At 39.5% G+C, this 144,179-nt stretch overlaps 2 protein-coding genes across 4 annotated transcripts; both read left to right on the top strand.

Annotated features, from left to right (window-relative positions):
* The first annotated feature begins 51,213 nt into the window (after nucleotides 1-51,213).
* Med14 (mediator complex subunit 14) lies at nucleotides 51,214-122,286 on the top strand. 2 transcript variants are annotated; one of them, XM_077106932.1, is made up of 31 exons: nucleotides 51,214-51,735; nucleotides 56,264-56,290; nucleotides 58,698-58,803; nucleotides 66,719-66,892; nucleotides 67,659-67,788; nucleotides 68,358-68,486; nucleotides 68,803-68,910; nucleotides 69,452-69,584; nucleotides 70,358-70,508; nucleotides 71,182-71,293; nucleotides 77,538-77,663; nucleotides 79,104-79,182; nucleotides 83,295-83,454; nucleotides 86,052-86,246; nucleotides 86,618-86,752; nucleotides 89,618-89,694; nucleotides 94,071-94,231; nucleotides 94,337-94,483; nucleotides 95,312-95,403; nucleotides 96,563-96,715; nucleotides 97,031-97,300; nucleotides 100,995-101,135; nucleotides 104,875-104,986; nucleotides 108,765-108,896; nucleotides 110,766-110,948; nucleotides 111,842-112,077; nucleotides 113,273-113,452; nucleotides 113,542-113,649; nucleotides 116,824-116,949; nucleotides 117,321-117,513; nucleotides 120,094-122,286. In XM_077106932.1, the coding sequence occupies exons 1-31, from the start codon at nucleotides 51,521-51,523 to the stop codon at nucleotides 120,165-120,167; spliced, it is 4,365 nt and encodes a 1,454-aa protein (XP_076963047.1). In that variant the 5' UTR covers nucleotides 51,214-51,520; the 3' UTR covers nucleotides 120,168-122,286. The 2 variants fall into 2 exon arrangements, with proteins under 2 accessions (XP_076963047.1, XP_076963048.1); XM_077106933.1 differs by lacking the exon at nucleotides 108,765-108,896.
* Nucleotides 122,287-124,636: 2,350 nt separating this feature from the next.
* CXHXorf38 (chromosome X CXorf38 homolog) lies at nucleotides 124,637-143,301 on the top strand. 2 transcript variants are annotated; one of them, XM_077106624.1, is made up of 7 exons: nucleotides 124,637-124,891; nucleotides 125,052-125,186; nucleotides 130,190-130,309; nucleotides 132,279-132,428; nucleotides 133,064-133,243; nucleotides 140,291-140,453; nucleotides 140,908-143,301. In XM_077106624.1, the coding sequence occupies exons 1-6, from the start codon at nucleotides 124,676-124,678 to the stop codon at nucleotides 140,450-140,452; spliced, it is 963 nt and encodes a 320-aa protein (XP_076962739.1). In that variant the 5' UTR covers nucleotides 124,637-124,675; the 3' UTR covers nucleotide 140,453; nucleotides 140,908-143,301. The 2 variants fall into 2 exon arrangements, with proteins under 2 accessions (XP_076962739.1, XP_076962740.1); XM_077106625.1 differs by lacking the exon at nucleotides 130,190-130,309.
* The last annotated feature ends 878 nt before the right edge of the window (nucleotides 143,302-144,179 follow it).

The raw sequence follows: 144,179 nt of genomic DNA, 5'->3' as shown, positions 1-144,179 counted from the left end.
CACAATTATGTATTACACAGTAAATACATACAGTTTTGCCAGTCAAAAACAAATAAAAATACATATTTTAAAAAGACTTTAGCCAGGTGTGTGCATGCCTGTAATCCCAATGGCTTGGGAAGCTAAGGCAGGAGGATGGCAAGTTCAAAGCCAGTCTCAGCAATTTAGCGAGGCCCTAAGCAATTTAGGGAAACTGTGTCTCAAGATTTAAAAAGTAAATAAAAAGGACTGGGGTGTGGCTCAGTGGTTAAGTGCTCCGGGGTTCAATCCCTGCTAGCAAATAAACAAATAAATAAAAGTACTTTAAATATATAATCAATAACTAGTTAGGAGAAATAATAGAAGTGAAAACACCATTTACAACAGCAAAATAAGATAGAGTATAAACATAAGAAATGTGAAAAATTTTTGTGAAGAAACTATAAAATACTCCTAAAGGATTTGAATAAGTAGATAAGCACATTTTTTTTGTGTGTGTGTGTGTGTGTATGGTGCTGGGGATTGAACCCAGGGCCTTGTGCATGTGAGGCAAGCACTCTACCAACTGAGCTGCATCCCAGTCCCTTAGCAAATTCTTTGATAGGAAAGGGTAACAACATAAACATGTCAATTCTTTGTAAGCTGATCTATAAGCTTAACGCAAACAGAATCTTAATCGAACTTCATCAGTCTATTTTCCTGGAGCCAGAAATGTAGATTATAAAGTTCATTTGGAGAATAAACAAGCAGGAATAGATATTTGTAAATAAATAAATAAATAAATAAATAAATAAAAGCAGTGAGGAGAGTTAGTTTAACAGATAATGAAAACATATTATAAAGCTTTTATAACTAAATCAGTATGATATCGGCACATGAATTGACTAACGAAACAGGATGCAAAAACCAGAAATAGACCCACATGCACATGGAAATATAATATATGATAAAGGCTTATCTTGACTGTGAAAAAAAGAAGCAATTTTAAATAAGTGGCCATGAAACAACTGAATAGCAATATGGGAAAAGATAAAATCTGATTTATTCCTTACGCTAGGATGAATTCCAGATAAATCAAAATCCTTAATATGAAAAATGAAAGTACATAAGTAATGAGAGAAATAACAGGTGAAAAGCCTGGGTGTGGGAAGACATTTCTAACTATGACTCAAACTCCAGAAGCAATAAAGAAAAAAGGTAGATAAGTTTGATCACCTGAAAATGAAAAAGTTTTGCACAGCAGGAGACATAAGTGAAGATAAATGACAGACTGGGAAAAAGATCTGCAAAACATAATCAAGTAGTAAAGACAAGAAAATATTCAACTTCACTTCTAGTTAGAGAAATGTAAACTAATACTGTATAAAAAGCCAGATGCGGTGTTGCAAGCCTGTAATCCCAGCTACTCAGGAAGGGGAAGTGAAGGATCACAAGTTCAAGGCTAGTCTGGGCAACTTGGAAAAACAAAAAACTGTATAGAGATAGCATTTCTCACTTATAAGATAAGCAAAAACTGAAAAGTTTGGCAAGATGCATTGTTGATATATTGTTGGCTGGCTGATATCCCAGCATAAGGGGCCCTTTACTCTGGGCCTAGTGCTGGTCTCTACTGATGGAAAGTTGGGCATTAGCAGGAGCAGCATTTAGATCAACCATGGTGAAAAGGAGTCCATGTTGTTGGGCCCATATAGAGTCTCCATCACTGCCACCATAACCACTCTTCACAGGCACTAGGGTGGCCGAGGAAAGGGGCTGATTGACATCATCACTTGTACCCATGTGGATACTCGCTGGTGGGTTTGTCCATGCACCTCTTCCCCAGGGTATCTTTGACAGCCTTTTCCTAACCTTTATTTACAATTTTCTTACTTGGGGTTCTAAGTTATGAACATCAGGTTCACTGTAGATAGTTTAAGCAGAAAGGGGCTGGATATAACTCAGCCAGAAATAAAGCAGCCCAGAAAACGATGTAGCCAGCAAAAATATACCACCACTCTGGGAAGGTTCCACTTGAAACACCATCAATATAGCCAAGCATGGTGGCACACATCTGTAATCCCAGTGACTCAGGAGGCTGAGGCAGGAGGATTGCAAGTTCTAGACTAGCCTGGGCAGGTCAGCCAGACCCTGTATAAAAATTTTTTAAATAAATTAATAAATTAAAATGGCAGAGGTTGTAGCTCAGTGGTAGAGCACCTGCCTTGCATGCCCAAGGCCTTGGGTTCCCTGCCCAGTGCCACAAAAAACAGAAATTAAAACAAAAAAAACCCTGCCAATATCGGCATTGGAATTCAGTGGGAAAACTTATAATATCTATCTGATCAACAGTCTCCATTTCTTTTTCAGTACATGTAAAGAACATAAGTATATGAATTCCTCCAAAAATTTTAAGTTCAAGTATCACAGTTATCAACTACTCACATAAATAATTTAAATACTTTTTTTTTCTTGGTACCGGGGATTGAACCCAGGGTTGCTTAACCATTGAGCCACATCCCCAGCCCTTTTTGTATTTTATTTAGAGACAGGGTCTCACTGAGTTGCTTAGGGCCTCACTAAGTTTCTGAGGCTGGCTTTGAACTCGCGATCTTCCTGCCTCCCAAGCCCCTGAGATCACAGGTAGGTGCACTGTGTCCAGCTTAAATACTCTTAACATGACATCCAGTGCCTAGCATTGTACCTTGCAATAAGCACTTAATGAATGCTTGTTGAATAACTGAATAAAGACCTTTTAATGAAAAAAAGAAAAGAGCTTTTGGAAAAACCTACCTAGGACTCTCACCACTGAAATGCAGAGGATGGAACACAAATGGGAATAATTCCTAGTGAGCTGTTAAGTTCACATCTAGTATCAGTGGGAGAATGGCAGTGTTTGCAGGGTAACTGTAAATTTATTCTGCCTTGTTCTTTCAAAGGAAATCCTTCACAACTATCAGTATTTTTGACATATTTCCTGACTTATCTTGACATCTCAGGTGAGGGAGAAATCCTGGCCTAAATAGAAATGGTAAGTTCTGGTCTTTAGAAATATAAGATAGTACTTCAGATAGAAATCAAATTTCCTTATGATGGTCTTTTCTTTTTCTTTCTTTTTTTTTTTTTTTTGTAAAAAGATTTAACCCAGGGGTTAAACTACTGAGCCCCATTCCCAGCCCTTTTTTAAATATTTTATTTAGAAACAGGGTCTCACTGAGCTGGTTAGGGACTCTCTAAGTTGCTGAGGCTGGCTTTGATCTTCCCGCCTTGAGATCTTCCTGCCTCAGCCTCCAGAGCTGCTGCGATATGATTGTCTTTATTTGGCTGACCTCTCCCCACCCCAGAAAACAGACCTTTAGACAAAGATTTAGAGACAAATAGTTTATTTGGGAGCTGATCCCAGGGAGCAAAGTGAGAGAGTGAGGAAGTGAGACAGGAAAGGAGGGAAGACAATGAAGGGTGTTGGAAGCGTGTGTGAACCATGGATTTGGTAGAGCCATTATAAGGCAGGGAAGGCTGCTTTTCTGGGAACACCTGGGTGAGATTTCCAGGTTTGAGAAAGCCCAGATCATGCTGGTGCCCTGCTGTGGCTCAAGTCCTATGTTCAAACACAGCTGCTCCGAGATGAGCATAATCTGCCAAGCCCCAAACAATTTTTTTTCCCCATTGTTATCCTATTTTCCTCAAGAAGGCTTCCATACTGAAACCTTTTGATGTATTTACCCTTAAATATATGCCTGTAATCCCAGCGTCTCGGGAGGCTGAGACAGGAGGATCTCGAGTTCAAAGGCAGCCTCAACAAAAGCAAGGTGCTAAGCCACTCAGTGAGACCCCGTCTCTAAATAAAATACAAAATAGGGCTGGGAATGTGGCTCAGTGGTTGAGTGCCCCTGAGTTCAATCCCTGGTATTCTTCCCCCAAAATAAAATAAAATAAAGGATTTGGGCCCTTTTTCCTTGTTTAGTTCTAGTTTCTGCTGGGGGTTGGGATTGACCCCTTTGGTTGGATCTTTAGTTGTTTGAACTTTGGCTCCAGGTCCTCCATACCTCCTTTGATGGTCTGTTAAGGTACCCAGATAGGAAAAAATGCACCCTCTGGGAAAACACAGGCATGACTTCTACCCCGCATTATCACTAGATCTGGGCCTTTGCACTGTCCTGTTTGTAAATCTTTCCACCAAACTGGGCCCCAGGGGCCTGTTACAGCGGAAGACATGTGTCTTCAGCAGCAGTGTGACCTTCAGAATCACAATTTTAAAAATTTAAAATAAACAAAGCATGGTGAAGGTTATTTTGTGGGGTCTGAGAGGGCATATCAATCAGCAAATCCTTACTTTAGACAACTATGTTAGTCAATTTTTCATGGCTGTGACCAAAAATAACTGACAAGAACAATTTAGAGGAGGAAAAGTTCACGCATAGCTCATGGCTTCAGAGGTCTCAATCCACAGATGGCTAATTCCATGGCTCTGGGCCCAAGAAGAGGCAAAACATCATGGTGGAAGGGTGTGGAGGAGGAAAGCTGCTCAGTTCGTGGTAGTCAGGAGGCAGTGAGGGGCCAGGGACAGATAAGAGTCTCCAAGACCATGCCCCACCTGCCTACAGTCACCTCTCAGTCTGCTCAAATTATTAATACATCAAATGGATTCATCCACTGGTGAAGCCAGAGTCCTTATAATCCAATCTTTTCACTTTGAACATTGCTGCATTGCCTAACACATTAACATCTGGTGGAAGAGGCATTCCTAGATCCAAACCATAATAGCATCTGGGGCTCAATTCAGCAGAAGCCCCTCTGGAACATGGAGTATAACATATTTCAGAACTGCCTGCTGAGGGACGAGGGGGCTGGAGTATTTATCTACTCTTATTCCCTATTGAGGCCCTGAGAATTACCCCTGAGGTTGTTAATCTTCAGATATTTCCAGCAGGATTCCTCATCCAGAACAGAGAGAGTTCACAGCCATGAGTGATACACTCCAGAGATACCAAGGAGAGTAAGTGGAAGGCCCTGAGAGCACCCACTCTAGCAATCTAGCTGTGGTGTGTGGGGGGGAAACCAAGAAGAGGACATTGGAAAATACCTCTTCCTGCTTGAATGACATCTGGGGACATGTGTCTTGGAATTTCTTTTCTTTTCTGGCTTCAGCTTTTGTGGCAAAGGGAAGCAACTGTCAAGAGGCAGGAGATGGAAGGCTCCTGGCCTCCCAGTGATTCACTCTTAACTATTCAGCCAAGACCAACGACCACGTGATGCAGAGGAAGGTGAGGCCAGCAGCCAAGGCGACTTTTACTCTGAGCAAAATACTGAGGACAAACTTCCAAAAAGAGTTTTTAACTCCACTTTGGGGATTTGGAATCGCTTTATGAAGGTAAAGCTTGATGTTGGCCACACAGTTGCTATACGATATGTTCCATGTTTTCACATCTTCAGACAGAAACAGTGTGGAAGCACGTGAGCCAAATTGAAAACAGCTGTCATAGCTAAGGCACGAGATGTATATTATATGTGTTTAATGTATTTAGTAAATGTATCTCAAATATACTTATTTAATATATTACTTGTATAACATATACTATGCCTTTATATAATTTATACATGATATATTTAATTTTTAGCAGGAACATATGCATATGTATGTACTTAATATACATCTACTTAAATAGCTTAACTTAAAATGTTATTTATAGTGACTACATGTTATAGTATATTAGTCAGGATAGGCTGGTTATAAGGAGTGAGGTAACAACCTCAAATCTCTGTGGCCTGATACAACAAAAATCTGTTTCTCACAGTCACCAGAAGCTAGGCTGTCCCAGGCTTCGGCATCTTATATCACTGCTGCCTGATCCACATGGCTTCCTCAGTCCCCCAGCAAAGGAATAGGAACAGGAGAGTCACATCCGGGCTTTCCTGGCCAGAGACCAGGAAGGGCTCCTCCCCTCGATAACCGCTGGCCAGAACTAACCACACGGCTCTGCCTAGCTGCAAAGGGGTTGGCTATTGGGAAGAAGGAAATGGAATATTTGGCAAACACTATGGGCCTTTTAAATTAATTAGATGTCAACAGATTGATAGGTAGACTCACTGTGGCATTTGGTGGCATTATATCTAATCTATCAAATTGGTTTTCTCACAGGTGATATTTGAGAGTGGAATCCACAATATGAGAGAAGTGACAGTAATATCACTCATAGCAAAGTTCCCTCCCTCTCTCCCTTCCTCCTTCTCTCTCTCTCCCTTCCTGCCTCCCTCCCTCCCATCTCCTTTCCTCCCTCCCTCCCTCCCTCCCTCCCTTCCTTGGATTGAACTCAGGGCACTGACCACTGAGCCACATCCCCAGCCCTATTTTGTATTTTATTTAGAGACAGGGTCTCACTGAGTTGCTTAGTGTCTCGCTTTTGCTGAGGCTGGCTTTGAGCCCATGAACCTCCTTCATAGCAGGATTTCATGCAAAGTAAGCACACAGTTACCACATATCTGGAATCTTATCCAAGCAGGCAAAGCATTGCATTGCTGTTTGGATGCTTTAGGAAGTAAACTCTGCAATGGAATTTATTATGTAGGCTGCTTGTTAAGTGTCCTTGGGACTAAACCCTATTGAAGCCTTCTTGCTTCACAGGGGTGCAGAGAGAAGCTGAGAAACAACTCAAGCATGACAAGAGTCTTGGCCACCTCAAAGGGAGCTTCAGAGCTAAATCGTCTCCTTGTGCATTGAGATGGCTGGGATTTCACACCTGTGCATGTCCGGCTCATTGGATATGGGCTGCTCTGGGAAGAGTGTGACCTCAGTACCTATATATGAAATATATGTATCTGCTCCTGCAAGATGGGACACTAGGTCCTTCACCAAAGAGAGCTATAGACAGCACATCATACATTGAAAAAAAAAATCCATCTTGTAACTTTAGACTAGACATTTTCTGCAAATGGAACTATGGTTACTGTTGCTCTCTCAATAGGTATAAGCACTATAAGCATTTACTATTACTTGTTTTTTTGCTGTTTCTTAAGCTGAAATTAAGTTTCCCACAATCCAATGGTGGCTCATTGTCTCAATTTTTAATATGCTAAAAAGATGAAGTTTAAAACACTTATTTTGGCCAATGAAATTATGTATACAATAACTCATGCAGTTGCATATCCTAACTTACTCAGAGACTGTTAAGTGGGTGTTCGGAAGCTTCCACCTCTGGGCTACTTCTGTCAGCTGGTTTATTTAAAGCCAGAACAGAGCCACAGGAAGAGACTCTGAGCAATGTCAGCAATTGATGGGGTTCAGACAGAGGCCGAGATATCGGAAGGGGAAGTACTAGGAACAAATGTTAAGAGGTGACCGTGAGTCCCCTTTGAAGGTAACAACTTGAAAGGAAGTAACGATTTAGTATATATAAAGTGTACAGTGTGGTGGCTGTCACTCAGAGTCCTCCATGATCAAGTACACTAATGTTCTACTATGTGGAGACAGGCTGTTCATCTATAAAGCCAAAAGGGCTGACCATCATGGAACTTGAGGGATCTCTGGTATGGCTCTTTTCTAGAATCTTCTCTAATAAACGGATCATACTACATTCCTTCCATCAATGCCATATCTTCACAAAGCTGAGGTTTTGACAGTTGCTGTGAGAAAACAGGTGCCACATGAAAATCAGTGTGGAACAGGAAATGAGTATGGTGCTATCCAATCAGGTTCCAGCATTTGACAGACTCTACTGCCCAGCAGGCACACACATCCCATTAGTAGGTAAGGGTAGTTTTTTGTTTTGTTTTGTTTTTGGTAGTGGGAATTGAACCCAGGGGTGCTTAACCACTGAGCTACATCCCCACCCCCTTTTAAGGTTATTTATTAAGAGGCAGGGCCTCGCTGATGGCTTAGGGCCTTGCTAAGTTGCAGAGGCTGACTTTGAACTTTCGAGCCTCCTACCTCAGCCTCCCAAGTTGCTGGGATTACAGGTGTGCGCCGCCACACCCGGTAGTAACTGTAGTTTTATAAGAACAAAATTAAATAGTTTTTTTCTTTCAACTTACATGTGTTATTTTTTCAAGTGGCTAGTGAGCTGTTATATATAAATACCTATTATTATATATAAATACCTATTAAGTTGTTTGGATTCAATTTCTTAATAAATGGAACTATTAGGTTCCATTTTGACCTTGGAGCATCATGGAAAAGGTACACAGAGAAACGAAGGGTTCTGTGAATTCTGTCAACCAAGGAAATTTGGAAAATCTAAGCAGTCTTGATACCAGGCTGGTATTGCTAACTCATGGAAGGAGGTGAACTAAAGAGGAAGAGGAGGTTGATGAGAGTGTGTGGTCTACCATTTACTTTCTTCAGGGATCCAGTGAGGTAGACGGTATGCTTTGATCTTTTGTTGTTTTCCATGAGACAAATGCAAGAGGGAAAGACCAAAAAAGAAGCCTTAAACGATCAAGCTCCCTATATAGATTAGGATGAGCTGGGGGTTGCCATTGGGATAGTTGGATATAAAGACAGGATTCATAGTTGTCACTTATTCTCCCTGACTAAAAACATGTGGCTACTACTATAAAAAGACAGCATTAAGTCCAGGTGTGGTGACGCACACCTGTAATCCCAGCAGCTCAGGAGGCTGAGGCGGGAGGATCACAAGTTTGAGGCCAGCCTTGGCAATTTAGTGAGACCCCTGTGTCAGAATAAAAAATACAAAAGGGCCGAGGCTGTGACTCAGTGGTAGAGTGCCACTGGGTTCAGTCCCCAGTACTGGAAAAAAGAAGAAGAAGGAGGAGGAGGAGGAGGAGGAGGAGGAGGAGGAGGAGGAGGAGGAGGAGGAAGAGGAGAAGGAGAAGAAGAAGAGCACTTAGCAACTCAGTGAGACTCTGTCTCTAAATAAAATACAAAATAGGGCTAGGGATGTGGCTCAGTGGTTGAGTGCCCCTGAGTTCAATCCCGGGTACCCCTTCCCCCCAAAAAAGAAAAAAAATACATATTTGTTGAAATTCTGACTAAAGAAGACTACTCCATAGTCCAGAAGAGTTATGGAGTAGGAGGTATGAATTAATGCTAGAGATTGTAGAAGGACATCTCACTTAACAACAGGCCCTAATTTTGTGATTGGTGATTTCTGTTGGATGGGAATAGGAAGGACAGTGGAATGAACTGGACAGAACTTTCCTATGTTCATACATGAATACACGACCAGTGATACTCCATATCATGCACAACCACAAGAAGGGGATCCTACTTAAAATAAGTGATACTCCATGTATGTTTAATATGTCAAAGCACACTCTACTGTCATGTATATCTAAAAAGAACAACAACAATGAAAAAGGTACAAAACCCCCAAGAAAATACATGAAATGGCCTTTAAGACACTGGGTATGTGGCAATGAAGGAGAGGGATCTCAGAGAAACAAGAAAGAAATGAGGTGAACCCCGCAATTGCTGAAAGAGTCTGCACCTTGCAGTGCAAGGAGGAGGAGCCAGGTGGAGTCCTGCAGATAGAAGTGGGGAGGAGGATGACAGTTTAGGGAGATGGATGCAGCTAGTGCTCCCCAGGTGGGCACTCTAGAGATCTGTAGAGGGTTCCCTGTAGTATTCAGCAGTTCAATCAGCACAAGCAAGTGAGAAAAGTACGCATGAGGGGAAAATAAGCATTTCAAAAGGGTAGAGGAAATAGTATCCAGTATTCACACAAAACTAACAGTGCCTACTTCCTTTGGCCCAACTGAAAAAACTCATAATTCAAAAGCACCTTAGAGCTGAGTGTGGTGGTGTACACCTGTAATTCCAGTGGCTTGGGAGGCTGAGAAAGGAGGATTGCAAGTTCAAAGCCAGCCTCAGCAATTTAGCGAGGTCTTAAGTGACTTAGCTAGACCTTGTCTCTAAATAAAATATGAAAAAGAGCCGGGGATGAGGCTCAGTGGTTAAGCACCCCTGGGTTCAATCCCTGGCACCAAAAAAAAAAAAAAAAAAAAGGACATTAGAAGAATATATGCAGGAGAGTCTTGCTTCTTAATGGAAATGCTCTGGTTTTGCCTAATAATTTTTTTTTTTTAAAGAGAGAGTGTGTGAGAGAGAGAGAGAGAGAGAGAAGTTTTTAATATTTATTTTTTAGTTATTGGCAGACACAACATCTTTGTTTGTATGTGGTGCTGAGGATCGAACCTGGGCCGCACGCATGCCAGGCGAGCGCGCTACCGCTTGAGCCACATCCCCAGCCCTTGCCTAATAGTTTGTGATGGCTTTTTAAAATTTTTTTCCAGTCCTGGGGATTAAACCTAGAGGCCCTTTACCACTGAGCCACACTCCCAACCCTTCTTATTTTATTGTGAGACGGGGTCTTGCTAAGATACCCAAGCTGGTCTTGAACTTATTATCCTCCTTCCTCCGCCTCTGGAGTCACTGGGATCACAGGTGTGCGCCATTGCACCCGGCCCTGTGATGGCTTTTTGATAAGTCACACTGCCTAGAGTATGACCTTTGGTTATTCAATCAAATACAAACCTACATGTTGGTGTGAGGGGATGTTGCAATTATAAAATCCCTAATCAGTGAATTTTAAGCAAGAGACATTACCCTGAATAATCTGGATGGATTTAATTAATCAGTTGGAAAATATTAAGAGAAAGGTTGAGGCTTCCCTGAGACAGAGAAGAAACTCCACCTATGGATTACATTGTGTCCCTGAGTTCCACTCTGCTTGTGATCTTCCTAACTGATTGCCCTAGGGAACAAAGATAAGGATGAAAGCATATTTCTCATCAGAAACAATGTATGCAAGTCAATAGCATGACAGTATCTTTAAAGTACTAAAAAAAAAAAAAAGATCAAACTAAAATTCCATAACCAGCAAAAGCATTCCAAAATAACACAAAGCAATTTTCTTTTCTCTTTCTTTCTTTCTTTCTTTTATTTTATTTTATTTCTGGCACCAGGGATTGAACTCAGGGCCCCTTAACCACTGAGCCATATCCCTAGCCCTTTTTATCTTTTATTTTGAGAAAGGGTCTCGCTAAGTTGCTTAGGGACTTGCTACGTTGCTGAGGCTGTTTTTGAGATCATGATCCTCCTGCCTCAGCCTCTCAAGCTGCTGGGATTACAGGCACTCACCACTACTAAGGTCAGAATAATTTTGAGACATACAAAAAGTAAAAGAATTCATCACCAGTAGATCATCACCATGAGAAATGTTAAAGGAAATTTTGGGGGAAGAAGTAAAAAGGTACGAGAAGGAAATATGGATGTATACAAAGGAAGAGCACTGGAAATAGTATGTATTTGGATTAATGTTTTAAATACTAAAACAAAATACTATGAACTGAGTAGTTTATAAATAGCAAGCATTTATTTCCTATGGTTCTGGAGGCTGAGCAATCCAAGATCAAGGCTCCAGCAGATTTGGTATCTAGTGAGGTACTGCTTTAATTAAACTTACCATGCTGAAAAACAGGAACCCTCGAGACACACACACACACACACACACACACAAATATCAATATCAGAAATGACCAAATATCAATATCAGAATGTCCCAGGAATGAAAGTTTGAATCAATATGTAAAAATCACTGGTACTGCTGGGAGCGGTGACGCACGCCTGTAATCCCAGAGGCTCAGGAGGCTGAGACAGGAGGATCTCAAGTTCAAAGCCACCCTCAGCAACTATGAGGCCCTAAGCCTGACCCTCAGTGAGACCCTGTCTCTAAATAAAATACAAAATAGGGCTGGGGATGGGGCTCAGTGGTCGAGTGCCCCCTGAGTTCAATCCCTTGTACCAAAAAGGAAAAAAAAATCACTTGTGTTTTTACATACTAGCAATAATCAGGAATTAAAATTTAAAATGTCATTTAGAGTGGCATCAAGAATATGAAAAGCTTAACAATAAATGACAGAAGATTTGAAATGTATGCATACTAAAAACTATAAAACAAGGCTGGGGAGGTAGCTCAGTGGGAGATCACTTACTTAGCATGTGTGAGACCCTGGGTTTGTCCCCTAGTACTGCAAAAAAAAAAAAAAAAAACCAAAAAACTATGACACATTATTGATGTAAATTAAACAAGACTTAAAAGTGGAAAGATAGGGGCTGGGGTTGTGGCTCAGTGGTAGAGCACTTGCCTAGCATGTGTGAGGCCCTGGGTTGAATCCTCAACACTGCATATAAATAAATGAATAAAATAAAAGTCCATCAACATCTAAAAAAATATTTTTAAAAAATGGAAAGATACAATATACTCATGGAACATAAGACCTGATATTATTGATATATCAATTTTTAAACTCTAGATATACATTAATAAAATGCTCCTTTTCAAAAAGATTATGTCATTTACACTCCTAGTGCACTTATGTGAATGATAGGCTTGGGTTATTTTAAGGAACTTTATGTTTAAGACTCACTAAACATTTTATAAACTCTCTCCTTTGCTTTCTGAATAACTCTTGCTTGTATCATTGCTCAGATATAAAATTGCCCAAAACTGCTAACCTCTTGTTCAACTATCCTTAGTTTTTGTTGTTGCTATGTTGTCACTGCTAACATTTTTCTTTAAAATTTTTTTAAATCAGATTTATTGAAATATAATTCACATATTACACAATTCACCCTTTTCAAGTATACAATTTGTGTTTTATGTATCTTGGTGGCGCATGCCTGTAATCCCAGCAACTTGGGAGGCTGAGGTAGGACAATCGCAAATTCAAGGGCAGCCTCAGCAACTTAGAGAGTCCCTAAGCAACTTAGTGAGACCCTGTCTCTAAATAAAATATAAAAAAGAGCTGGAGATGTGGCTCAATGGTTGCCTGCCCCTGAGTTCAATCCCCGGTACCTCCCCAACCCCCCAAAAAGAACAAAAAATTCTGCAACCCTTACCACAGTCTATTTTAGAATAGTTTTATCCCAACAAAAATAAACTTTGTACTAACTAATTAGTAGCCACTCTTGATTTTCTCCCCAAACCCACAGCTGTAGATGACATGACCACTAACCTGCTTCCTGTCTCTATGGGCTTGCCTACTCTGGACATTTCATATAAATGGAGTCAATGCAGAATGCGATCTTCTGAGACTGGTTTCTTTCACTTAGTATAATATTTTCAAGTTCCACCCACGTTGCAGTATGTTTTAGTACCTCATTCCTTGTTTTAATGCCAAACATCATTTTGTTGTATTATATGCCACATTTCACAATTCAATGGAGGAAGACTAGTTTATTCAATAAATGACATTAAAACAATTGGGGATCATCCATATACAAAAGAGACAGTCTGGATCTAAAACTCATAACTTATCCAAAAATTAACTCAAAATGGAGTCCATATCTAAATGTAAAACAAAACTATAAATCTTTCAGGAAGAAACAGGAGAAAATCACCATCATTAATAATTAGGCAAAGATTTCTTAGTCATGACACCAAAACTAAGACTCATTAAATCATAAAGGCCATGTATCCATATATATAAGAACCCTCAAAACTAAACAGTAAGAAAACAGTCCAAATTTTAAAACTGACAAAAACTTAAAATACAACCCAGCAATCACACTACTGGGTGGTTAGTCCAGAGAAATGAAAATTTATGTCCAAACAGACTGGCACACAAATGATCCCCGCAACCTTATTTGCAACATCCTAAAACCTGAAACAATCAAAATTCTCCTCAGTAGTTGTTTGGTTAAGGCCAGGTGTGGTGGCACATGCCTGTAATCCCAGCGGCTCGGGAGGCTGAGGCTGGAGGATTTTGAGTTCAAAGCCAGCCTCAGCAACTTAGCGAGGCCTTAAGTAACTCAGTGAGACCCTGTCTCTAAATAAAATACACACACACACACACACAAAAAGTGCCTGGGGATATGGCTCAGTGGTTGAGTGACCCTGTGTTCATTCGTGGTACCAAAAAAAAAGGTTGGTTAAAAATGCTATAATGTATCCATACCATGGGTTACACAAATCTGTACAAGTGACAATATGCTATAGAACTATACACATATATCATACTAACATCAACTTCTGGTTTTGATATTGTACTATAGTTATATAAGATGTGACCATGGAGGAAACTGGGTAGAAGGTACATGAGGCCTGTCTTTGTAACTTCCTGTGACTTTGTCATTATTTCTTTTTTCTTTTTGTACCAGGGATTGAACCTAGGGGTGGGTGCTTAAGCACTGAGCCACATCCCCAGCCCTTGTTATTTTTTATTTTGAGATGGGTCTCACTGAGTTGCTTAGGGCCATGCTAAATTGCTCAGGCTGGCTTTGAACTTGAGATCCTCCTGCCTCAGCCTCCTGAACCTCTGGGATCACGCATGTGATACTGCACCCAGCATAATTATTTTTTTAACAAAAAGTTTTTTTTAAATGGCAAAAGACTTGAACAGACATTTCACCAAAGAGGATATACAGATGACAAATAAGTACGTGAAAAAATGTTTAACATTAGCTATTAAGGACATGCAAATTAAATGAGATAGTATTATACACCTAGAATGGCTAAAATACAAATTTACATTACCAACAACAAGTTCATTTTTTATTGGAATACCACTCCAATAAATAGTTTGATGGTTTTTTTAAAGTTAATGTTAAATATAAACATATCATACAACCCAGTAATCCCAGTCCTAGGTATCTACCCTAAAGAAATAAACTTATAGTCATCAAAAAAAATCTGTACCTGCATGTTCATAGCAGTTCTATCCATAATTGACAAACGAAACAACCCAAATATCCCTGAGCTGGGTGTGGTGGTGCACACATGTGATCCCAGCACCTTGGGAGGCTGAGGCAGGAAGATCTTGAGTTCAAAGTCAGCCTCAGCAATTTAGTGAGATGCCAAGCAACTCAATGAGACCCTGTCTCTAAATAAAATATAAAAAAGGGCTGGGGATGTGGCTCAGTGGTTGAGCACCCTGGGTTCAATCCCTGGTACCAAAAAAACAACAAAACAAAACAACAACAATAAAAAAGTATCTATCTATCTATCTCCCTAAATTGGTGAATGTATTACCAAATGGTAAGACATCCATACAATGAAATTCTATTTGGACAATCAAAACAAAAGACTATTGATACATGCAACAATATGGATGGACTTCAAAGGCATATTGCTCAAAAGTTTCCAAAAGCTATATCCTGTATGATTCCATTTATATGAAATTTTCTAAAAGACAAAACTATTGTGAGAGAACAGATTGGTGGTTTCTAGGAGTTAGAGGTCGGGGAGAAGATGAGATTCTAAAGCAAGTATCAGCAAACTTTTTCTATAGAGGGCCAGATAGTAAATATTTTAGGCTCTGTGGGCCACATACGGTTTTTATCCCATATTTTTGTTTCTTTTGTTCTTTTCAAAATTCTTTTAAAATGTAAAAGCTAGCTTCTGGGCCCTACAAAAACAGGCCACACACCAGATTTGACTCAGAAGTGGTTTGCCGACCCCTGCTACAAGGACAGAGGTGTATAGGGGGGGCTGGTGTGTGTGGGGGATGGTGTGGGGGGGGGATGGTGTGTGTGGGGGATGGTGTGGGGGGGGATGGTGTGGGGGGGTGTTGTCACTGTCCTGTGTGCTACAGTGTGGCTACAGGCATTTAAGAATGTGGTAAAATTCACAGAAGTGTATGCACACAAAAGTGTCCATAATATTGTATGTGAGGGCTGGGGTTGTGGCTCAGAGGTAGAGCACTCGCCTAGCATGCGTGGGACACTGGGTTCGATCCTCAGCACCACATAAATATAAAATTTATTGTGTCACCTATAACTGAAAAAATCAATATTTAAAAAAAAAAGGTCCATCAACAACTAAAAGATTTAAAAATATATATATATATATATATATATATTGTATGTGAATTAGAAGGGAAAAAATGATAACCTATTGGATCAGTTCATCTATCATAAGCAAGATCAATGATTGCTTTTCCCCTAAGATACAAAAGTCAAGAAATCTTTTAAAATATGCAGCTTCTAGGCTAGGCCTGTAGCTTAGTGGTAGAGCGCTTGCCTAGCAAGCTATGAGGAACTGGGTTCAATCCTCAGCATCACATAAAAATTAAAAAATTAAAAAACAAATAAAATAAAGGCATTCTGTCCATCTACAACTACAAAAAAAAAAAAAAAAAAAAAAAAAGATACAGCTTCTGTCTACTCTAAGTTGTTTCCTGCAGTCGATCCCTTGCCTTATGTGACTGAGATAATGAATTCAGTTGTAACTTATCAGGTTAGGATGGTAACAATTGTGTCTTTGAGGACAGGAAAGGCACGTGTTCATTGTTCTCTGTTACAAAGAGAAAAATGTATTTATTCATCATGAGAATGTCCAGCTTATTAGCAGAGCAGTGCACATTTAAGCACAAAGCACTATGAGTTCCAGACTTTAAATAGCAATTCAATCTGTATTGTTTTTGAATAAATCACCCTTGTAAGCATTGGGAATTTGAACTCGTGTTTGTAGAGAATATGCCCTTTCTCAAGTTTTCCAATCTGGAGAAGAGAATGTGATGGTTAGTTGAATGTCCTGGATAAGAGGGTCACTGTGTCACAATGGCTTCACTTTTCCCCAGGACTTAAGGACTTGTCAGAGAATACTCAACATGTTGCATAAAAAATATTGAGAAAACTGATTTCTCTGGTCTGGCCAAATGAATACAATTTTAATGCTTCCTTAAAACTGTCTTTAATAAATTAAAAACATATAATCTTTAGTAGTGATTCTCACAGTGGTGGGCATGTGAACCTCGGTGCTGATGATGCTTTAAAAATCACATGGCCTAATACCAGAATCCCTGCTCTGGTGAGCCCTGTAAAAAATCTAGGTAGTTCTGCAGACTCTATCACATACATGCTTCAGGTAAGCACATGTAACAGAAATCTTTCTCTATATTATACTCTGGGTACAAAGGCACTTCAATAACCACATAAAACATGAAGCAAACAAGGACAATTTGCTTCTGTGTTCCCACAGGGTGGTGTTATGCCAATGGTTAGTTGGCATCTCTCTCCACATTTCTTTACACACTATATCTTGTCATTGTCCCCAATGCTGGCACACACTGCAAACTAAGTGCTTGTACTTACACAACAGACAGTTTTGTTCTTTATGCCATAAAAATATGTTCATGCAGCAAACATTTATTGAGCATTTACTATATGCCAGGTAACAGTATGTGATGCATAAGCAAATGAAAAATAAAGCCCATGCCCACACAGAACTTGCATTCTAGTGGGATGAGATAGACAACAATCAATCAACAAACCGGATAAATAAGTAAATTATATAAGGTAACAGCTGCAGGTAGGAATTTTTACCTGTTTTGTTTCCTGTTTTGTCTCGGTGTTTAGATCCATCCTTGGCTTACAGCAGGTACTCAGTAAGTATTTTCAATGAATCATGTGGCTTACTTTAATTGCACTTCAATAGGGAACTGTTGGCTGAATATTATGCTGTAAGGATTATAATGGAACTTACTGGGCAAATATTTTCAACAAGCTATTTCTTCCACATTCTTCAATCACGGACTTTTAATACTATCGGTAAGTATAATTCTAAATAATGAAAGATAATATTGTCCATCAGATCCCCATTCCATGTGTTGATAGGAGTTGTGAATGTGGGGTTCTCCTGATTCAGGGAGTAGATCTTGAGAAGGCAGGGCTTGGTTTGTTTTGTTCTTGGGTATGTATATTTCTTACTCCTCTCAACAATCCTTTTATAATCTCTTTCCCTTCTTGGTTTATTTACCTTTGCTCCTACTCCTGGCTCTAAAAACTGGAAGACTGCTTAATATCCAGGAAATCTAATCTTTTACTGTAATCTCCTTTTCAGTGTTATCTCAACTTTGCATAGACTCAAGGGAAATAAGTATTTCTTAGAGAGATTATTAGACATAGCTGTATTCATCAAGCTCTGCTTATTATAAATCTCTCTTGGTTGACCCCATGTACAAATTGTATTGGTAGGATGGAGAAAGAGTAGGGGAAGCTTCTGGAACTAGCAGCTATGTTCCTCAAAGACCGGAACTGCTTGTTGGTGTTTTATGGCAGTTGTCTATTAAGTTGGATTTTCAAGTTATTTGGACGTCATCACTCTGCAATATATTGTCAACGTTCCTGAGTTAAATTTCTAATTAATCTTCCCATAATTTAAAAGCATATCCACATATTATGATACTTACCTGGAATATATGAGGTGGTCAGAGAAATATTTGAAACTTGGTTGATTTAAATATCAAGATTTGGGGGCTGGGGTTGTGGCTCAGTGGTAGAGCACTTGTCTAGCACGTGTGAGGCACTGGGTTTGATCCTCAGCACCACATAAAATGAATAAAACATAGGTATCATGTCCATCTACAACTAAATATGTATATTTAATATATATAAAAATTAAGATTTGTTTTTTAAGGTGTGTACATTAAAAATGTTTTGTAAGCATGTGTTTCCTGTGCAGTCTAAATAAAATATAATGAATAGAGAAAAATAACCTCTACTTTTTATTATGGAGGCTCAGCATTCAAGACAAATGCTTCTTGTCAATCCTTATGCTTTTGATTATTTATAGTTTTTTAAAAGTTACTCTCAGCTCATGAATTGGGTGTTACACTCCCACATTTGGACACCATTAAATTACTAAGTGTATGAGAAATCTTTTTTAAGGTTAAAAAATGCACCATTTTAAGCATTTGGAGATTTAAAGACAAAAGCATAAAGTTATTTGTGGAGAAATGTTACATGATGGCTGAAATAAAAATCTTGGGATAAGAATAGTGTGTGTGGAGGAGGGTTTGAAATATCCACAAGACCAACATTTTACTTTTTAAAATGGAAATTCCTTACTTTGGTCATGAGAATTCTAATCGCAGAGCATGCCAGATTTTAAAATGTTTATTTTTAAAATTGAATCTATATATTTACCTTCTTATAAATCATCTTAAGGCTCAGTTAGTTCTTTGGCTTATCAGGATTCCCCTAAAGCCTGTACATTATTGGGACTGATTTCACATTTGTTAGACTTTATTTGTTTTTTGAGAAACACATGCACCCAGGTATAATCATTCACTTATTTTATTTGTCTACTGGTAGCAGTTTTGAGTAAAACCTACTTTCCAGGTCTCTCTCCTAGGACAAAAATATGCAGTATAATAACAGGTGTCATTATCCCCAATGATAAGAACCTCAAACATCTTTATTTGAAAGCTTCAGATTACATCTGTTGCAACATCCGTGAGTCGGCTCAGTAATCTCCTCTCTTCCCCACCTGTAACGACCTGCCTGCAATATGATTCCAGGTTCCCCAATGTAACTTAGTTTTTATTAATTTTTTTTAAATTAGCAAGTCAAAGTAGTCGTAGGAGGAGGAGAGGTGAAGAGAGTCACCTTTTTGTTGTTTGTGTATTCCCTGTCCATTCGCAATTATTTCTGCCACCTGGTACACAGAGGATGTGATCCAAGAAAAGGGATTTTCTCTTACACACACACACACACACACACACAGAGAGAGAGAGAGAGAGAGAGAGAGAGAGAGAGAGAGAGAGTGAGTGAGTCATAGTACCAGAAGTTGACATACTTCGCTTTTGCTCTTTGGTCTCCCAGTTTCATGTTCAAGTTATTCAACTGCCAGGTTTCTTTTAAAGTAGGAGGTATCTGCACAACAAAACTAGATGATAAATTATCCCTCTCAAAAAAATAAAATACAGCAGGGCATGGTGGTGCATGCCTGTAATCTCAGTGGCTCAGGAGGCTGAGGCAGGAGGATCGCCAGTTCAAAGCCAGCCTCAGCAATGGTGAGGCCGTAAGCAACTCAGTGAGACCCTGTCTCTAAATAAAATACAAAATAGGGCTGGGGATGTGGCTCAGTGGTTGAGTGCCCCTGAGTTCAATCCCTTGTACCTAAATAAATAAATAAAATAAAGTACAAGTCAGTTGGACAATAAAGTGACAGCTCCAAGACCTGCAATCTCAGCATATATGCAGAAAGAACTCAGAGAAGCAACAGGGCATCTCACTGACCTGGGAACAACAAAATAACCCATGGGTAGTTACAGAAAGCTCAGAAAGCCAAAGTAAGAACAGGAGCTAATAGTGTAAGGGGTTTAACACTCCAATGACCTCAGTCTGAAAAAAGGCAGAAAAGAAGGCTGGGGACATAGCTCAGTTGGTAGAGTGCTTGCCTCACATGCACAAGGCCCTGGGTTCAATCCCCAGCACCACACACACACACACACACACACACACACACACACAGTCACAAGAGGACACAAACAGTCTGGGTCATATGAGCTCTTGAAACCAATCAGCCAAAGCATCCTTTGAGGATAAAAAACCACATTGTGGTAGTGCATGCCTGTAATCCCAGCTGCTTGGGAAGCTGAGACAGGAGGATCACAAGTTTGAGGTCCACCTCAACCACTTAATATATCCAAAACAATCCTGAACATGAAGAACAGAGTTGAAGGACTTTCACTTCTCAATTTCAAAACTTATTATGGTGCTCATTTATCAATACAGTTTAGTACTGACATAGACATATAGATCAGTGGAACAGAATTGAAAATCTAGAAGTAAACTATTATGTTTATGGCCCATTTTTGACAAAAGTGCCAAGCCTTTTCAATGGGGGAAAGGACAGATAGACTTTTTAACAAATGGTATTGGAAAAATTAAATATCCGTATGCACATCATACCTGAAAATGAACTTAAAGTCGATCAGAGGCCTAAATGTACAATCTAAACCTATAAAGCTTGTAACAAAAAACAGAGCAAGAATAGAAGTTCCAATCCCTAAAAAACAAATGCCAAATGTCTTCTTTGATATAAGGAGAGCAACTAAGAACAGAGCAGGGAGGAAGAGCAGGAGGAAAAGATTAACATTAAGCAGAGACATGAGGTGGGAGGGAAAGGGAGAGAAAAGGGAAATTGCATGGAAACAGAAGGAGACCCTCATTGTTATACAAAATTACATATAAGAGGTTGTGAGGGGAATGAGAAAAAAACAAGGAGAGAAATGAATTACAGTAGATGGGATAGAGAGAGAAGATGGGAGGGGAGGGGGGGGGATAGTAGAGGATAGGAAAGGTAGCAGAATACAACAGTAACAAATATGGCATTATGTAAAAATGTGGATGTGTAACCGATGTGATTCTGCAATCTGTATTTGGGGTAAAAATGGGAGTTCATAACCCACTTGAATCTAAAGTATGAAATACATTTAAATGTCAAGAGCTTTGTAATGTTTTGAACAACCAATAAAAAAAATTTTTTTAAATAAAAAAGAATAGAAGTCCCTCTGCTTATACACCCCCTGCCCCCCAAGAGGAGATTTCTGTACCTATCTATGAACTGAAGTGTTTGGGGGAAGTCTTGGAATTCACTTAGGAGGCTGTGAAACCAGAGTGAAATCCAAGGGCAGGAGAGTCATTTTGAAAGTGCAGACTCACACCTAGGTGTCACACCAGCTGGTCACTATCCTAGCCTCAGACCCAGGAATGGACTCATTCCCCAAAGCGCTTGGTTGTAACTCTTTTGGCCTTGAGCCATTCTATGAAAACCATTCATCAAGGGGTACTGGAGGTATCGGACGAATGAGTACCTTGGCAGACAGGCCAGCCAACATCAGTTTGGGTAGTGGATCAGAAAGTTATCCTGTAACTCAGCTCCAGTCCCCTGCAGATTGGTACTGTTTGTGCAGGGACTCACAGAGAGACTTCCTTAGCTACACTACCAGGACAAGTTTGCCGGCCTCTATGTTCTATGGATTCTCAATGGAGAAGCTCGATTTCAGACCTTCTCAGAGGCAGTCTGGGAGCAATCCCCAAAAGCACAGGGGATCATTGGGAGATACACTTCCTCATGTGGCATCATTGGGTCACATTTACCAGACTGTATCCCATAGCAGACGCTTTGTGGGGAGGTTTTTGCTTACTGATTCAATCTAGTAGTAATTATGGTCTGTTCAGATTTCGTTTCTGCATGGTTCACTTGGCAGGTTATATATTCCTAGGAATTCATCTATTTCTTCTAGGATATCCAATTTGTTCTTGTATAATTGTTCTTAGCAGTCATTTAGGCTCCTTTATATTTCTGTAGTATCAGCCGTCATGTCTCCTCTTTCATTTCTGAATTTGTGTCTTCTTTTTTCTTAGTCTTGCTAAAAAGTTTGTCGATTTTGTTTCTTTTAAAAAAAACAACACTTGGTTTTGTTTTTGTTTTTGTTTTTTTCCCCTTTCTGGTAACAGGGATCAAACTTAGGGGTATTTAACCACTCAACCACATCCCCCAGTTCTTCTATTTTTGAGACAAGGTCTTCCTAAGTTGCTTAGGGCCTTGCTAAATTGCTGAGGCTGGCCTTGAACTTGGGATCTGGCTTTTTGAGGTATAACGTTAGGTTTTAAATTTGAGATCTCTCTTGTTTTTTTGATGGAGGCATTTATTGTTCTAAACTTCCCTCTTAGAGCTTTTTTTTCCTTCATCCCATAAGTTTTGGTGTGTTATGTTTCCATTTTAATTTGTCTCAAGATGTTTACTTCCATTGACTTAATCATTCTATAATATAAGCACATATCAAATATCACATTGTATTCCATAAATACATACAATTATTATTCGTCAACTGAAAAATTTAAAAACAGGAGAAAACCAGCAGGGCATGGTGGTGCATGTCAATGATCCCAGTAATTCAGGAGGCTGAGGCAGGAGGATCACAAGTTCAAAGCCAGCCTCAGCAAGGGTAAGGTGCTAAGCAACTCAGTGAGACAATACAAAATAGGGCTGGGGATGGGATGGGCTGGGGATCTAGCTCAGTTGGTAGAGTGCTTGCCTTTCCCACACAAGGCCCTGGCTCAATCCCCAGCACCACAAAAAAAAAAAAAAAAAAAAAAAAAAAAATAGGGCTGGGGATGTGGCTCAGGGTCAAGTGCCCCTGAGTTCAATCCCCATTACCAAAAAAAAAAAAAAAAAAAAATGGCTGGTGATGTGGTTCCATAGTAAAGCACCCCTGGATTCAATCCCCAGTGCTGCAAAACAAATATACTTCAACAATAAAACAAACAGAAAAAAACAGGAGAAAATCTTAATGACCTCAGGAAAAGATTCCTTAGATACAATCTCAAAAGCACGTTTCATAAAAGAAGTTAATAAATGCGGGTCATTAATATTTAAAGCTTTTGAATTTCAAGTGACACTACTAGAAAACTAAAAAGTCAGAAACTGGAAGAAAATATTTAAAAATGACACATTTAGATAAATGACTTATACATCCAGAATATACAAAGAACTCTTGTAAACTCAATAATAGACCAATTTCATAAATAAACAAAAACATAAACTTGTCTACAATACCTTAAGAGGATGACTGCATATTAAAAGCATGCATGTATACACACACACACACACACACACACATATGCACAATTCCTTTTTTTAACTGATGAGAGAATTTTTACTTGCAAAATAAAAAGTTTTTAACAAACAATAAAACAAATCTGTTCTATATACATGTCACACTTTCTTTTTTATTTTTAAAAAAAATTTTTTTTAGTTGTCAATGGACTATATGCGGTGCTGAGAATCGAACCCAGTGCTTCATACATGCTAGGCAAGCACTCTACCATTGAGTCACAAGTTCAGACCAATATGTCACTTTAAATATCAATACGCCAATAAGTTAAAAGCAAAAGATGAGGAAAGTAAGCATGAGAAATCTGAAGTGGAGCTATTAATATAAAATAAATTTCAAGAAAAAGTATTTTCAGAGATAAAAGGGAACATTTCACAACCATAATAGGGTAACTTCTTCAAGAAAGTATAACAAGGGGCTGGGGCTGAGGCTCAGTGGTGGAGCGCTTGCCTAGCACATATGAGGCACTAGGTTTGATCCTCAGCACCACACAAAATAAATAAATAAAAGTATGTGTCCATCTACAGCTAAAATTTAAAAAATAAAAAAATAAAAGAAAGTATAACAATCCTAAATGACACACATTTTCAAGGAAGAATTAAAGGAATTGATCACAACTCATTCAGTTCCTTTACAAGGAGGATAACCTTAGTTATCCAATAATGTTCATTTATGATTACTGATAAATTAGTATTTATTTCTACTACTATAGGCAATTTCTTTTTCTTTCTTTGGTACCAGGGATTGAACTCAGGAGCACTCGGCCACTGAGCCCCATCCCCAGCCCTATTTTGTATTTTATTTAGAGACAGGGTCTCACTGAGTTGCTTAGGACCTCGCTGTGCTGAGGCTGGCTTGGAACTTGTGATCCTCCTGCCTCAGTCTCCCCAGCTGCTGTGATTACAGGGGTGCACCACCTCTCCCAGCTCATAATTTGTGCTTTCTATTTCCTGTCCCTTTTCTTTATCCTCCCCCCTCATTTCATGCAAACAAGTGAATTGACTGCATTTTACTCTTTCCTTCCTTCTTCTGGTCTGTACTCTTGTTATCTCTGTTTTTTTTTCTTTCTTTCTTTTTTCCTTTTAAGTGTTTATCTTAAATTTTTAAGATACTTGGCTTGAAGCCAGAAGCCAATCATCTAGATCTTAATCATCCTCTCACAGATTCATGGGTCTTAAAATATTTGACCTCCAATTTTCCCTCTCAGTTTTACATGTTATTGATAATATTTTATTTCTACCTTAATTAATCATTATTGTCATTTATTATTTTTGTAGTCAAAACTATAGTTTTATTGGGCTGGGGGTGGTGGTGCCTGCCTGTAATCCCAGCAGCTCGGGAGGCTGAGATAGGAGGATTGTGAGTTCAAAGCCAGCCTCAGCAAAAGCAAGGCCCTAAGCAACTCAGTGAGACCCTGTCTCTAAATAAAATACAATATAGGGCTGGGGATGGGGCTCAGTGGTCGAGTGCCCCTGAGTTCAATCCCTGGTACCAAAAAACAAAACAAAACAAAACCAAGTACAGACTTATCTAAATCCAGATTTTAATCTAGATAAATAGCTAAATTTAAACAAATTTATCTAAAGAGATTTAAATCTATTTATTTGTTAGATTTATCTAAATCTAAATCTAGATTTATCTGCATATTTACCAATTTCTTTCCCATATATTCCTCAATTTGTTTGCTAGCATGGCTTCTCATATCCTATTCTATCCTTCAGGATTCAAAATACAGTGAATGCTTTAGAGGTCCTTAGGATGACAGTGTCAGAGTGCTAAGCTCCTTCAGTCTTTGTCCGGAAAATGTCTTTATTTGGCCTTTGTTTCAAAGCAAAATTCAGTGCTATGGTGCGGCGCCTATGAGAACCTGCCACGCAGATCTTTTGCTACAGGGAGCGTAACTGACAGATGGCCTCAGCGCTGCTCTCGGAATCTAGGCGGCAGCAGGCAGCAGCGTTAGCATGGAGGCCTCGCTCCACAAAGGCTGCTCTCAGCGGCTGACTCAGCTGGGCCGGGATTCCAAGGCCGACCCACTTCTGCACGACGTGTGACTCTTCCAAGGGGCCGCTCGGGCTTGAGATTGCCTCGCGGGCCGGCCCGACCTTGCAGAACTGTGCTGCATTTGGCGTCTGAGCGTAGGCCACCCTCTGCAGCCAGCCCTCCAATTCCTGGGTCTCCCTCCCTTTCCCCCCTCAGCAGCATCTCCCTGTCAGTCCCTGAACGTCCAGCTCCATCTTGGCTTCTGCTTCTCAGAGGACCCAGATATTTTGTCAATTAAACCAATACAAAATATGAACAGTAGTTCAGGCCTCAGAACCTCCCTGTCCCTGTCTACCATATCCCCACCACGGGCACATTCAAATGGATGTACTACCTTTTTTTTTTTTTTTTAAATATTGTTTTAGTTGTCAATGGACCTTTATTTTATTTATTTATTTTTATGTGGTGCTGAGGATCAAACCCAGGGCCCGCACTTGCTAGGCGAGTGCCTTACCTCTGAGCTACAACCCCAGCCCCTATTTTTAATCCACTTATTTCTTGTGAACTTTTTGAATTTGTTTTGGAAATGGAATACAAGCACTTAGATAGTCTTCTTTTCCTCTTTCTTGGGCAAAAGGTAGCCTACTATGAATACAGCCATTCAACATTGTATCTTCCAGGTCTCTTGTTTAAATATTTTTAATCTTTGTGTCACTCCATTCAAAGCATTTGAGAAAATTTTCTTACCTCTATTTTATTCTATTCCTTCTCCTTTTTAGCTCCATCTAATCTGCTTTCCAATTCATCTATGGAATGCCTTTCTAGTTCTTGCTTGTTTTTGGTTCTGGGTACTAACCCCAGGGCTGCTTAACCGCAGGAGCCACATTCCTAGCCCTTTTTATTTTTTCAGACAGGGCCTCACTCACTTGCTGAGTCTGTTTTTGAACTTGTGATCCTCCTGCCTCTGCCTCCCGGATGGCTGGGATTACAGGTATGTGCCACTCTGGTCACTGGCTGCTTTTAAATCTCTACAGTTCTTATTTTTCCTAATCTTTTTCTTTTTTCACGTTGCCTATTCTTTGCTTAGAATTTCAATCCTTTCAGCTTTCTAATTGTCTAAACTACAGCGATTTTAGATTCTCTTTGAATTTTATCCTAGTAAAGTCAGCTTTCCCTCACTGTGACCAATATACCTGACAAGAACAACTTAGAGGAGGAAGTTTGTGTGGGCTTCTGGTTTCAAAGGTCTCAGTCCATGGTTGGCTGATTCTACTGGTCTGGGCCCAAGGGATGTCAGAACATAATGGTGGAAGGGCATGGGCAAAGACGGCTACTCAGGTCATGGCAGTTAGGAAGCAGAGAGAGGGCGTATGCCTGGGACAAAATATATAATCCCCAAGGCACAGCCTCCGTGGCCCACCTCCTCCAGCCATGCCCACCTGCCTACAGTTACCACTCAGTTCATTCAAATAATTAATCCATCAAATGGATCAATCCACTGATTGTTCCGATCTCATAATCTAATCATTTCATCACCTCTTAACATTCCTACATTAACACAGGCGCTTTTGGGGGGTACCTCATATCCAAACCACGATACCTATCATTTCTGGTTGGGGAGGCTCTAGATCCTTCTGCTTATTATATCTGCTGATTTCTGTTTGTTTCTTTGTGAGCTTTTAAAATGTTTATATTCTAAATTCAAGCACAGTGGGGTGTGGTTTCCATGGGAATCCAATCTAGCCAGGGCTCTTTGCGTTCACTTTTGCCAGGTGTTATCAATTAGGGTCCCATCAGGCCCCAGAAACCATACCAGAAATTTGAACAAAATTAACGCAAAGAACTAGTTAAAAGGTGATCGCTAAAAGGATAAAAGAAAACTTGAAAAAAAAAATACAGAAATAGCATAGCAGGGAGCAGCTTCTTCTAGAGCTGAGGAAACAGATCCAGGGAGGCAGCCACTCTGCCCCTTCTCCCAGCCCAGGCTGAGCCGCAGAGCTTGTGAGACTGTATGGCTGCCTTGTTGGATGGTGGAAAAATTCTCGGAGGCCAAAAAGGGCAGAGCTGGCCCATAATTTGCTGGCCAAGGCTGGAGATCAGGCGGCTGCTCACCAGGGTGCTGGGGTGCTGCGGCTGGTGAGCAGGGAATGCCTGTTTGGGTGCATGCCACTGGGCCTCCTGTGCGGTGCTGACAAGGACATCATCTTTTGGGATTCGGGTGAAAACTGATGAAAGATGGGTGCCACAGTCTCCTGCATACCACTGGCAACGGCACCATAGCTTTCTGGAAAAGTAAACATATCAGACCAGAAAGAAAAGCTCCCGCCTCCGCTGGGCTCTGCGTTCCTCCAGCACCCTCACCTGACCAAGCGCTGGCATTGCGCTATCTGGCAAAGGAGAAATGTTTAAAAGGTTCAGTGCCACAAAGCAGTGGATCTGGATCTGTAAGGCAACAAACTAGCAAAACTAATCATCAGCATATCAGGTTCTTGAGAAGGGGACCAGGATCAATTTTCTTTTCTTTTTTTTTTTAATTTTAGGATCAATTTTTAATGTTGACTTTTATAGTTTTAGGATTATTAAAACATGAGTAGTATAAATTTGGACTTCAAGCCCCAAATAGGTATATCCCTGACATTTTGATTTTTTTAACAAAGATTTTTTTAGAATATTTTTTAGATGTTGATAGATCTTTATTTTATTTACTTATATGCGATGCTGAGAATCGAACCCAGTGTCTCACACATGCTAGGCAAGCACTCTACCACTGAGCCCCAGCCCAGCCTGTGAGATTTTGATTTTTTTTTTTAATTTTAATATTTATTTTTTTAGTTATCAGCGGACACAACATCTTTGTTTGTATGTGGTGCTGAGGATCGAACCCGGGCCGCACGCATGCCAGGCGAGCACGCTACCGCTTGAGCCACATCCCCAGCCCGAGATTTTGATTTTTGAACAGACATTTCTAACCAACCCCTAAAGCTTCCCACATACCATTGCCTAGAGTAGAGGAGACCCCACTTCTGTGTGGCATTGTTCCATAGCTATAATGATGTCTGTGCAAAAATCATTAGGTTTTAGAGCTATGCTGAAGGTTCATTCAGATAAGTGAAACTTTTAGACCCTCTCATGGCTTACAATATCAAATTCAGTATATGTAACAAAAAACCCAAAGACAGAATAACAAAGTATCTCAAAGAAAGAAATATGCAACCAAGAAAGTAAGCTACTACACTTCTGTAATGAAAGAAACAGTAGCAAACTGAGGATGACTTTAGGATTAAACATCATATCCTCAGGAATATTCTAGAGGAAAGCCCATGAACAGAGGGTTATAACTAGAGCTTTTGGAAATAAAATATATGATCATTGAAATTAAAAGAAAACTCAAGAGATGAGCTAAAACGGGTAACAGACACATCTAAGGATGATGTTCAAAATCTTGACTGCACCGGGCACAGTGATGCAGGCCTGTAATCTCAGTGGCTTGGGAGGCTAATGCAGGAGCCTTGAGAGTTCAGGGCCAGCATTCTGCAACTTAGTGAGACCCTGTCTTTAAATGAAATACAAAAAAAAAAAAAAAAAAAAAAGGCTGGGGATGTGACTCTGCCCCTGGTTTCTATCTCTGGTGGTGGTGGGGGGGGGACCTTTACTGAGTAGTATAGCACAGGTATCAAACCATCCAAATATACACACCTAACCTGTAAGCCTCAGAACAGTGTGCCCTAACAAGGAATACTGGCCTGATCTCAGCCTTAAACACAAATGGAAATTGGGCCAGGAGATTTTTCCCAGAGTATAATGCAAAGAAATGAAAAGTAAAGATACACATCAAGAGACATGGAAGATAGATCCAGACATTTTAAGTGTCTGTTGATACTGACTCTTTATAGATAAACAGAGATATGAGAGAATAAAGAAATAATAGAATGTTATTAGAGCTCAAGAAGGTGAGTCTTTAAGCTACTTGATGCACTAACACCAATTATACAGATCCCCCCCTTTTTAGCAAAATCCCCCACCTATACATATTATTGTGAAATTTTAGATCTTGACATTTAAAGAAAATCCTAAAACTTTCAGAGGAAAAATAGACTGATTACCCATAAAGAAATGAACATGAAATTGGCAATCATGTATCTAATACTACAAGACAGTATCTTGAAAGTTCAGAGGAAAAATTATTTTGATCTTAGAATTCTATCCCCAGCCTCACTAGCATTCAACTTTAAGTGTGAAATGAAAACATTTTTGATAAATAAGCATCTCTAAACTTTTCCTCAGACCCAGATGATTGCAAAATTACGTTTTTCTTAGATATGTAAACTATTTTTGGAAGAGTTATCTCAGTATGTGAGGGACACAGGTAGAACATGGAACTGAATAACTGAAGGTTCTTCCTTTATTGGGGTAGGCTGTGTAGTTAAGAGAAGAGAGTCATCGATGTTGCATGTTGATGAAAAATAAATATATGATAAAAACAGAATTACTCAGTAAATTATTTGTAGTACTCTATTTACATTCTGGTCCATTAGGTGGGCCTATCTGAAAATGATCCTTCTATTCTTAGGATCTTTTATCCTAGCTTGGACAAAGGCTATTGAAAAAATTAAAGCTAGGGCTGGGGATATAACTCAGTTGGTGGAGTGCTTGCCTTGCATGCACAAGGCCCTGGGTTTAATCCCCAGCACCACACACACACACACACACACACACACAAAGCTAACATTTAATGAGCAGTTACTATGTGCCAAACCCTTTTTAAGTATATCATATGTATTATTTAATTTAAACCCAATAAAATATAAGATAGAGAAAAGGATCATTATTCCTGCTTTACTGGTGAGAAAACTGAGGCTGAAGTAAGCCAGGATTTGAATCCAGACAATTTGATTTTTAATCATTTTCTTAGGTGTGGGAAGCCACCCTTGAGCTGTTTGAGCGTCTTCACTTGGCTTTGAGCCGAGGAGATTTAGGTTTAAGCTTTGCAATCTGTTTCATGGCTCTTCCTACCTGATGGATTGCGCAACGCACTGACCTCTGTCTTCCATGGGCCAAGGAGACCAATCTCATAGCTCCGCAGTTGGGTGTAACCCCTTGGAAACTGGACAGCCCACCTCCTACCTTATTTGTTAAAAGAACATTCCATGGAAAACCTTTGAAGTTTCCCCAGTATAAATAAGCAAATGCGGGCTCGAGCTCTCTTTCTAGTGTAGGAACTCAACCCCTAAGGTTAAAGAGCTGTCCCATCTTGCTTTCTAAAATTCCTTCTCATGTCCTGGGATTTCTTCGCAGTTTTTTCTTTCTTCGCTTTATTCTGCAGCCGACCTGCTCCAGAAGAGGAACTCTGATCCCAGCACCCTCGCAGGACATAGGTACTGTTTTTTTGCCTTCACTTTGCTTCTGTATTTGCAACTGTTTTGGGGTCTGGGGATGCAGCTCAGTGGTAGAGTACTTGCCTAGCATGTGCAAGGCCTTGAGTTTAATGGTCAGTACTGCAAAATGAAACAAGCAAACCAAGACACTGTTTTGAGTACCTTTGAATTCTAAGGCAGTGGGGTGGGTAAGGAAGGGGTAGAAAAGAGGCTAACTGTGAGTAAGATACCATTTCTACCTGACTTTTATCCACTTGCAGTCAGGGGTGTGGGGAAAGCAGTGTGGCATGGTGTAAAGGGGGTGGGTTTTGGCATTTCACAGGGCTGGGGTCCAGTCTCCCCTCTAGCACTTACTAGCTGTGTGTTCTATCTTTCTGTGCATTGGTTTTTGGCAACCAGACAACGGAAACACAACACCTATCTCATTGGGTGGTTGTGAAGATTGAGCTATTCTATGTGAAGTACTCAAGTTATTGCAATTTTATTAATTTTTTATAGTTGTAGATGGACAGCATGCCTTTATTTATTTGTTTTTTTGTTTATTTATTTATTTATGTGGTGCTGAGGATCCAACCCCGTGCCTCACACATGCTAGGCAAGCGCTCTGCCTCTGAGCAACAGCTGCAGCCCAAGTTATTGCTATTTTAGATGATAACATGCCTTGGAGCTCACCGATAATTTCCATTTGGGGAGATTAGGATACACTTCACGGAAGAGATAATATCTGAGCTGGGTTGTAAAGAATAAATAAAATGTTTAATATGTAGAAATGGGAAAAGAGGTTCATTATGGCTGAGCTAACAGTGTGAGCAAATGCATGTTAGTGAGAAATGAAATTGGGTCACATCATGCAGTACACCAAAGGGAATGAGAGTCAATAAAGCCTGAATGGTAGCTTTGATTGTATTTTGGAGAAGTATTTGGAACTAGATTTTGAACTTCCCAGACAGAATTACTTTGATTTCCTTCTTAAGTTTTCTGCCCTGTGTCCCACTGCATAGACCTAACAGCAGAAAATTACCCGAGCTTTCCAAGGGCTGGTAGGCTCTATCTGTCCCCGGTCTCCATTCCAGGGGCTACAAAAGCCTTTGTTTCCCAGCCTCTTTTGCACAGAATAGTGGCTATGCTACACTGTTTCTGACTAATGAACTACAAGCAGAAATCCATTGGAGGGCTTCTGGGAAAGTTTTATTTTCGAAGGGACAAAAATTCTGGGACCATTTCTTTCCCTCTGTTTCATGTTGTGTGGAGCTGCAGCCACTAATTCATGGCCATGAAGTTACTGAGCAAAAGATCCTGATACAGTTGAGACACTGAACCCATTTCCCAGCAGTTGCTAATCTCCAGGACATCTAGATGTATGAGAAAAATGAGCCCCTGTCCACTGTTAGCCGGTTTTTCTGTCCTTGTGGCTTCTAATCAGTTCTAAAACAATGGGAGGTATTCAGGCTTTGGGCATTTCAAAAAATAAGGCAGAGGGCCTGGGGATTGTGGCTCAGCGGTAGAGCGCTTGCCTAGCACTTGTGGGGCCCTGGGTTCCATCCTCAGCACCACATCAAAATAAATAAATAAAATAAAGATATTGTGTCCAACTACAACTAAAAAAAATTAATAACATATAAAAATAATAAGGCAGAACTGGTTTGCACTGAGGCTAGATTCTAGTTATTCTGTTTTTCTCGAGTCAAAGCCAACAGTCCCAATGATTTTGAAACACAATCTAGTATTTGGCTGAGGTCAGGCTTGGACTGGGAGAGTTTGTAAATGGGCTGGGACAATTACATAACAGAGACAGATGGGCCACGGTTCAGAGTCACTACTCATCAATACAGGTATCTGCATGGTCTCTTCAATCTATTTATTATTTGTTCTATCTAGAAAAGTGTTCTGTTGTCAAAGAGAAAATACTTTGACATTAAATCATGACCTACAATATCAGAATAATTGGATACAACATCCATAAAGAGGAAATAACAGAGTGATGTGGAAATTCAGTTTGACAGAACTGTTACTTTACTGTCAAATATAAGGCAATGTCATCTAACTTTCCTGCTGTGAAAAAATTGTTATACAATGATTCCCAGGGCATGATAAAGGTTTAGCCCAGTCAGTTTTCAGGGTACAGATTCATCCATGTGTATTTTTCTGTCTTGGTGACCCTCAAAGTTGACCTGTTTGGATTTAATACAGTCTAGGTTCCAGGACAGAAAATACATTTCTGGTTGTTGGATTAGCAAAAAGAGAAAGCTTTGAGAAATTAAGAAAATATATTTACAAATGAAATTACTGAAGAACTGACCACCTCAAAATATTTGGCAATCCTTGTTTTGAACTTTGGTTTAGTGAATATTCCACTACCTGTCACTCAACAGTACCTAAAATTCAATAATCTTTTTTGGGGGGATACCTGGAACTGAACTCAGGTGCATGCCACCACTGAGCCACATCCCCAGGCAGGAGGATGGCGAGTTCAAAGCCAGCCTCAGCAACTTAGCAAGGCCCTAAGCAACTCAGTGAGACCCTGTCTCTAAATAAAATACAAAATAGGGCTGGAGATCAGTGATCGAGTGTTCCTGAGTTCAATCCTGGGCACCAAAAAATGAAGCAGTGAATATGTTTACAGACCAAGAAACCGTGATCCACATCAACAACCCTAAAATTCAGCCCTCTCTGGCAGCAAACCCCTTCACCATTACAGGCCATGCTGATACAATGCAGCTAGCAGAAATGCTACCCAGTGTCTTAGACCAACTTGGGGTAGATAGTCTGACTAGCTTAAGGAGACTGGCTGAAGTTCTGCCCCAAACAATCTGTGGGTGGAAAAACACCCTTTGTTAGTGGAGAGAATAATGATGATGAAATTCTAGATTTGTAGAGAATTTTGATGAGGCTTCTAAGAATCAGGCAGAGTGAATTGTTCAACTTTTTAAGAAGATAAAACTTGGAGAAATTACTGGAAGCTATTATTTATATTCTGACCTTTTTTTTTTTTTTGTACCAGGAATTGAACCCAGTGAGCCACATCCTCAGCATTTTTAAAATATTTCATTTAGAGATAGGGTCTCGGTAAGTTGCTTCGAGCCAGGCTAAGTTGCTGAGGCTGGTTTTGATCTGTGCTCTTCCTGCTTCAGCCTCCCAAGCTGCTGGGATTACAGGTATGTGCCACCATGCATAGTTTATGACCGTTTATTTTTTAATATATTTTTTTAGTTGTCAAAGGACCTTTATTTTATTTATTGATATGTGGTGCTGAGAATTAAACTCAGTGCCTCACACATGCTAGGCAAGCGCTCTGCCACTGAACCTTAACCCAGCCCGTATGACTGTTTTTTTAAAAATTGTTTTGTTTGTGGCTCTGATAAAATCTAGGTCGGTAAATTCTTTTTTTTTTTTTTGTACTAGGAATTGAACCCAGGGGCACTCAACCTCTGATCCACATCCCCGGCCCTTATTTTGAATTTTGAGACAGGGTCTCACTGAGTTGCTTAGGGATTCACTAAGTTGCTGAGGCTGGCTTTGATTTGTGGTCCTCCGGCCTCAGACCCCTGAGCTGCTGGGATTACAGGCACGTGCTACTGTATCCAGTGGTTTCTAATATTTTTAAGCCCAAGCCCCTTGAACATTGCAAACTCTTTTCAGTTTTTGCTTATACACAACTTATTCTTTGTAGCTAATTAAGCTGAAGAAGCCTGGGAATGAAGTTGGAAACAAAGGTTAATAAACGCCTAGTTTTTTTTATAAAAGTGAATATAAACTCAATAGTTGGTTGGATTCTATTTTTGAGATCAATCATACACAAATTGAAGCCATTATAGGATAATCATCAAGCAGTGATTAAGGCTGTAGTGGACAATATTAATGGAATCAAAAAAGAAAAAAGCCAGGCGTGGTAGTGCACAACTGTAATCCCAGTGAATTGGGAGGCTGAGGCAGGAGGATCCTGAATTCAAACCCAGCAACTTAGCAAGGCCCTGTCTCTAATAAAATATAAAAAAGGGCTGGGGATGTGGCTCAGTGGTATCCCTGGTACCAAAAAAAAAAAAAAAAAAAAAAAAGAAAGAAAGAAAGAAATAAAAATAAAGAAAGAAAAGAAAAAAATAAAGAATAGGACCATAAACATGGTTAAAGAAGTCAATAATCTAAGACTTAAACTGGTAAAGAGAGAAAAAAAATGTCTTGTGCACGGGTGGGTGAAAACTGCCTGCTTTATGCTGTCACTTGCTTCTGAAGGGTTCAGAACAATCAGTTTGAGGTCTCTGGCTGCTTTGGTCTTCCAGTAATTTAGGGGTGACCTATAGCTCTTTGAAAGACCTGAGTGCAAGGATCAATATCCTGGAGTATTTGTTTGGTTAGTAGTACCTGGTAATGACCTTCTCATCAAAGTTGGAGGGAAGCCTTTCTGTGATCATTCTCCAGAGGAGAAAGTCTCTGAGTTTTAAATTGCAAAGAAGGCTGTTTTAGAGGAGTTTCTTGATCTTAGCACTACTGACGTTTTCAACCAGATAAATCTTTGTTGTAGGGGGGCTGTCCTGTACACTGTGGGCTATTGAGCAGCACTCCTGGCTCCTGCTGACTCAGTGCAGCACCCTGCCTCCAGATGTGATAACTAAATGTGCCCTGGGGGGGGGGCAAAAGAGCTGCTTATTGACATCACTATTTTAGAGGATGTCATGAAAATTCTTATACCTGTTGAACATAAGACCATGAATGATGTGGGCAGGGTGTGTGTGTGTGTGTGTGTATTATCTATCTCATGGTGCTGGAGATTGAACCCAGGGCCTTGTGCATAGTAGGTAATTGCTCTACCACTGAGCTACACCCTCAGCCTTTATTTTATTTTTATTTTTTTTAATTTTATTTTGAGACATGGCCTCACTATATTGCCTAGGCTGGCTTCAAACTTGCAATCTTCCTGCTTCAGCCTCCCAAGTATCTGGGGTTAGAGGCATGTACCACTGCACCTGGCTAAGATGTGATAGTGTACAAAGATATTTAGTAGCATTTCTAGAGGAGAATTAGCATCAGTAGAGAGAAAAATCATGATTTCCTGAGTAGAAAACAAAGACAAGTAGAAAACAAAGACATTATTAAGTTGTGGGTTTTTGCTTAGCTTTGCTGATCCTCAGAACAGACACATAATGGGCAAACATATTAATATCCATAGCTGGGGGCAACTAAATATAATTCACTTGGAGTTTTCTTTGATATGGGATTGAACCCAGGGGCACTTAACCACTGAGCAGCATCCCCAGCCATTTTTTATAGTTTATTTAGAGATAGGGTCTTGTTCAGTTGCTTAGGGCCTTGCTAAATTGCTGAGACTGGCCTCCAACTTGTGATCCGCCTGCCTCAGCCTCCTGATTTGCTGAGATTACACATATGCACCATTGCACCTAGCATATTTGGCGGTTTTTAAAGGAGATCTGAGGCTATGGCTCCAGTTTCTATCCCATCTTTAGAGTTTTGAGAGAATTATGGCACAGGCAAGTAGAAAATGCACTTAGTTGCATATTTAAAATTTTTCCACCAACTTGGTATAAAGCCCCAGGAGTTAAAGTCGGCATACTACAAAGATACCAGCATACTCATGTTTTTTTGTGTCATAATTCACAATAGCCAGGTTATGGAATCAGCCCACATTCCCATTAACAGATAAATAGATAAAGAAATTGTGGTGTACATACACATTGGAGAATTATTTGTCATAAAAAAGGACAAAGTCATATCATTTGCATTAAAATGGATGGAATTGGAGAACATCATGTTACGTGAAAGAAATAAGCCAGACTCAGAATGACATGGATCACGTGCTTCCTCTCATATGTGGAACCTAGAAGACACCAAGATGACATGAAAGCAGAAGGGAGACCATTAGAGAAAAGGAGGGGGGAGTCAGGGGAGGGAATAAGTAGGGTCATGGTGGAGGTGCGGAAACAATCAAAATATGTGACGTGCGTGTTCGAATAGCCACAGTGAAATCCATTACTCGGTATAATTAATATGAACTAATAAAAAATAAAACAGTAATAAAGCTTTCCCACCAATGCTGGTTTAAAAATTAATCAATTTATCTCTGCCTTGATAATATGGCTGAGCACCCTGGCTAATGTGCTGTTAATCAGCGCTAGCAGAACACAAGGGAGCAGAATCCTCTCTTGGGGTAAAACACAACTAATTTATAAGGACAGAGTCCAAATTGCCCAGCAGCAATAATATAGTATGAACAGCAGGGACACTGGCAAACTTCCAGCACCTTTTGTTTTATATCTTAGAGGACTGCCCTTGATTGACAAGGCAACTGGCACCCAGAAAGAAAATACCTTTGTGGGAAGCTTTTATACCAGTCTGTGTGCTAGCACATGATCCATCTCCTTTAACCTGAAAGCATGCAGTCACTGAAATGTATTTCATCTGCTTATTTTATATACAAGGAACCAAGGAAGACTGAACTCCTTTGATGGTCAGACTCTTCCAGCCCCTACAATCTTAACTTTGGGAAATCAGAGTTCTCACAACAGTTCTGAGTTACTTAAATGTGGAGAATGCTGAAACAAACCTAACTTGTATTTTCCCCCCCCCAGCCCTTTTTATATTTTATTTAGAGACAAGATCTTGCTGAGTTGCTTAGGGCCTCACTAATTTGCTGAGGCTAGCCTTGAACTTGCTATGCTCCTGCCTCAGCCTCCCGGAGTCAATGGATTACAGGTATACGCCACCACGCCCGGCTCTAACTACTATTTCTATTATCTTTCCTTTTTATAAGGTAAAGGAGCAAATTTTTTTTGGTGGGGGGTGGGTACCAGAGCTTGAAATCAGAGGCACTTGACCACCGAGCCATATCCCCAGCCCTATTTTGTATTTTACTTAGAGACAGGGTCTCACTGAGTTGCTTAGTGCCTCACCATTGCTGAGGCTGGCTTTGAACTTGCGATTCAAGGAGCAAATTTTTGTTGAGGCCATTCCAGGAAATCCAAAGAGAGCTTAGGCATAAAAGACATCCTTAACAGTTTTATTATTTCATATTTAGGCTCTGATAAGGGAAAGACAAAGTCAAGAATTGTCAGCAGACAGAGAACACTAACATAGCTGTCATTTTAGAAAACCTAATATACAGTTAGTTATATTTTTAAACTACAGTAATGATTAACTGTGTTTTAGGAACTTACTTAAAAATGAGAAACTTTTGTCAACATTATTCAAGAGTTTTCTAGAAGTATAAAGAAGTAAAAAGAGTATTTGGGGTTCTTAACAAAATATGTACCATGACAATGAAAACAGGTCATAACAGGAACCTCTGTTATCCAGGTAGAGAATTACTTAGCTATTTTTACAAAGAAGAAAATCCAAACCTAGTTTTGCATATCATCTATATAATACTTTGCAGCAAAACTATATGCCTTTTTTGTGTGTGTGGGGGGTGTACCGGGACTGAACTCAGGGGCACTCAACCACTGAGCCCCATCCCCAGCCCTTTTTAAATTTTATTTAGAGACAGGGTCTCACTGAGTTGCTTAGGGCCTTGCTTTTGCTGAGGCTGGCTTTGAACTTGAAATCTTCCTGTCTTAGCCTCCTGAGCTGCTGAGATTATTGGCGTGCACCACCCTGCCTGGCCCGGCTTTTATATGCCTTTTAAAATAAATCTACCAATACTGAATATACCCTTAACGTTTTTTAACCATTACTACTACCTTTAAAAAATATTCTTAATATACTTTTTTTTTTTTTTTTTTAGTACTGAGAACTGAATCCAGGGGGCACTTAACCACTGAGCCACATCTTTAGACCTTTTTTAAAACTGAAACAGAGTCTTGCTAAATTGCTTAGGGCCTTGCTAAACTATAGAGGTTGGCTTTGAACTCGCATCTTCCTGCGTCAGCCTCCTGAGCTGCTGGGATTATAGGCATATGCCACTGTGCCCAGCAATATACTTTTATATATAGCTAAAATTCACATAGTATAAATTTTTTTTTTTAATATTTATTTTTAGTTTTTGGCGGACACAACATCTTTGTATGTGGTGCTGAGGATCGAACCCGGGCCCGCATGCCAGGCGAGCGCACTACCACTTGAGCCACATCCCCAGCCCACATAGTATAAAATTAAAGTGTACAATTCAGCAATATTTAGTGCATTCACAGTGTTGTGCTACCTTTACATCTACTCAGTTCCAAAACATTTTCATCACCCCAAAAGAAAGCCTATACCCATTAAGCAGTCACTCCCCCGCTGTGCCATCTCCCTGGTAATCCCTAATCTGCTTTTTGTCTCTAAGGATTTACCTATTCTGGGTAATTCATGCAAATGGCCTCATGCAATCAATATAGGACCTATTATTATGCATGGCTTCTTTCAGTCAAGCATGTTTTCAAGGTTCATCCTTGAACCTTTTATGTATCAATATTTCTTTTCTTTTTTAATGGTTGAATAATATTCCATTACACAGATCTACCACCTTTGATTATCTGTTCATGGATTGGTGGACATCTGGGTTGTTCCCATCTTATGGGTACTGTGAAGAGTGCTGCTATGAACATTTGTATGTAAGTATGTGTTTGTATGGCTGTTTTTAATTCTTTTGAAAAAAGATACATATACACACATACACCTGTTCAGATTCATGAGTAGAAATGCTGGGTCATATGCATTCTTCTGTTTATTGTAGCACTATTTATGATAGCCGGAAAATGGAATCAATCTAAGCATTCACTAACTGGTGAACATATAAAAAAAATGTGGTATATATGCACAATAGAATACTATTCAGGTATAAAAACGATGAAATTCTATTGTGACAACATGGATAGAACTGGAAGTTACTAAGCTAGGCACAGAAGGACAAATGCAAGTGGAAGCTAAACAAATTGGTCTCACAGAAGTTCAGAGTTGAATAGTGATCAACAGAGGCTGAGGAGAGTAGGGGGAGGGGCGATAGGGAAAAGCTAATCAAAAGGTACTAATTTACAGTCAAGAGAAATAAGTTTTGGTGTTTTATTGTACAGTCCTTACCTATTAATGACATTGCATTGTGTATTTCCAAAAAGTCACAAGAAAGGATATGGAATGTTTTTACCATAATGATAAATGTTTGATTTGAACGTTATACAATGTGTACACATATTGAAACATCACATGGTAACCGTAAATATGTATGATTCTATGAGTCAAAAAATTCATTGGCCATAGATATATGGACTTACTTCTGGAATTTAAATTTTATTTCATTGATTTATATGTTGTTGTTTCCTTGTTTAGTGACTTTTCAAAACCATTTTGGTAAAGTCTGTATTCTTTGTCATGTGGCACTGAAGTCTCTGTTCTGTTAGCTTATGGTTAAGTCTTTTTCTGGGGGGGGGCACTGGGGATCGAACTCAGGGACACTTGACCACTGAGCCACATCCCTAGCCCTATTTGTATTTTATTTAGAGACAGGGTCTCGCTAATTGCTTAGTGCCTTGCTAAATTGCTGAGGCTGGCTTTGAACTTGCAATCCTCCTGCCTCAGCCTCCTGAGCAGCTGGGATTACAGGCTTATGGTTAAGACTTTTGACAGTGTTTCCTGAAATGCTTAAGTGTCAAAAACAGGAGGAGGAGGAGGGAGAAGAATACACAAACACTCTCCCAGTCCTTGCAGACAGGCTCCATGTTGGGGTCCTCCTTTAACATTTGGCCAGGCCATTTACAATTTTGGTCTTTCTCTTCACATCGTGATGGCTGGGAGCCTGATGACCAGCTAGAGGTGAATGTTTAGGATCTTTTCAGAACATGCAGCAAGCTCTGGGCATGAATGTGGCTTCTTTTTTTCTTTTCAGTATTGGGGATCAAACCTAAGGACAGTGTACCACTGAGCTATAACACCAGACTTTATATTCTTTATTTTGAGACAGGATATTCTAAGCTGCCGAGGCTGGCCTCCCAACTTGTGATCCTCCTGCCTCAGTCTCCCGTGTTACTGGGATTACAGGCCTACGCTACCACACCTGTGGCTTTCTTGATATAGAAAGCTATACCTCCCACCAGGTATAGTTGGGAACTTTAAAAGTCCTTATTCACCCATATATCTCCTTTCCCAATCTTTTCCTACCTAGGTCTTTCGGTCTATTTATTTTGTTTTGATTGTTGTTCCCTATCCCAGATTACTACAGTCAATACTTGTGCCTTTAAATGCTTTTTGCAAAAGCTGTTTAGGAAGCTGGGCCTGGGAATACTGAGTTGAGTGAAACACGGGTAGACCTTGTACTGTCCTTTGAGGAACCAATGGACAAGTTTAAGCCCATCACCAAGATGGTTTGAGAGGATGGCTCATGTTGTCCCTTCTGAAATTAGCACCCTGCAACAGGAGTGTGGACTGTTGTCCCCATGGCTGCCACTGGTATGGGAGACTGCGGGCAGGTGCTGTCTTACCTCAATGCTTTTGTCTTCACTAGTCTTCTCCTAGTTGGTTTAAGTAGATTCTGAAGTTCTGCAAAAGTTCACCGTGATAGTTTTTCCTAGCTCGTCAGTTGCTTTTGTAGAGGGAGTATCCTACTCTGCAATTTTTGGTGACACCACTTCTTAATATTCTATTTTATTTTTTTAAAAAAACATATTTATTGTTTTTAGTGATAGTTGAAACCAATACCTTTATTTTATTTATTTACTTTTATGTGGTGCTGAGGATCAAACCCAGGGCCTCACACATGCAAGGTGAGCGCTCTACCACTGAGCCACGACCCCAGCCCAACTTCTTAATATTCTTTCATTTTAATGTGCTTGGACAGAAATACTTAGCCATGTAAAGAAATAATAAAAGGCTTTAACTTTAATTTAAAAATATAATCAGTCTTAGCATATTAAACAAAACAATGTTAATGTTACATTGAAACACACATTTTAACAAATAGTATCCTTAGGTAACAAATCATATCTGTTTTCTTCCAGACATATTTATATTTTATGTAATTACAATATCATACATAGTCTTGATTATTTTTATCTCTTTTAATCTAAATAATTAACTTCTGTTTTCTCTAAACCAAGAGAAAACCAGGAACCATCTAGCACAATTTTCAGATTATCTATATAAATTTTAAGGTGGCAAAATGAGCACATGACATCATCCAAAGCACTGGAACATTTTAATGTATACCAGTAAATATATACCATTTTATAATACATGCAAATAAGGGTAAATTGAAGCTATGTTTAGTGACCAAAAGCTTTATATATTCTTTTACTAGAAACTATCCAAATATCCAAAGATTGTCAATGAATTCAGCCTAATATTTAAAATCTTAGCAAAGGTTAACTAAAGATGTAGAAATTACAGTTTTAGCTAACACATTAAACCCTTATGATCTGTAAACTTACAAGAAATTTATAAGTGCCAATCCTTTGAAATGACATCTGTAACTAAAATTTCATTTAGTACAAAACCATTTTATGTTTGTAATCTTCAATATTCAGTGGAAACAATGATAACTTATTTGATCCACAAATCTAATATAGGATATTTAGGAAGTTTAAATCTTGAGACGTCTGGCTTTAGTTATATCTCAACTAGAACATGGGCTTGCATTAATTTTATAGATTAAAATCAGAAGACATTCTTCTTATCTTGTAAGGATAGTAACAAAGGCTATTACTTAAGCTTATCTGTATTAAAAGTGAAACAGTTATTAAATTTTTTCTTTCTCATAAACATCTGAGCCTATCTGTAGTAGACAGTGCTAGAATATGCACATGATGGAATACTTTTTCTGATCAATTATTAAAATTTCCCACTGCTTAGGGAAAGTCAGATGGAGGGAGGAGGAGCAGGAGACTGGACTCCATGTCTGCAATCTCACCCTATTTCCAATTATTTCTATTTTTGTTTTTTTCTGCTGGTCCTGGTGCCTAGAAAGCCTGACTGGCTTCATCCTAAGGTGTCAATTAGGCAACATAGGAAGATGACTGCAGTTTTTTGCTTCTGCTACCACTTGGTTTCAGTTGCTGGGTATGGAAGGCTGCTGTCCACAAGGAGAATTATTAGGTGGTGAAATTCATGAACCCTAGTATACACCTACAATGTCCTGCTTGGGTAGTATTAAGAGGACAACCTGAGCAGTGGTGCATGCCAGTAATCACAATGGCTGGGGAGGCTGAGGCAGGATCATAAATTCAAAGCCAGCCTCAACAACTTAGCGAGGCCCTAAGCAAGTCAGTGAGATCCTGGATCTAAATAAAATACAAAAAAGGGCTGAGGATGGGGGTCAGTGGTTGAGTGCCCCTGAGTTCAATCCCCAGTGCCATTAAAAAAAAAAAAAAAAAAAAAAAAAAGAAAGAAAGAAAGAAAGAAAAGAAAAGGAAACCCTGCGTCCTGGGTTGTTCAAGTTCTAACACAGTGCTCAGTTAGCCATCACTCATCTGGGTGCAGGTGGCAGAGGCCCTTGTGAAGGGAGGAGAAATAGTGGCCAGTGACTTAGAACAAATGGACTATGTGGCTATGGAAAGAAAAACAACCTAGGCATCTGAGGAAGGAAGGAATACCTTAGTCCCTAAGAGGTGTGGGAGTTGGGGAAGGGGAGCATTTAATGCTTTCTTTTCCCCCTAGATCCAGCCCTGCAGCAGCATAAGACACCGTGTCCCTTGAGTCAGGCAGCAGCTGCAATTGGTAAGAAGACCCTGCTGCATCCCCATCCTCATTCTGAATACCCCCACACCAGCAGGACTATTCAGCCACTCCTGACACCCTCACAATGCAGAACTGTCTGCCATGCATCACACCCTGCTCCTTCCCAGTGTGTACCAAAGCAGCCTTGTTTCACTCAGATGCGAATGAAGATATGCAGCCCTTGGCCTTGGCTCCTTAGCTGTGGTGCAACTCCTGTGCATGTGGTCTCCATGGGGGCCTGCTGCATCTCTCCACAAGACATGGTAACATGGGAACCAGAGCCACCTCACTGATGCCCCTCCCATCTTGTTGTTTACTTTCAGCATCTATCCATGGCAGTTTTACTCCTTGCCAGACTGAGGTGAGGTCGCTTCCCTAACAAAGATGGAGTAAGGTAAGATGAGATTTTCATTTTTTCAGAGAGAATATAATTGTGCCCTAAATGGGCTCCTTCCCTCTCTCTCTCTCTCTCTTTTTTTCTGGTACCAGGGATTGAACCCAGGGGTGTTTAAACACTGAACCGCATCCCCAGCCCTTTTTAAAATATTTTATTTAGAGACAGGGTCTCACTGAGTTGCTTAGAGCCTTGCTAAGTTGCTGAGGCTGTCTTTGAACTTTCGACCCTCCTGCCTCAGCCTCCCGAGCCGCTTACAGGTTTTACAGGGGGAAGTCCGCTTACAGGGATTACAGGTGTGTGCCCCTAAGCCTGACTCCTTCTCCTTTCTAACTGTGCCCCTCCTTTTCTTCTTCCTTTATTCCCCCATTAGGAATCACTTATTTATAAGACGTTGCATTTTAGCAGTTAGAAAACAGTTAGATTATAAATTATAAACTCTTAAACGTTTTTTAAGAGTTCCTTGGAAACATTCTTTTCTAGGCCTAAAACCCTAAGTGTTAAACTATCTGATATCATCATCTCTTTCATAGCAGTTGTAATTGAAGTTTCCTTATAGTCTTCTTTTTTATGTTAGCTTTAAACACTAGAAATTACAAAAATGTTTTAAAATCTGAAACACTGAGTAGATATGTATGAAATGTTGTTCATTAGGAAAGAAAAAAGATCTAAGCTTTTAATTGACTACCCATGCCCAGTCTTGTTTTCAAAAGACTTTACTGTGTACGTCCTCAAATATATACAAGAGAAAGAATATGAGCCTTCATGTTTTTTAAAAATATTTCTCTTTTTTTAACCTTTATTTTATTTATTTATTTTTATGTGGTGCTGAGGATCAAACCCACGGCCTCGCACGTGCTAGGCAAGTGCTCTGCCGCTCAGCCCCAACCCCAGCCCCTGAGTTGCCATGTATTTATCATCAACTTGAACAATTGTCAACGCAATAGAAACAGAACAAGATCAACATTTTCCCAATCTTTTTTATCTACTTCCCCCAACATTTTTTCTCAAGTATTTTAAAAGAAACTCCTGGCATTTCATTCCATATAAATATATTAGTCTTATTCTACAAAAGTAATGCCATATAAAAAGAACAACAGAACATCAGCGAAGGAATATACTTGTCCCATTCATTCATCAAAGGCAATAAATGGGTACTAAGCTAAGTGCTGGCTATACTAGAAAGATAATCATGTGAGTACAGAAGATAAAGCCAGGCATGGTGGAGCACACCTATAATCTGGGCAGCTTGGGAGGCTGAGGCAGGAGGATCACGAGTTCAAAGCCAGACTCCACAAAATCAAAATGCTGACCAACTCAGTGAGACCCTGTCTTCAAATAAAATACAAAATAGGGCTGGGGATGTGGCTCAGTGGTTAAGTGCCCCTGAGTTCAATCCCTGGCATGCCCCCCGCCGCAAAAAAAATCTAAAAATTCATGGATTATTAGGTGAATAAATAGAATGGTAATGATAATGATAATTTATAAGTCACTTACTGTTTTAAGCCTTTGCAAATGTTAATTCTTTTATTCTTCATGATCTTCTTCTGAGGTATATGACTATTATAGATGAGGAAACTGAGACCCAGAGGAGTGAAATAACTTGATGGAAAGAGTTCAGATAGTAATGTGGTAGAGCCAGGATTTGAATCTAAGCAGTTTGATTTCAGAGGCTGTGCCTTGAGGGATAAAAACAGGGAACTGCCGCAGTCTGGCTGGGCACAAAATCACGAGCCACTCACAGCTTTGTAGATTCAAATAGCAATTCTTTATTCCCGATCTCACACCGGCCCTCTACAAACATGTTCTGAGGAAATCCACATTCTCTGCCCAAATACTCTCTGAATCCCGTGAGAACTCAATGGGAACTACAGGAGCGGGCACGCCTGAGGCAGCAGGATACGCCCTATTCCCAGCAGGGTACACCTTAAACCTGGAACCGCCCTAAACCCAAGGAGAGCCCTAAACCCTGATCCGCCCTAAACCCAGATCCGCCCGGGTTTACAAAATATTGAAACATACAGAATACATTAAACAATCATATCTCTATCCCCAGACCTAACAGATAGCAAAAAGGTCATATTTTCTTCATGTTTTTCTTGAAGAAATCCATTGCAGCATATGTTAAGAGAAATAAGCCAGACTCAGAAAGTCAAGAGTTGTATGTTTTCTCATATGTGGAAGCTACAGAGGAAAAAAGAAATAAAGGGAGGGTCTCAGGAAATTAGAAGGGAGACTAGTACAGTAGAGGAAGGGGACACAGGGAAGAAAAGAGGAGGGCTGGGAAATCAAAGTGACCCATCATGCTATATACCTGGATGAATATCTCACAATGACTCCCACTATTATGTGTCACTATAAAATTATTAAAAAATAATTTAAAATTCCATTAGCTGACTAGTAACTGCTAACTAATAAAGCACCACCTCATCCCTTACCCCTTCCTAGAAGTAACTACAATCTTGAAGGTGGTGTATATTATCCTCATCTAGATTTATACTTCAATATATTATAGATATTGTTTTATTTGCTGTGAAAGTATAGAGTGGTATCAAAAGAGATTGCATGTTTCATTCAGAATTTGTTTTATTTTGGGACTGGGGATTGAACCCAAGGGTGCTTAACCACATTTTGAGACAGGATCTCATTGAATTGCTTAGGGCCTGGCTGAGGCTGGCTTTGAACTTGTTATCCTCCTGTAAGCCCAAAACGCTGGGTTTGCGGCTAGTCAGTACTGGTTTTTAGTTGTATTCACATTGGTTCAAGTAGCTCTAATTCATTTGAACACTGTACAAATATACTAATTTAATCATTCATTCTCTCTTTTTTAAAAATTTTTTTTAGTTGTAGATGGACACAATATCTTTACTTTTATTTATTTATTTGTATGTGGTGCCAAGGATCAAACCCAGGGCCTCATGCATGCAAGGTAAGTGCTCTACCACTAAGCTACAACCTCAGCCCTCATCTGTTCTCTTACTGAGGCAGTTAAGATTATCCATAACTGTTTGTTTCTACCAAGAGGGCTGCGATGGACTTTCTTGGCATATGACAATATAATATCTGAGGGTTTTTGTTTTTTTTTTCACTTAAGCTGATACTTGATGAATGAGAAGTCATCCAAGTGAAGAGCCAGGAAACAAGCTGTTTAAGCATCTGGATCAGAAGACAGGCCCTAAAGTGAGAGGGAATGGCAATGACTAGACAGACTCAGTGAGATCCTAGTGTAGTGAGTGAGAGAAACAGGGGCAGGAGACGGGGGAAAAAGGAGAAGCAGAAAAGGGCTGCTCTGCTAATAGCTTTAGAGGTCATAGTAAGAAGTTTGATTTTTTTTCTAAATGCAAAGCTATTAAAGTGTTCTTGTTTTTTTTTTTTTTATGTTTGTCAGACCATGTCCCAACATTGTAAATTCCTTCCCTCAATTCACAATGAATATAGCATCTAGCATCTGTTATATAAATGCATTTACTGCTTTTGCTCTCTGTTTTGGAGAAATTGCAACATATTCTAAAAAGAAAAAAAAAATACTTTTCAATTCCTTCCCTACCCTTTTGTGTCTGAGCAGCAGCATTTATATATTTCAAAATGAAACCATATGTATCCCAATTTCATTTTTCCATCAAAAAGACTTAAAAGAAATGCCTTTTCTCCCCCAGTCCATGTTTTGTAATCAATTTGTTTTCTTTTGTTAAAATCCAATAGATTTCATCAAAGATCTAAAGCACGTAGATCGATTCGGGAGCTGAGAAAATATACTGCTAGTCCTGAAATGAGATATGACAGAATCACAGGACGCCCAAACAAAGGAACTGAAAAATGTGAATGAAAAAAGTGAGTAACTCTCTTACAGTGCCAAACAATAGTATAGACTTTCAAGTGACAAATTAGAAATTATTTCCAAATGCGGGTCATGCCTTTAGTAACTCAGCTCAACATGCTAACATTTCCTCTCCTTCCCCATTCATTTCTTTTACTAGCCCTCTGTATGTCTGCCAAGTGGTTATGTTGGGGTATCTAGGAGACAGAGGTATCATTCCCCTTGGGAGCTTTCATTTACTTTATCTACCTGATCTTCAATATTAAAGCAGAGTAAGGTTCACAAGTCCTATTCCTGTATTTTCAACCTATTTTCCTTTAAGCCATCCTTTTTTTTTTTTTGGTACCAGGGCTTGAACTCAGGGGCACTTAACCACTGAGCCCTATCCCCAGCCCTATTTTGTATTTTATTTAGAGACAGGGTCTCACTGAGTTGCTTAGCACTTCACCCTTGCTGAGGCTGGCTTTGAACTCATGCTCCTCCTGCCTCAGCCTCTGGAGCCACTGGGATTACAGGCGTGTGCCACTGCTCTTGGCTTAGGTCATCTTTTTTGACAATGAGTACTTACTAATTTTTAAAGATACCTATTCAAAAACAGAAATCTCAATAATCTATAATTGATGTGGATGAAATTTTCTTTTTTCTAAAACAACTTCCCCATCCACTGATTTTTTCCCCCCTTTACTTACAAGTTGGTCATACTCTTTCTAGGTAGAAACACACTGCTAAATAGAATGACTACCAAAAGGCAAGATGTAGATTTGTGTTTATACAATAAGGCAGAGTTAAAACCCTATCACACAGAATCAGAGTTTCAGTGTTAGGAAAGACTTTTAGGATCACCTTGCACAATTACCTATTTTTGGTGTATATGTGACAACCCCCCACCTGATTCCCATATTGGGGATTGAACCTAGGGGTGCTCTGCCATTGAGCTATACCCCTAACACTTTTTATTTTTTGAAACAGGGTCTCATTAAGTTGCTGAGGCTGGCCTTGAATTTACTGATTTTCCTGCCTCCGCCTCCCAAATTGCTGGGATTATAGGTATGTGCTACCCTGCTTGGGAGACAACCAGATTTCTTAAGTGAAGTCAATAACCTTTTTCAGAAGGGAGGGAGAGAGAAGGATGGAGAGGGAGTGAGACAGACACAGACAGAGATACTGATACAATGAAACAAGTCAAAACTGCACAAGAGATGGTCCAGTTCTACTTAACATAAAATTTTTGTTTGTTCCCCATGCAAATTAAAACCACAATGAGATACCTTAATCTGTTAGAAGGGCTAGTAAACAAAAACAAAAACAAACAAACAAACAAACAAAAAACAAAGAAAAGTGCTGATGAGGATATAGAGAATAGGGAGCTCTTGTAAACCCTTGGTGGTAATGCAAATTAGTATGGCTATTTTGGAAAAGAATAGGGAGATTCCTCAAAAAACTAAGAAAATTGCCATATGATCTCAAAACCCCACTTCTGAATATATATCCAAAGGAATTGAAATCCCTATGCCAAAGAGATGTGTGTTTGTTGCAGTGTTACAGTAGCTAAGATTTAGAAACAACCTAAGTGCCTGTTACTAAATTAATGGGACTTTTAAAAGGTTGTATACTGTAACAACACAATCATCTTTAAAAAGAATGAAATGCTGTTACTTGCAACATAGATGATTCTAGAGAATACCACCTTAAGTGAAATAAGCCAGGCACAGAAAGACAAATGTCTCATGATTTTACTTGTATGTGGTATCTAAAAAAGTCAAAGTCAAGTAGAAAGAAGAATAGTGGTTACCAGAGACTGAGGGCAGGGGAAAGTGGGCAGGGGAAGGAGTATTGTTGTACAAAGGGTACAAGTTTCAGATAGACTTTGGAGGGGAGGAATAAGTTCTGGTGATCTATTGCACAGCAAGTTGACTATAGTTAATAACAATGTATAGGGCTGGGGTTGTAGCTCAGGTGGTAGAGTGCTTGCCTTGCATGCACAAGGCCCTAGATTTAATCCCCAGCACCACACAAAAAAAAGAACAAACAACAACAATGTACGGCTCAGAATTGTTAGAGTGGCTTTAAAATGTTGTCACTACAAAAAAAAAAAAAAAGTGAGGTGATGGTATGTTAACTAGTTTGACTTCCTTATTCCACAGTGTATACATACACTGAAACATCACTTTGTATCCTACCAATATATACAGCTATTCATCCATTAAACATGAAAATAAAATTTCAAACAAGTTTGCTCCCTAGGGGTAGCTTGCCTAGGGATTAATGATAGTCTCTGCCCTGCAGTCACAGCACTTGTAGGGGCTATAGATAATCCTAAAACATTTTAAGTACCATAGTGATACATGTAAATGTGCTTTAGGCCCACAAAGGAAGGAGAAGTGATTACACTGGAGGTTAAACCTTCAAAAGACAAGTGAAAGGCTTTCAAGAGTAAAGAATTAGCCGGCACAATACCGCGGTTCTGGTCCTGTAGTCTCAGTCACTCAGGAGCCTAAGGTGGGAGGATTGCTTGTGCCTTGGAGTTCTAGGCCAGTCTGGGCAATGTAGGGAGGCCCCATCTCAGTAAAAAAAAAAAAAAAAAAAAGAAAGAAAGAAAATAAACTATTAGGTATATCTATAATGCACTAATAAAAGGAAAAGAAACAATAAAATGAGAGTATCTTAACTGTAGGAAAAACAGCACCAGCTTTGCTTACACCTTAGGAGCTGCAAAAATATGTCAGTAAAGGATCAAAACAACTGACACTTTAACAGTTAATGTCTATGTGAGTACACATTAGAATCCTTTGGGAAATCAATCCCTAAGTCCAGACCAATTACATGTAATCTATGGGGGTGGAACCCAGAGGACTGCTTTTTTCTTTTTTCCCCTTTTTTTGAGAATCATTTTAAAGCAGGGGCGAAATAGTGAACGTGGATTTTGACGCGGAAAACTCCCGGTTAGGAATAGATTCAGTGAAAGCCCTTGGTAGGCAGGGTAGCTATTTCAAGAGCAGGGACAGAAGCGGGAGCCCGCCGCAGAGGATTTAAGGGCTGTTTCTGTGTTGCACTAGGGATCTGCGTGGCGGTAACGGGCTCAGCATCCGCCCCACTCTATTAAAAGTAAGCGATTTCGTGGGGTGATCCTGTCCCTACCCCGAATCATGTCTGCTAGCACATTTTCCCACAGTTTAAAAAAAAAAGAAAAGGACAATACGTCTCTCTCCCACGCAACACGCCTAGGACGTCTGTGGGAGGAGCAAAGGCCTGAAAAAAAAAATCACTCGCGCGCTGCCACTCCGTTTTCTTTGCGATTCCAAAGCCACAACTCACGAGCTTCCAGGGTCGACCTCCACGGTCGTGTTAGGAGCCCGCTTAGGGAGTGATGAGAGACCCCTTAGGGCAAAGTGCTGTCTTTAAGACCCTGGGTGGGGAGCGGGGAGCGGGGGGCGACGGTAAGGGCTGGGTACTGACGTTCGCGGTGACGCGGCCCGCTCGGCTCTCACTCCGGCTTCCGGCTGTACGCGGTCCCTTTTCCGCTTCCCCCCCCCCCACGCGCCTGCCCCGCCCCACTCCCACGCACCCCCCTACCCCCCACCGCCACCAAGCGCTACCGCGCAGGACAGCGGGGAGAACAGTCACAGGTTGTTATCGGAAGGCCCCCTGCAGGTTCCCCTTCCGCTCTGTCTAAAGACTTCCGCTTTGGGCCGTCAACATGGACGCTACCGCTGCCGGGCGCAGCGGCCTCTGAGCCATCGCGGAGGTGCAGCTTTTCTGCGGCGGCGGTCCCCCTTCCCCGCCCTCTCTGCCTCCCCCCGCCCCTCGCTCCTGTCTCTGGAGCCGGCGGGCTCATCGCTTCATGGGGGCGGGCCTCTGTGGCCGGCGCAAGGCTTCCTGTTCTGAGGCTGCCCGGCTGTAAGCGGCGGCGACTCTGCCCGCGCCTGCCTCGGCGCTGTGACCGAGCGCCCGGGAGGTCCACGGGCCGCATCTTGGTCGCTGCACTAAGCCCGACCCTGCGTCGCTATGGCCCCAGTGCAGCTGGAAAACCACCAGCTGGTCCCGCCGGGAGGCGGCGGCGGGGGCAGTGGCGGCCCGGCGTCAGCCCCAGCTCCTCCTCCTCCAGGAGCCGCCGTGGCGGCGGCCGCTGCGGCTGCGGCTAGCCCCGGCTACCGATTGAGCACCCTCATCGAATTTCTGCTGCACCGGGCCTACTCGGAGCTCATGGTGCTGACCGACCTGTAAGTGCCGCGAAACCCACGCCTGCTCCCCAGCCCCCGCTTCCCGCCCAGCCGACTGAGGGTTGCGCCTCCCTTTTCCCCCCCGAGAGGCTGCCGTTTTCTCCGCTGGGCTGGCTGCTTAGTCTAGAATTTTTGAACTCATGGGGTGCAGGGGAGGTGGAGAAGCTTTGTATTGGGGGGTCTTTCTCGATGAAGTAACCGAGACTTGGCTCATTTAGCGTGTCGTTACACTGAAGCTGAAGATTGTCTTTGGGATTTTTGTCTGAGTTCCCATCAGAACTCTATTGATTTCTGGTTGAAAGCTTTTTAGCCCAAAGCCCAAGATCACAGTGTAGTATTTAGGAATACATAATATTCAAACTTTAAAAAAAACTCCCAAAGACAGGAAATCTTTCATATCTGGATGATACATTTTAAATAGAGGTTGTAATTGCTTCTGTTTAAACGCAGGAGATAATATTGTGTTTAAGGTAATTCATCGTTTTAGATGCAAGTTTTTGTGTGTGAGAAACATTTGAGAATGTTTGAGTCTTTATGAATTTAGTCAAAGTAAAAAAAAAAAATCTGTAACCAGCCTGCTGCTGTTATTTCACCTAGTTACCTATGAAAAGCCTTGGGGCTTGATTAGGGTGTTAATCCCTTCAGAATAGGATCAGAATACACTAATGATTCAGTGCATGAAGAAAAGGCATTATAAAATTTGGGGGGCTCTTTTACATCTTTTAACCCAGGTTCAGAAAAGGTAAGTCAGAGAGGGAAAAAAAAAGAAGAAGAAAGATTAGTTTTGATCTAGATTAATTTTTTAATCTATTGTAAGACATCAGGGTTTTCAATTACATTAGTGTGGAGATTTTAGGTTGTACAGTGTCACAGTAATTTGTTACTGGAGACTTAAAATATTTGTTTGCATGTCACTAAAGAAATTAGAATGGGTTCCACTGACTCCTGTGAAACGTCATTCTCAGTTTTGATGTACTTCATTGAATGAGACAGGAAGAAATCTAAAGATAAAAGAAATCTACCCCTGTCTAATGAGAAATTTAAATAGCTGTCACGATTGGGAATTCTTGCAGTACTTTACTCCTCTGCACTGATTATTGTTGGATTTCATAAGAATTCAAGAGTGTCCATGAGACAATTGGATGTATGTGAAGGTCACCTGTCTTATGTGTAGCTGTGAAGAAAATGGTGAGGACTGCTGCCATCAGTAATTGTGTAATTCGTTTTTCCATAGGAGATTTGGAGAGATTCCTTGAATTATATTGTTTTGTTTTTATTATTTTAAAACTTGGTTTATGAAGAAGAAATGTCTGTTTTATTGCTGTAGAATAAGTATATAGCTATAGTATGTTGATGTGTGCCCCCCACACCCAGCCCAGCACAGATATCTCTGTTGAATTCCACATTATATGTCCAGATACCTACATTTCAGTATCTAGTGGGCATTTCAACATATCAAGGCCAGATTCAAACTCCTGATTCTACTTGACATCTCCCCTCTATCTCAAAACCTTTTCTTTCTCAAAGAATACATTCTTTCTGTTGTTGCTCCAGCCAAAAATTTTAGAGTAATTCCTGGCTCCTCTTTTTTCACATCCCATCCCCAGGGTACATCAGCAAGTCTTCTCTCTCACTTTGGAATCCCACCACTTCCCAGTGCTGTTTCACCAAGTGTTGGTCCAAGCCACCCAGTCTTCAGCCTGAGATCTGCGGTAGTCTGCTTGTTGGTGTCTTTCCTGCCCTTGCCCCTCTAGTTTCTTCTCCACAAAATAGCTGAGATGATCCTTTTAAAACTTATCTGATCAGAACCCTCCAGTGGTTTCTCATCTCACTTAGATAAAAAATTTTTATAATCATCCTCATAGAGACTGCCCATAAAGTTCATGATCCAGCAGGACACTTTTGAGCCTAAAAGCAGGTGGCATTAATAGTGGTGTCAGAACAGCAAACAACCAGGACTATCTTGTGCAAACCAGGACATGTGGACATGTAGTCATTTCCTTTTATTTCTTTTTTTTAGTACTGGGGATCAACCCCCCTCCCCCCACCCGGGCGCTTTACCACTGAGCTACATCTGCAGTCCGTTTGCTTTTTTATTTTGAGACTAAGTTGTCAGTCTTACTAAATTGCTGAGGCTAGTCTCTAACTCACAAGATCCTCCTGCCTCAGCCTCCTGAGTCACTGGGATTACAGATATACAACTCTGGATCCAGCCCCTCATTTTCCTTTTAAGGCCCTGCATGATCTGTGCCTTTTTTCTCTTATGCCTTTAATTCATGTCCTAATACTGTCATCTTGGAGCCTTTGCTCTTCCCTGAGAAATCTGTGTGATTTGCCTTCTCATTTCCATTCAGTCTTAGTTCACATATAACTTATCAGAAAGACTGCCTTTCACTACCCATTAAAATAGTATTCTGCACCTTCATGCTATTCTTTCTCTGTGCTGGGTGCTTTTAGTTTTCTCTACAGGACTTATTGTCTCCTGACATTATTATTACATGGTACTCTTTCCTCTGGTCACTAGAATATAAGCTCCTTATGGAGAGAGATTTTGACTTGTTTTCTACATTCCCCAGGGCCTAGAATAATGCCTGCACAAACTCGGGTCTTAACTAAGTATTTCTTGATTTAGTGCATGAATAACTGAATTTTTAGAATTGTCATTGCAAACCTTGGAGAATGTGATGGGAGGAGTCATTGTTGCTCTTGATACATAGGTATATAAAATAACTTTCTTCATTTTTGATTTGTGTTAGAGAACTTACTGTGAAGGTGCCTAAATACTGTGTTTTCCCTTGTTCCAGGTAAACACTCTTGGGATTAATGTATTATGTATAGCCAGTGTTCTAGTAGAAGGGTCTTTAGGGACACAGTTACTCATTTTGTAACACTTGATGCTAGACTGTGAACTATTGAAGGTAAACTGGACAGCCTTGGTTGGGCTTTGGCCCCACATTTCTGTTTTTTTTTTTTTTTTCCTTCTGCTAGTCCACCCCCACCCCCAACAGATATGTTCACATCTTAGAGTTTACTCTCTGCTTTGACTTTTGTAGGGAATTAGATTTCTCTCTCTCTTTTTTAAAGACTTTTAGAATCAGAAAATGCTAGGATCTAAGTCATGTAAAATTGTCTGATTGCACTTTGGGGCAAATAAGTTCCTTTGCCTTACTTCTTCCAACATTTGCATTTTAAGGCTTTTACCCCAAATGGTGGATTTCTTTTCATAAAGGAATTTTAAATAGATTAGAAGGCATTGGGGGGGAAGAGGAGGCAGGCAGCAAAGCCTGTCCATTGTCCTTGAAATGACAGCACCTCTGATGTGAGATGATCCTTTTAGGGTCTCTGGGGCAGGTGGGAGGAGCTGGAACAATGGTTCCTGTTCTTTCTACCCCCAGAGGATCTTCTCTTCCTCCCACCCCTACAGACAACCATCCTTCTCATTTTCTTTCTCTCTTGAGGACAAGGGCTGTGGCTTCTCAAGGACTGCTTGTCAGCAGCTTTTGCATGTAAAGGAATTTACCAGTGGTGCTTTAGTTTGCAGTCTCCTAATAGGGCCTTTATTTCTCCTTCATCCCTTGGTCTGCTGGCCTTTCAGCCCCTCCCTAGTTCCCTCTGCGGCTCTGATCATAGCTTCTGCTTCCATTCCACTGTTTTCCCTAAGAATAGTAGAACTGACAAGCCAGAGCTCATTTTAATCGCTCCCTTCCTTGCATCTTGAACCTTTGGAAATGGTTTTAGTTTTTCTGATCCTGTGGCACCTGGGTGGGAGAGAACCTTAGTGACTAGGTGTATATTCTTCAATATCTGACAGTTGTGAATAGGTATAAGAATTATTCAGGCTGCTGAGTCTCAGACCATGGGAATAGAGGTTAACAGAATATGGCAATTCAGGAAGCTGAGGAGGACCTTTCTAAACATCAGTAGATGTAAATATTAAATGGTATAATTTGTCAGAGAAAAAGTTGACATTAGTGCTGGCTCTCAATACTGGAGAACTAGCAAAAGGAAATCAAAACTCTACTGGAGCTGTTTTAAAGTAACACAGATCTTTTCATCTAACCACTATGCAGTGTCATCATTAAACCCTTGACACTGACCCATTTATATGCTTAGCTTCCAGTTTTGCCCCCCATAACAAAACATGGAAGGATTATTGCTCAGAACCAGAGTGTGGGTATTGGGGGGCTGGCAACCAAGTAGTACTTTTACATCTGTGAACTTTTTGGTCTTCAAAAATATTTTTTCTGACTCTCTATGATATAGTGTGCTGATGTGAGACTTGGCTTTTAAAAAATGTTTGAGGTTTATGTAATGCTTCTTGAAGCATTTTGATTGGAGAGAAATATTCCTCCATTGTTTTTTTCCCTTATAGTAATATTGCTGGAAGCTTATGGCCACATGAGCCTGTAGTAGCTGGGTACCCAGGCTTTCTAAAACACTAAAGGTATTTAATAGTATCAGAGTAAAGGCCATTGTTACATTTCGATGAAGGTATGCATATATTTAATCAATTTTTTTTTCTTCTTAGATTGCCAAGAAAATCTGATGTGGAAAGGTAAGTATAAAAACCTAAAATCTGCCTCTTTATTAATCTATCTGTGGGTGTGGATATGTGGGTATTGCTGGTATAGGGCTGTGGATTGGAAACCTAGGACCATTTGTTTAGGAGTAGCAGGGATGTCATCATCTCATTCTCAACAATATTCATCTGTGAGACGAGTTCTAGATTTTTTGTTCTACAAACCTTTGAGTGACTGACCTGATCAAGTCCCTGAGCAGGATAGGAAGATGTAGAAGATAATAGTCTGCAATGGAAGAAGCTGGGGGTCATACCGATTTAAGAATTTGGTTGCTAATTTATCTTTGCTCTAATGATGCAATTTGGTATCTTCAGAGAATTGATACTTGCCTCCTGCTATTGCTGTTTTATAGTTGAGAAAATTTTGGTTCAATTGAAGTTGGGGGCTTAAGACTTAACTACATACTAGTCTGTTTGCATAGGCTAAAGGAATAAGACAAATTAAGATTTCAAAGACATCATGTGATGGGAATTTACATTGTGGCTATAGTAAAGGTGGCTTGATTATATCTTCACATTACTTATACTCCTTGGTTGGTTTTTTTAATACCAAATCACTAGGGAGGATTTGAACATTTATTAATGTCTACACTCAAATGCCAACACCAAGTGTCCTTTTTTGACAGAATTAGACATAGGTAAAGAGGTGAAAGAGACAATTGAAACTTACTTGTGTTATGGTTTAGCTGGTCAATTTCAAAGGACAGAAGGTTTTGTCTGTTGTGGGGTGAAGGGACACTGGGCCTTTGGAAATTGGCTCACGTTCCTTATCGCTGAGACCCTGGTTCAGAAAACCAAACCACATCGCAATAGTTTACAAAAAGGGACTTCTTCTTTCTAGTAGAGGAATGTATTTAGGAAATCAAATTAATAATATGCAAATCTGTTTGCTCTGGGAGAGGAGCAGAGACCTCACATCCTCTGTAATTCATTGCTGAGTTAAAGTGACACTACAGAGGCTCCTAGCTCTCAGGTGGCTGCCAGATCTTATTGGGGGGGATTATGGGGATGGAACCAAGGGTTTCATACATGCTAGGCAAGCGCTGTACCACTGAGCTACATCCCCAGCTCTGCCAGATCTTCATGTGCTTTTAACACTTTTGCTATGTCTCTCTCGTCAGCGATGCTCTGCTTGTTTTTTTCCATAATCTTAATAGACATTAGCAAAGAGTCATTGCCAAGTTGTCCTTGATTTTTCTCTATATAGTGCCACCAATCAAGTTGTTGGCTGATCTCAAGGAATCCTTTCAGGTTGGTTGTGGGCTTCATATGCTCTTGGTAGCAGTTTGACTCTGTAGCCTTTAGTCAGGATTATACTTAAGCAAAAGCTTATTTTGGTGCATTTCATCATGGTGGTGATATTGGAGAGATGCAGAGATGTAGTTTGGATTTGTAGGTCATTGACAAGATGTATGAAAATTCATAGGTTAGTCCACCTGGAGGGAAGTTGGTATTCTTCTGGGTGCTGCCATTAGTTCTGGCATCTTGAGTATTTTTTTTTCTTTAAGTGTCTTAAGGTAAGCCATCAAAGATATGATTATCCGTTTCGTAGCTGCCTTGAAGTTGAGAAGTCTAGCTAACGCACTGATTGACAACGTAAAGCTTTTAGTGAATCTCTAAGACTAAGAATGTTGGGAGAAAAAGCGTAGAGATGGGTATAACATAAAAATAGATATGAACTGCATGAATGAATATGGTGTAATGGATCCCTCTGTTATGTATAATTAGAATGCACCAATTAAAAAAAGAAAAAAAAATAGATATAAACATACCTTCTACTTTGTATTTTTATTACTCAACATACTCTCTTTGACTTGGCTTAAATAATTTAATTCTGTGTTTACCCACTAAAATTCATTTGATTAAGGGTTGTCCAGTTCTTTATTCAAATTTTTAAATCTTGCTTTTCCAAGATGGGAAATTGGCCCTTGCTTTTGTAGAAAGAGTAATAGTTTCAAGCTTTGGTAAAAATGTATTTCAATTCCCTGCTCTTATCAAAAAGGTTACTAACTACTAATTTCAGCTAGGAAGTGAGTTACATCAAACGCCTAATTTGATTCCCTCTATGATGCAGTTAACTTCTACTACCATATATCCATGAATTTAGTATGTTTTAGAAACAGCTTTTATTGCAGTATGAAATTGATTTTAAAAAGTGATTTATTGCTAAAACATCCTATTGGGTTTATTACTGTGAGGTCAAAAAATAAAGTATATACAGGTGGCATACAAAATGTGATAATTCATATTTGGATAAATATTTAGGAGTTTCGTTTTGTTGTAGTGGTTGTAAACACAGATGGATTTTTTTTTTAGCTCAAATGAAATAAAATTTGTGGAATATCCATTGTAATATATTGGTTTTCTGAAAATTCTTTTATAGGAAAATAGAAATAGTACAGTTTGCTAGCCGGACACGCCAACTCTTCGTTCGATTATTAGCTTTAGTAAAATGGGCTAATAATGCTGGCAAAGTGGAAAAATGTGCGGTGAGTTAAACTTTTGGTTTTACTTTGTATGAAAAGCTTTGAATGTTATAGTAAACAGTTGCTAATTTTAGCTTCACTACTTCTTATTTAAATGACATCACCTTCATAAGTAATCACATTTCTCTAGGATAATGTACAGTGGATTTCTTTGGAAACCTAGTATTTTCTTTGGACACTTGATCAGAAGTGTAGGAGGTATTTGGAGACATCATTACATAAACAGCTTTAAATATGAGATTGGAACTAAAGAGGGGAAGTTGTTAGCTTAAATTTTGTATTTTTAGAATTTGTAAAGATTTTCCTTAAATTTTGCTTATTGATTTTTTTTACAGTCAAATCATAAATATTTATTTTTCTCCAAAATTTTCAATTTATGTACTGTCTCACAAAAGAAGCTAGTCTTTGCTACGGTAGAATGAGACAGACATTATGACCCTACATACATGTATGATTACACTACTGTTGTGACTCTGCCAGAGGAATGAGAAGTTGTTCTCCATTTGTGTACAATGTGTCAAAATGCATTCTACTGTCATGTATAACTAATTAGAACAAACAAAACAAATCAAATACAAAAAACACAAAAGCTAGTCAGTCCTTCCTGCTAGTATGCAGTTTTATTTCCTTTCCCCCTCTCCTAATCCTCACTCTTTTAAACTGTCCCTCAGGCAGCAGGCATTGATGAGTGATGTCTATCTAAATTACTTACCTTTAGCTCCAGACTTAGGTAGCCACATGTCAGATTTGTTCCGTTTTTTTTTTTTTTTTTTTTAGCAAAAGACTATTCTCATCCTAGAGAATGTTAGAGATGCTTCCTTTCATCTGGTTGATGTAATTTCTTATTGTCCAATTGCACTCTTCCTCCTTTGTTCCTCACTCAAGAAGAATACATGAGCTGGGTGTGATGGTACACACTACTTGAGAGGCTAAGTGAGGAGGATCACAGGTTTAAGGCCACCTTAGCAACTTAGTGAGACCTTGTCTCAAAATAAGAATAAAAAAGCTCTGTGGATGTAGCTCAGTGACAAAGTGCCCCTGGGTTCCATCTTCAGAATCAGTTAATCAATAAGAAAGAATATATGAATAGAAATGTGTATAAGGAAGGACTTTTCAGGTAATCCTGAATTCACTCTGATTTCTCAACCTAAGTCATTAGCTCATATTAGTTTTGTTATCAGTGGTAAATTATTTGTATTTGGCAACTGATTTCAGGTCCATAGTGATTCTTTGGTTGAGAACTACTGAAACAGAATAGAATGAGGGGATATATGCAGACAGGATTCCCTAAGTTAAAGTTATGAATACTGGACATGAGGTAAGAAGTGCCATGGTTAAGAGCCTTTTTTGACTCTAGAAGGTCTTTTTTAGAAGGGCCAATTCAGTATATACCCCAGAGTACTATTGTGAGAATTAACAAACAATAATGGAAGGGTAAGAACTAGGCTAGTCCACAAAGTGTTAGTTATATCCAATGATCCACAGGCCACACGGTTATAATCCTGCTTTGAGTTCTGGGGTACATTTATCATCTTCAGTCCTTGGGTGCAGAGGTTTCTCAAGCACTGTTCAGAAGTTCACACATCATGTGTCCTCCACCAAAGTCCATACAGGCCTATAAAGGATTACGTTCTTGGGAGAGTGATTTCATCTTCTCCTTCCATGTCATCCTTCCATTATGCCGCTTGAGTGAATTTTATGTTTAGGCTTCAGTTTCACTTATGTGGTGGGCAGCTTTTGAAATGGCTTCCATGATCCTTTCCTCTAGATATTCATGTCTTTGCATGATCCCCTCCCCTTGAGAGTGGCCTGTGCCTAGTAACTTGCTTCATTCATGAAATCTTTCAGTGTCTTTATCTTGAACTTCCCAGCCTCCAGAAGGTTTTAGAGATTCAGTCCAGGTTGGCTGACTCCACAGCTCTGGGCCCGGGGTGACGCAGAGCATCATGGTGGAAGGACATGGCAGAGGCAAGCTGCTTGGTTCCTGACAGCCAGGAAGCAAGAGAGCTGCTTATTGATTCTTGACATCCTTGGGAGAATGGCAGAGTTGGTATTTTCTCCGTGTTGTATAGATGAGGAGATGAGGTTTCTAGAAGATTCTAGAAATTACGTGGCTTCTTCAAGGTCATAGAGCTGATAACAGCATTTATCTGTTCATTTGTTTATTCACCCATCTATTATCCAAACCTCCATTGAACATGAGTTATAGGGCACAATCCTTGTCTTCAAGAAGCTCCTGTTTTTTGGGGGGTGGGTACCCGGGATTGAACTCAGGGGCACTCAACCACTGAGCCCCATCCCCAGCCCTATTTTGTATTTTATTTAGAGACGGGGTCTCATTGAGTTGCTTAGCGCCTTGCTTTTGCTGAGGCTGGCTTTGAACTCACGATTCTCCTGCCTCAGCCTCCTGAGCTGCTGGGATTACAGGTGTGTACCACCACACCCGGCCACTCCTAGTCTTGATGATTGAGCCATTCACTCGAATTTTGACAGTGACAAGCAGTGAAGTATGCCAAAGATGCTAAGATCTACCCATGCCAAAAGTTATAAGCTATTTTCAAGAAGTGTTGAGGAAAGCCGTCAGTAGGGAATCATTTTTTGTTTTTGTTTTCTTTTGGTTTTGGTACAAAGGATTGAATCCAGGGATACTTTACCATGGGCTATATCCCCAGTCGTTTTGTTTTATTGTTTATTTTTAGAAAGTCTTACTATGTTACTGAGGCTAGCCTCAAATTTGTGATCTTCCTGCCTCAGCTTTCCAAATTGCTGGGATTATAGGTACGTACCACTGTGCCTGGGCAGTAGGGATCTTGTGCGATCTCTTTGAGCTCATAGCTTGGGGATGTTGGTGTGGTGTTAACAGATGAGGCACATAATTGCTCCTGTTTTATTTCCATCACTCCTAATGAGGAGAATGGAGTTCATATTGGAAAGGGTAAAATAATTATCATAAAACAAATTAAGTCCCTGAAGTAATGAGAGCAATTTACCCACTTTAATTGAGGTCAGCTCTCTAGGCCCAACTCTGCAAAGCCAAGTAAACTTCTGGCTGTTGTCAGTTATATTTGGAAAGTGAGCAAAATGGGGATATGCTCTAAGTTTGACAGTGATGCTCAAATTCCTTTTTTTTCTGCCATTCAAGTACGTAATGATATTGTAAAATGTTACCAGTTTTCATAGGTTAAAGTAGAAAAACAGCTTTACATTGGTTAAGTTATATTTTAGGGATTTAAAAATTCTCTTAAGTTTATAGGGCTTCCTGGATAAGTTAAAATTAGCAGCTAACTAGTATAGAGGTACCCACAGTAGTTTATTTTTAGCACCCTGACAAGCTAAGTTGAAAATATTTTTACAGCAGTTTTTATATTTGTAAATCTATATGGGGGTTTGCCTGTTCCAGAAAATACTACTTCAGAAAGAAATCCACACATAATTTTTGTATATGTGTTTCTGCATATAATTTTCCTGACATCTCACCTCAGTATTAGCCTGCTGGGTTTGCTTATCTTTATTTCACTGGATTTCCTTATCATTAGACATAGAACTTATATGAAAATTGCCAGAATAGAAGGAGAAAGGAAGTTATGAAGAAATTGAGAATTCTAAATTCTAGAATATAGATTCTTCTTCTCCTTTTTCTCTTTTTTAAGCTTAAAAGACGCCAACCCTGATTATCATTGAAGTTCATGTACAATTTCAGCCCTGGCAGCTAATGGAGGGGCTGGAAGAATTCTGTAAGATGTAGCTAGCCACATATTTTGAGTCTCTTTGAGTAGACTCATATCCAGGTATATAATGTTAATTGAAGGTTTGTTTAGGGGGAGAATATTCTCTACCATATATCAAATTTTTCTTATGGGGAGAAATTTCTGTTAGTTCATCTATTGTGGTCTATTGATGTAATTGGGAAATTAAAGTTCATAAACAGTCTTTTGTACAATGTGAAGCATAATTTAAAGAATAGTTTTTGTTATAAATATTAATAAACACGCTTATTTCAAGTTTATCTGAAAGTGTACAGTTCATTGTTTTGGAAATTTGCGCACCAGTTCTAATTAATCTATTTTGGCCTAAACAAAGAAGTGAGGTATAGTATTTCTGAAAAGTCTCAGATTTCTTTCAATAATTACTTAATTTGGGATGATATTTTATTACACATGTTCAAACCTTTAGTAAAAATTTAGGCATTACTAGCCGAGTGTGGTGACATAGACCTGTAATCCAAGTGACTTGGGAGACTGAGACAGGAGGATCACAAGTTCAAGGCCAGTCTCAGCAAATAAGTGAGGTCCTCAGCAACTTAGTGAGACCCTGTCTTGAAAAATAAGGACTGGGGATATGGCTCAGTAGTAAAGAGCCCCTGGGTCAACTCTCTAGTACCCCCCCCCCCCCCAAAAAAAAAGGTTATGCATTTCTGAAGTGTATCAAAGTCAAGTGTTCAGTTTTTTTCAAGTCTGATATTAAGTCCCTAATTATACCATAAGGATTAAAATCATGTATTTGATAGTACTAAGTTGCATGCTTCAATAACATTAACAGGCAAATTGGAAACTCTTGGTTTGAAATCAAGCTACATTGTATTCATCTTTCAATGAAGCCTAGTACTATGTAGCATTCTTCTATTTGTTTTCTGAATTTGCTGTTCAAATAAGTCACATTCTGAAGGAAGTACTGGACTTGCAGAAAGTTTCAGTGTTTTTGTTTGTGAGTATAGACATGGAAGTGTTTTGTGTCAGAGGTCAAATCCATCAACTGGTCAATTAGAATATTGTTCATATTTTGACACCTATGTTCTCAGTCTAATGATCATTTAACTGATCTCATTAGAGGTTCTTTTTTTTTTTTTTTAAGAAAAAAATTTTTTAGTTGTTGATGCACCTTTATTTTATTCATTTATTTATTTGTGGTGCTGAGAATCAAACCCAGTGCCTCATACATGTGAGGCACACTCTCTACCACTGAGCCACAACCCCAGCCTCTCATTACAGGTTCTTAATAGCTAATGATCTCATGTGGGCACATGTCTGTAATCCCTGCTACTCAGGAAGTTGAGGCAGGAGGATCACAAGTTCAAGGCTAGCCTGGACAACTTCTTGAGACCCTGTCTCAAGGTAAAATTTAAAGGAAAGGGCTGGTTATGAATGAAGCTCAGTGGTAGAGCACTTGCCTGGTATGTGCAAGGCCCTGGGTTCAGTTTCCAGTGCTGAAAAAAAAAAAAGCTCTTTAATGCTACTAGCCGTACTCAAGTGTGTCGCTCTGTGTAACTGCACAGGTTATAGAGCTCTAGTGGTAATATAGTCTAAGTATGTTTTGTGTAAGGAAAAGAGAAAACCCTCATTACCATGCCTTTTTCCCTTTAATAGGTCTATTGAGACACAATTCACATACCATACAACTCACCCATGTAGAGTGTATAACTCAATGATTTTTATTATATTCACAGATTTGTGCATCCATTACTACAGTCAGTTTTAGAATGTTCTTACCACCTCAAAAAGAATACTTACACCTTTTTGCTATCACCTCCAAGATCTCCTTTAGCCTTGAGCAACCACTAATCTGCTTCTTGTCTCTGGATTTGCCTGTTGTGAACATTTCATATAAATGAAATCATATGTTGTATTTTTTTTTGGGGGGGGTCTGGCGTCTTTATAATGTTTTCAAGGTTCACTTGTGTTGTAAAATGTATCGGTACTTCACTCCTTCTTATGGTTGAATTGCATGGATATACATTTTGTGTTATCTTCATTAACAGTGGTTTGGGTTTTCAGTTCTTGGCTATTATGAATTATGTTGCTATAATTAATCTCGTACAGGCTTCTGTGTGAATATGTGCTTTTATTTGTTTTGAGTACATACCTAAGAGTAGAGCATCAGGGTCATATGATAATTCTACATTTAATCACTTGAGGAAACTACCAGACTGTTTTCTAAAGTAGTTGCAGCTGGGTGTGGTGGTGCATGCCTGTAATCCCAGTGACTCCAGAGGCTGAGGAGACAGGAGGATTGCGAGTTTGAGGCCAGCCTCAGCAGTTTCATGAGGCCTTAAGTAACTTAGCGAGACCCTGTCTCAAAAATAAAAAATAAAAAGGGCTGGGGGTGTGGTGCCTTTGGGTTAAATCCCTGGTACCCAAACAAACAAACCAATAAATAAATAAGTGGTGCTCCTGGGTTAAATTCTGGCACATAAATAAATAAGTTAAAGCAGCTGCAGCATTTTTACATTCCCACCTGCAATATATGAGAATTCCAGTTTTTCCACATCTGTTCCAACACATGTTATCTGGCTTTTGAAATCTGGCCTTCCTTGTAGGTATGAAGTAGTATTTTATGTGGTTTCAGTATCCATTTGCCTGATGGCCAGTGATGTTGAACATCTTTTCATATCCATAATGGCCATTTGTATATCTTCCTTAGAGAAATGTCTATTCAGTAGATCAGTTAAGTTCCAAAGGAGATTGTTGTTAACCATGTTAATAGTTGGTGTATAAATACTTTAAAAAGGAACATGATGATCATGAGGAACCTAATGAACTCACTAATAAGGTACTGGAAACTGAAGTTTTATCTTTATTAAATTTCTAAGTCAAAAGGGATGTAGCTGAAGCTAGTTTGAATTCAGCAAGTGTTTCATTACCCATGTTTAAGGTGGGTTTGGATAAATTGACATCCCAATAGGGTTGATGAAAATCTTCCCAGAGAGAGGATTTTGGTAGTCTTTGATCTTGACTTTGATTGATGAGCCTTTTCACAGTGACTCCATTGAGGGGACTCTTAGAATGGCCTAAATATCAGTGAAACCCAGTTTAGAAGACAAGGGTGTGTTAGCAGTGACATGGTGGCTTTGATAGAAATCCACTGTGCTAGTTATAGGAGGTAACGTTTGTACTGTGCAATGCTGTATACAGGAGTCTAAGAGAAATAACTTGTTGTTTTGATTGTTGGCTGTTTTCTGTGGGCAAGTGCCTTCATCTTTCCCTAAGCTTCAATTTTTTTTTATCTCAGTGATTATCTGGTTCTGTTTCCTAGAGCTGTGAAAATCAGACAATAAATTAACTGTGGAAATATGAAGAAAATATAGGACATTGTGTGTGCATGATGTCTTCTGAGTGCCATGCTTTCACTTGACCACTGACGGCCAACATGAGAGGAAATTTTAAGTATTGTTCTAGATAGAACTAGAAGATAAAATTTTCAAGGAGGTAATTCTCAGCTCTGTGATGAGCTCTGCTAGGTCAGGCATCCTTAGGAAATGCATTGAGGAGAGAAGTGTTGGAAAGGATTTTTGTGTTGGGCATGAAGTTGGCCTGGATCTTATAATGAGCAACATTTATTGTTTTCTATGTTCTAGGCACTGTTCTAAAGGTTTTAATATACATTAACTCTTCTTTTTTTTTTTTTTTTTTGCATTCACTCTTAATCTTCAAAACAACTTTTATGAAGTTAGGAATCATCGTGTCCATTTTACATTTGAAAAAACTGAGGCCTGTAACTGAGGTTAAGTAACTTGCCCAAGGTTACAAGGCTAATAAGTTGTGGAGTTAAAATTGAGACCAAGTCAGCCTAAGTCTAGGAGGCCATGCTTTTCAGTACTTCTCTACCAACCAACTCTAGCATCTACTAAGAGTAGAAGCATTTTATTCTCTTTTCTCTTCCCAACTTTTTATATTTTGTGTGTGTCATGTTAAGGATGGAGAAATATATTGCAAAAAATTTTATTTAAAGTGACAAAATTGTTTTAATGTCAAAAACACATGTATTAAATATGTTTTCTTCAAGTTATTGGGAACGTTTTTGAATACATATGGAAAACCTATGTTAATTTCTTTTGAAGTTTACTTCGGAATGAGTGAATGATATTTAATATAAGAAACAGATAGTTTTGAAGCAGCTGAATGCATTTCCTTTTGCATTAAAGATGATCTCAAGCTTCTTAGATCAGCAAGCCATCTTATTTGTGGATACTGCTGATCGCCTGGCCTCGTTAGCTAGAGATGCTCTGGTCCATGCCCGCCTGCCTAGTTTTGCCATTCCGTATGCCATCGATGTCCTGACTACTGGCTCTTATCCACGGCTGCCAACCTGCATTAGGGTAAGTGCTTTGACCTTGTGCTCAGAAAAGTTCAAGCTTTTAACCTGCATTAGGGTAAGTGTTTTGACCTTTGTGCTCAGAAAAGTATTTGGTTTCGGATTAAGTAGCCTAGCAAAAAAAAACATATTTTCAAAACAAGTACTTCATATGGTCCTTTTTCTCTACAAGTAAAATTGTACTTTTTGTGAAATAAATTGGGGCTGGAATGTGAGAGGTATCAAAATGGGTGAATCCTTTTTTTGGGTGGGAGTGGGCAGATGTGCCAATATCACTTAACATTGATTTCAGTCTGTGAGAATACTGCATGCTGATTGCCATTTGGAAGTGTTTTAAAATTTACTGTGCTAGTTTACCAAGTTGGTGTTACTATATTTTATACGTTTGAGAAGTATAGGGGCTAATGCACAAGGCCCTGGGTTTGGTACCTAGCACTCAAAATAAATTAATTAAAAAAATAAGTAGGGTAAGTCATCCCTTGATATTAAGTTGATTTCATAAATGGAGCATGAAGAAGACCATGTCATACAGTGGTCTAAGCCAGGCAACCAAGGAATTTTTGGCACCCTAATGCATGGTAGTAATGTTCACTATTTTTAGATGTGAACTGCAGAAATGAGTGTTGAGTATTTCTTGGGTCAAGTTAAGAAAACATTGTGTAAAGACAGGCACAGGTAAAAATTATGCCTTGTGCTGGGGGTGTAGCTCAGTGGAAAGGTATACAGTGATTAGTTAAAAGTCACTTAACTTTTTTTTTTTTTTTTTTTAGGATAAAATCATTCCTCCAGACCCAATTACCAAAATCGAGAAACAAGCCACACTTCATCAGCTTAATCAGATTCTTAGACATCGGCTTGTAACCACAGATCTTCCTCCTCAGCTAGCAAATCTTACAGTTGGTATGTACCTAAGACTTTTTCTTTCTTTTCTTTTCTTTCTTTCTTTCTTTTTTTTTTTTTGAGATGGTGTCTTACTGTGTTGCTCAGACTGGTCTTGAACTCATGGGCTTAAGTGATTTTTTTTCCTCCTCAGCCTTCCAGGTAGCTGGAATTCTAGGAGGGTATGCTCCAGGCTGAAATTCATTTTTTAAAGAATATTTTCTTAAATAGTTTTATTCAAAGAAATACTATGAAGTTTTGACACACAGTTTTGGTGTTTTTTGAGTCTATGCCTTGTCAGTCATCAGTCTTTTTAGTACCTAAAAATACAAGGTCCATGTTGAACGAGATCTTGTGGAGTTGAAGGAGAAGGGTCCCTGATTTGAGTCTCAAGAAAATACTGTTTGTTAAAAGAGCTGCCTTTAGTTTCTTAATGACTTGGGTGCTGGCTTCTGTTCATGAGAGAACCAATGAATGGTTTGAAGACTTAAAGAATTCTCAGTCTAGCTAAAATTTCTTTACAAGACTGAAGCTTAGCAGGAGGCTGCTTGTTGGGGAGCAAAGTACACTTCTTTCTCTTCTTCTAAAAGCAAATGGCCGCGTGAAGTTTCGAGTTGAAGGAGAATTTGAGGCTACCTTGACAGTGATGGGAGATGACCCTGATGTTCCATGGCGTCTTCTCAAGCTAGAAATTCTGGTTGAGGATAAAGAAACAGGAGGTAAATTACAAATACTGATTTAAATCATAAGTATTGATTTGAATGTTTGGTGTATTGTTGGAATATTCCTGCAGAATAATAATCTGTATAGCAATTTATCCTGTAATTGGAAGCAAGTTTTATCATAATCAGAACTACCTACTGCCTATGGAAGTTTCCGTTCTTTCTCAGAGTATAGTGTTCCCGAATTTCCAGGGTTAATTTCAGTTCTTTTCTTTTTAAAATTCATTGTTAGTATACACTTCCTTAGTTGGCATCATGACGTGATCTGTACCCTTTTCTGATGAACTGCCTTCTTTTCTCCTGCCAACGGAAGATGGGCGAGCCTTGGTTCATAGTATGCAGATCAACTTTATCCATCAGCTGGTGCAGTCTAGGCTCTTTGCTGATGAGAAACCGCTTCAGGACATGTACAACTGTCTACGTATCCTTCTGGAATTTGAGACATATTATAAGGATTTTGTGTCTCCCTTTCCCTCCTACATTGTCCATTTATCTTTATTTCTGGACTGAAGCAGCTTAGCCTCTCCCCCACTTTGGGTAGAAACAAAACTGGGAAAGCAGCCATTGTGAAACATACTTCCCCATCTATAATGAAACAATGTTTAAATTTTACTGTTGAATTTGTAGGCAGGCCCCCAAAAGTGATATGTTAAAAAAACAGTACTGTTTGGGGAATGAGTAGTACTACTTGGTTAATCCATATTTCCCAAACTTTGAATTAAGGGTCAACGTGGACCTTATGGTTTGTTTATGCTGGTTCAGAATTAAATATAAAACTTTTTTTCTAAAAATGCCACAAATTTTACCACTTTTTAGTATGAGTCATTGGAGAGAGATGATTCCCAAAAGTTCCTTCATACCCAGCTCTTTGGTAATGGGTGCTTTGTTAAATGAAGTTTATCTATGTTTTATTGACTGTTAGAGTAATGTATATATTAGATTTGCTTAACAAGATCTACCAGATTCTTTCTGCTTATCACTTCAGTTAGAAGTGTTACATTCCCAGACTCTAATGTTAATCCGAGAGCGGTGGGGAGACCTTGTGCAGGTGGAAAGGTATCATGCTGGAAAGTGCCTCTCGCTGTCTGTTTGGAAGTAAGTAAAATTGGTTCTGGTAGATTTATGCTTTGATTAAATACTCTTTTTTTATTCTCTCTCTCTCTCATATGTCTGACTTAATATATACTCATAATGAGTATGTGCCCATGGTAACTTGCATTTGTATAGTCATACATGCTAGGTAAGCACTCTACCACTGAGCTATATCCCCAACCCCACACCTTTCTTAGAACATTGCATGTTTCAGATCCATAAACATTTATCTGTTTATATTAAGATGTACTATTTTTAAAAATCTTAAGGTTAGTTTACTCTAGAGTCATACCAAATTGCTAAAAGACCATTAGGTTAGGTTGTTGAGTATTTTTTTTTTTTTAATATATTTGCTTAGCAGAGTTTTCTGTTTTCAATTATACCTTTTAAAAACTTTGGGAGGGGCTGGGGATGTGGCTCAAGCCGTAGCACGCTCGCCTGGCATGCGTGCGGCCCGGGTTCGATCCTCAGCACCACATACAAACAAAGATGTTGTGCCTGCTGAAAAACTAAAAAAATAAGTATTAAAAAATTCTCTCTCTCTCTTTCTCTCTCTCTCTCTCTCCATTCTCTCTTAAAAAAAAAAAAAACTTTGGGAGAAAATCAGATATCAAGTTGTGTTTGAACTTTGCTTGATTCCCATTTTCTCTAAAGGAATTAGAAATGAATAGATACTGCTTAGAAGACAGGTTTTTCTGTTTTAGAGTTATTTTTTGATTATTCCAAAAGTTAAGTTGTGTTGAAATTTTTTTTTAATATTTCTTTTTTCTCTTCAGTCAACAGGTTCTTGGTAGGAAAACAGGAACAGCTTCTGTTCACAAAGTTACAATTAAAATTGATGAGAATGATGTCTCCAAGCCTCTACAGATTTTTCATGATCCCCCTTTGCCAGCTTCTGATTCCAAATTAGTGGAAAGAGCTATGAAGGTGAAGGATCTCAATATATTTTAATATGGTTTGATTAAATCAGTATGACTTAATTATAATCTGATCCATAATAATTAAATAATCATAATTATATTATTATAATTACTAGATTATAACATGATTAAATCAATGTAACCAGTTCTTTAAAATCGTTAATTGTTTCTAAAATCCTTTATGAAATTTGTTTCGAGTGTTACACTTCTGTATTCATTGTGTTTTTACTTAACATGTGATACTGACATTGACTTTCACTTTTGGGTGGGGGTTTGCTGGGGATTAAACTCAGGGCATCGTGTTTATTAAGCATGTGCTCTACCACTGAGCCACCCACCCCCCAATTCTATCGCAAATTTTATAGTTCAGACCACTATTTTATTTTTAAGGTCTGGCATTTGACTATTACAATAACTGATACACACACACACACACACACACACACACATATTTTTATCTCCTCATCAAAATATCAACTGTAGTTTTTTTAAGCTTCCAATATCACACGTTAATTTTTAACTTAATATGATATAAATTGATTTTTAATTTTATCTAAGTTTACTTTTACTGGTTAACAGTGTGATTCTTCTAAAATATTTTGTAGCACGGAATTCTACTCTCAGGTTTTTAAAGTAAAAATATTTCAATTGCACATGCACTTTTGTTGTTGTTTATGCAGATTGACCACTTATCAATAGAAAAACTCTTGATTGACAGCGTCCATGCAAGAGCTCATCAGAAGCTCCAGGAACTGAAGGCCATTCTTAGAGGCTTCAATGCCAATGAAAACTGTAGGTGTTTTAAATTGACATTTCTGCTTTGCTTTTCTTTAAGTTAGCATCCACATTTGTTGTATGAAGGGTCTTTTTTAAACACAACTGTTTTCATGGTACATTGGTTTTGTGTGGAGGCTGGGCATTTCCATGTTTTAACTTGTAAAATTTTCAAACTTGTTCTAATTTTTCTTTTATTCTTTTCTTTGCTTGGCCTCATTTTTGAAATGTTTGCATAGTACCTCTGTTTCAAACTTTTTTACTATTGAAATGGAAGCTTTTTAACATGAATTTTATTTCTTTTACTGATGAGGCAGCATTCCAAGTATTTATATTTATAAAATATAACTGAGTAAAGAAGAATTTCATCCCTTTACAATTTTTTTGGATTGTTAATATAATAACAGGGTTCAAAATAAGAAATGCATTTAAAAACAGAGTGAAAAATCTTCCAAATTGACAAGTCAATCGTTTAGAAAGCAAAACCCTTCATTCTATATAGGTTCACATCATAATGAGCTTGTTTACTATGCTACCCCAATTGTATCTGACCATGATTACCTTGTACCCCACTCGCAAAGTTAATTAAGTGAGATGATGTAAGGTGAAGTAGGAAGGTAGGAAGGTAATTAAGAAGATGATGTAGGTGAAAGTAGGAAGTCTTTGCCTTTTGTCATCATCACAAAGCCCAGCTCAATCCATTATACTTAAAAACAGCTTCTTAGGTATATTAGTAACCTGGATTAAAGCCACTTTGAACAAAAGTATATAAAGGCACTTTTGAAGAAAAGGCCAAGTCAGAAAAAATTACAATATTCATTCAGATAGATTCTGCTGCTTTGTTGCAAAGCGGCATGACTAGACTTGGCTACAACATTCAAAATAGAAAAGAGGTTTTTTGAATGTTCTTATCACAGAGAAATAATAAATGTCTAAGGTGATGGATACATTATCCTGATTTGATCATTACACAATGTCTACATGTGTCAAACACATCACATTGTACCCTATAAATATGTACAGTTATTTTGTGTCAATAAAAAGATATATGTTCATTCAAGAAAAATGAATAATAGATGTGAAAAGGAGGTTCTAAGACAAGCCAAAGTATTAGCTTACATTTTTAAAGAGATTAAGGGAAGGGCATCTTAATGGAATTGCAAGTATGGACCTTAAGAAAAAAAGAAAGGGTGTACCAGAACTCTGCTAAATGTATTGATTAAATCTTACTTTGCAGGGAGCGGATGGGAGTCCATTAGCCTTATCAGGGTTCAACATTAGAATTGTCAGTGCTTAATAATCTTAATGATTAGCTTCAGTGGTAACCCCCTCCACCAATCTCTGAAGCAAAGATGTTGAATATATGGCTAAAAATTATGATCAGAAAGTATAATTGAAACCCATTGGGGTTAGGAAGGGTGCTGAATCCCCCCTTTGTTCTTTTTTCTTAACAGCTTTATCGAGATGTAACTCACATCAGATTACCTCATTTGATGGTTTTCACTGTACTCAAAGAGTGGTACAACCATCATAACAGTCTAATTTTAGAACATTTGAATCACCCCCAAAAGAAACCCTGCATCCATTGGCAGTTCCTCCCCATTTACCCTTCCTCCACCTCCTGACAACTACCAACCTACTTACTGTCTTCACAGAGTTGCCTATGTAGACATTTCACATAAATGAATCATATAATCAGGGGTCTTTTGCATGTTGTTTCTAACATAATATTTTCAAGGTTCATCCATGTTTCAATACTTCCTTTTTATTGTCAAATAATACACTGTATGGATATTCCATATTTTATTAATTCATCATGGCTGGACATTGTGGTTATTTCCACCTTTTGGCTATTGTGAATGATGCTTCAAGTTTTTGTGTGGACATACATTTTCATTTCTCTTGGATATATGCCTAGCAGTGTAATGGCTGGGTCATGTAGTAACTCTGTTTAGCCTTTTGATATGTTTAACACCGCTTTACAATCCCATGATAGTGTGTGAGAGTTCTGTCTTTTCCACGTCCTTACTAACACTTGTCTTTTTGTTTCTAGTGATTGTGAAGTGGTATCTCATTGTGGTTTTGACTTGCATTTCCTTAATGATTGTTGAACATGTTTCCATATATCTTCTTTAGAGAAATGTCTCTTCAGATCCTTTACCAATTTTACAATTTTTTTTGTTTGTTTTTTTCCTTTTTAATGGAGTTGTAAAAGTTCTTTATATATTCTGGATATAGGTCCCTTTTCATATATCATGATTTACAAGAATTTCTCACATTTTTCTCTGGTTGTTTCTTCATTTTATGGCATCATTTATTTGTAGTACTGAATTTTATTTTTTTCGGGGCATGAGGGTGATCCTGGGGATTGAACCCAGGACCATGTGCATGCCAAGCAAGCCCTCTACTGCTGAGCAACATCTCCAGGTCCCCCCCATCCGCTGACCAGTGTCTCGCTAAGTTGCCTAGGTTGGTCTTAAACTTGTGGTCCCCTTATCTCAGCTTACTGAGTAGCCAGGACTGAGTAGTCAGCACCACCACACCTCACCACACCTGGCCAAGTTTTTAAGTATTGATGATGTTTAATTTCATCTATTTTTTGTTCCTTGTGCATTTGCATCAAGCCTAAGAATGCATTTCTTCAACCCGAAGTTGTAAAGATACACACCTAGGTTTTCTTTTATTAGTCTCATATTTAATTTTTACATTTAGATCCATGATTTATTTTAAGTTCATTTTTGTGACTGGTATAAGGTAGGGGTCCAACTGCATTCTTTTATATGAACATATGCAATTATCTCAGTAACATTTGTTGAAGACTGTTTTTGCCTATTTTTCACCTTTGTTGAAACTTCCATTTTGTTCTTAAGACTTAAGACTAAGCATTTTGCAATCTTCATTTTTTTAATTTCTAATTTTTTAAAATAGTAAAATGCTAAAATTTTATTTTTTAGGATTCCATAAAATAAGGTTTGTGATTCTTTGATAGATTGATTTACTTTGGTATCATCTGTAAACAAAGCTTAGTAAGTAAAAAAAGTAAAATCAAGCTGGGTGTAGTGGTGCACACCTTTAATCCCAGCAGTTTGAGAGACTGAGGCAGGAGGATTGGAAGTTCAAAGCCAGTCTCAGTAACTTAAGGAGGCCCTAAGCAACTTAGTGAGACCCTGTCTCTAAACAAAATATTTTTTAAAAGGGCTGGAGGTGTGGCTTAGTGGGTAAGCGTCCCTGGGGTTCAATCCCTGGTTTCAAACAATAAAATGAAATTAGTGTGATTTCCAGGATATTTAAATTATTCTGAAAAGTAAGCCAAGTTTATGTCTACATAGAAATGGTTTTGTGTACTGTTCATCTAAGTGCAGAAGATTTCTCTTTAGTAGCATTTGTAGAGATGTCACTACCTGCCTAGCCAGAAGATCTGAGTTCAGCTATGTGCCCTTGAACAAGTCATTTACGGATCTGGGCCCCATTCTCCATCTGTGATTTGAGGATATTAGTTGAGACTTAGCTAACTCTAGTAGCAGCATGCTACAGCAGTGGGTTTCAAGCCCTAGGTGTGTGTAATCTCAGTGTTAGGGACAAGTATTTCACGGACTGTGATTTTGGAGGCAAGGGAGGAGCTTGCATATAGGGTTGGTCCCAAGTCCTGCTTTAATCAAGGCATTCTGCAAATACAACTGCTAGAGGAAAAGGTCTGCCGATCCACCATTTTCAGGTATAATTTGTTTTAAAAATTCACTTTCATGAATTTAGACTCTTCACGTGGTCCTATTTGATCTCTTTTGTGGTGATAAATGTAGTCTGTTCTTGGAATCCCTTAGTGCAGCTGGAATGTTTTCCAGCTCCTAACTGGAATAACCTGAGCAAATGAGTAGCATAAAGATTAGAGCATGGGGGCCCTGGCGGAGGGAGAACACACAGCTAAACATTTTAGACAGCTCAGATGGCAATGTGTGGTTTCGTGGAAGCAGAAATGGCTCAGGGAAGAGGAAGCTCAGGACTTTGGAGAGAAGATCAAAATAGACAGTGTGAAGTGCTAGAAGTGACTCCAGATATGTCCCAGTTTACAGCAGTTGCCTGACTCTTGGGAGCCAAGTTGTGTTCCTTTGTGTTGTAGTCTACCCTCCAGCACCTGAATCAGGGCAAGTGTTCAGTTTAGAACAGCCATTCCTGATTGGCCTTAGTTACTTCCCTTCATTTTTCTGTAAAGAAAAATATGGACATTGGTGGTAATAGACAATTTTCATAGACACGTATCTAAGGATTTTCTCCCTTTTGGACTGTGTTCTCTATCAGTGCTCTGTGTTTTTGAGAATACTAAAATTTGATAGATTGTAACTATAATTGCTATCCCAATTCCCAGAAGTAGCTTTATTCCATTGCTACATTTTAGAAATAGTTTCACTTTAAAGGATACATTTGTACCCCATTAGTAATCGCAACTGTAAAGAGATGTTTTAAAAATCAGCAACCCTGTTTCAAATATAAGTACTTTTTTATTATATTACTTGATTTAGTTAAGTGTAGCAAAACATCATTGATTTGAACAAATTTGTCACACTGGTCTTGAATTATAAAAATATTATAAAAGAAATTCCTGTGTATGCCTTTTTGTTCTCCCATCCCCTCAGGTGAAACTTCTGCAGCACCTGGATCTTAAGCATTTGTATACAAATATGTACTAGATGAACTTGAAAGCAATTTATTTTCATTTCATTAAGTGCTCCTACATTCTTTTATTAATTTGATAATTTGTATACTTAGTACATTCCTGTGTATGCCTTTTTGTTCTCCCATCCCCTCAGGTGAAACTTCTGCAGCACCTGGATCTTAAGCATTTGTATACAAATATGTACTAGATGAACTTGAAAGCAATTTATTTTCATTTCATTAAGTGCTCCTACATTCTTTTATTAATTTGATAATTTGTATACTTAGTACTAATGCTAACTCTACCCAAAATATTGCAAATTCATAAGAGGGTTTGGGTTATTTCTTCAATTCATAAGGGAATACAGATAATGTTCATTTGTTGAACACACTCTGCTTCTTTTTGGTACTGGGGATTCAAACCAGGGCCTCAGCTGTACCCCAGTTTTATGTTTTTGTTTTTGTATCGGGAATTGAACCCAGGACCTTAAACACATGCTAGGCAAGCATTGAGCTGTATCCCCAGCGCTTTTAAAATATTTTAAAATTTTGAGACAGGATCTTGCTGAGTTGCCCAGACTGTCCTAGAACTTTCAAACCTCTTGCCTCAGCCTCCCGCATGGCTGGGATTATAAAGGTGGACCTCCACACCCGGTTCCCACTTTTACTTTTTTAAAGGCATCTGTCCAGACTTGTTATTTTTTCCTCCTAACTACCTGTGTCATGGACGGGAAGATGCTGTTGTCCTTGGTTTATAAAGTGGTACAGAGGAGTCGTGCCTAGTGGAAAGGCCTATGCCCTCACTTTGCTCCCTGCCTGCCTTCAGTGCTGAAGCTTTAGAGGAACTTGGTAACCAGAAGAGGAAATTCTTTAGTGCGCTTTGCTCTTTATTGGATTTCATTTTACCAACTAGTGGGATTAAGGGAAAAGTGAATTGGGCCTAGTGGAAATACTGTAATACTCTAGATCAAGTGTCTTGTCAGCTATGGGATTTGTGTTTACTAATTGCTTATATTCTTGTTTCATCTGTGACTTGAAATGAGGTGCACAAATGACTTGAAAAGAATGTTTCCCTATGCCATCAATAATGTTTAATAGTTTTCAAGTCTTTCTGGAAACACCTGGCCCCTAATTGCCAGAAAAACACTTTATAAAATAAAGAATGACATTGAAACTATAGATGAGATTTATTCTGTTTACCAAATAACTAATTTTCTTTTTGATATTTTTCAACCATTATCAAGAAGAAAATCCACAAAAGTTTATTTATTAGTAACCACTGCATGAAAATAAATCCAGAACTCAGTTAAGTGATGAGATTGACTTTTCACTAGATTTTTAAACACTTTTTAAGGAATCTTGGCTTTTTTTTTCCCCCTGTAATATTTGAAAAGGGTAGCTTGTGGAAACATTCATTTTGAAAATTACATTCATCCTAGTTGACAATAATTCCATTCCAAATTTAGCAGAATCATGTTTTTCTTCTAATTTTCAATCGTGTTTCTACTCACTGATATTATATATATATTATATATTTATATAATATTATATATATATATATTATATAAATATATAATATATATATATATTTTTAAATTTCTTACCTGTTCAGCTTCCATCGAGACTGCACTTCCTGCTCTCGTCGTCCCCATCTTGGAGCCCTGTGGTAATTCGGAATGCCTGCACATTTTTGTAGATTTGCATTCTGGGATGTTCCAGTTGATGCTTTATGGACTTGGTAAGTTATTAAATGATATAATTACTCAGTGTAAGAAAAAAAAATTTTAACAAAATAAAATTTTTTTGCCTTTAGGTATCAGAACGGGTGTTTTTACAGAGTGTTTAAAGTAGATATGGAAGGAATAACTGGCTGCCATCTGTTCCTCGGAGCCCTGTTTTTACCCTTGTTTGGATTTTCTTGCACCGGATGTTAAACTTCCCAATAAAAAGTGCATTTATGCTGTTTCTCTTTTGTAAAAGTAATAATGTTGATAACTGATGTTGCTTAGATTAACTTATCCAATAGATGGTTTCTATTTTACCACTAATAGTTGGGTGACATGGAAACGACTACAAGAGATTCTAATGTCATTCATGGCTGGAGAACATAGTTATGATAGTATAAATACGTATGATGACTTTTGAGGTACAGAATTCTAGAGGAAAGTATTTATCTCTGCTTTAAACACAATAGAAAATTTAAAAATTTTGATTTCTAACTTTACTAAGTTGGTGTTCAGAAATAATGAAATACTAGGAACAGTATTTTTGCATTGCTACTTAAATGGTATTCTTGAAGATTTTCCATTTGATATTAATATTAAGCAAGATAGATTGATGAAGATAAGGGGTTTTCTGGTCACATTTCTGGCTATACAGATTTATATATGAGCTGCTCATGGAAAGCAGGACTCATCATTGCTTTGAATCATAGCACCCTGCCTCATGATCTCTTCGAAACCTAATTATCTCCCAAGGCCCCTTCACCAACTATCACACTGAGGATTAGGGCTTCAAAAATATGAATTCAGTGGGGGAAGGACACAATTCATTCTGTAACAGTGCTCTTTTGTTTTTTTGATATTATCATTTTTTTCTATGCTTTTTTCCCACTAATTGAATTTGTTTTGTATCTTGCTTTTTTTTCACTCAGTATTTTATTTATTAGCATTTTTCTAATGTTACTAAAAGTTCAGCAGGATATATAGCAAGCTAATCTTTCTACACCAGCTCTTGTTTATGTCAGACATCATTTGTGTTTGGTAAATAAACATTTCAGTGGAATTTTTTTTAAATAATGTTTAAGGCTCTAAGTCTAGTAATATTATAAATTTTAAATACATATAGCTTGAAAATGCTAATAAACTAGAATAAGAGTTTGGGTAATTAAAATAAAGGGAAATAATTATTTGTGTATTTGTTATTTGTTCTTCTTGCCAGTGCACATTTGCTGTTAGTTGTTTTATCTATAAATATGCTAAAATGTTAAAATGTTAAAGAAGGAAAACTGATTAGGTTGATATGTACCTTATGATGCATTTTATTTAGTTTTTCTCTGAATGAAGAACAACATGATTTTCTGCCTAAAATAATAATTTTAACTTTGGTTTGGGGTTATGTAGATAAAGATTTTGTTTCTCATGTAAGCAATTAATTAATCAAGTACTTTATTCTGTAGACCAAGCCACTCTCGATGACATGGAAAAGTCTGTTAATGATGACATGAAACGGATCATTCCTTGGATTCAGCAACTTAAGTAAGCTTTTAAGTATTTTAGCTCAACACTAAAACTGGAAATCTATTTGACAGGATATATTTTCTTCTCCATCACCACTCTTGATCAGTCACTGTCCTTAAGTTTTATGATATGATACTTGAGTGTCTTTTGAGAATCTAAATTCTCTTGGAATAGATCCAAGATGGCAGCGCCTCATATTAAATTGCCCTCTAGAGCAGATATATGTATGAAGGGCATGACATTCAACTTTCATTCCATACCACATTTCCTCCCTGTACAAGCACTTTTCAGATCACTTATACAATGATTTTTTTAAATCAGGTTTTCTCTTTAATAGAGTCTTACTTGTTTTTATCCAGGAAAAACTTCATGGTATGAATGTACCAGCTGACACTGTCAGAATTAGTCATTTCTGCTTTTCTAATACCGTCATTCATTTTGTCTCAAAGTCTGGTAGTGCATGATCCTATTAAACTAAATGAAATTGAAAATGAAGCTAGAGATAATTTTATGGGGCTTCATTACCACCTTGGTACACAAAGGTGCCATTATGGCAACTCCAACAAACTCTTTTATAAAAATTAATAAAACAAAATTCCAGGGACTAAAAATAAACTTCAGAGATGAAAAACTGGCAAATGATGTAGGGGGAAAGACCAGAAGCCAACAGAAGAACTGTTCAGGGGACACTCTTGTTTCTGTCTTCTAGTCTTCTCCCTCCTCCTTTTGCTGTTTTTGATTTTATATGAATATTTGAAGCCTTTATTATAATTAAGTAATGTTTTAATTATCAGGGCATGATTTTTAATGCTAGTAGGTAACATATGAGCCTCTATTTTGAGCAGCTGTTTATCTGATTATAAAAAATATATATATTATGGTCAATAATCTGGTAATAACTTACAACAGTTTTTAGTGTATTAGGGTCAGTTTTGTGCCTGTGGCTAAGCAAGGTTTAAATGCCTAACATGCTTAATAATTCATGCTACAATGCCTTGAGGTTATTTATCTGTCAGTTGTAACCATCAGAAGTCTAACTTAAGGGTTGGGGTTGTGGCTCAGTTATAGACCACTTGCTTAGCATGTATGAGGCACTGGGTTCGATCCCCAGCACTGCATAACAATAAATAAATAAAGATATTGTGTTCATCTATAACTAAAAAAATACAAAATAAAAAGTATATTTTAAAAAGATAGAAGAAATATAACTTAAAATTAGAAAACCAAGTCCCCAGAAGCCTTTAACTTATCAAATGTATAACGTATTTTAACTCACATTATTTGTTTGTTTGTTTTTAATGGTTATTTTTAGTTATACATGATGGTAGAGTCCATTTTGATAAAATTATGCACACATGGAATATATTTTATTCTAAATAACATTATTTATAAGAAAAGTCTTGATTGTTACTTACAACAATAGTGTTTCTCAAATTTTCAATGATGAATGGCCAGTTTATCACTAATCTGTCACAGGATAATTTTTTCAAGACAACTTTTTGAGGTATGATTTATGTGCCATAAGGTCTACCCATCCTAAGTATATATACTTTGATTTGTAGTACATTTACCAAGTTTTGCATCCATTACTGCAGTTCAATTGCAGAACATTTCCACCACCACAAAAAGTTGCCCATTTATAGCTAATCACCTTTACTGAACTTTCCATATAAAGGTAATCATAAAATATAGGTTCTTTTGTGACTGGCTTTTTGTTTTAGCATGTTTTTAGGATTCATATTGTAACATGTACCAGTACTTTGTTTTTATGGCTGAATTGTTTTGTACTGTATATATATGCAACATTTTGTTTTGTTCATTAGCTGATGGACATTTGGGTGGTTTCCACTCTTTGACTATTGTGATTAATGCTGCTATGACTACTCATAGCAAGTATATGTGTGAACTTTCATTTTCATTTCTCTTTGGTCCACACCCAGGAGTGGAATTGCTGGGGCATATAGTCAGTTTATGTCTAACTTTTTAATGAACCTGCCAAACTCTTTCCCAAACTGGCTGTGTCATATTGCAATCCCATCAGCATGTGTGAGGGTTTCTATTTTTCTATGTCCTTGCTAATGCTTGTCATTGTCTTTGAATATAAGCCTCTTGCTAAGTGTGACTAGATATCTCATTGTGATTTTAATTTACATTTTCCTAATGACTAGTGATATTGAGCATCTGTTCATGTGATAACTTCTTTATATTAGGCAACAACAATGAATTCTAGAGGAAAAAATGAAAACACATATCAAAATATAAGCTCCAATTCTCATTACTAGAGTCAACAGACATAAAATTGCATTTCAGTAAATAAAATTGGAACAAATGTAAGAGGGAAAAAGAAAATTATAGAAACTGCACATTATCCATACAATGCAGGCAATTATTATAGACATCATTCTGGTTTTGGTTCCACAAATCAAAAATCAAAAGTAACAAAACAAAAGAAAAATCAAGAATAAAATAGCAGTTCAACATATACTTTGAAAAGACTACCTTGTGTATCATTTGCATTTTTTTTTTTTTTTTTAAAGAATTTAACCTTCAGTTGATAGAGTGCTTGCCTTGCATGCACAAGGCCCTGGGTTCAATCCCCAGTACTACCAAAAAAAGAAAAAAAAATTTAACCTTTATTTTATTTGTTGTTGTTGTTTTATGAGTTGCTGAGAATCAAATCCAAAGCCTCACTAGTGCTAGGCAAGTGCTCCACCTCTGAGCCACAACCTCAACCCCTCATTTGAATTTTTGATATGGGAAAAATCTTGTTTCTTGCTTCTTTTAACTGATTTAGGTTGGATTGATAATACCAATCATGAGACATAATGTATATCTATCTTAATTTTGTTTTTTGGGGTTTTGTTTTTTGGTACTGGGGATTAAACTCAGGGGACTCAACCACTAAGCCATGTCCCCAGCCCTATTTTGTATTTTATTTAGAGACAGGGTCTTGCTGAGATGCTTAGTGACTTGCTGTTGCTGAGGCTGGCTTTGAACTCATGATCCTCCTGCCTGTGGTCCTGGGATTACAGGTGTGTGCCCAGCTTCTAACATGGTTTTAATGCACATAACTAGTATGTGATTTGTACCACATGCAGTTCACTGTGCAAATGTAATAGCACCCAGACTGATCTATGGCCTTTCAATAAGACGGGTGAGTCTGGTGATCATGAGCTTAGACACTTTGGCATTGTTATATTGCTATGAAAATTCTAACATGGTTATCTCATTGTGCTTTAGTGAGAATTTGTGAACCAGTCATTTTATCCCTTTTTTATGTATTTGATTATGTGGTATGCTAGCATCAAGGATAGATAAACAAATAAAAGGAATAAGAATACTCTAGTAAAAGCATCAAAGTGAAATATGGGGACTTCCCTGAAAGTGAGGGCGGGGAGGAGGTAATTAATACTTGCACCTGCTTGATATACCAAGCGTATATAATATAAAAACTAGAGGTATTTATCTTCAGTGATACAAAAAAAAAGAAAAGAAAAACTTTTATGCTTATTTATTGTTTTTCTGTTTCATTTTATGAATAGTTTAGGCATTTTATAAAGAATGTTGATATTAGTTTGTGCTGTCTTTAAATAGGAAATCTGCAATTTCTTATAATAAACTGAACTTAGTATCTCAGCCTTACAGTTGATTTTGCCTTATAAATAATCAAAATCATTCACATCACAGTTTAAACTTCTTAAACTAGAATGAGAACTAACAGTATAATACTGAACTGTGATGAAATAATTCATTGATATGGTCATGTGTCCTTTTAGTAATTCAGTTAAATATCAATTGATTGGTTTTTTTGGGGCGGGGGCAGTACAGGGAATTGAACCCAGGGGCGCTTAACCATTGCGCCACATTTCCAGCCCTTTTTTTATTTTTTATTTTAAGATAGGATCTCATTAAGTTGCTCTGGGCCTTGCTAAGTTGCTGAGGCTGGTTTTGAACTTGGGATACTCCTGCCTTAGCTTTCTGAGCCACTGGGATTACAAGCGTGCACCAGCACACCTGGCTCAAATGTTGGTTTTTTTTTTTTGTGATCTTCGTTCTATTTGTAAATCAGTAACATGCAGTTAATCAGAAAAGTATAGTTTTATGATGTGTTTTATCTCTTTTAAATTAAGGTTTTGGCTTGGACAACAGCGTTGCAAACAATCTATAAAACATCTGCCTACAATAAGCAGTGAGACATTGCAGCTTTCCAATTACTCTACTCATCCTATTGGAAACCTTTCTAAGAATAAGCTGTTTATTAAACTCACCCGTCTTCCACAATACTACATTGTAAGTATACAGAAGGGTGATTAGGGGTGATCAAGTCCAGTAATTCTGTTAGTATCATGAATGATTTATTGTTTAATTTTTACATATGAATTTTATTGAACATTTGACTTTTTTGTTTGTTTGTTTGTTTTTGGTGGTGCTGACGATTGAACCCAGGGCCTTGTGCATGCGAGGCAAGCACTCTACCAACTGAGCTATATCCCCAGCCCTGAACATTTGACTTTTATGTAGTGATTCTCAACCCAGCGGGTAGGGATCAGGAAAGGGGATAAGTCGGGCTTTGGTTGGGGAATTTAAGGTCGTCTCCATCTCTCATTCTAGAATCTTTCCTATATTGATTTCTAGTTTCTGATTAGATTGAGGCATCTCCTCTATTAGAAGAAAAAAGTTGAGAGCTACTATTATGAAGGTTTGGATGATTGAGTGTCAGATAAATTTATTTGGCTTAACTGAATATGAACTTGTTTAAAGCAGCCTTTTAAATATGGGCTGGTTGATAGAGCTTTATTTTCCCATCTCTAATTGAAGGCATATTCCATGGTTGATTGAATGTACATTGCAGTATACAATAAGATTATTTCTTTTTAATTTTTACTCTTCCTGGGTGTTTTCCAGTTGGTTTCTTTGAGGTCTTTGAATTGGTTAGAATTAGAAAGCATTTGAAATATGAGCTCACTTTAATACATTCCCTGCTTGTAGAAATTTCTTATATACCAAATAGATACTTTTTCCTAAGAATCTAAGGTATTCAAAATTTTTAATTCACGATTGTTGTTTGAAGATAATGGGAGTGAATTTTTTAGTTTTGAAAGATACTATCTTAAAAAGATAACCTATGGCTGGGTGTGGTGGCATAGTCCTGTAATCCCAGCGGCTTTGGAGGCTCAGGCAGGAGGATCTTGGCAAGTTCACAGCCAGCCTCAGTAATGGTGAGGTGCTAAGCAACTCAGTGAGACCCTGTCTCTAAATAAAATACAAAATAGGGCTGGGGATGTGGCTCAGTGGCCGAGTGTCCCTGAGTTCAATCCCTGCCCCCCTTCCCCAACAAAAGATACCCCGTGTAGGCTGATATATCTCTACATAGACTTATAAGTCTGTCATTGATATTTTAAAACACCTGCTGTGGAACTAGATGTGACACACAACAAAAGGCTATTATTTCAGTTCTCAGCGAACTGCCTAGCCCATGAAGTGATATCGTACCTGGGAATACATATAGGTTTTTTAATACGCAACCACACACAAAGTAAAATTTGAAAGTTGCATATATTTTTCTTTTTCTGACCTTATTAGCATCAACAAATGCTCAGGTTTTAGTGTCAGTGACCAGTGGTAAAGCAATACTTTATAGGTTATTCCAACATTGTTCAGATTTATCACTTAGGGGTGATATGTTCATAAACATGAAAAGAACTGCTACCATGGACATTAAGAACAGAGGAGGCTGAATGCTGTGGCGCACACCTATAATCCCAGCAACTTGTATGACTGAGGCAGGAGGATTGTGAGTTCAAAGTCAGCCTCAGCAACAGCAAGGCCCTAAGAACTCAATGAGACCCTGTCTCTAAATAAAATACCAAATAGGGCTCGGGATGGGGCTCAGTGGTCAAGTGCCCCTGAGTTCAATCAGTTCCACACCCCCCAACAAAAACAAAAACAAAAAAATAGCCATCTCATATAGTGGATAAGAGCCAGGTTTCTGTAGCCAAACATTTAGCGCGAGTCCATGGCTTCTTAGCTGTAAGACTTTGGGCATGTAACTTACATTGTCATACCTCAATTCCCTCCTTAAAAAAAACAAATACATAGGAATCTTAGGATTAAAAGTATTCACGTCTATAAGGCACTTTGGATGGTCCTTGGTACATATCATTTTAAAGTAGTGCTGATATTTTGGTCCTCATAGTGTATAGTTTTCAGTTGGAAAAACCGGGGTTTATTTTTATATTCTTCCCAGTGAGAAATAGTTATCATTTTTCTCTGCCATAATGTAGAATGTTAGGTGTTTTAATGGTCATAGGGAGACAGCAGGGCAATTTAAAATTGATACTGTTCTAGAAAATCTAGCAGCCGGAGTAAACATAAATTGTTTTTTCAGTTTATAACCTGAAGCATGAATATCAAGAACACCTACTGCTAATAATTTGAATGTCCCACTTGCTATGGTTTATGATTGGCTTACTTAGATCACTCTTTAATCTGGTCTGTTTTTTAAACAACAGTATATATTTACTAGGAATGCTTTTGACATCATGATTGATTTGTCTGTATAAAATTTATATTAGATGTATAATTCTGAGCCATACTTGTTATAAGGAGAAAATATCTAATGCGTCTTTTTTTTTCTTTTTCTTTTTTGGAACTGGGTATTGAGCCCAGGAGTGCTTAACCAGTGCCACATCCCAGTCCTTTTAATTTTTTATCTTGAGACAGGGTCTTGCTAAGTTGCTTCGACCTCACCATATTGCTGGGGCTGACTTTGAACTTGCGATCCCTCTGCCTCAGCCCGTCAAGTCAGTGTGATTCCAGGCGTGTGCCAACACCCATGACCCAACACTTAATTCTCTGAGTCTCATTTCTGATTTGGGCCATTTTAGGTTGTGGAGATGCTGGAGGTTCCCAATAAACCTACACAGCTGTCATACAAGTACTACTTCATGTCCGTGAATGCCACCGATCGTGAAGATAGCCCTGTGGTGGCACTTCTGCTGCAGCAGTTCAAGGAAAACGTCCAGGACTTGATTTATCGTACAAAACCTGGGAAACAGACTAAAACTGGAACTAAGCGTAAGGTATGATCATATACAGAAGTGAGCATAGAATTTATATGAGTGTATTACCTTTTTTTGTGTTCTTTACCCCCTTTTTTTTTTAAATATGGAAAAGATAAGATTTTTTTAAAGGGCAGCAGTGGAACTTAAGTAACAATTCTCTACATTCTCTTGATATGACTGCTTCTTTTAATTAATTATACACCATTTTCCACAAGCAATTTTGTTAAACACATAGTATTTTTAACTAAATTATCAATGCTTAGGTTAGTATTTGCTCAATAAACATTTGTTGAAATCATTAACATTTGTTTTGGTTATCCTTGAGTTTTGTGACTGCTTTGATTGCTTTACTGAGTTGCATCATCTGTACTGTTTTACTTGAATTCTAGTTATGTGACGATCCATGTCCAGTAGAATCCAAGAAAACCAAGCGATCAGGAGAAACGTGTGCCTTCAATAAAGTTCTAGCTCACTTTGTTGCCATGTGTGATACAAACATGCCATTTGTAGGACTTCGGTTGGAGGTAATTTTTTGGAATGATTCTCAATATTCTGTATGAAGGAGGGTTTTTTTAAAAAAACTCATTGTAAAGTTACGTGGATTTGATTAGGAGAACCAGGATGGTTGTCATCCTGTTCATTTTGGGAAGCGTGGGTCTACAAGCAGCCTCTCATGGTATACATGTAAAACATGGCTTAATTATTTCCTTTCTGTATTCCAGATTCTAAGCCTTCTGCTCTTTATGTAAATGGAAAGTAAAGTCTTCCCAGGTAGAAAAATGGACAGCTTTTAAGAATTTGCACCTTACTTTTACATCTTAGTTGGAGCATTTGTTTAAGCCTATTAGAAATGGTTATTTAACAAAGGGGAAGCTCTCTTTTGAGTTGGTGAAGATGGGCATATTAAGTACTAATAAAATGGGGCTGCTTTCTGAGAAGCAAGTGAGAAAGAATATTAAGTTTTTTCTTTTATCACATGGAAGAAGCAATGGACTTAAGCAGAATCAGTGTCTTTTAAGAATATATAGTTATGTAGTCAGTGTGATTCCCAAACATGAAAATAAAAGGTGGCTGGGGTTGTGGCTGAGTGGTAGAGCACTTGCCTAGCATGTACGAGGCACTGGGTTCAATTCTCCAGTACTACATATAAAATAAATAAAATAAAGTCCATTGACAACTAAAAAAAAAAAAAAAAAAATTAAAAATAAAGAAGAAAAAGAAGAAGAAAGTAAAGGGAGGTTAACAATCTGAATTTTTTGTATTTCCAAAAAGAGGTTTGGCTGAAGGTTGGCTATCCTTCAAAAGTTGTACACTTAGACCCTAATTATTTCCCTCTAGTGTAAAGTTTTAGTTTTTTGTAAAAATCCTCTTCTCTATAAGTTATTGGAAATGAAGAAGAGACCTGGAAACATGAACATGGACTTTTTTGGTTGGGCTGATGATGATGGTCTTGGGAAGATATTTTCAAAATAGCTTTCAGGCCTTCAGACGGCTTGGCAAACCTTTTCTGGAAAGGGCCAGAAGTAAATATTTTAGGTTTTGGAGGTTACACAGTCTCTGATAGCTACTCAAACATGCTGTGGTTGTATGAAGCAGCCATGGTTGATATTTAAACAAATGAGCATGGCTATGTTCCAGTAAAACTTGACTTATAGAAAATAGGCAGTGGGCTGGAATGGGCCCAGGAACTGTTCACCAGCCCCTGCTTCAGAGGGCTTTGGGATTTGCAGGCAGAGAATAAGGTGAGAAAATGCAAAGAGCAGCAGTAACCCAGAGAGAAACCCAAGCCCAGAAACAGGCACCTAAAATAGGTCCTCATGTCCTTGATGGCCCCCAGCTCCTAGAACTGTGAGTGAGCTTGATGAATGTCCTTCCTGGCCCTTCTGTCTGGGAACTGGCCATAGCTCCTAAACTGTACAGGGTATTCATGTTTCCTATTTACTTACCATGTTCTTGGAGTCTTTTATCAGGTCATTTAGATGGATTATATGGCTGTCACTTAGTTATTACCTTCGTAGTCAGAAGGGAGGGTACATGGTGCTGGGACAGTGCAGTCAATGCATTTATGTCCTCTCTTCCCCAAATATAGACCAAAATTTGCATGAATGTGTGTTTGCAGGCCCACCTAGACTGATGCCTGTAGATGTATGTCTTCTCTTTACTCCTGTATTGTATACACATGGGGCACGTCAGAACATTCTATAATGCTCTGTTGAACTTAGTCAAGCTTGTAAAAACTCACTCTACTTTTTCTTTTAGTGAAAATTCTAGCTATGCTGTGACAAAAGCAAGCACCTTTTTTATGCTTACAGTAATTTACACTGAGATGAAAAACTAAATCTAACCTCACTGGGGATGTGATTTATGGAATAGTGGCAACATTTGAACCATCCCACACTTTATTTCCTTTTGAATCTGAACCTCTGCTGCCCAGCAGCTGGTGTTTTTGAACCTCTGCCCTTCCCAAAGAGCAGACCTCAGTGAGTTACTTAGAGCCACCCTAAATTCTTTTTGGAACAAGGTAGGTATAAATCCTCGGTCATAGAAGACCCAGCAATGTCACCAAAGGTGGCAAGTATTTCTTTGGTGGATCCGATGGCTTTCTGGCATACCTTAACAGCTTAGGGTTCCATGGAAGGGTTTCAGCTGCCATTCCTGCGTTCGTCGTCTTAACTGACTTTCTGACTCCTCTAATTGGGAGAGATTTCTTTGGGAAAAGGCATAAATTTGAAATTTTATTTTCTTGAGTTTCATGTTGAAAATGACTTAATAGTTCAAAATGTATTTTGGCAAAGTTATAAACTAAAAAATATGGTTTATGATTGGGAATAAGATACAACTATGACTTAAACTTCATTTGGAATAAACAATAGAATTACACAAGAAAAATTGCCTTATTTTTCTGTTGCTTCATTTGGGACTGCCAGAATTGAGTCTGGATACTTTTTTAAAAAAATATTTATTTATTTTTTTAAGTTTTAGGTGGAAACACATCTTTATTTTACATTTATGTGGTGCTGAGGGTTGAACCCAGCACCTCGTGCATGCCAGGCGAGCATTCTACCACTGAGCCACAACCCCAACCCTGGATTACTTTTGACTCACTAAAAAAATTAGGTTAATCTCCTGAATTTTGAAGATTTGCCACCTGTGGAGACGTTTTGAAAAAACTAGAGACTCTGAGGCAGCTTTGAGTTTCACTGGATTTAATGTGTTTCCCAAGGAATCTAACGATGGGGATTTGCTCATGCCTGTTAAGGTTCTAACTTTGGGAAAGTCTGGCCGAAAAACAGTTGCTACCAACATAGAGACACTAATAAATAGTAAAGGTAGCTCCTTTCCTTTGTAAAATTAATGGTCTGTTAAAATGTGTACTTTTGTCTTTCCAGTTATCCAATCTGGAGATTCCGCATCAAGGAGTGCAAATTGAAGGTGATGGCTTCAGCCATGCAATTCGCTTATTAAAGTAAGTCCCTGTCATGTGTCTCACTTGGTACCACATGTAGCAGTCACAGTGCCAGAGCTGTTCCCTCCTTCCATTAAAACAGTAGAACCTGCAAGTGTCACAGATTTCTGTGTAGAATTACTAATGTCTGGGGGCACATTCTCTTTGACTTGTGGAGTGACCATACAGCACCACTTGATATTTTAGGATATCTCCTCCGTGTTTCTTTAATTCATTCAATAGATATTTACTGAATGCAACTGAGTGTCAGGCTTGACTTGTGATAGGATACTTTGGGTTCATAAAGCAGGTGGATGTGGGCCAGTTCAGAAGGTAGGAAGGGTATACCTCAGAAAGCAACAGGTATGTTCAGACTGAAGAAGCTGTCAGACTTAGCCAGAGGAGGAAAGGGAGGTGGGGTGGGAGTTTGAGATCCTTACCAGAGGGGACAACTGCTAATGTGAAGGCTTAGAGGCCAGAGAGAGCTTGCTATCCTGGAGCTGAAGGGAGTTCAGCATGGCGGCAGGTAGGAGAGGTGAGACTGGAAATGGAAGAAGGAAGGATCAGGTCTCGTAATTTGATCTTTATGGCACTCAAAAGCTATTAGATGATTTTAGGCAGAAACTGGCATCATTAGATAAGTGTTTCTGAAAGCTTAACCTGATAGCGATGTGGAGAAATAAATTGGAGCAGAAACCAGTTGCTGAACTGGTTCACATCAGAGTTATTGGTAGCTTGGCTTAGGATAGGTTCCACGAGGACTTCAGACATGAAATATGAAAGGGTTGGTTATTCAGTTGATTGATGTTGGAGGTGAGAATGGGCAGGTGACCAAGATGCTTCTGAGTTTTATCTTGGTCAAATGATGGATGTTGGTGGTGGTTTCTGAGATAAGGGACACAGCAGATGTGAGTTTGAAAGGGCTTTGCTAAGTTTCAGCCCTAGACATCCTTTGAGCCATAAGGGGTGTATCTCAAGCTCAGTTAACAGGTCTGTGCATAAGTAAATAAAGTCAGAATCCTGGATTGAGCTAGGGCAATAAATTAGATCGCTGGGAACAAGTATACAAAAGGAGATGAGCAGAGGGCTTAGGACAAGGAGCTGAAGGATGCTTAGAAGTGAAGCTAATGTTGTCACCTTCACTTTACACAGCCATGCAGGGTGAATGTGCAGTGCTAGAGTACCATCTATGACATTGGCGTTTTTGGTCTGGAAAACAGGTTTTTTGAGGGGGCTCTCCTACTGGGACCATTTTATTGTTTCTTAGATGTTGCTTGATGTATTTTATTATTATAAGAACAATTTTTATAGAATTCCTCTGTCTGCTAAGACATGGGTCTCTAAATTTAAGCAATAGGGCTTTAATTTTTGTTATGTGGGTATTTGCTTTTGTAGAAGGTGGAAAGGGTACCAAATAAGGGTGAGCATAATGTATGTAATGGTGCTCACTTTGGGTCCTAAGAGTTGAAGAAGTAGGATAGCTCCTCTTCCTAGCTGACCACCTTAACAGCATTTCTACACAAAGTTTGCAGGAGATAGAGCTGGTCTTATAATGGACTTCAGTAGGAAAATGTAATGTGTTTTAATTGCATTTGGTTTTGAATTGCTTTGCCTTAAATATAGGTTTCTTTTTTCTTTTTACTCTTCCTGGAAACTACAGATAAATCAGTGATGTTAACATTTGTGTTCTATTCTCCTTAGTTATATTTTTCATGATTTATAAGATTTTTTGGGGGCGCAGGGGTACTGGGGATTGAACTCAGGGGCACTCAACCACTGAACCACATCCCCAGCCCTATTTTGTATTTTATTTAGAGACAGGGTTTCACTGAGTTGCTTAGCGCCTTGCTTTTTGCTGAGGCTGGTTTTGAACTCGCTATCCTCCTGCCTTAGCCTCCTGAGCCAGTGGGATTACAGGTGTGTGCCACTATGCCTGGCATACAAGATTTTAAATACCTTGTTCTTAATCATTTTTTCAAGAGAAGTTTTAGAATTCCCTTTTTTCTTTCACATAAAAAGTCTTACCTACGGGGGAAGCACTTCATATTTTTTAGCTTCATTTAACAATGATTTTTAAGCAAAATCATTCATTCTGGCTTTTGATTTCTTTATTTAAACTTATAGGAAAATATATAGAAATGGTTAAAGTAAAGATATATTTGTCTAGTAAATGCTGTTCATTATCAGGATAGGGTATAGAAATAAAGAGGAAAAAGTAATAAATGCCTCTGATTTTATTAAATCAAAATCCTGCACAGATCTAATTAGTATGTAATTGCTCTAATGCATTTAATCTTGAGACAATTTTCTCAGCTTTTAGTCATAGATTATTTTCTATTACAGTCTTAAAAATGAATAAATGTGTTTGGGGATACCTTAGTGCAGAGCACTTGCCTAGCATATGCAAGGCCCTGGAGTTCAACCCCAGTGCTGAAAAAAAAAAAAAAAAAAAAGTTGGATAAATGTTTTATAGGTTCCATGAAATGGAGCCAATTATATCCGTCACAGATTAAGAAAGTGACACAAAATGCATTTCCAGGGTCCAGCTGTCCCTGAGAACATAAATTAAAAGGAGTCTTATACTTACCTTAGTTCTCACTTCAGAAGATGTTGGCTTCTGTGTTTTCATTTTCCAACCAGGTGGATTTCATGAGAAACCTCCTTAATGTAAAAGGAAGATAATGTAATGCATTTATATTTTCAAACTTGAGATGAAATATCTATTTGAGTTGGCTGCTTTTTATAACTTCTATGAGGAGGGTTATACCGTGAGGGGTAAGGGCAAGTAAGTCCTCAGTATACCTATCAGTTGAAGAACGTGTTTGCAAAATATGCAATTCTTTCTGGTAGTGATATAAAGAATATGGTATGAAAGATTTAATTTTTGAAAAGCTTTTGAAAACTCTTGATGAGAAGATGTGATAGAAATTTTGAGTAAATTTCTAGAGTACATTAATTATATTTTGACATTTTATATTTACATAGCTTTCTTTTCTGCCACACAACAAATTTCATTTATTTATTTTTGTGGTCTGGGGATTGAATCCAGGGCCTTGCTCAAGTTAGGCAAGTACCTTCACTGAGCCACATCGCCAGCCCACATGTTTTATTTTTACTACATGCAATTCTCTTTTTTGTTCTCTTCGGTTTTTCATTCTAGGTCAGGGGTTCTTGACCTCGGGGCAGATTTTCCCTTTAGGGAACATTTGGTAATCTTTGGGGATATTTTTGGTTATCATTAACTGGGAAGCAGGAGTGGAACATGCTACTGACCTCTAGTAGGTAGATGCCAAGGTTGGACAAGAGAGGACAGCCCCCTCCCCCCAATAAAGAATTATCCAGCTCCAAATGTCAGTATTGCTAAGATTGAGAAACTTGTTTTAGGTGTTATATTCTAAATAAGAGGACTAAGCCAAGATTCTGTATTTCCAATTGCATTCATTTTGTTTGCCTTTATGTAGATAACCACTATGCCACATCTGAGAATAATGTGTAATTACTGTATCACCTCAGTATTTCATCCATTACTAAAATAGTTAATAAACAAGTCAAATATATATCTTTCTAATGTTTTATGATAAAATGAAATAGTCCATAAAGCTCTTGAAGGAAAATGCTTAAGTAGGTATTTTTTAAGACACCAAAGCTACTACATTCCTCTTGTATATGTGATATATGTGATAGATATATACACAGTGTGTATGTTCAATTAGTTCATACATGTTAAGCTCCATCATAATAGGGTTACCTCTATAGAGAGGAGGTGAAGGGAGACTCATGCACCCAGAATTTTGTCAAGGCAATTCAGCCAGTAAACCAAGATTTGCTTTTACTACAAAACGATATTAATATATATATAAGTACTTGCTCTGTCAGCCCCAATAAATATTTGCTGTATATTATTTTGTCATTTTTCATTGGGTAATTTTTTATTTTATAGCTGGGAAATTGAAATTCAGAGGGGTTAAATGTGGCTGAGACAGAATTAGAATGAAAGACCCAGATTCCAAAGCCCTTATTTGTTGTAGTATATTGTCCTTGGTTTTATAAGTATTTTGTTCTCCTTAGCTTTTTTTTTTTTTTTTTTTTTGGAAGATGTTCCATAGAACCTATATTGTTGATTTATTTTCATTCTGTAGAATTAAAGTCTTTTTAAAAACAAGATTAGAAAAACACTTATTTTACTTTGTTAAAGGGAGAGGTCCTAATTCAGGCTGATATGAATGGAAATGGGTTAAATACCATTAGTTGCTGTGAACTGCTTTCTTCTTTTGCAGAAAGTATCTAGAAGTAAAACTTAAACTGCAGCTCTAATGTCACACCCTGCCTGTCATTGTGTACATTGTGCTTTCTCTTTCTGTGTAAAGTACACTTCATATATTATTTTTCATCACCAGAATTCCCCCCTGTAAGGGTGTAAACGAGGAAACCCAAAAAGCTCTGGACCGCTCTCTTCTTGATTGCACTTTCCGATTACAAGGTAGAAATAATCGCACGTGGGTGGCAGAGTTAGTGTTTGCAAATTGTCCACTTAATGGCACTTCTACAAGGGAACAAGGTGAGATGTTTCACACCCTTTGTTTTTGCATATTTCTGGGCTTTTTTTTTTTTTTTTTTTTTTTTTAGTATTGATTACTATTAATCTTCTCATTTAATCCTGTAGGCCCATCCCGGCATGTTTACCTGACCTATGAAAATCTGCTCTCTGAACCTGTTGGTGGTAGAAAAGTGGTTGAAATGTTCCTTAATGACTGGAACAGCATTGCACGATTATATGAGTGTGTGTTGGAATTTGCACGTTCCCTACCAGGTACATGTGATCATCATCATCATCTTCTTTTTTTTTTTTTTTTTTTTTGGTACTGTGGATTGAATCAGGGCACCTAACCACTGAGCCATATTCTCAGCCCTTTTTATATGTGACAGGGTGTTACTAAGTTCCTGAGGCTGACTTTGAACTTGAAATCCTCCTGCCTCAGCCTCCTGAGTTGCTAATCTTCTTTTAAAATAATAATAATAATAATAAAATAAGAATCCCCCTTTTAAAATGGTAAAGCATGCACAATGTTAAAAAAAAAATCAAAAGTATGTCTAATGAAAATTATGTCCATTTTACCACAGACTTCAATTTCCTTCCTCCAGAGGCAACACTGTTAAGTTCTTTTGCTTCCAGGAATTTTTACAGAGAGATGTGCCTGTGTGTAATAATCCCTGTGTGCTATAGTAATACGATACTTATTATTATGTGCCATGCCGTATAAAAAACAGTTTGATTTCATTAACATTTAATCTTCACAATCGCCTCTGAGGAAGTAAGTGGGTATTATTCCTCATTTTTACAAATGAAGAAGGCAAGTCATAGAAACTAAGAACTTTGCTAATGTTCATATAGCAAGTAAGTGGCAGTGCTGGAAATGGAACCCCTAGCTGCTGTGCTAGAATGTCTCAGTATATCTTTGTCCTGCTCTGGCTCCTTTTTGGAGAAATGGAAGTATATTGTTTATTTATGCCTTTTTTTATTTTTTAAACTCAATTACGTAGAGACCTTTTAATTAGGCACATAATATTGCCAAAGTTCCTTCCTTTTCAAATTTATAAAGTGTACTATTAATCTCCTTCTTGTTTCCTTTCTACTTAGACATACCTGCGCATCTAAATATTTTCTCAGAAGTTCGTGTTTATAATTATCGAAAACTTATCTTGTGTTATGGAACCACCAAGGGAAGTTCAGTAAGTCTGAAGTCCCTCTCTTATAAATCTTTGTAAAATCAAGAACTTCAGAAACATGAAAACTGCCTTAAAATCAGTAAGGGCTCAAGTAAAAATGAGGGATAAAATGGTAAATTTTAAATGTTTTGTTGACATACATATACTGTAGCATACTATAAAGCTTAACTCTTCAGATTGAAAACAAAAATACCCTCTTGGATTAGGCATGTGATCTTGAAGAGTTTTGGACAAGATAATGCGCTTTTGGTGTTCCTATTTTTGTTTTCTTCACTGATTCTAGGTCTTCTTGGCAACATGATTGCTGAAAGGCAGAGTATGTCTGAGTGAATATAAACAATGTAGTATGCCTTTGCTTTGGGTCACATGAATGTTATTGTTTGATCCTATCTTACTTTTTAAAAAAATTTTTGGTACTGGGGATTAAACTCAGGGATGCTTAACCACTGAGCCACATCCCCAGCCCTTTTTCATATTTTATTTAGAGACAGGGTCTCGCTGATTTGGTTAGGGCCTCACTAAGTTGCTGAGGCTAGCTTTGAACTCGTGATCCTCCTGTCTCAGGCTCCTGAGCCGCTAGGATTACAGGCATATGCCAATGCACCTGGCTTCCTATCTTAACTTTGAAGGTATTCCCTGTAATCTAGTTTTTTACTTTTTTCCCTCCCCATATGTAAAGTCCTAGAAATTTAGTGTAAAAATTCAAGCAGCTGGCTTTTCTCTGGGCCTTCTTTACATCAAGTCATATCAGAAATCATTTGAGTGTTTTGTTCAAGTCTATTAACTAAATGCATCTGTGTTGGAGGTGGCTTCTTTCTCTTTTACAATAGTGCTACGTAGTTCATGGTACCAAGAGTGGGACTTTTCCTTCAGTTCAAGGGAAGAATAGAAAATGAGAAACACTAATGATATTTATCAAATAAAGTTTAATCAAAATTACTGCTTTAACATATTCTCTTTTTATATAGTAGAAGTAGGTAATACATGCATGTTCAGGGGATATACTGGTCCACAATAACAACACATCTGAAGTTTGAATCCCATCTCATTTAATTTTCAAAAAATGTCTCATTTGGATCTTTGGCATTGTGCTTTTTAACACTTTACTCTGTTTGACTCATAACTTTCCCAGTTTCTGAAATGTGTGATCTGTTTGATATAGATTAGTATCCAGTGGAATTCTATCCACCAGAAGTTTCACATTTCTTTGGGAACAGTTGGCCCAAACTCAGGTTGCAGTAACTGTCACAACACCATTCTCCATCAGCTTCAAGAAATGTTCAACAAAACACCAAATGTGGTTCAGTTATTACAGGTAATTCAAGTTTTATTTTCTGTCTAAAATATAAAATATAACTTTGGCAGTTAGTTTCTCATGCAAAACTCCTCAAAAAATCACGTGGAATCATTTGTTTTTAGTGATTTGAATGGTATCTGTGTCTTTTATATCTTGAACAGTTCTTTGGGAATTTTCTTTGATCAAAGCAGAAATATGATCTAGTTTGTGTTCTTTTCCTGGGCTAGTTTACAGAAAGACATTGCCTTATTCTTGACAGTTACATATTGAAATATTTGAGGCTTTAGCACTTGTACAGGAAGTGGCTTCTCTCACTGTATTTGTTCCTTATAGGTACTATTTGACACTCAGGCTCCATTAAATGCCATCAACAAACTCCCCACTGTGCCGATGTTGGGCTTGACCCAGAGAACCAACACTGCCTACCAGTGCTTCTCCATTTTGCCACAGTCGTCCACCCACATCAGACTGGCCTTCAGGAACATGTATTGCATTGACATATATTGCCGGAGTCGAGGTGTCGTGGCAATACGGGATGGTGCCTATAGTCTTTTTGATAACAGCAAATTAGTTGAAGGTTTTTATCCTGCACCAGGGCTAAAGGTAACGGACTTAAGCATTAGAGCATGATATAGTCAACTTAAAAATGACCTCTAAAACAATTTCTTTGAGAGAGAAATAATGGGGAGAAGCAACAAAGTCCTGTTTGAATTTAATAAATATCAATGTTAACTCTTCATCTCTGCAAGTTTTTTCTGAGGGAGCTGAAAGTTCTGATGAAGTGCTGTGCCCATGTGTCCGAGGTGATAGAAGTTCTCTATTTCCTTACCCGCTGACAAATAAGGTGGAAGATGACGAAGAACGTCAAACTTGCTCTTTGAAACTAATAAATTTAAAAAGTTGTCTTTATCATTGATTACTGGAAAAGTTTCATCATCCGTTCCACTATGATGCCTTCCAAAAATGTGACATCCTGTGCCACAGCTGCTGGAGATTCTCATGGGATGGCTCAGTTGTTCATGTTTATAGTTTAGAGTCAAATAGTTCCAGAAGGTGGGTCAAGGATGCAGCTTAGTGGTTGAGTGTTATCCTAGCATGTGTGGGGCCCTGGGTTCAATACCCAGCACCAAAGGTTAAAAAAAAAAAAAAAAAAATTTCAAGAAGGCTTATTTTGAAGAATTGTCTTCTGCAACTCACTCTTGCTATTCTTTTGGAATTTATATCCATATCTCTAAATAGCATGCTTACAGTGTTGATTGTTCACCTTTGGGGTCATTATCTGATTCTTACCATGGGAAAGGAGGATTTATGTATGTATTTATTTATTTATTTATACATACATACATATGTATCCCTTCCTCATGCTTCAAGTACATAAATGCATTTTTTCTTTTCTGTCTTTGAAATATGGTTGGATGGTAATTATGATTCAATCATTTTTAGTGTTCATATTATTAGGACTATATAAACACTGTTCTACTACAGCTTACTATTACTTTTTCCTTTCTTGCTCAATATTTTATTTTCCTGGAACTATTCATTGGTTCTTTTTTCTGACTGAGCTTTCTCTGAACTTACCACTAACTCAACTTTAAACTCTTTCCCAGTTATGTAACTCTCCTCTTGGTGCATTCAGACTCTACCAAGTACCTCGTGTGTTTCATCTTGAAGATATCTCTTCCATAGTTCTCTGACCTGCTCCAGTTTGGACTGGTAGCACTTCAAGGCCTTTTTACAGAGTTGTGACACAGGAATCTGTCACAGGATGAAGGGGGCAATTTCTTCTGTCTTTTGTTGTGTGCCCTGTGCCTGGGACCCCACCTTGGTTTACTTTGCCTTAGTTTACTTTGTTGTTTGCTTGCAGACCTCCTATACTAGCTGCTTGGGAGAAGGTACATGGTAGGTTAAATTGAACACAGGAGCTTATTTGAGACTTTGCATTGCTGCGAGCGCCTTCAGTTGACCCTCATCTAATTGAGAATGGCTAGGTTCAGAATTCTGGCTGCAATCATTTTCTGTAAAAATTTTGAAGGCCTTGCTTCATTGTTCTCTAGTTTCCATTGTGATGATTGAGACATTTGATGCTGTTCTAATCCTTGAACCTTATGTGACTGAGTGGGCTCTTTCCATCTGAAAACTTATTACCTTTTGTACTTGGGAATTTACTTGTATTATTTCTAGATTCTTTCTTCTATTCTCTATTAGCTCTTTTTGGTAACCCTACTATTCTGGGCATCCTAGACTTGCCCTCTAATTTTATTACCTTTTGTTTTTACCTCTTTGTTTCTGGGAAATTTTTTTTTCCTTCCAATTCCCCCCACCCCTTTTGTTGTGGTGCTGGGGATTGAACTCAGGGCCTTGTGCATGCGAGGCAAGCACTCTACCAACTGAGCTATAGCCCCTGCCCATCTTCCAATCCTTTTTTTCCCCCTTTTCCGTCAAGATTTTTACTTTTGCTATCTTTTAAAAAAAATGTTCAAAGCTATTTTTTCCTCCTAAATGTTCATTTTATGACATCATGTTCTTATATAGCTACTTTATCTTGCCTTACCTCTTTTTTTCCCACATAATCTCCATTCTTTTTTGTGTGGGGGGTATGGTTTAATCTCTTTCATGTTAGTGTCTTTCTTCATATTTTAAGTGATGCTTAACTCTGCTGTTATTTAAGGGTAAGATTGTATCTTCATTACAGGATGACCTGCCTGGGCCATTTCTTAGGGAAACTCCCAATATCAGTAGCTTCAGGTCTTTTTATTGGGTTGGTATGAGTACCAAGATGTGAGTATCCAGATCTCCTGAATAAATGGTATACATCTAGCTCTTAATTTGGGCAAGGTCAAATGAGAGATAAATTCTGGGCACAAGCCTATAATCCCAGCTATTCAAGAGGATTAGGCAGGAGGATTGTAAGTTTGAGGTCACCCTGAGCAATTTAGCAAAACCTTGTCTCAAACTAAAATAAAAAAGGGTTAGGGATGTAGGTCAGTGGTAGAATATTTATCTAGCACGCTTGAGGCCCTGGGTTTAATCTGTAGTACCACCAAAAAAAAAAAAAAGAAGAAGAAGAAAACTAGTACTCTTGACTTTCACTGTGCAGACTTTAATCCCCATTTTTAATATGGTGCTCCTCTCCATTGATCCTGCAGTTCCCTAAGTCAGAGTTCCTCTAGCTGGGTGGAGATCAGCTGAGCTCACTGAGAATAGCAAGGGTCTGGAGGAGTTTCAGAGTTTCTTAAAGAGACTTTCACCCAGTCCTTCTGGTTTTAATGCCACCTGCATCCCCATTTCCAGAGGTCTTCGTTGTTGCCAGTTCCAATGTGTCTTGAGGTTCTGGATGGAAATAGTTTTGCTTGTTGGCCTTCCCCTGTGGCCTGCTTAGACTTTCTCGCATGGGATGGTTCAGCCATCTGCTTCACAGCCTGCAGAATGTATTGCTATTTTTTCTCTTCTCCCATTCTTTCTGACTTTGTAACTTACTGCTTAAGATTTTTTTCTCTCATAAGTTTTAATAGGGTACTGAGAGAAGATGAATGTGTGTTGCAAATTCATTATTTTTAATTTAAAGTTAGGCTGTGTACTTTTGTTAGCCCTTTGATGATTCTGCTTAGCTTATGATCTACATTTTTTTAAAAAACTGGCAAAGTGGGCTATATTAAAAAAAATCTGTGCTTGGGACCCAAATTCCAGTTGCCTTGCTTGATTGTTTGGTGACATATTCTATAAAACAAAGTTGCCCGCACATTGTTTAAGATTAAATCATATGGTTTAAAGAGCCCAAAGTTGGATGAATTCTCCTTCAGTGTTCCTAGCTTAAAAAGGGAGAACTCTGACTAAATGGAAAATTTTGCAAGTTACTTAGGTGGCCAACATACAACTTTTAATTTTTCCCCCATTTCTGGGTCAGAAGTTAATAAGAAAATATTTTGACCTGGTGGCAAGAGGTTCTGGAGGATGGTCTTTTTTGTTTAAAAGCTGCGCTGGAGGATGGAACCCAGGGTTTTGCACGTGCTCAGCAAGTGCTTCTCCACTGAGCTGTCCCTCCAGCCCAGGGTATATTTCAACTTTGTGCTTGCACAGTATTAATTCGTTATAATTTTTTCACTTAGATGTTTTTATTGTTATTAACTGTTTTCCTCAATTACACTCCTCCAAAATTGGTTGTCTCTCTTCCAGATGGTCTTAATAATAGTTTTCAGGGATGGATACGATATGTTTTGTTTCTGTTAAATTATTCTAAATGATTAAAAATGTTTTAGTAAAGTCAGGTCATCTAAATTTTTCTTGTTTGTATCTGTAGACTTTCCTGAATATGTTCGTTGACAGCAATCAGGATGCTCGAAGAAGATCCGTAAATGAGGATGATAATCCCCCCTCTCCTATAGGAGGGGATATGATGGATTCATTAATGTCACAGCTCCAGCCACCACCCCAGCAACAGGTAATGCCTCCCAAGTTCCAAATGGTGTCAGTTTGCATAGCGTCACAAGTTGCACAGGTATCAGAGATTCTTTGTTGAAAAGCAAAGGGTATTCTTTGTGGGCCTCAGATAGCTGGGCAGTCCTTAGGGAAAAATAGTGACAGAGGGAGATGAGGAGGCTCTCAGTGACAGGAAGTGAATAGTGTTAGTAAAAGTATTAACTTCAGACACTCGGGCCTTTCATGCACTTAAAGTGATGTGATTCCACAGATGGAAACATTCTCTGCAAGATCTCAGGAGATCCTTGGGCAAGTGTCCTTACTATGTCTTGAAAGATAGCTGTTAGAGCACAGAGCCAGGCATGGTGGTACAGGCCTGTTATCTTAATTGCTTGGCAAGCTGAGGCAGGAGGATCCCAAGTTCGAGATCAACCTGGGCAACTTAGCAAGACCCTGACTCAAAAATAAAATAAAAAGGGCTGGGAATGGAGCTCGGTGATACAGCACTCTGGGCTCACCAGTACCACCACATACACACAAAGCACAGAAGAGTCAGATGTCTAGTGAGATATTTTCAGTAGAGACTGTTGCAAAGATAAGTGTTCAGATTTCAAGGGTTCTGTCCTCAGGCCCCTTGGATAAGCCATGTTATCAAATCTTAAAAACTTTCAGATCTGTGCTATCACCTGTACATGTCTGGGAATTGAACGGGCCTTCAAACCAGCCTTTGTTCTCACTCTGACTTTCCTGAAATAGAGGGTAGCCAGTGATCCTTTACCCTTTTAGTAGTCCTGGGTGACTCCTTAGCCTGGAAAAGATTCATTGTGACTACACAGAGGTTTCCTGTCTCTAGGCTGGAGCCTTCAGTGGCTCCATTTTTAGTCATATGTGAACACATGACATATAGGTAAGACACTCTGGAACATCTTTGAGATTTGGTATACAAAATAGCTCACTGCTTCTCCTCCAGAAGCCTCCTTAAAACAGCAGTCCTTAAAACCAGCATTGTGTAGAGAGTTCACTCATTGTTTTTATGGGCTAGCTTCTAGTCTGGCCACTTGGTGATTGCAACTTTACAATGCTTGCATCTTGACAGAGTACCAGACTCTTACCAGAAGGAGGGTTTTCTAGAAAGTATATTGTTCCTGGCAGCTATTTTGGTTTCTTTTCTCCTTTGTACTTGCTTCCCTTCTTGTCCTTCATGAAAATGATGGAAAATTTATGAAAGCCCCACATGAGTGCCTCTCTGTAGCCCAGGTATGGGGCTATTGTGACAGACTTTGACTCAGATGAGATGCTAGTCCTCCGAGGATGCTGAGACATGGTGGATGGAAAATGCCTTGGCACGGCAGATGCCAAAGGACCTTTTTTTCTTGTGGAAACCACACTCTTGCATTGTAGGTCTTTCCTGTACCTGATACGTGGCAGGGGGTGAGCCACATCTTGGGGAAAGATGTCATTATGATGGGCTGGCTAGTGACCATAGCCATAGCAAGGCTAGTGTTACTTGGGGAATGAATAAAGAACATGATTCATCTCTCCCTCTCCCAGATATGTTGCTCATTGGCTTTTTTTGTAAAGATTTCTTGTCATTTAGAAATCATTGTCTGCTACAGTAAGAGCCTACAGTGCTAATTTATTTGATATTCTGATTTTGCTGAAAGCTCTCTGTACCGAAGCATTTCATACTGAACATGAGCTTTTTATCTAGGAAAATAGTTATAGACCAGGGCAAAAGGATTAGAAGTAGTTAGGTGGGGAAAAAGTTAGGATGTTCCCAAAAAGTTAGAATAATTTGTCACTTTGTGAAAGCTCTAGGAATTTTGTTTTTCTTGTTCTATATTCAACCTGTAGGTAGATTTTTTTCATTGATTGCTAAATTAAAAAGTTTGACATTTAATACCAATTAGAGTTCTTTTCAAATAATATTCATATGCTGTGACTAAATGTTTTTAGTTAGTTTCTTTGGCTCTAGGTACTTTTTAAGAATTGAGCATTTTATTGAACAATTTTAGTTTTCAATTCCTTTTGTTTACTGGATATCTATGTTATATTCTTATTTGTAAAGTGTTAATCTCTTTGATAAGACAGGAAGAAAAAATGTTCATAAAGGGTTTCATGTACTTGAAGTGAGCAGGTAGCTTTTCTTCTTTTATGTAAAACACACTTTTAGTCCATGAAAAAGGAAGAAAATATAAAAGCTTAGGAATGTCATAGTTTTAGTTATAAGATAGCATTATTTGAATCTCAAAAAAAAAAAAAGATACATTCTGCATTATTGGATAAAATATACCCCCAAATGTATGATTTTTGTAGCTTGTGAATTAGAGAGCCTGAATTCTATAATTTCTTTCAAATAGTTAAGGAAGAATCAATAAGGGAAAGGGAAAAAAAAAGACAACCTAGTTTTAAAAATGAACAAAATATTCAAGGCATTTCATAAAAGAGGATGTCCAAATGATCAGATGTACAAAAAAGATAGTCAAACCTCGTGGCACCACAGAATACAAATTTAAAGCCACACTGTGATAACACTCTACACCCACAGAGAATGGCTTTAAGAAAAACAATCAATAATTTGTGCCAAAATTTGGTATTAATAGCAACTAAAACTCTCATTTACTGCCAGGAAGTATGTAAAATGCTACAACTGCATTGTTGTGGTGTTTAGCAGTATTCCAGGGTGCTGAGGCTGAACATTATATACATAACTCTGATTTAACAATTCTGCTCTTGGGTATATATGCAACTGGAATGGATCAAAAAAACACAAAAATGTTATAGCAGCAACATTCAAAAAACTATAAACAACTCGAGCATTCAGCAATAGTAGAAAGAATGAATAAATTGGGGTCTATTCATACAATGGAATTTGTTACAGAAATGAGAGAATAAACTACTGCTACTTGCAACATACTGGATGAATTTCGCTGAGATAATGTTAAAAGAAACCAAACACCAAAGAGTACATTCAGTATATTTATGAAATACGAAAACAAGGCTAAACTTGACTGATGGAAGTCTGAACAGTGCTTATCTTTGGGGAGAAAATAGAGAGATTTGGCAGGTGGTATATAGGGAGGTCTTTGGGTGCAGGTAATCGTCTTTGGTGTCTTGATCTTGGTAGTTAACATTTTAAAAAAATTCATCCAATATGTTTCACATTTATCCATTTTATTATATGTAACCTGTATCTCAATTTTAAAACATCAGACTAGGAAGGTAATTAGATTATCCTTGGTTTTTTATTACTAGAGATCAAGGTAACTAGAGGTCGGGTTGAACTACTGTATTTCATTGACTCTAAACTCCACCAAATATAGGATGCAGCATTTTTATGTGCTTCTAAAAACAACAACAACACACTGCAAATTAAACCGACATTCCAGGTGTTGAAAATTATATTCTGGTTTCAGAGATTTGAGAATGTGTAGGAACACGCCTTATATGCAATGAAGTGTTGGTAAATGGTAGAGATAAATCAGTGATATGGATATGGTAGACAAAATGGGCAAAAAATAACCTAGATGGATAGAAGCGGTGATGTCGCTATTTGAATGAGGATGTTGCTATTTGAAACACCTTTTGAATGAGTTTTTAAAGACTGTGTATTTTTTGGGACATTTTCATATGTCATATTTCCTGTTGGGTAGCCAGTGAAGTGTGTAATTGTTAATACCGTAGCTATAGTGGAGGAAAGCCACACTCTTATATTATCTAGAGTCGGCCATTTTATCAACGTTGAATTTTCTTCTTTTCAGCCATTTCCAAAGCAGCCAGGAACATCAGGCGCGTATCCTCTTACTTCACCCCCCACATCTTATCACAGCACAGTTAATCAGTCTCCCTCTATGATGCACACACAGTCTCCAGGTAAGGTATTACTTATTCACTTGTCATGTTCAGCCTTCAAATCCAGAACACACACACACTCACAAACACACACACACACACATACACACACACACACACACACATATACACACACAGAGAAGAACTGTGCATGTGGCCTCAGGCTTCAGAGAGAATTCCCTTTCTAGTTTATGGCTCGATACATGCCTTGCATTCATTATAGCAAGGTTGTAAAAATCTGTGTTCATGGTTCAGGAGCACTTTAAAAGGTTTGAATTAAGTGGAGACATTGTCATTCAGAGCCAGACTTATGGCACAATTCCAAGGGGTACTAATTACAACATGATCTCTATCAGAGGTCAACAACCTGAGGCTTGTGGGTCACTTACTGCCCGCTACCTAGTTTTGTAAATAAACAAAGCTTCCTTCTACAGTAACTCCATTTTCCAAGCCTTAGTACCCGTGAAGGATGCCTGCTCCTCAGGCCCCAGAGTTAGGAGGTGCACATCTTGTTAGTCTAGACAAAATGGCTTTGTGGGCAGCACTGTGAAGTGCGCTATAAAAGTGCTTGACAAATTTTTACTTTTGATTCAGTGATTCAGTGGAATCTCCCGAGCACTTTCTCTGTACCAAGTGCCAGTTGGTGCTAGGGGTTCAGTAGGGAGCCAGATACTGGCCCTGCTCTCCAGCTTAGCTAGCAAGAAAGATGGGTATCAGATTTCTTGTGGCGGGTGACCCCTTGCCTGCCAGTTTCCATACTTAATCTGTTCTGCATTAATAATGACACAAAGTATGATGCTTTTTTAACACAAAGTTTCAGCATACAGAATGTCATGTAATGTGGGATGTAATAAGCAGTTAAATAATTTTTAAAAGCACGTGTGTGGTAAAATCCTTTAATTCGAATATATCAGTCTGGTCAACTAAAGAATACATTGCTATTTGAAGATATTCTAGCTTATTAGAAAACAGGACAAACATAGAACTGATTTGTTTTTAAAAGAGACAAATCCAACAAATGCTTTCACTTTGTTTTTTTAGTTTTCACATTGTTTTTTTTTAGTTTTTTTAGTTTTTTTTTTATTTTTTTTTAGTTTTTTTTTAGTTTTCACATTGTAAAGCAGACTTTGCAGTGTGCACCTTTTTCCTTTTTAAAATACAAAAAAAAAAAAAATCTTTCATTTATGTATAAGTGTATATATGAGAAACTTGTATTGACCAGCAGATAAGAAATATAGGGATATCACTTGTTTTTAACCAGCTAATTGCATTTGTCAAAAGGGAATAATATAAACCATTTTGCTTAGAGGTATTAGGAGAATTGAATTCCCGGAGGTCTTTAGTCTTGGCCCAGCACATGGCTCCTGTCTCTTTGACCAGCCCATTCAGGATCTTTGTTGTCCATATTGAGCTACTTGACACCCAGCACCACCCAGGCGACTCACAGTCCTGACACATCCCAGCCCCACTATGTGTGTCACACTTAGCCACTCATGGCTCTTCAAATTACTACAGTAGCATGGTTTAAAAATAAAGAAAAGAAATTTTAAAAATCTTCATCTAACAAAAAATATTTCAACCCTCCCCCCTTTTAGGAGGGGGTATGTGACCTGCTTCCTCTGTTTTAGATTCCTAGATAAATAGACTGCATCTGTAATACCAGGTGTGTTAAGTGTAACAAAAGGGGTTAGTCATGCTTTTGAGCATTTTGAGCATTCTGCAGGGGTTTGACTGTTATTTCCTGTAGATGCCTGCCTGCACCCCTCCCCCTTGAAAATCCATTGTTGGATTTAAGCAGGGCCCTGTGGGGTTCAATTTGCATAACTGAAAGGGTAAGCGTGGTGGAGGGGCAGATTTCAATGTGGGGGTGGTTTCTCTGGAACCTGTTGCTTGTAAGTTCCCAGAGACATCTGAGTTAAGATATGACATGCCATAGGCAGTTGGCTGTATTGAGGCCTTATGGCCCATCAGAGAGATGATGGGACCATAGATGAAGACTTGAAGTTTTTATTGTCATGTCCAGGGTCATTGAAGCCTGAGTGGGTGGGTGAGCTCAATTCTTAGGAGCACTAGTGGTCTATGGTGAAAGAACTGCTAGGGAGGAAGTAGGCAGATACAGAAACAGAACCCTAGGGGACTGTGTTTCTAGGGTGTGTGTTGCAATGGTTTTTTCATAGGAAGAAGGGAAAATAATTTTGAAATCATTATATTAGCAGACAAGTATATAGTGCTTACTGTGTGCCAAGCCCTTTTCTAAGCACTTTACTCATTTAATCCTCACAGCAAACTTGTGGCATAAGTCCTGTTATTAACCCCGTTTTATGGAGAAAAACTGAGGTATGGAGAAGTTAAATCTCCTGTCCAGAGCATATAGCTAAATAAGGTTAATCAAGTTGATCAACGTATTTTCTGAGGATAAGATATTGCTTTAGGTACTTGGGAATATAAAAACCTGAAATTTTAATAGTGGTAGAGGCTTTGAAACCTGCTGGTGTTTAAGATAGTGATGGTAATGTAACAAATATTTTAATGTTGTGTTCATTCAATAGATTGGGTAGCCATAGTTCCCCCTTCGAATCCTAAATTAAAATAAATCCTATGGCTTTAAATACTATTAAGTTCATGTTTCCAGTTACCCTGGAACTGTAGCCCTCTATTTTCTAGTTGTCTATTCACCATTTGCATATAAAGTCTAGAAACTACCTGGAACTCAGCAGAGCTGGAACTAAGCTCCTGCTGCCCTGTTGCCCAGTCTGCTCCTCCCACAGACATCCGGCTTTAGAAAATGGCAGCCTCTAACTTCCTGTTTCCTGGGCCAAACCATGGAAACTCATACTGGCTGGCTCTTTCTTTCAGATCCACATTTAGTCTCTGTCAGCTCTATTGTCCTATTTTACCCAGAATTCGACTACCAGTCCTCTCTCACCTGGGTTACGGCAGTTGCCTCTGACTGGTTTCTCATCCCTACTTCTCCCTTGCTCCCTAGTCTGTTTCCCCATAGCAGCTATGACAGAAGATAGTTCAGGACTTCTGCTCCAGGCTTCACACTAGCCTTTCACGCATTTGGGGTGAACCCTAAGTCCTTAGAGTGGCCTACAAGTCCCTCTGTGGTTTGGGCCTAGCCCAGGCTCCTCTCCCCTGCCCCTTGCTCATGGTTCCAGCACACTGGCTGCCTCCCGTTTGCACATAACTCTTTCCTCCTCTGGAACATTTGTACTAGCTCTTTTGTTTACCTGGAATATCTTGTCCCTGGATGTCCTCATGCCTTATCTTGCACTTTCTTCTCGTCTGGCTCACATGCCCCCTTAGAGAGAGAGGTCTTCTCTCAGCTTTATATACAGGACAGCACTCATCTCCACCACTACATGAAATTGTCCCCTTACTCGCTCTAGTTTTTCTCCATAGCTCTTATTATTACCTGGCATAGATGTTTGTCTTTCTCATTCTACTAGAATATAAGCTCCACGAGGACAGGAATTTTTGTCTCTTTTGTTAACTGCTGCATCCCCAATGCCTAGAACAGTGCTTGGCATGAAGTTGGCATTCATGCCTACTCATTGAGTGAGTGAGTAAAAAGTACACTGGATTTTTTTTTTTTTAATTCTTCAATATAAGAACTAGAATTTGGGCCCATGGAATTGAGCTCTCTCTTTCAATAATGAAATCTTTCTAGTTTTTCGTTACATTGTTTATGGGAGCTTTACTACTTGTTTCTTTAGGGAGATTTTTAACTCGGGGTCCTTGGACAGGACGTAAAAGGTGTCCTGCAAGATCATCTATAATTATTTTCCTTTATTAGGAAATCTGCATGCCGCCAGCTCCCCCAGTGGGGCTTTGAGAGCCCCATCACCAGCGTCATTTGTTCCAACTCCTCCCCCATCCTCGCATGGAATCTCAATAGGACCAGGGGCCAGTTTTGCTAGTCCACATGGTGAGTCCACACGTAGAAATCGCTATAGCATAAGAGCTTGACATGAAAGTAATTTTTGTTAGTAAATTTCCTTATTGCTAAATCCGTGCCTGTTTATTGAGGAAATAGCAAAAGAACTGCTTAAGGAGAAAATCAGTTTTTCCTCATCATACCACACAGAGGTAATGAACGACCAGTCGGTCCTCTCTGCTTTGAACTCTGCACCCCCACCTTGCCCTGCTCTGCCCTTCCTGTGTACTTTCTGCTCTCCTGCCTTCTCACCTGTCTGTGGCTCTTGCTTGCTCCCTACCCATCCGCTTCTCCGTCCCCCACACACATCCCCCACAAATGGTAATATGAATTGCTTTGTGACTTTAATTTTTTTTTTTTAACAAATTTATAACACGGTGCCTTTATTTTTATGTGGTGCTGAGAATCGAACCCGGGTCCGCCCGTGCGAGGTGAGCGCTCTACCACTGAGCCACAGTCCCAGCCCGTGACTTTAATTTTTTAACTTTATAACTCAAAAGGTACTTTTTGGATGGATTCAAATAAAGGACAGAAGAGGTAGTCAGTGAAATGTTTCCTTTTTATTCCACCAACCACCTAGTTCCTCTTCACAGAGGTATTTGGTGTTATTATTTTCTGATAATTTTGCAGAGCTGTTTTATACATATGCAAGCAAATATGTATCCCTCTTACACATGTGGCAGCGTACTGTAGGGTGTTCATTTTTTTCATTCAATATATCACGAATATGGTGTCATACCAGAACATAAAGAGCTTCCTCAGTTTTTAAGCTGCACACCCCTGTGATTTTACATTAATACTTGTGCAAGTATTTGTTAGTAATAACTCTATAGCATTGTACTATGTGGCTTCATAGTATTTCTTGCGTGGGCATACCATGATTGAACCGCTATCCTATTACTGTATGTTGAGAATGTTTCCTTTTTTTTTTTTTTACAGTTAAAGATAAAGGTGCTGTCTCTGCCCACACCCATGATTATTTTTTAAATAAATTCCTAGAAGTGACATCTTGGTCTCAAAGGGTCTGAGAAATTCTAAAGCTTTTGAAACATTGCAAATTGCTCACCTGGAAAGTGTACGAATTTCCTATAGCATCATACATTCTTGTCTGTTGTCCTGCATCCGTGCCAACGGGCGGGTGTTAAGATTTTAAAAGGTCTTGGCCATTTTGATAGGTGAAAAGGGGGATCTTATTGTTGACTATGTGTTTCTTCGATGACTGGTGAAGTGGAACCCTTTCTAAAGTAAAGACCATTTACTCGCGGACATGTAAGGTAGAAGTGTCTTCTGTTTTTCTTGGTGACAAAGATTTATAAATGTGTCAAAGGTCATCTGTAGGATGAACTATAAATTATTCAGGAAGTCACTGCTTTCAGAACTTGTATCTGGGTTCATGTTTTGGTAAAGGGGGCCTTTGCTGAAGAAAGAAAATGGAAACTTTCCCTCTCTTTGTCCATCTCTGAGTAGAATGAAAATACAATTTGTTAGGGGTTAGTTTAAAAATAAAATATTTCTCTCCTTAAAGGAGCTTCGAGATTGTTGGCTTAGTATTTTCAAGCACATATAGTGACAAAAAAAAGTAGATTGTGATGTCTTACATGATGTAGAAAGAAGCTCATGTGAAGGTAAATTTTATCTTTTCTTAGACATATTTTTCTAAATTCTTCCATCCATCCAGTTGAAAAGTACATAAACTACATAAAATAGAGATTCATGCATGGCATGTTAAGAAACATCAAGCTTTAGTGGAATATCTTATTGAAAGAAAAAATAAATCAGCATTTGAGGATTCGAATGCCGTCACCTAATTTTGGGTTATTAAGATGTGGGTTTTGAGAACCATCTGTTTACTTCTTTCAGGAACTCTTGACCCTAGCTCCCCATACACTATGGTGTCACCAAGTGGACGAGCAGGAAACTGGCCAGGGTCCCCTCAAGTATCTGGCCCTTCACCAGCAACACGTCTGCCTGGAATGTCACCTGCCAACCCATCACTACATTCTCCAGTTCCCGATGCTTCTCATTCCCCTCGAGCTGGAACAAGTGAGTGTGGTCAACATTTTTGTGTTCTTTTTTTAATATAACCAATAAATGGCCTATTTATTTTCATCCTCACACTTGAAGGTTGACCTATTTGTTGAATGAGGATATCTAAAAGCTTCAACTTTATCCACATAGTAAATCTGTTCACAATCGTTAATTTGCAGAATCCGGCAAAATGTAAGAAAGGGGTGATATCTTTTCCAGAAGCCTTAGAAAGTGAGTCCCAGTATTTCTGTCATGACCACTGCATTGTTAGCTGCCATGTTGAATCATAGACAATACCTTAAGATACAAATGAACACAGAGGAGAAGAATTATACCAGTGTATTTCTTGGCTTTTGCTGCACAGCTTTTAGTACTTAAAATAACAATCATACAATAGCTCCCAATTCTATAGGCTGCCAAGCTCCATAGGGCTCGCTCACGTGTGTTTGGTCAGTTACTGTGTTCATTAGGGACTAGCTGGCCTGAGATGGCCTCCGCTGGCTGTGTGGTCTCATGCTGGATCACAAGTTTGTTCACATGGTGACTGGAGAGGGTTCCAAGAGAGGAAGTAAGTATAAGTCTAGGCTTGCAATTAGGCCAGTGTCACTTCCATTGCATTCTTTTGGCCAAAAGAAAGTTGCAAGGCCAATCAGATTCCAGGTGGAGACGTAGACTGCACCCCTCAAGGAGTTCCTGCAAAGTCACTTGCAAGGAGCCTGGCTACAGAAGGAGAATAATCATGACCATCTTTGCTAGCCCGAAATTAATAAATGATTGTAATACCACAAGGAGTAACTAAAACAGTCCAAAATGATTTAGAATGACAATGATTTATAATGAAAGCAAAACAGGAAACAAAAACATAGTATGTATTTGTCACTGAAATGACATGTTTTCCTTCCTCAAAGGTTCCCAAACAATGCCGACAAACATGCCTCCACCTCGCAAACTACCTCAGCGCTCCTGGGCGGCGTCCATACCTACCATCCTCACTCACAGTGCCTTGAACATTTTACTGCTGCCCTCTCCAACGCCAGGTCTCGTGCCCGGCCTGGCAGGTAGTTACCTTTGTTCCCCACTTGAGAGATTCCTTGGATCAGTCATCATGAGACGACACCTTCAAAGAATTATTCAACAAGAAACGGTATGAGTACCTCTTAACCCTGTCAGTAGTGATTGTCAAAAGCAGAATGCGGAGTTGTCCTGCAGAAAAGAATCTGAACTAAAGTGATGCTTCTCACACCTCCTTTAACTAGCTTATTAGAATTATGCTTTTCATTCTGCCCTAGCATTAAAAATGGACTCTGTTTTCTTTTGTGTTAACATGTTTCTGCATTTCATAATCTTTTGTGCTGTGACTTCCATGGCACAGGACTAACGTGAACCTACAAATAGGTCACCACAGTATTCAGAGGATATGACCTTGCAGAGAATGGTGTAGGAATAACTCTGCCCTTGAGAGTGCCCTTGTAGGCGGGCTGACTTTGAATCTGAGTCTCCATTGAAATGAAATTATTTATGATCACAAGGATGAATCTCCTTTTAAAATGCATGAACGATTGAATTTAGTTAAAGCGTTTATAGAAAAAGACGTCTGATCTCGTGGTGATTCCCTTACAAGATAGTTCATAATTCACAGCACCAATTCTAGAGTTAGGCTGCCTAGGTTTGTGGCCAGGCCATATCACCTGCTAATATGCGCTTGGGCAAATTTTTTTTACCTTTTTGGTAAAAGTAGATAATAGTATCTATCATCTGGGCATGGTGGTGCATACCTGTAATCCCAGTGACTCAGGAGGCTGAAGCAGGAGGATCCAAGTTCAAAGCCAGCCTCAGCAACATAGCAAGACCCTGTCTCAGAAATTTTAAAAGGCGGCGGGAGGGGGGGCTTCTAAGGATGTAGCTCATTGGTTAAGCACCTCTGGGCTCAATCCCCAGTCCAAAAAAAAAAAGAAGAAGAAGAATATTAATCTGACTAATAACAGTAGAGGAAATTTGAGATATTTTATGAAAAAGCCCTTTGCATGTCTTGGCTTTCAAAATATGTTAGTTACTTCTACTTACTATTGATATCTGTATGTATTAATGAAGTAGTCAAACTGGTGAATATTTAAAATATCAGATTTGGAAAAAGGATAATAATAAAAGTTTTAGCATAATTTGAACAAATTAGTATTTAAATGAGTAATCATCTGACCTATGACCCAGCCTGAGTTCTGCCACTTAAAATCAACGTAAGCTTTCAGCTCTCTGAACCTCATTCTTCTCATCTGTGTTTACTTAGTTGTTTTTCTTTGAAACAATTCATATTAATTTGATGCTTCCTTCTTGTTTTGCAGCTGCAACTGATAAATTCCAATGAACCCGGAGTGATCATGTTTAAAACTGACGCCCTGAAATGCAGAGTAGCTCTTAGTCCTAAAACCAACCAGACCCTTCAGCTAAAAGTGACACCCGAAAACGCGGGACAGTGGAAACCTGATGAACTTCAAGTTTTGGAGAAATTCTTTGAAACACGAGTATGTGTTAATGCATAATTTTAATATAATTGATGAAACAGAGAAGTCAAGGTGGAATGAAGAATAACTAGCTTTATTTATCCCGACAGGTTGCAGGCCCACCTTTTAAAGCCAATACATTAATAGCCTTCACGAAGCTGTTAGGAGCACCTACGCACATCCTCAGGGACTGTGTGCATATTATGAAGCTAGAACTGGTAAGTTCTGGAGAAACGCGTGCTTTTCTAGCAAGGTCTGTTTGAGGAGGTTAGAGTTGGTGGGAGCAGCGTTGATTAAGTTTCACTTGTTTATGTACTTTCTTCCATTTTTCTCCTTAATTCTTAATTTTTAACTTAAATTTTACTTATCTTTGACCAATTGACATAATTCTGTTCTCTTGAATTCAGGACAATGTGATATAGTGAGAAGTTCACTCTCCATCCCTGTCCAGCTAGAGTCCAACCAGAGTTCTCAGTGGCTCCCTCTCTTTGCAGAGAAAAGCCAATACATCTCTCCTATATACTTTTTAAATAAAGCAATAACATTTACACATGCTATTTTGTACTTTTTCCCCACTTAATTATGAAATATTATATACACATTAATTTATGTGTTATAAAATTTTTTAAAGATCTGACTCCCCACCTTTGTTGGTCATGGATTTTGTGTCCATGAATAGCTGCTGAGACTGAAATGCAGAGTCACAGACAGCAGAGGCTGCATGGGCAGCAGCCCCCTTTAGAGCACTAGATATCTGCTCTTGCTCTGGTATTGGTCTTTGTGGATTTTTTTTTCTTCTGCATAGCTCTGTCCATTTGTATTAGTTTTCTAGGCCTGTTATAGCAGATTACCACAAACTGAATGGCTTAAAATAACAGGCTGAGGATCTAGCTCAGTTGGTAGAGTGGTGGCCTCACAGGCACAAGGCCCTGGGTTTAATCCTCAGCACCACAAAAAAATAAATAAATTAAAAAAAAATTTTCTCTCAGAGCTCTGGAGGCAAGAGTTCGTAAATCAGAGTATCCGTGGGGCCATGCCCTCTCTGAAGTATCTAGTGGAGAAACTGTCATGTGCTTTTCTCTTAGCATGGTGGTGCCAGCTGTCTTTGGTGTTCCTTAGCTTGTATATTTATCACTGCAATCCGTGCATCTCTGTGTGTATCTCTGTCTTTTTTTCTTCTCACAAAGGACCATAGCCATATTGGATTAGGGCTCACCTTAATGACCTCATCTTTACCTGATTATATCTGCAAAAACCCTATTTTCAAGTAAAGTCAAATTCTACAGGTACTAGGAATTAGGACTTCATATCTTTCAGGCACTCAGTTCAACCCATAACAGCATTTAAAATGATGTCTCCCTACTCCAAATATTTGTTAGCGTTTGTGGTGGAAATGATTTCCAGAATATCAAGCTTGACATATTGTCTTACTTAATTCACTGAATGAATCTTGGAGATTTTTCCGAATCGGTACATAAAGAGTGTCTTTGTGTTTTCCTTTTTAAACAAAGCTTAGCATTTCTTTATATGAATGTGTTAAAATGGCTAAGCAATTTTCTCTTTCGGTCATTTTAGTGATTTCTAATATTTTACTATTACAAACAGGGCCATAATAGAGAGCCTTTTTATGGATATGCTCGTATGTCTGTAGGATCCATTTCTTGCATGAATTGCTGACTCAGAGGATATGTATATTTATAATTTTGATAAACACTGCCAGATCATTCTCTAGAGGTTATGTGAGTTTATATTCACACTAGCCATTTATGAGAATGCCTGCTTTCCACATCATTATCAACAGTTTTATTGATCTTTAGATTTTGGATCTTTCTTTTACTAATTTGTGGGAGCTCTGTGTATATTACAGAAGTTACTCCCTTGAAACATTAGTTATAACTGTGTGTGTGTGTGTGTGTGTGTATGTGTGTGTGTGTGTGTGTGTGTGTGTGTGTGTGTGTGTGGGTGGTGGTGGTGGTGGTGGTGGTATTGGAACCCAGGGCCTCCTGCATGTTAGGCAAGCACTCTACCAGTTAGCTCTATCCCTACCCAGTTATAAATATTTTTCCTAGTTTTACATTTGTACTTTTGGTAGGTTTAACTATTTCTTACAACTATATAGATGGAATTCTGGTGGCAGCTGATTATAATTTTTTCAGTGTTATAGCAGTCTTGTTTTAATGTTTCCAGTGTCTACTTGAGGAACTCTAATGCCTCATTCCTCCTTTTAGTTGGTATTTTACTATGAGTATTTGAGAAGCAATGTCATTTGCTAATAGTCTGAACATTTGGCTTCTGATATGATAGGTCTATAGCAACTATTTATGTGAATAAGAAATCTATGACTTTTTAAAGGAGTAAATATATGTTTAAGAAAACACCAGGGGGATCAGGCACCATTTCCCACTCCTGTATTTCCAGCGACTTGGGAGGCTAAGGCAAGTTTGAGACCAACCTCAGTAACTTAGGACCTGAGGACTTAGCAAGACTCTGTTTTAAAATAAAAATTAAAAAATACAAAAAGATTAGGGATGGCTTGGTAAATGACCCTGGGTTCAATCATTGGTACTGCCCACCCTCCCCCCCCCAAAAAAAAAGGTACCAGCAGATATGATTTGCAATTAACACATAGACTAGTTTATTTAGGGAAGGAGTTGGAAGCAGAACTAGAAAGTCTAGATTGACACCAGTTAAGAATCTTGAGATGCCACGGCATGGTGGTGCACACCTTTAATCCTATCTGCTGGGGAAGCTGAGGCAGAAGGATTGCAAATTCAAAACCAGCCTCAGCAACAGTGATGCACTAAGCAACTCAGTGAGACCCTGTCTCTAAATAAAATACAAAACAGAGCTGAAGATGTGGCTCAGTGGTCTAGTGCCCCTGAGTTCAATCCTCAGTACCAAAAAAATAAAAACAAGGGCCTTGAATACACTCGTCAGCAAATGTCACTAAACATTTCTGAATTTGATTAGAAGAATCACACTACAGGATATGTAACTGACATATTCTATTAATAGACTTGGAAAGGCAACCACTGGAAGGGACTGTTAGGGAACCGTGGGAGACGTAATGAATCCTTGAGCTTGGTGGCCTCCATGAAAAAAGAAAGGAATAGGTCAGGTATCAGAGACACTGCAGAAGCTGAATCCATAGGCTTTGGGAACCAATGAAGTGAGAGGGAAGGACGGGGAACATATTACACAAGTTCAGAGTTGACTTTTCAGTTGTTTCATGTCTGTATTTCTTTTGAAAAAATGCAGGTCATCGCTTTATGTTCTGTTAACAATTGGATGTAAAGTGAAATTCTAATGTTTCAGTCTCCTCGAGTATGATTTTAAATGTTCATATGATTTTATCATGATGTTTCTTTTTCTTTCTTCTTTTTGCAAAACAGTTTCCTGACCAGGCAACACAGCTGAAGTGGAATGTTCAGTTTTGCCTGACGATTCCCCCCAGTGCACCGCCCATTGCACCTCCTGGGACACCTGCTGTGGTGCTGAAATCCAAAATGCTATTTTTTGTAAGTACCACCCAGAATCTGTGTGTATATACAGAGCTTCTGAGAAAAGTGCCAGATGGGGGTGTCTGAGCAACTTTTGGATAACTGCATGAATCATTCATTACTGCCAAATAGAGGCCCAGGTCCCTTGATTGTCCATTTAGACTTCATGGGATCCTGGTTCCCTTAGTAACTATAGAAATGTATTCCACTAGGTAATTGCATGACACAGTTTCACCTTAACCATAATATTCATTTGTCAGTTTTCTTATCATATTTAATTTTCTGGTCCTTGCTAGTTAATGTGAAAGTAGAGTAAATGATATGACCTTTGAGAAATTGAGACAGATGTTTTATTTCCTTCTGTTTTTATTTTCTTTGTATATCTACAGCTTCAACTAACTCAGAAAACATCGGTCCCTCCCCAAGAACCTGTTAGTATTATAGTTCCCATCATTTATGACATGGCTTCAGGTACAACTCAGCAGGCAGACATTCCCAGACAGCAGAACTCTTCTGTTGCTGCTCCCATGATGGTCAGCAACATTCTGAAGAGGTTTGCAGAGATGAATCCACCGCGACAAGGTACATGACCAGTAGACGATGTTCTATTGCATATATGTTATCAAAGTTCTTTTGAGAGACACCCCTTCTCTCCTCTCCTCCCTGCCCCCACACCCCAGTCCCTAGGAGTAGAGCTCTGGTTGCCGTGGCCCTCTTAATGTCTGCCTGTCGCTGTCTTCCTTTCTCACTGGTTCTTCATTTTTGTCCATTTCTCTGCTGCCTGGACTTTATTTTTGTTAGTGATCTACTGTTGGGACTGACCCAATTGCTAATGCCAGAAGCTTGTATTTATAGCACACATTGCCACAAAGCCCTAGGTTAGGATGATAGAATTTTCCATGGCTGTGAATTCCTGCCCTACCATCAATATCTGCCACTCTGTACATCACAAAGTTGCAATGCATGTTGGTTTCTCATATTTCATGGTTCAATCATGAATAGAATACTCTCATTAAAAGTTCTGTATCTTCTAAATGTTTTGTGAAGAATAAAAGCTGATACAAATGGCATCACTGCTTTTTGGGCTTCTTATATAAGTGTCAGGTGGGTGCAAGTGCCTTTTCACCAAGTGCACAATGAAGCTCTCAAACTGAACATTTCCGAGGAAACCAGAATGCTTCTAGAAAGATAAACGAGGTCCCTTCCATACTGGAGTAGCGTACGCTTAACACGTAACTCCTGGCAGTGTTAAATTTGCGGTTACAGAACATGAAGCTCAGCAAAGGGAACTTTTCTTCCATTTTGCTCATTTCTAATATTAAGAAAATATCAATGAAAATTTTGCTTATTTCTAATATTAAGGAAGTCCTCTGTATCTCAGCATAGTTTGCTAACAAAATTATGGTAAATGAGGGAAAGTTGTTCTCTGAAACATTTTTAGGTACCACAGTTTTAGGAATCATGAGATGATATTTTTAACCGTTTGTTTTCCCATATTGTACACAGGCAAGTTCTCACTTTAGTTTCTAAGGAATACGCTGGGCAGTAGAGAACGGTGTGCTTCTTTTGTTGTGATACTTCTTCCACTTCTTATAATTTTCTGCTTTCATCCTTTGACTTCTCTCTTCTTTCAGCTAAAAATAGGCCCTCAAGAGTCAAAGTTCAAAGCCATTAGAATTCTCAGAGTACCAGCCCAGTAGAACTTTGATAATAAACAACCCTTCCTTCACAAGCAGATGGCTATCATTATCTTATGTGTTTTTATGTATTATGTCTTGTGGAATTTAAAATGAAAAGGAAAATGTTTTGATCCTGTTGGATCAAGCAAGATTTTCTACTTACCAATGAAAATACTTTTTAAAAAGATTATATATATATATATATATATATATATATATATATACATATATACACACACACACATACATACACACACACACACATACATACATATATCTTAATTCTTTTATTTAAGAAATTGGTGAGATATTTTGGTTTTTTTATTTATGAAATTGGTTAGATACTGTAGACGTGTTTCTCTTTTCCTTTTTGTTTTCCCCCTTTGACTGGACAAACCTTGGATTTCCTTCTTTCTGTGCTTTGATTCTTCAGTGGTTGGAGAGAAGGTTGGCAGTAACTTGCACAGGGTCACCGCACATCCTGCCCTTTGCCAGAGGCCATGATTCACATGAGTTCTTCAGTGCTCCCACTTTCAGCCACTACAGTGTCAGACCATGCTCTAGTGCAGGGGATCCAGCTTTTGGTTTATGATTTTTAATATGTGTAATATTTCAAGAAGTGAGAGGTGAGGGGGAAATCAATAGAATGAGCCATTGGTACCCTCGCCCCCTCCCCACAAACAATTCTTAATTTTAAATTGCTGGTATGCCCTACTTAAGCCTCTGCCCTCCTCCCACACCTGTCACTTTCCTGGGGTAAAGTGTTTCTAAGAAAAGTCTCTTCTTTTGGTTGCTAATTGATTTGAATTGAATTTTAATGTTGAACTCCAGAAGTTGACCATTTCCTTGAAATTTGGGAGAAATCTCCAATAGATGTTGTACTTGAACTGTCCAATAACTGTAGTTAGCTAGATGTGACAATCTAATGAAAACGAACCTTTTAAGTTAAAATTTAAATTCAGTCTCAGTCACAGTGGCTGTGTTACAAGGGCTCAGTAGCCACAGTGCACATACACAACATTTCCATCCTCACAATGTTCTGTTGGACAGTGCTGTCATAGACATTTTTATTTGGCCTTTAATGCAACATTAGAGGGACACCACTGAAATTACATAAGTATAAACTCGATCTTTTCATTCTAGGTTCAAAATGCACAAGCCTTAAACCTTAGCTTAAAGCTCAATTTTAAAGGCTTATCCAGAGGAACATTATTTCTATAGAACCCTTGGTGTATGTTCTTAAATTCATACCTAAGTGGGACTTTCCCACTGTTCTCTCTTTGAGAACAAAACGAATCCCAAACCAAATATTATCTAGTTCTTCACACCACAATTTAGTCCTCTATAATCTGAACAGTGAAAAAGTTAGTCTTTCTTTTAAGTTCTTACTAATTTTATATTTAATTCCCCTCTCCCCCACCGGTGTGTTAACATCATCTTTCCTGTATTGCGAATAGCTAATGACCATTTTTCTCTGTTGCAGGTGAATGCACAATATTTGCAGCTGTTCGTGATTTAATGGCTAATCTTACACTGCCCCCTGGTGGGCGTCCATAGACACTATTGTTTTTAAACCAGGAAGGCTGACAAATGAGACAAAACAACACAAAAAAGTCTGAATTCAGCCTTCAGTTTAAAAAAAGGAAAAGGACTTTTTTGATTTTCAGAGATAAATATTCTAAACTGGCAAAAATTTTCAGGGTGCACTTCTTTCATCAAAAAGACCTTCAATCTTTTGTATAGTGAACTTGTATAGTGTGTTTAAATGGGACACATTTCAAATTAGGTAATTCATGAGTGTCCGCTTGCCAGTAATAGATTTAATATTCTGTTTTATACTATAAAGTTATGAAAATGCCAAACTTGTTTATTTAATTGTTTTCTTATGTTTTGGGTGTAATAGTCCTTTTTTTGATTTTTGTTTTTTAAGGCAGGTCTGTCATTTTTGAATACTGTAAAACTGTGATAAACTTTATATTGGAGCTGTATTTTAATATGACCGCTTTGAATCCTTACATGAAAATGTTCTGGGAGTTGTTATAAACACATCCCAAAGAAGCAATATTTAATAAAACTAGGTTAAAAAAAGTGACACTCACTTGTGTGTGTATAAGCTCTCTAGACTTCTTAGGGCCTCCCTTCATCTTTAACCTGGTGGGGCCAGTAATTTCTAATCAGATATGTCTGAAGTTTGACCAGAAACATCTTCTTTATTTCAAGGTTAATTTATTTTCTTCAATCATGCCTAACTTGACTGGTGATAATATTTAGCTCCTTGGTTGTCTTTCAGTGTAGGATTTGGGTGAAAAACAGAAAAAGAACCTAGTCTTTGAGAAGAGGAAGTGATTTGCACTGATCAAGGATCTCAGACAATGCAATCATTCTCATCTGTTGAGGATACGGAAACTTTCAGGCAAATTCCATCACAGGATACTTGTGTGTACAGCGTTAATTAGGAAACAAAAACTCTAATGTTCTACCTTGCATGAATTTCTGTGACATTTCTTTATCTCGCTTCTCCTTGCCTTCCCAACCAAAATTGGGGTTGTTCTAAACAATCTCAATTCATTGTCCACAAAACAGTAGGATGTTTTACTTAGAAGAAACCTGGTCCAGTCATTTTGAAGAGTCCAAGATTCAGGGCCTTCTAGGGTCCAGTGGAGTTTCTGGTACTGATGCATCTGAGCAAGGTTTCTTTTTGGAGACCCGCACTGTCTCTCCCAGTCGGGGACTTTTTCAGCTTCAGAGAACATGATCTGAATCAGAGATCTTCTGGTGACTTGATGTGATTTGGAAAAGTTTTTAAAATGATAACGCCATGCTGAGTTATCTGGTCACTCTAATACTGGCTCTCCGTTAAATTTTAGATGCTTTGTCTAATTCCATTTTAAGATAATTGGGCTTCTATAAGTATAACCACTAAATTATAGCTTCAAGCCTCTCAACTGTAACTGTATATCATATCTGTTCTCAACTTTGCTTGATTCTCCATTCATTTCTGGTCAGAGTTGAAGCCTTCTTTGTCTTATTTCTATGTCTTCTGCCTTCATCTCCTGCTTCTCACCCAACTCTGCCCCTATTCAGGAGTAGGTGACTAAACTTTTATCCTTCCTTTAACTTGCCTTTTTAATCTTTGTTTTCAGTTCTCCTTAGAGTGATAATCACATCAGTTTGGCAATCTAAGATGTCTTTATCAAGGATCAGTCCTTTTCTGTTTGGGACTGAATCCTTTCTTTCATGTAGAAATCTACATGTATATATAAGAAGTGTATTTTTATCCATAGGATAACATTGTTTCAAATAATTTTATTAATAGAGTTAACTTTTCAGGCATTTTCCCTTTTAAGTGTGGTTTTGAAATGTTAATTGCATTTTTAGACATGATGCATTCAACAGACACTTTTTTCCCTAATCGTAACTCATCTTTGAATGCATTGTGCAAGAGTAAGATAGGATTCAGTGAAAAGAATTTGCTTTTGATGCTTATTAAGAGTCAATCCATGAATTTGAATTTTTATATCATGCTTGGTACTTGGAATTGGTATATATACTTTATTAAAGCTTGAAAACATTTAGTGTTTGAATCATAAGTTTCATCACAAACCATGTCTTTTGCCTCATTTGTTATCCACGTTCAATCAAAGGGACTGGATGCCCATAGTAATTTTCCATAGTAGGTGGTGTGGGACTTAACTTGAAGGTGTTTTTCAATGTGATTTTAGTATTTACATGAATAAATAAAATTTGTACAAGTTTCAGAGAACTACCAACTCTCTCTAGTTAATTTTGGTGAAGATGTTTTGGATTGTAGTTTGGTTTAGTATTAGTTTAATTTTGAAAGAAGAAATCTGTCCTAATTTGTTACCTTTTTTTTTTCCATCTGCAGAAATGCTTTCAAAATGGGTAGAAGTACTTTTAGAATAAGGAGGAAAGTGAAAACTGGACTAGACTATACCAAGTTATTAATAGCAGGAGCTGAACCTTACCTTTGAAAATTAACTGAGTGAGCTAAGTGCAAGCATAAACAAAAATATACATGATTTTGAATTTCTATACCACTAATAACTTTGCTGCAGTTAACACAATAACCTGTTTGGCTATGGGATGCCAACAGTCTCTGGACTGTGCGTAATTTTATAACTTCAGGAGGTATAACTTTGCTACTCTGAGTTCTGACACAATTTCAATATAAAAGTTGTTTCTTTCTTTCATGTTTTTTCCCCAAAAAAGAAATAAAGTCCATTACTTTTTTAAATTTTTTTCAAGACACAGGGTCTTGCTATGTTGCCCTGGCTGGCTTCAGACTCCTGGGTTCAAGCGATCCTCCTGCCACAGCCTCTCAAATAGCTGGGACTATAGGCATGTGTCTCTGTGTCCAGCTCCAAGTGTTCTTGATATAAAATAAATACACAGAAAATTAAGAGAACTTACAAGGGACAGAAAGGAAAAAAATGTTAATGTAGATTTAATTGTTTCTTGTGAAATTTTCATTTGGTTTTGATGTGGAATGAACAGAATGGAAATGTGTCAAAGGGTATGATTTGCATTTATTTAGGATGGATATGGTATTGAGGTAATTAAGACAGCAGAGGCCAGCCAGCACTCCAGGAACACCATCATCTGCTCACAATTTTCTATAAATTGCTTCCACTTACAAGTGGCCGGTGATTTATTAAAATACCTTACCCACGAATGTAACTGATTGATGAAAGGGCATATTTAGGTCAACACAAAATAATAGTTAATATTTACTAAGTTTATCTGAGCACTGTTCTAAGTGTTTCAGTGAGCTTTTAATCCCAATCCTCCCGCACTCCTCCCCACCACCACAACCACCACCCTAGGATGTAAGTATCAATATCCTTTTACAGATGACACATGGAGGCCCAAAGAAATGAAGTAAATTAACTTGGGATGAAATTAATATTGTTTAAGTTCAAACCACAAAGAGACACTTTGAGTCCAGAGCTGCTGCTTCCAAACACTGTACCTCTTGCTGTGAACCATGCAATCAGGGGAAGGTTTTCAATTGTTCACACTAGTTCCTTCAAAGCCTTTTTTTTTTTTTGGTACCGGGGGTTGAACTCAGGGCACTCTATCACTGAGCCACATGCCCCGGCCCTATTTTATTTTAGAGACAGGGTCTCACTGAATTGTTTAGCGCCTCGCTTTTGCTGAGGCTGGCTTAGAACTCTCGATTCCCCCGCCTCAGCTTCCCTAGCTGCTGGGATTACAGGCATGCGCCACCGCGCCTGGTGGTTCAGAGCCTTTTGACTACAAACAATTTAGACATGTTTTTCCAAGCTCAAAGAAACTCACTAAAAGCAGCTAAAGCTGACAGGACCTCTTGTCACTTGGAGTTGACAATCTGATGCCCTCTAACCTCCTAGGCACTTAGTTGGAACTTAAATCAGACTGTTTTGTGCACTCTGAATAATGTAACCTTTGCCCTATGCTTCAGGACGCTATTATCCAGCTTGGGGCTGTGCAGCCTCCCGAATCCAGGCCCTGTCTACCTCTGCTTGGTGACCCAGTAGTGTAGCTTTTGAGTTTTGTGTCACCTTGGCACACCACGGGCGCAAAATAGGTGCGCGGTGCAGGGAGACAGCGTTTCATTAACGTCTGGATTTGCTACAGTAGTCCGTGCGTTTAGGAAACAGTGAACTTTCTAGAATTGCATAACGGAAGGGATACACAATTCAAGACGTGTTCCTGAGTACTTAACACTGTTCGACGATAAAGTTAAAATAGGAACCTGTGCATCAAGAGAGCAAGTCGATCGGAGGCTGGCAGGGTCTCATTTTGGGGGGACAGAGAAGAGGACCTAAACGGTTTCAGGCTGAGGCTGCATTAGCAAGCACCAAACATTTAAATAGCGGTCACCTGACGTGTCCCGGAAGCAAAATCGCTCCGCCCCCGGGGTCGGTGACGCAGCGCCTCGCTCCACCACTTCCTCCCTGCGCATGCGGCGGCTGCTGGGCGGGACCGCGCCTGCGCCTGAGGCGCCTCCCAGGCGCCTGCGCCTGCGCTCTGCGGTCCGCCCCGCCCGTTGGGTGGCGTGGGAAATGGTGCTCTCGGAGCTGGCCGCGCGCCTCAATTGCGCAGAGTACAAGAACTGGGTGAAAGCCGGACACTGCCTGCTGCTACTGCGCAGCTGCCTGCAGGGTTTCGTCGGCCGTGAGGTGCTCTCCTTCCACCGCGGCTTGCTCGCCGCGGCCCCGGGCCTGAGCCCCAGCGCCACCTGCCGCGGCGGCTCGCGGTGCAGCCCGCGTGCCCGTCAGGTGAGCACGTGGCCCGAGGCCTAAACCAGCCCTCCCCACCCCCTTCCCCTTCCCCTTCCTTTTCCTGTCCCGGAGCGCAGTGTTCCGTTCCCTCCGCGGGGCTCGGATTCCCAGGTGCCATCCCTCCCTCCCGGGCTCTTCTTAGCGTCGGCCCCTGTAGTTTCAGCCGCAGTGTCAGGTGTGCGCGGAGTGGAAACGGGAGATTTTGAGACATCACATCAACAGGAACGGAGACGTGCACTGGGGAAATTGCCGGCCGGGCCTCTGGCCCGTGGACGCTTGGGAGGTAGCCAAGGTAAGTCAGCGGGCGTCTGGTGTGTCTGTGTTGAAGCCCGGGCCCCCAAAACAGGGGCAGAGTGATTGGCTATCCAGGGCCTAGTGTCTAGGCAATTTGGGTCTGTTAGGATGAACCAAAACCCAGCTCAGTGAAGTAGAAACTTTCTCCCACCCGTCTGCTTCCTGGGAAGCAGAGGAAGCCCGGCCCAGCTACTGGTGTGACCTTGGGCCAGCCTTTGCTCCCTAACCTTTAAAAACGAGGGAGTTGGACTGTGTCCATGACCTGAGACTTGGAGACCAGTAAAGTTACCACACCTACATCCTCCTCCCCATTTTGTTTATTGCCGCCACAGAGTTACCGACTTCTTTTACCTAGAAAAGAGAAAAACACACACACACACACACAACTTAAGGTAACAATACTCTACCCTTGGCCGTGACTGTGCTTCACTTGTTTAATCTTCATTGCGGTTTTCATAGTCTCAGAATCCCCTTGAAGCCCATGCTACCTGCTTATGCCGCTCTTTCATCCTCATTGTTGCTAGTCACCTGCAGTCCTTCCTTCTCTGACCCCATCCTCTTAGTTCCTGGGAGCCCAATATGGTGGCACACACCTGTAATTCCAGCTACTCAGGAGGCTGAGGCAGGAGGATCACAAGTCCCAGGTCAGCCTTAGCGACTTAGCAAGTCTTTGCCTCAAAAAGGGCTGGGAATGGGGCTCAGTGGTAAAGCACCCCTGGGTTTAGTCCCCAGTACCCCAAAACAAATCTTTTAGTTCCTAGGCTCCCTATTCTAGCATCCTTGGTCCACTTCACTTCAGCCTCCCTTTTACATACTCACACCCTGAATGGACCCTGTTGGCACTGGAAGGGTAAGTGTCTTAACATCCTTCTTGCCTTTGGCACACTTTTCCAAACTCTCCCACCCCCACCCCTTGTCCTTATACCACTACCTCTTTGAGGCTCCCATTACTTTCACAATACCCAGCAACCTTGGTCCCCTGCCTGCCTTTGGCTCTTCCCATCACCCATCATTACAATCAGTCCCTTGCAGCCCAACTCTAGCCCTAATGACACCATTATCTGCTTCTGCTTGGTGAGGGGGCTTACAAGAGCTAACAGGGTTGTGGATCAGGACCCCAGTGGCCTGGCTCCTCTTCTCCCTAGGGACTACTCTTCCTACCTTTCCTCACTAAGTTCCCACTCTGGATCCATCACTCGCCCCAGCCGCTAACCCTATGTACATGTCATGGAGTAAATGGATGTCCCCAAACAGACCACCTCATCTTCCCCGGTACCAGGTACATCACTTACTTCCTTTTGCTACAAAGAAGGGTGTATCTCCTGTTGTCCTCCTTCCACTTATATACTGGATCTTATCCCCTCCCACCTGCCCAAGGACCCTGAGCCTTTGGTTGTCCACTCTTCCTCCCCCTTTTAGTGTTTTCCCATCACTGTACAAGTATCTTTAGTATCTCCTTGGTTTATTTGATTTTTTTAATTAACTTTTTTAGTTGAACACAATACCTTTATTCCATTTATTTATTTTTATGTGATGCTGAGGATCAAACCCAGGGTCCTGTGCATGCTAGGCGAGCGCTCCACTGCTGAGCCACAATCCCAGCCCCTATTTAATTTTTTCTTAAAAAAAAAAACAAAAGAAAAGAAAGGATCAAACAGTTAACATATGACCTGGCAGGTCTACCCTTCCACACATACTTGAGGAATGAAAACATCCCCACAAAAATATGTGCACAGATGTTCATAACAGCACTGTTTGCAATAGGTCAAAACAACCCAAATGTCCAAATGGATGAGCAGAATCCATACAGTGGAATGTTATTTTGCTAGAAGGAGTCACAAAGCATTGATACATGTAACAACATGGATGAATCTTGAAACAATACTAAGTGAAATCATACCATATGATTCCATTTATATGAAATGCTGAGATTAGGCACATTTATAGAGACAGAAGTAAATTAATGTTTGGTGGCCTGTGGGTATGAATATAATAGCTAATGGATATAAGGTTTCTCTTGAGGGCATGAAAATATTCTAAAGTTCACTGTGGTGTAAGATGCACAACTCTGGGAATATACTAAAGACCACTGAATTGTATGTTAGATGGGGGCATTCTATCTCAATAAAGCTATTTTAAAAAATCACTTGAGTAAATACTTAGAAATAAAATTTAGGAAAAAAGCTTCCTTTGATCCATTCTTTCCAACTGTATCCCCTTTCCTCTGCCTGCCTCCTGAAGGTGTTCTCAAAAACAGTGTTGTCTATTCTCCTTTCCTTAGCTCCCATGAACTCACTCTAGAGCCTCTGTGGCCTTCAGTTCTCCAGCTCATCTTTCTTACCTCTGAGGCATGCAGCATTACCTGTCTACTGGCTACTCTTTTCTCTTTTTTTTGTCCTGGGGATTGAACCCAGGAGCACTTAACCACTGAGCCACATCTACAACCCTTTTTGAGACAGGGTCTTGCTAAGCTGCTTGGGGCCCCGCTAAATTGCTGAGGCTGGCTTTGAACTCACAATCCTCCTGCCTCAGCCTCCCGAGCCACTGGGATTACAGGTGTGCGCCACTGCACCCGTCCTGGCCATTTTTTTTTAATATTTATTTTTTTAGGTGTAGATGGACACAACATGATGCCTTTATTTTTATGTGGTACTGAGGATTGAACCCCAGTCCCGTGCTAGGAGAGCGCTCCACTGCTGAGCCACAATCCCAGCCCCATCCTGGCCATTCTTAAAACACTTCAGGCTTTGTGACATCTTTCTTTACTGCCTTTCTTCTATCTCCTGGCTGCTCTTCTGTCTTCCTGGTGTCCTAGGAGTGAACCTCTTCCGTCCCCTTCTTCTCTGATATTGCCAGGCCTGTGGAGTTGAATACTGCCTTCACGCTGGTGGCTCCCACATTTCTAGCCCTCTGTCTCAGAATTCTGAGGGGCAGGGGCATGGATCCCGGCTGCTTAGCTGACTCGCCCTCTTCCTTGCCTTCCCATCCTAAAGACTCCCCCACCCAACCCCCGTTCACACCAACAGTTTCCTGGAATCTTATTTTGTCTTTTTCCCTTTCAATATCCTTGTTTGGGGGCTGGGGATGTGGCTCAAGCGGTAGCGCGCTCGCCTGGCATGCGTGCGGCCCGGGTTTGATCCTCAGCACCACATACAAAGATGCTGTGCCCGCCGAAAAATAAATAAATAAATAAATAAAATATTTTAAAAAATATCCTTGTTTGTACCCACACAATACTTTTGGAATCCTCTTCCTCTCCATCTTCACATCACAGCTCATACCTGTCTCCTACCTGGACTCAATAATTGAAGCCTCCCACCTGGGCTTCTCTAGGCACCTCTGGTTGGCCCAGGTGGCAGGGCGGGCCATTTTCAAATGGAAATTCAATCAGTCACCCCATGCCCTTGCCTAAAACCGTTAGTTGGCTTTTGACAGCCCTAAAATAAACCTCCCATTTCTACCCAGAGCCAGTGAGCCCCACATGATCTGGCCCTGCTCATTTCTCTAGCCTCATCTCCTATCAGCAAAGTGACCACAAGCGGGAAGGGAGGCTTCTAGTTCAGGGTTGGGGAGATAATTACTAAAGTAAAATGGTAATGTGGAAGGGCCAGACAGGACCTGCCTTACAATGGAAAAGAGAAACTAGGCCTGGTTTGGAGGCAACTAAAGCCCCTCTAATTTGACTGTTTCCACGTTGCTGAAAGGAAAATGCAAAGTTTCTTCTCTTCCATTGCATTGCTTTAGTCTGCCTGAGATTAGTTTGCTTATTTGCTCATCTTTGTAGCATCTCTGATGAGCTTCTATCAGAGTTGTTGGCATGTCAGTGGCCATGGAGACATAGAAATATGGTGGTGATACTGGCCACTGTACCTTTGTAGGGGGTATTCAGTGGACACAGAATTCTTAATTAAAAATTCCAGTTCCCCTGCCAGCAGCAGTGCAGCCCTGACTCTGCCCGGCACTCGACAACACTCACCACCAGCATTGTCAGAGCACAGTTCCAAGCCACGCTGTAGGAGGCGGCAGTTACTTGCTTATTGAAGTATGTTTGTGTTGGTGGAGATTCCTTTTAGTTAGAGCTCTTGTTGAGAGTGATTTTTTTTTTTTTCCACTTATCATCTGTTCTAGTCCCTTGGCAGGACTGTACCCTTGAGAGTCCTAGCCTGGGAAAGTAGTTGCATCCAGATGTAAGCTTGGCAACATTTCAGGAGAGAAGTATGCCCAAGTTTTGTGGCCCATGCCATAAACTCCTGCTGGAGGCAAGGTCTTGCTAAAACAAGGCCTTTTGGTGCGTGCAGGATCTCAGATCCTAGGATTCCCTCTGTGACTCCAGTGCAGGTCCTACTTCACCTCACACCATCAACATCATAATTGCCAGTATTTCTGGCCTCTTGTCACCGTGTGCCAGGCCAGGCACTGCAGTCGTCTTCTGCTTGCACTCACTCAATTCTCTCAGCATCTTTTAAGGTAGATGAAGACAGTTATCCTTCATTTGCTGACAAGGAATCTGAGGATAAGAAACTTACCAATGGTCACACAGCCAGCAAGTGACTGATCCGGCATTTAAACCAGCTTTGTCACGCTCCAAAGCCCAGACTCTTAAAGCAGCTGTACTGAAATTTTTCAAGTCACTTAAAAAGTGTCCACTTTGGAGGAACTATTATTTTAAAATCCTTTTTAACAACTCAAGCACTGAAATTTCAGTAAGGAAAAGCAAAAAGGTACCTTCTACCATCCTTTCTGCTTCTGCTCCATTAAGACAGGTCTGAACCCGGCTATGTCAGGTGAATCTAATAGCAGAGGGACAGCACAGCCCTTCAGTTATTGCCCTTGGCTCAGGCTTAGCTGTGACAGTTTTCTCACTTGTTGAGTCTCTAACTTGAAACCTCAGAGTGCAGGAGAATGTCAGTCCTTGTTTGGGAAATAGGCAGGTAACTTTGCCTCGCCAGCTCCTAGATTTGGAGGGGCTCGGAGACCTCTTGCACCTCCCTCTCTGGACAGGCCTTCATGCCCCGAGGACTAGCAGATAAACGAGGCCCCGAGGAATGCGATGCAGTTGCTCTTTTAAGTCTCATCAACTCCTGCGATCACTTTGTGGTTGATCGAAAGAAAGTCACAGAGGTAAGAGCTGTTAGATTCCAAACCATACACTGAGTCTGTTGGGTGGGGACTGCAAAGGCCATATGTGAGACACACCCTGTGACTCTAAGGCAAACGTGGGTGTAGCACGGTTGTCCCCCAGAACAGTGGTGTGCAAAGAAAGTTAAACTTCAGTCCAGAGTTGGCATCACTCGTTTCATGTGTGATGTCCAAGAACCTTCATGTAAATGCAATCAAGAACTAGTCATTTAGTACTCCCTAATTAAAGTTTCTTGGCGACTTGTTACTATAACGTTTGCTATTAAAATGGATACAGCTCAGGTTTCTCTTCCCTGTTTGCCATAATCAGAAGCAAAGTAATTTTCTGTATTGGGGGGAAAATCTGAGGGTGCAGCTCAGTGGTAGAGCAGTTGCTGCGTGTGCACAAGGTCCTGGGTTCCATCACCAGCACTGTAATAATAATAAAAAAAAAAGGCATCATCTTATCTGTCATATGCCAGCATTTGAATCCTGCCTTTCTGAATCTCATTGGCTAAACAGTTGCAAGACCACATTACATAGCACTGAAGAAAATGTGAACACAGATGGATAAACGGCGACAGATCACTGTGCTTGCCAGGTTTCCTCTGGGAGGTTTAGCTTTTTCTCTAGTCCACCCACCAGATAACCACTCTCACGCTTTTTTTTTTTTTTTTTTCCTAAGGGTCATTGAAAAGAGTAGATAGCATTACTGGATTATTTATGATATGTAGAGAAGATGCTATATATTTTGTCAGTGTGGCAGCAACTGAAAGGATTAAGACTTCTTTATGACCTCACAGAGACAAAGACCTGTCACAGCGGTTGACCCCTTTGATATCTTTTTGCGAAGAAAGTGGAAGACTTTATGTGAATTATATGTTAATGTGTGAGCGCCATTTTTCTTAAAATATAGGCAAAAGTTGATTTTCTTTTCATCATGGTTTCCACATCAGGAAACTCCCTTGACCCAACTTCCTGGCACTCCGACAGACAATATTTAAAAGATTTGCACATTGTCTGCTTCAGCCTGTGGTTATACCCAGAACCAATATGCTTGCCCTTCCGTGGGTTGTTGTAAGTTAAGAGATTTGGAGAAATGTGAACTATCCAGGCAGACCCAGTGTTGCAGAGGCTAAGGATATTTGTAGGCGTATTTGTGTTTCTTTCCTTGGTTAGTTCATAATTCTTGTGGCCGGGTGTAGAACATCCCCTCAAGAGTACTCACAGGCACCTGCAGGTCCTATCAGGAACTTCTGGATTCTTGGGTGTCTGCATCAGAGGCTTAGGGAACAGGCAGAACCATGGTCACCCCGTTTGCATCTCTATCCTGGAGCCCTCTGGCCAAACAAAACTGTAAGAGTTGTTACCTGGCTGGCACATGACAGATGGCATGATGCCTCTCATGTTTTATTTGTCCTGCCTAGTTGTTATTTTTATGATTTTAATTAATTGTCATAAAAAATATTAATTTCCAGCTCCTCTTGAAAAATCAGAAGGCCTGGTGCCACCAGCCTCGTAGCTCCTGTAGCAAAGAGCCGGGAGTTGAGTAGAGGCTTCCTCTTCAGATGGGCCAGCCACTCTGCACTCTGTCTCTCTGCCATCTCTCCCAGTGTCCCTACTATTGTGTGTGGCCAGCTTCACTCGAGTTATCTAATAATGCCTTGACAGCATTTCAATTTGTGAAGTGACTTGACTTCTTGATATGTGCTCTCTGGGCAAGAAGAAATGAAATAGAAATCTGACTTGGTGGCTGGAGGGCCGCATGCCCGCTATGCTGATGGGACATTTATATGCATGCTTCCAGGAAAGCTCTGCCTCCCCACCCCTTGCCTCCAGACCACACTTGCTGATTTTGTAATTAACAAAGCCTTTCTGCAGTTTTTCTTTGGAGCCACAAGATCTCTGTTTACCCATTGACTTTGAAGCTGTATAATTATTTATTTATTTTGTTTTTTTCATCTTTCTATAGGTGATTAAGTGTCGCAACGAGATCATGCACTCTTCAGAGATGAAAGTATCGTCTACATGGCTCCGAGACTTTCAGATAAAAATCCAAAATTTTCTAAATGAATTCCGGAATATTCCAGAGATTGTGGCAGTATATTCCAGAATAGAACAGGTAAAAATCAGTTCTGAGCCGGGCACAGTGGCTCGGGAAGCTGAGGCAGGAGGATTGCGACTTCAGAGCCAGCCTCAGCAATTTAGCAAGTCCCTAAGCAACTCAGTGTGACCCTGTCTCTATTAAAAAACAAAAAGGGGCTGGGGATGTGGCTCAGTGGTTAACTGCCCCTGGGTTCAATTCCCAGTAACAAGAAAAAAAGAAAAAATTAGTTCTGTTATACAGAACTAAGGAGTCAGAAGCCCAGTCACTCATATAGAATTTGACGTTTATTAAACTAAATTTTGTCTTTCTATAGATCTGGGGATCAAATGCAGGGCCTCATGCATACTAGGTAAGTGCCCTGAGCTACATCCCCAGTCCTAAATTCAATTTTAGAATGGCAGAGGAAATATTACCGAAGGACTGAGAAGCTTTTGTATTATTAAAATAGATCCAGTTAATGATGTTCAATTACAGATTCTTTGAGCATCGAATCCCTTCAGTGAGCCTGGGGTGTAGCTCTGTGGTGGAGCACTTGCCTAGCATGCAGGAGGCCCGGGTTCCATCCCCAGCACCGAAAAACAAGGCAACAAAAATCGATTTTAAGAATAAATATATAAACGAGTTCACATGCTTGTGCCGTCCTCCCACAGTTGTTGACGTCTGACTGGGCTGTTCACATCCCCGAGGAAGATCAGCGAGATGGGTATGAAGGCGAAACAGGAAGTTACCTGAGTGCAAGCCAAGTAAATGAGATCGAAATGGAATTACTGAGGGAAAAACTTCACGAGATGTATCTTCAAGCAGAAGAACAAGAGATGTTGCCCGAAGAGGTAAAGGAAAGACTTATGTGCTCTGTGTGAATAAGGAAAGAGGGGCGCCCGGGAGGAGGAGCAGATCGTTTTGACAAAGTAATTACAAGACGAGTAATTTCTGGAAGTGAATTTTCTTTTGGTACTGGTCAGTGTTGATTTAAAAAAAAAAAAAATATATATATATATATTTAAAAAATATATATATATATATATTTTTTTAAAAAAATATATATATTTTTTTTTTAAAAAAAATATATATATATTTTTACTTTTTAGTTGCAGATGAACACAATACCTTTATTTTCTTTCTTTATTTTTATGTGGTGCTGAGGATCGAACCCAGGGCCTTGCACATGCCAGGCGAGTGCTCTATGGCTGAGTCCCAGCCCCTGGTCAGCGTTACATTTTAACAAATATTTTCACTTTAATTTGAATGCATTCAAGGGCCTAATGTGTATCAGGGCTGCAGCAGAATTCTGAATGAGTGCTGGGGGTGTGGTTCTCTGCCAGGCAAGGGGGATTGCCGAAAAAGCCTTCACCAAGAAGGTGCTGTTAAACTGGAGTTCACAGGTTCAAAAGATTTCTGCAAATCGGCAAAGAAAGAAGGATGTTCTTAGCAGAAGGGAGAGCACTTGGAAAGGCATGAGAGACTGGCCTGGGCTTGGCTGATGGCAGGGTGAGCACAGAAAGTGTGGTCACATAGGCACGTGGGATGATGGGTTGAAGCCTTGTTTTGAAAGGTTTTCTGTGCCACACCAAGGGGTTTGTGCCTTACTCCTCCAAAGTGATGGGGAGCTCGCATGTTTTTAAGCAAGAAAGAACAGCAGTGATAGAATCAGATGTGGCTTTTAGAAAGTGAACTCTAACTTGGATGAGTTGGATGAGTAGCCAGAGACTGTGCTAAAGTCTGTTGGTCATGTGAGGCTTTGAAAAAAAGGACACAAGCTAGAGTCTGTGCAGGAGGAGCCAGATTCAGAAGGCTTTGCTCAGCAGAACTGATGGATCTCAGTGGCTAGGTACATTATCAGGGACAAGGGGTGAGGTTTGAAAAGTAGGAGAGAGGAGGGGTAAAGGATCATGGAGGTTTCTAGCTCATGACCTGCAGGTGAGCCATGGTCTCAGGAATCTCCTTTGTTATGTGCAAGGTCTAAAAGAAACCAACAGCCACAGGGTTGTATTCAGGAAGGGTTCAGAGATATTCCAGACCTGGCTGAATTCAAATTCTAGATCACCAAGAGATCTGGGACACACCCTTTCAGAAAACTGCATTCCTCCTTAGCCAAGGAAAGTGATTTTGCTGGGTTACCTCATTAAACACAGGGGGAGTATTCATTTAATACGGAGTGCGTGTTTCTCTCATTAAGCCATGCTCCTTCCCGGTAAATATGCCAATATTAATCATCTGGGCTTTGATCCAGATGTTTAGTCAGTGTGGGGAGCTCTGTTAACCCAAAGTCCAGTACACTGGGGCGTGGGTGTGCCCACTAGGGTTTTTAAAATGGTAACTTAGAACATGAAGTTTTCTGAATCCACGTGTTGCATCTGACTTTAAATGCCATTAGAACCAGCCCTGCTTTTCTTCCTTCTGCTGCTTCTGGAAGCAGAATAGATCAAAGAAGACACCCAGGAGACCAGACCCCCTGCCCAAGTCCCCGGGGCTGCGCTCTCTTCTCTTGGGGCAGCTGCAGTTCTTTTCCTGCTTGTGTAGCCAAGAGTCAGGGACATGTGTGGCAGCATGATGGAGCCAGGCATCTGTCATGGAGAGCTGGAAGGGAAGCTGGCAGTCATCTGACCGTCTCCCCTGCTAGACAGGCGGCAAGGGCTCCAAGAAGCTGGCGCCGGGGTGTGAGGGTTGCCCCAGGGCTCCTGCGGCTTTCCACATACTGTGCTGCAGATCTGGTGTTACTGACGCTCTGGCAACTGTCAATTCCAAACCCTCATCCTCTCTCTTACAGAGAGGAAATGAGTGTTAATCGGCCTGTCCTCTGGGTCACGAGGTCTCTCGGTAGAGTTAACAGATTCTCCTTTTTCATGCTGTCCATTCTGCTGACCACGGCATTTGTCCTCACTTCAGTTGATCAGAATAAGTTGGGATTGATTGGCATGTTATCTCAAAGAAGTTGAAGGTCAGCTTTCCATGTGTGTGAAACTTGACCTTTTCTGAAAGTTCAGTACCGTATAGGTTATCCATGTTCTTTAGGGTTAGTCTTGGAAGTCGGGATTCAATAAGACCACATTTCAGTCAGTCTAAAATGCCATCTGTTGTAAGACACACCGTCATTTCAGTTACTTCTAAGAAAGAAAAAAATGCTGCCAGTTTCTTGTAAGACCCTATCAGTGGTAAGATGCATTCTCTTCTAAGGTGGCAGGAAAAAACATGTACCTAGGAGTCAAGAAATAGAGTGATAAGGTTATGACCAGAGAACTTTTTTGGTGAGTGTTTATCAAGACCTTTCTCTGGGTTCTTTTAAAACAGTAGAGGTAGATTTGGAAAGCCAACTTGAGAAAACCGGTTGGGAGTTCTTTAGTTTGCTAGTTCCTGCAGCTGCGTCACCGCACCAGACCACAGAGAGCTCAGCATCTCCATTCTTTCCTGTTAGCTTCATGAGCCTTTTTTTTTTTAAAGAGAGAGAGAATTTTTTAATATTTATTTTTTAGTTTGTTTTCGGCGGACACAACATCTTTGTTTGTATGTGGTGCTGAGGATCGAACCCGGGCCGCACGCATGCCAGGCGAGCGCGCTACCACTTGAGCCACATCCCCAGCCCCAGCTTCATGAGCCTTAATGATATGTATTATTATTAAAGGGGTGGGGGCTCACATTTAAATGCACGGTACATGTGGAACCGTAGTTGTAAGATGCTTTCTGCTTTAGAGTCAAATGGGAACAACAACTACTCAGGCCCCAGAATTCCACTGCTACCAAGTTCCCTTCATGTAGTCCTGCCAACCCTCAGTGAAAGAACATTGATCACAGGAAATGGTTGAAAAATGTGAAGAATCTGCACATATTTGGAAATCGTTAAAGATTTCTTAAACTCTAATGAGGGAATCACTTTCACAGAGATTCATGGGGAAGCTTAGGGAGAATGGATGGTGACAATGGCCATCAAGGAAAGGATCAAAAATGGCACCTCATTTGTTATATTCCAGAGTATTTATTGAGCACCTACTATATTGCCAGGCACAGCCCTAGAAAATGGGTAGGCATCAGTGAACAAAACAAAGATCCCGTAGAAGGAGATGGACAATAAAGAGGAAACGTAACAGGTAAATGATGTGGGTCAGAATGGAGAAGAGGAATGCACCATAGAGCAGAGCCTGGGGAGGGCAGGCATGGCACTGTGGGGATAAGTGTCAGAATGGCCTCCTGGAGGTCAGAGTTAGCAATACTTTGAAGGAGGTGAGGAGTAGTCGCGCACATGCCTGAAGGAAAAACACTTGGGCAGGGAAGACTAAGTTGAGCAGTGAGGCTGAGTTGAAAAATAATTAGGAGATGAGAGAAGGAGATGAGAGAAGGGAGGGAAGACGAAGCAAGTCATCGGCCTTGTGAGGCACTGGAAGGACCCAGGCTCTTGGCCTAGCAGAGATCCTAACCAGTGACTATAATAATAATGACCAAAGGAGCCAGCTCTAGTAGAAGATGCCCTGGGGTGGAGGAAGAGGGGGCAGAGGTCGGAGCAGGGAGACCTGGTAGGAGGCTCCTGCAGTTACCCAAATAAGAGAGGATGGTAATGGGGATGGGGGCTGAGGTGGTGAGGAGGGTGGGTGTGATAATGGGGGGGGGCGCAAAGATAAGGGTGAGAGTTTCAGCTCAAGTGACCGGAAGAGTGACGTTGCCCGGCATCCTTTATCAGAATAGTAGAGCAGCATATGGTGGCGGGTCTCTCAGACATTTCTTGGGGGTAGGGGAAGAGTGGCTTGTTGCAGACAGTGCTCACCGGTGCTCCCAGGAGATCATTTCTAGTTCCCAACAAGAATCCTAAGTGGTATTGGGTTATTGTCCTTAATTTGCATACAGAAGTGTACACAAGCCTAGTTCATTCTTTCTAAAAATTTTTTGACTTTTTAAAGTTAAAAATTTTTTTGCAGTACTGGAGATTGAGCCCAGGGTGCTTGGCCACTGAACCACATCCCCAGCCCTTTTTATTTTTACTTTGAGGCAGGGTCTCACTGAGTGGCCCAGTCCGGCCTCTGAGTCCCTGGGGTTTCAGGTGGACATCACTGCACCTCATGCCTCGCTCATTCTTTTTTTTTAAATAAAAAAAAATTATATATATTTTTATACATTTATTTTATTTATTTTTATGTGGTGCTGAGGATTGAACCCAGGGTCTCACATGTGCGAGGCGAGTGCTCTACCACTCAGCCCCAGCCCCTCACTTGTTATTTATAATTTTTGTTGTTATCTTGTGGTCCCAGGGATGTGCACCCAGGGCCTCACGCATGTTAGGCAAGTGCTCCACCACCGAGCTACTGCCCCAGCCCCAGTAACTTTTTTTTTTAAACCTTCTTTTGACTGCGTCATCCCTAAGCTAAAATAATTTCCCTGGCCATGAACATTTCTTAGGCACATTTATTGCTTTACATAAAGGGAAAAACTGAAATTCCAAGAAATGTCAATTATGAGGCACTCCTGTTGGAAGAATGAGAAAGAAAGGCAACTTGGAACAGAAAAGAAAACTAAAGCAGATGGTGGAGGAGGCGCAGAGGCTTCTGCATAAAACCCCTGAGCAAAGGAAAAGAAACAGAATAGAGAAAACCTGTGCTGAGGGTCAACAGAAAGGTCAGGAGGTGATCGCACAAGCGTCACAACTCCGAAGGTACCAAGGTCTTGGAACAGGGAGCAGGGGGCGCCAGTGAGGATCAGTGCTCTTGTGGCACAGAGCTGCCCTGTGCAGTGCTGGGCATTGGCTGGAAATTCCCAGCAGCCCCAGGGCATCAGGCCTAAGAGCTAACAGTGCAGTGCTCGTGGTTACTAACATGTAGGCGTGGTCTTCCTTTCACTTTGTGTGTGTGAGTGCGTGCGTTGTGGTGCTGGGGATGTAGCCCAGGGCCTCGTGAATGCTAGGCAAGCGCTCTACCACTGAGCGATCCCCCAGCCCTTTTGATTTTGAGACAAGACTGAGTTGCTGAGGCTGCCCTCACTCTTGGGATCCTCCTGCCTCGGCCTCCTGAGTAACTGTCCTTTCACATTTTGATGGTTTCCAGGTTTGTTGAGAGTGCAGGTGTCTTGCAGAAGCTCTGGGCTGGCTACTAGCCATGTCATTAACAGCTCCACCCGAAGGGCGCATCCCCAGTCTGCTTATCAACCAGTCTGAAAACTTGTCATCTTCCACTGCTCTGTCCCTTCCTGCTACTAGTCATCCTGGCCACAGCCTTAGCCATTCTTCCCCCAGCTGTTTTGGTTGCTTATATCCCAGTAATCTGAGTGTGCGCTGAGGCTCCACCCAGACCTCCTGCAGCGGGGTTCATCGTATCCACTTTACAGTGTCGGAGCTCCCTGTCCTCTAGGGCTAGTGCTGCACTACTTTTCTTCATTAGATTTTTTTAGATAACTTTGACATACCTTAGAATTGGGGATCCTCCATCTAAAACCATCAACCACACCTCAAAATTTGAATAACTCTCACCTTTGTAGTAAACCCAGTGATCCGTGAGAGGCGAGCCCAGCAGAAGCTACTGCGGGCCACTCTCCATGCTGGGAAGCGTGTTTCTGGGAGCGGCTTAAAATTGGTACAACCTTTATACGTGGAGTTTTGGCAAAACCTGTTAAAATTAAAATAGGAAACTCAAACTGCATCTCACTTCTAAAAACAGATCCCACAGACGTGCCACTTGTGCAAAATAACACATGTACCAGGTTAATTACTGTAGCATTATCTGAACAGAAGGTGTGAAATGTGTTAAGATGTGAAGCAGCCATAATTGGAATACTATTCAGCCATTAAAAATAGTGAAGGTACGCTTTATAATCTCCTAGAGAAGAGAGCCGTTGAAGAACAGTGTCTAGTCTATTGCCATTTGTGTTTTTTAAATGTCCACAGACATGCTTGCGTGTCAGTGCATGGACTGTATCAGGAAGAAACAACAGATGGTTCATTATGGTCACCTCTAGGGAGAAGAGCTGGGTAACTGGGGACAGGGTTCAGAAGAGGGCTGACTTTTTTCCTTTCACCTTGTAGATTTTGAATTTCATACCTGTACATTTATGTGAATGTATGTTCATTTATTAACAGCAATAAAGTAGGCACAAAATTCCAAAGGAAAGGGCTTTATTTTATATGTGTCTCTTCATCTGTATAGAATATATTCTGTATTCATCTATGTGGAATATAGATGAATAGATATATATATATATATAAAACGTGTGTGTAAGATGAAACTCTCATATAAATGTGGGAAATTTTAAAGCAAAAAAAAATTTTTTTTTTCAATAGATAAGCAAATACCCTCTTGCATGGTCTCAAAACCTATCCTCGGTTGTGTTTTGTTTGGGTGGAAGGTACCTCATTTAAAAGGGTTTGTGCCGCAGTCCAGCTGCAGCAAAATAACGGGGGTGACGAAACAACTTGTGTAGATTGATACAGCAGGAATGGAAGCCGTTTATTGCAGGACAGGAGCGGTATTTATACATTCCACACAGCTTATCTAATTAACATAAATTAGATACAGCAGTCAACCAATCAGGAATCTCCACACTTAATGGCTCACTGGTGTTACTTCACAAACCACTCCCTTTGGCATTTTGCCAGGCGCCATCCAGACTTGTTTACAGACTCTAACAGGTTTGTTTTGTTTTGCTTTTGTTTTTCAAATTTTAACCCATAGATGGACAGGTACCTGTAGGCAAGATTTCTGTTTCTTGGTGGGCACTTGAACAGGAGCCCGCCTTTGGGTCCAGGCTGGCAGGACGCTGGGGATGCAGCCTATGGCTTCGAGCTTGAGCGAGCACTCAGCTATCGAGCTCTAGCCCTGGGGCCAGTCTTGTAGCCAGTGAGTTTTTCATTGGCATGACAAGTCTGCTGTGTCACCCTAAGCTGTGCTTTGTATGGCTGCTTGCAGATCTCAAATCGACTGGAAGTAATGAAGGAATTTCTGAGGAACAATGAAGATCTGAGAAATGGTCTTCGAGAAGACATGCAGAAGCTAGACAGCCTCCATCCCTCGAATCCAAAAAGAGACTCAAAGGAGCCTGGGAGAGAGACACCTGAAAGGAAGGACTGAGGTGAGTTTAGGCATATGATGTTAAATAAGGATGAACAGCCTTGCTGCTTAGATTCTGTCCTCTTATGTGAGTCCATAATGAACACACAACGGTCTCGTCTGCTTCCCTATGTCCTTATTATTTCAAAGGAAGGACACTGAGCTTTGTGCTCTTTTTCTAATGAATGGATCTCATATCTGTGAAGTAATTCAATAGCACCTCCCTGGCAGCTTTGTTTAGCCAAATATACTTGAACTCACTGATCTGCTCTTCAGTGAATCAACTTTATAGCATAATCCAAAACCATTTCTGTCCCCAGAAATGACACCCAGCTTTTACTGTGGCATTAACAGCAACCGACTGGTTTTCTTTCTATTAGGAAAACTGGTTCACATGAGTAACCATCTTCAGTAATTAACTTTTTTCTTCTCAAATTAAGGAAACAAACAAAAAAAGACTTTCTCTTTTATTTTAGGTTGACCTTCAACAAAAATCAGGCATGTCCTGTGAAAGTCAGCATGGCTTCCAGCTCAGGCAAAAGGAAGAAGTTTTCAGAGTACTATACCCCAGCGAAAAGGAGGTTTTGTTGTCCTGGACTTTGCTCTGATTCTTTGGAAATATATATATATATACACACACACACACACACACACACACACACATATATATATTTTTTTTCTTTCCCATATTCACACATTTGCGGTTGTGTGATATATGCCAATCCAAAAATATTAGATACTCTTGTGCCATAGCTGTTAACAGCCAGGGACTTCGGCTACTTCAAAGGTGAGATTCTTTTCTGGACCAGGCCTGTGTCAAGGCCTCACATGGAGTGCTGTGCCCCAGGCAGATGCATCCTATCCCCCTGCCTGCTGCCTGACAGTGTCTCGCATGCACATGGCCAGGGCTGGGCTGGAACCTTCCATTTTGGAAGAAGACAAGAGGACAAAGTGCCTGGAAGGCTGATCTCTAGCCAACTGAGTATAGAACTGAACCATTCCTAACAGGTTTGAATAGACCGAGGCTCTAGGCCAGGGGACGGCCATGGTGGTGAGTGCAGGGCTGGAGGACAGCAAGTGGCTTGACTAACAAGGGTCCAGGCCCACGTCATATCAGGGACATCAAGGGGAGGGCTCAGTTGGCAGCTTATTTACGATATACTTATGGGGAGTAAACTCGGTGACAGCCGTGGCTATTTTTGTGCAGTTGTATACCCAGTGCCGGGGGCAGGGCCTGGCCCTCACGGCCCAGCGTGTACTCATCTAACTGAACGTTCATCTTTTGGCCTTTGAGTGTTTATGAGTATTTATTGGTATAAATGTCATACTGCTAACTAAGCCTGGTCCTTCATTATGAAATTTAAGAGTGAACTTTCAACATTCTTATAAAACTAAGACATTTCCTTTCAACAGGTTCACAAATTCCTTTGTACTTAGCTCTTTTCATTTTTGCCCCCCAAATCTCCCACTCCTGGCTTCGCCCTGTTTGTGCCTGAATGGCACAAGCACTGCACCATTGTGTGCAGTGATCTATGGGGTCGGCCTCACTTTCACCCCATCTGATCATTTGCAAGGCCAGATGCACTAAACTGGGTCAAGTCACCTCTGAACCTTTCAGGGACGGAATTGCCATGTTCCCAGAGCTTTGCCTGGAAGAAGTCCATCATGTCGAGACTGAGGGAAGGTGACCTATTCCTTTGCCTATCCAGCTTCCCATCAAGGTTGTAATTTGTAGAGAATGGGTGGAGGGAGGAGGTATATTGGGCATATATGTCTACATTAAAATGCATTTACTATAATTCTGTAAAATCTGGGTGAGTGCACATGTGCCTACAGCTTCACACTTTGTCTTCTCAGTTGCTGTGCAGTTTTTAGTCTTGTGTTTTCTTTTTTCCTGGAGCTCTTTGGGAAGTCTTCAGTGGTGAAGAAAGAATTTTAATTCATCTTGCAACTTTCCCAACTAAGAAACTTTAATGAAATATCTCCTGGTTTCTAGCTCTGAGATATAAAACGTGGAATCAAATGGAATCTGGTTGATGCACTAACCAGTTTAAGACCTGATTTCTCCCTCTAGGAACTTTGGAAAGTGAACTGATTCATCTTATACCTGTGTCTAGTTAATTTTTCCCTATTTATCTGAAAAACACTTATGGAATGTCCACCATGTTAGAGACACTGAAGTAGATGCACATATAAGGATTTGTAAAGTACAGATGACCATAGACAAGCTATCATCTCATTGGATTTTTCTGCTCTGAAACATCCAAGGTATTCAGAAAACTTTTATATCAGTAACAGGAAGGCATGTCCAGAGAGGGCTTTAAAGCCAATGTAGCATATACACAGACATCAGCTTGTGGGCAGCTCTCCAGCGGAGATGGGCCCCGGGGTATGCACAGTAGCATTGTTACCAGCCATTGACAGAGAGGACCCTTAAAGAAAGTCTAGCGCATCCATCCTGCAGAATAGTGGGCAACTGTTAGGAAGAAAGAGATGGCCCTGCAGTGCCGCAGTACAATAGGAGAGCAGGCTGCGGTGGAGCACTCACCCAGCAGCTGAGGCCCTGGCTTCCTTCCTGAGCATCACCACAAAAAATAAATAGAACATCAAGATGTTTAACAGCACATAGCATGCCGTAAGACTTTTTTTATGTTCTAATAACAGGTCTGGAAAGTCGTGTGTTTTTCCTAACCTTTTGCTGTGCTGTGTCTATAAAGGAATTGGGGCCATGGGGTACTTACAAGTTATTTGGTTTTTCTGTTTTGTATATTCCTGTGTGAAATTTTTACAACAAACATGCTTTTGTGTATTTTGAATTTTCTTAATTTGTTTAGTTTCAAAATAATAAAGTATAAATTCAAGTTGCAAGACATCTGTGTCATATTTCCCAGAATTTGTTGTAGCCCCCCTTTTATGAGTACACTTCCAGGGGCCACTCGGGAATCCTCAGGGTCATGGGAAGAAGGCCAGGAAGAAGATTCCTTTCTGCCTAGAGCTGTCTTGGTTCTATTGAAAAGTGGCTTGTCTTCGTCCAGCAGTATGAAAGATTTTTGAGAGCCAGGTGTGATGGTGCACACCTATAATGCTACTTGGGGAGGTTGAGGCAGAAGGATCACATGTTCAAGGTCAGCCTGGGGCACTCAGCAAGAATCTCACAGTTTAAAAAGGGCTGAGGATGTACCTCAGTGGTGGAGTGCTTGCCTAGCATGTTCAAGGTCCTGACCTCCATGCCCAGTACCAAAAAAAAACAAAAAACAAAACCCGTTCAAACTTGTATTGCAAAGATAAGGCAGTTCCTTGGCTTTAGCCTCTTCTTTACCACAGATCTCCAAGAACTCAGAGGAAGATGTGACATTAAACTCAATGAAAACACCTGAATTCTGGGAAATAATTCAAGTGTGTTGGTGTCCAAAACTTCTGGAAAACTATCTCTGCCAACTCAGAGGTGTTATTATATATGGCTTCATAAAGTAGTGGTAAAGAGATCTGTAGACAGTTTTAAATAGCCAAGGTCACAATATTTGAGAGTTTGGGGGGATTATGAAATTATTGTTGCCCTAATGATATGAAGAGGTTCATTTTTTATTAAAGCATTAATGACTTCTGTGGCTTTAAATACTAACATCCTAGACAACAAAGGGCATGTCTTAGTTGGGTGATCATGTTACAAATTAAACGTAGTAAGCATGCAGTGTGGCATGGGAGTGGAGGTGCTGCAGTCTTGGAGACTGGGCATTTTGACCTCTGA

The sequence above is a fragment of the Callospermophilus lateralis genome, chromosome X, assembly GCF_048772815.1.
Source record: "Callospermophilus lateralis isolate mCalLat2 chromosome X, mCalLat2.hap1, whole genome shotgun sequence".
Taxonomy (NCBI): Eukaryota; Metazoa; Chordata; class Mammalia; order Rodentia; family Sciuridae; genus Callospermophilus; species Callospermophilus lateralis.
Note: the sequence above shows the minus strand (reverse complement) of the source record. Positions and strands in the feature narration are given on the sequence as shown.

What these genes read in the sequence shown, in the direction of transcription:
- Med14 (XM_077106932.1), top strand. Translation starts at nt 51,521, where the DNA reads ATGGCCCCAGTGCAGCTGGAAAACCACCAGCTGGTCCCGCCGGGAGGC. An exon ending in GAATTATTCAACAAGAAACG is followed by an intron (nt 112,078 to 113,272) that starts GTATGAGTACCT and finishes CTTGTTTTGCAG; the next exon opens with CTGCAACTGATAAATTCCAA. An exon ending in ATATTATGAAGCTAGAACTG is followed by an intron (nt 113,650 to 116,823) that starts GTAAGTTCTGGA and finishes TTTGCAAAACAG; the next exon opens with TTTCCTGACCAGGCAACACA.
- CXHXorf38 (XM_077106624.1), top strand. Translation starts at nt 124,676, where the DNA reads ATGGTGCTCTCGGAGCTGGCCGCGCGCCTCAATTGCGCAGAGTACAAG. An exon ending in GCAGCCCGCGTGCCCGTCAG is followed by an intron (nt 124,892 to 125,051) that starts GTGAGCACGTGG and finishes CGGCCCCTGTAG; the next exon opens with TTTCAGCCGCAGTGTCAGGT. An exon ending in ACGCTTGGGAGGTAGCCAAG is followed by an intron (nt 125,187 to 130,189) that starts GTAAGTCAGCGG and finishes CTCTCTGGACAG; the next exon opens with GCCTTCATGCCCCGAGGACT.